This window comes from Rattus norvegicus, chromosome 4 (assembly GCF_036323735.1).
Source record: "Rattus norvegicus strain BN/NHsdMcwi chromosome 4, GRCr8, whole genome shotgun sequence".
In the NCBI taxonomy this organism is placed as follows: Eukaryota; Metazoa; Chordata; class Mammalia; order Rodentia; family Muridae; genus Rattus; species Rattus norvegicus.
The window spans coordinates 89,375,354-89,519,532 of NC_086022.1; the positions used below are offsets into that span (position 1 = coordinate 89,375,354).

The following is a 144,179-nucleotide window of genomic DNA, read 5'->3' on the forward strand; positions in this document are numbered from 1 at the left end:
TTAGTATTCTCTATTTATCAGATTAATAGTAGTAGGCTGTAACCCAGGCCCTATAACTTAACTAGCCACAGGTTTTTGGCCCCATCCACAATGCCAAGTATGGGTTCCATCTTAAAGAGTGAGCTTATTTCCAATTGGATGTAGGTCACTCAATAGCCTTCATGGCACTGTTAACACCAGTGGGCAGATCTTGAAAGACCAGGCATTGCAGCTTTCAGGGTTCACAGCTGCGTAAGAGTGATGATTATGTTTCTTTCCAGTAGCTTGCATGGCCTTCCAGCACACTCAAAGCTGGCCACTTAGGGATAGAACTTCAGGATGAAACATCTTGATTTGTCTATGCTCTATAACTCAAATAGATGATGCCTTAGCAATAGGGACTTCATACCAAAAATTCTAGAGGCCAGCCAACAAATTTGGCAATGGCCTGTTAAATTTGGGGGATCGAACGAATTCCACTGGCTAACAACTCAAAAAGAGGTAGCCGAGTCATGGTCCCGGGATTTTTATTTGTGGTTTTGTCCCCTGTTGTAGGGTAACTCCATTTATTACCTCTCCCCCCATGGCCTCTTAATAGTTTCCTAACCTCTATGTGCCTTCCAAAATCAAAATACACAAAGATTTAAAGCTAACATAGGAGAAGAAATGTCATGTTTGGTTTTCTAGGTCCAGGTTACCTCAGAAGATTGCTCCATCATTTATTTATTTATAAATTACATATTTGTAACTTCATAAATTATTTATAGATATTTATCATATAGTATATAATATACAATTACATATTATTATGTAATAAGTTTGTAAATAACATAAATTTATAAATTATATTTTTTTTACATTTTGAAGTAGGGTTTCTCTGTGTAGTCTGCACTCTCTTTACAGTCTCAGCTGGCCTCCAACTCACAACTCCTGCCTCCTGAATGCTGAGATTAAAGGTGTGCACCTCCGCTACCCAGCTGACTCCATCCACTTACCTGCCAACTTCAATACTTCATTTACCGTAAAAGCTGACCAATACTCTATTGAATCGGTTGTACCACATTTTCATTATCCACTCTTCAGTTGGTGGACATCCAGGCTGTTTCCATATCACATGTAGTATATGAAAAAAACAGCAATGAGTGTGAATAAGCAAATACCTTTATGGTATGATGCAGAGCACTTCAGGTATATGCCTAAGAGTAGTATAGCTGGATTAAGTGGTAGTTGATGATATTTTCTGTATCTCTCTCTCTCTCTCCATCTGTCTTTCCATCTCTCTGTGTATCTCTCTGTCTCTGTGTGTGTCTTCCCCCCTCCTCTCTCTCTCTCTCTCTCTCTCTCTCTCTCTCTCTCTCTCTCCATGGATCTGTACCAGTTTGTATTCCTACTAACCATGAGTTAGTGTCCCTCTTTTCCCACATTCACACCAGAATTTGTCTTTGCTGTTTTCTGTTTTGTTTCTTTTTTTAATTTAGCAATTCTGGCTAGGATAAGATAAAATCTCAAAATAGTTTTAATTTGCATTTCCCTGGTGGCTAAGGATATTAAACATTTGAAAAACTTTCTCAGACATTTGTATTTCAAGATTTGAGAGTTCTATGTTTAGGTCTGTGCCCATTTATAAATTGGATTTTTTCTTGATGTCTAGGTATTTTGTTTTCTTTTTTTTTTAATTTTATTTTTTGTGTAGTCTAGACACTATCCTCTCTCTGTAGTAGACTTATAGCTAGTAAAGATTTTCTATATTTTGCATCTTCACTTGAGTGATGGTGTCCTTTTCTGTATAGATGTTTTTGGTTTCATGATGTACTATTTGCCAGTGTTGGTCTTAATGTCTACACTTCTTTAGTCTTACTCGGAAAGCCCCTCCCTATGCCAATGAGTTCAAGTGTATTCTATTCTTACTCATCAGATCCAGGATACCATGCCTTTTGTTGAGATCCTTGATACATTTAATATGAGTTAGGTAATAATCTAGTTTCATTCTCCTACTTACAGCTCTCTAGCTTGACCAGAGCAAGGTGAAGAGGCTATGTTTTCTCTAGTGTTAGTTCGGCTTCTCATGTCTGCACCCTCAGCTCTTGTCCACTGATTGATGTGTCTTGTCTTCTTATGACAGTACCATGCTGTGTTTATTAGTATGCCTCCAAAATATAGCCTAACACTAGATGATGATAACTCTAACAGTTCTTTTACTGTTCGGGACTGTTCCTACTAATCCATGCTGCTATCCATTTCAATTTCCTTTTTTAGTGTTGCAAAGTCTTTCAATTCTTTAGTATCCAAGTGTCTCTTTGAAGCTATTATTTAAATATAAGAAGGCTACTGAGTTTTGCCTGTTCATTTTATATTGTGCTACTTTGTGGGTGTAGGAGTTCTCTGTTGGAATTTTTAAGGTCTTTTAAATATAGAATCATATTATCTACAAATAAGGATACTTGGACTTCTTTCTTTTCTGTTTGCATTGCCTTCTGTTGTCTTATTGCTCTGAGACTTGGATTATGTTGAACAGAAATGGAGAGAGTGAGCATCCTTGTCTTAGTTCTTAATTTAGTGGAAACGTTTTTTGTTTTTCTCCACTTAGCATGATATTGACTCTGAACTTGATCTGTGTTTCTATATAATATTGTGGTATGTTGGCTGTTTCTCTATTCTGTCTAGAACTTTTATCATGAGAGACTATCATATTTTGTCAAAAGGCTTTTCTACATCTAATGAGATATTTTTTTTTCTGTCTGAATGTTTATATGGTGGGGTTAGCTACTGATTTACAGATTTTGAACCACCCCTGCATCTCTGGGGGTATAAGGCTGGCATACTCATAGTGGAAAATCTTCTTTGGTCTTGGATTCAGTTTGCAAGTATTTTATTGAGGGGTGTGTGTGTGTGTGTGTGTGTGTGTGTGTGTGTGTGTGTGTGTGTGTATCTATGTTCACCTGAGGTGCTGGCAATATTTTCTTTCATTTAATTTTTTAACTTTACATGATTCTGGTATCATATAAAGACTTTGGAAATGTTCCTTCTTTTTCTATTGTATGAAATAATTTGAGGAATATTGTTGTTCCTCTCTGAAGAGCTAGTAGAATTCAGTACTGTATCTAAGTAGTACTAGGATTTCTTTTAGACTTTTCAGTTCAGTGGATTATCAGTATTTAATGGATGCCCTTATAATTTCCCAGGTTTCCTCAGTATCTGCTGTAGTGTGTCCCTTTTCATATCTGGTCTTATTCATTTAGTTCATTTGCCTAAGGTTTGTCAATCTTGTGAACCCTTTCAAAGAATCAGCTCCTACTCATTATCTGCATTGTTTTTCTCATTTCTATTTTATTAATTTCAGCCCTGTCTTTGATTATCTCTTGCCATCTATTTCAGTCTGTTGTGTTTTCATTTTCATTAACTTCTAGGAAATGTTTATTCTCCTTCTTCACTTCTCCCTTGACCCAATTTTCATTTAGTAATGTGTTGTTAAATTCCATGAGTTTGTGTACATTCTGCTGTTTCCTGCTGTTCATTTTTGGCTTTATTCCATTGTGGGCAGGTTGCTATTTACATTTTCTGGATTTCTTATGACTTGATTTGTGACCTGGTATATGGTCAGTTTTGGAGAAAATTCTATGGTCTGATGAGAAGAAAGCACAGTTTCAGTGTTCGGGTGGATTGGTCTGAAAATGTCTGTTCTGTAAATGTCATTTGCTTTATGATATCATTTAACTCTCGAGTTTCTCAGTTGTTGTCCCACACACACCCCCTCCCCCACACACAGATGACCTATCTATTGTCGAGAATGGGGTATTGATTAGAGTCACCCTCTATCACTGTGCTGGAGTCCATCTGCTGTTTTGAATCTAAAAGTGCCTTTTTAAGGCAATTAGATGCTCCTCTGTTTAGGGTGTGTTTTAGTTATGATTACTATTACTGCAGTGAAAGCATATCCAAGAGCAACTTGGAGCAAAAGATCTTATGAAGAAATTTTCTCAATGAAGGCTTTATCCTCTCTGCTGACTCTAGGTTGTGTCAAGTTGACATAAAACTAGTCACTAGAGTGCATATATGTTTACAATCATAGTATCCTGTCTGGTGATTTTTCCTTTAACGACTGTAAAGTATCTTTCCTTATCCCTTCTGGTTAACTTTTGTTGGCAGTCTATCCAGATATTAGAATAGTCTGTTTTTCCATCCTTTTACCCTCAGGTGGTATCTGTCATATCATTGGTCACGGAGCTGTGTTTCTTGGAGGTACTGAAAAGATGGATCCTGTTTTCTGATCCAGTCTGCGCCTGTGTCTCTTTATTGAGGAGTTGAGACAATTAACATTGAGTTATTATTGAACAGTGTGTCACTGCTTCTGTTATCTTGTTGAACTGGATGAGACAGCAGGTTGCTTTATCTTTAGAAAAGGTTAAGAGTCTCCCTTTGGCTTAAACTGACCAGGGTTCAGTTGGAAGTGATGTAGGACACACTGTTAAGCCTCTCCAGTCTAGGTTCTTGGAAAAGAGAAATTATTAAACCCTGCAATAGTGCAGCCATGTAACGAACATACAAACATTGGTCTCTGGCTCTTGGGCTGATGGTGGGATGTGGGTGGACAGCTTGTCACACCTAGCATCTAACCAGCCTTTCCTTGAGGAAGATACCAGACCCTGCAGCATAACAGGTGTGGGTAAAAGTGCCAGTGCTGGTGTGGACTGAGGCCTCATCTCTCCTCAGACTTATGTATGTTGATGTGAGCTGAGGCCTTGTTTCCTCCCAGACTCATGCGTGCTGGTGTAGGCTGAGACCTCATCTCTCTCTTGACTTTGCCAGGTCTGTGTAGACTGAGGCCTCGTCTCTCCCCAGACTTGTCCATGCAGGCTTTCTCACTTGTACTTTGCCTCTTTCCAGAATAATGGGATGTCTACTCTTACTTAATGTAGCACCAGTAGAGGTAACTCAGATGTCAGCTTCTTTTTCTTTCCTAACAGAGTGATTGGGTGCTTGGCAGAGTGCAGAATCACATGCTCTTCAGATCTTTCGAAAGCTGATTTCCCTCAGTCTAATCCCATGAGAGTTAGGTACAATTTATGATAATTATGGATTCAGTTCCCACTGGTGTTAAACTTCCTGACAAACTTAAGTAAGAATTAAAGTGGAGCCAGACACTAATAGCCAGACTGGTCTTTCGTGGTCCCCTTTTCTTACAGATTAGGAGGAAGATAGCAAAAGCAGATTTGTAAATAAGGCTGTTCCCTATTGGCTCCTCAGAGGCCCGTGTTCTCCAGGATGAAAGCCAACAGACAGGGCCAAGTAGGTTCTGGCTGCAGGTCCTGCAGGGCTGGCAGAACATTGACAAAGCTGCTTGTTAAAAATAGATCTCTTGACCTTTTGTCCCTGAATTGAAGGACTCTCAAGTTCAAGTCACACTACCAGAGTGTTCAGAGTAGACATTTGGGTGTAGTGATTTCTGAGGTAACGTTAGGGGTGGGAAGGGACAAGATTGTGGTATAATTTGAATCTGAAAGCTGCCCTGGTGCTGGCCTCAGGCAGGCATGGTCCTCAGCTGGCTCTACCTCCATATGGTGAAAGAGTGGAAGACCCCAAGAGCTTTCCCTGACTGGGTCATGGCCACAGGCTGTGGAAGGGTGCTCCTTAGGCAGCTTGGCAAAATTATAGCAGACTACCCCTCCCAGGGTACAGTTACTTTTTAGTTTAAAAATACATCCTGAAATAAACTTCAGGGCATCTAAGGTGTCCAGAAATTCATTCAAAGGTTACTTCTTTGCATTCACTCCACAGGACTCAGACTTTTTTTCCACATTGGTCTCTGTAACCATCTCAGTTCGTTCTGTTGATGTGTCTGAACAGATCTGGGCCTCCCAAAAGGTTTAGGAAGAAGTATACTTATAAGTTTTCCCCTGCTTAGTGAGGGAATTTAGTAAGCATTAATCCTTCTGAGAAATCAGCCATAGTGTTTGAGAATAGTGATAGGTTGGTTTTTTCCCCAACAGAACTGGTTACCTGTTTAACTGTTTCCATAAAATCTTGCTCATCTTCACATCCTGAGGTGGACCTTTGGCCTACACACACACACACACACACACACACACACACACACACACACACACACACACACAAACACAAACACACACACACGTTTATACATGTATGCATGTACCCACATGTGCACAATAAAACATGTATAACACACATGTATATACACCCACATACATACACACACATATGTACATGTATAAACATACATACACACCATAAGCACACATGGATAACATGCACACACCACACACAAACACATAATTGAATCCTTTCCTCCACACTGATCCATTCTTGGAGTGTTTCTAACATACAAACAAGAAGAGGGTGATGGGGAGTAGGATGTCAAGTGATCTTGGGAAGTACAATGCCTGTTCTGAAAGTTTTCAGAATGTGTTGCTGGACTACAAAAATACTTTATTTCAATACTGACACAACACTGAGCCTACAACAACCTGTAAAGCAAGTTACACAATCATTTGCATTTTTCATATAATGAAACAGAGGCTCTTGGAGGATAAATACTCTATCCAGATCATGCAGTGGGGTCCTGAAGCACCTGTAGCATTCCGTCTCTGGGTATTGTCAAGTGGGTTGTTTCTTGTTACTCAGGAGATTGGATTAGTTGTGGAACTGCTCGTTTCTATAGATCCACAGCATGCAGTTTGCACCCTCCTGAAGCCTGGACAAGCACCATGTGAGTGAGCAAGCATTAGTTTAAGGCCTGTCCTGAGATCCGGAATCCTGTAGCCCTTTCTGAGCTATAGCACTCATCCCGAAGCCCTCACTGAGGTGGCATCCCAGGAGCTCAGTCACATGTTTTTTTCTGGTGTGAGGAGTACTCTTTTACCTGCTACCCCTCTCCCCTCCCTCACTGTGCCTATCATATACAGTGATTGTCAGGGCCTCAGAAGTACCAGTTAAAGAAAAGTGTCAGTTGATATTGTTGTTCTTCCCATGGGGTTGCAAACCCCTTCAGCTCCTTCAGTCCTATCTCTAACTCCTCCATTGGGGACCCCATGCTCAATCCAATGGTTGGCTGCGAGCATCCACTTCTGTGTTTGTCAGGCTGTGACAGAGCCTTAATAACTCCCAGGGACTAAAACACCAACCAAAGAGTACATGGAGAGACCCATGGCTCCAACTGCATATGTAACAGAGGATGGCCTTGTCAAACATCAGTGGGAGGAGAGGCCCTTGGTGCTGTGAAGGCTTGATGACCCAGTATAGGGGAATGCCAGGACAGTGAGATGGAGAGAGAGAGTGGGCAGGTGGGGGAACACCCTCATAGAAGCAGGGGGAGGGAGGATGAGATAGAGAGTTTCAGAGGGGAAACTAGGAAAGGGGATAGCATTTGAAATGTAAATAAAGAAAATATCCAATAAAGGAAAAGAAAAAGAATTAAAAATGTCAGTATCTCAAAATGTCTTACCAAGTAGTAGTCAAAGCTGCATGCCCAGAAGGAGAGTCTAAAGATTGAACCATAGTTTTGAATAGCTTTTGAGAACTTCAGAATTCATGACTGCATATGACACAAACACACATGGGCTCTGCTAGGAATTTGAGTGGTCCAAGAGATTTGCTTCTCACCATGTTTTGTGCCATGCTGATCTCGTGGTAGTAAGCTGTGTAGCTGGATAGACAAGGGAGAACCGAGCTGTCAGCACCTCCGCTCCTGCCAAATCTCCCATCTGCATGCCAGGACTCTCAAATGCACTAGGGAATTTGGATTTGGCTTAGTGGGTATAAGTTCAGCCTTGGCAAGCTGACTTAGCTTAGAGGTAACACTGGTAAATTTTGTCTTACAAGGTGCTGAATCCATTCCAGAGAGGCAGTGATAAAGCCACCATGGTCTCATTTCCCTTCCCCAGTGAGCCCTTCCTCCACCGGTAGGTCACATTGCAACATTCTGTTCGGGTCACCAGCTTTGCAAAGTACAAGCACTACATGGCCAGGGCAGAGGGCAAGGTGAACATCAGAATGCATCGAGCAGTTGACAGGAGCTGTAGACCTGTGTGAATCTGAGCTCTCTTAACTTTGCCCTCCCTCAAAAGAATCAGCATCGGCTCTGTGGGTCCACTGCTTGCTCTGAAAGCATTCAGATCTGAGTTCGGATCTCCATCTCCTACATAAACATCTGGGAATGGCTGTGCATCCCTCTAACGCCAGCACTGGGAGGGGAAACAGCAGGCAGATCTCAAAAAGTCGCTGGTAGTTGAGCTTGCAGTTCATTGAGAGAACTTGTCTGAAGGCAATCAAGTGGCGAATGATAGGAAGTTTCCAGCACCCTGTCCTACTCTGGCATTCTTTACTGCTACACTTACGTATGTATAGCATATATAACGCACACATGCACACACAAAGAAACTTCAAAGTATTGAAGGAACAGTTTCACTAAATGCCACCTATCGTTTTTTCCCAACTTTATTACTTTGCTCCCATTGAAGAAAAACTAAAATACATCAGGTGGATCTCAGATTTGGAATAATGGAACTAAATATTGTCGAAGCACTTTGAAGTTACTCATGTCAGCAGTATGACAAGGTCCTTCCACTTAGATCATTTTACTCAACTTGGAGTATATACAATATGAACAATATGAGGTTTACTCCCATGTCTTCTACCACTGGAGGACTGGGTCACCTCAGTCACTGGGGCACAGAGTCCTGTGCCTACAATTGAGACGTCCCTTCAGGGAGCAGGTGCTGTGTGGCACCTGGCCTTCCAGGTGACTCGAATAGCTGAGATGTTCACATAGATGCAATGCATTTTCTCCAAACTTTTTATTGTCCCTGTTCAATTTCAGAATAGTAAATGCCTAAACCGTGTACCTAAGGAGGTCTTGTAGACTTTGGAAATGTACTTAACAAAAGAGAATTCTCCTTAGGGAGAATTTGCTTTGTTTCTGCACCCCTTCAGCTCTCTTATGAATAGTTGAAAGGCAGCTGGTAGAAAGTAGCACCTGCTTTTTGAGCTTTTGCACTGACTACCACATGTGCACAATTTATTTCTCCTTGTAGTACCCTCCTTCTCTGGAGACATAACTAAAACAAAATCCTCATGAGGCTTTGGAGGAACTCGAGTGAACCAGCATTAGATCCTACAAGAAGGGAAAGGTCACACCCTGTCAGCAGCTCAGTCACGTGATGCTGAAACAAATCTTAGAGCTTCTACATTTAAAAATAATATTTTTAAATACAAAAAGCAGTCAGGTGTAAAAAATGTACATAATGGTTTGAATTCGATTTCTCTTTTTTAAGGACATTGGATATTTAAATATTTTTCTGTTTATATCTCATGTAAATATTGTTCCAGGTTCATATTAGTGACATTTTACCCATTTCTGGTTTTCTTTTTTTTTTCATGCTTCCAAATGGAGAAATAGATCTGTCAAGAAACTGATTCCTTGGGCCATGCACTTGACTGTGGTTGGCACCATTCTGGGAATCATGAGGCATTTTTTTAGAAACATGATCCTTCAAAATAATACAGAATTGCTAATGTGCATAGACTTTCCCTTCACATACACATCTATGTCTATCTGCAATTCGGGCCTTGGTCTATATCCATATACGTGCTATGATCATGGGGCAGTGACCTGTGATAAGTGCAGTGTTGGGTTGTGCGTGTTATACTTGTTTGGAACCTCCTATATTGGCCAGCGTTTGTAGCCACCCTGCTGGTGGAGCAATTTGAAAACATGTTGACTTGTTCTTATCTTCCTCCCTCCCTCCCTCCCTCCCTGCCTTCCTGCCTCCCTGCCTTCCTCCCTCCCTCCTTCCCTTCCTCCCTCCCTCCCTCCTTCCCTCCCTCCCTTCCTTCCTGCCTTCCTTCCTTTTTTTCTCTCTCTTCTTTCCTTGTTTTTCTTTTTTTAATTTGAGAAAATGTTCTCTTTAGAGCATTTTAAGGTCAACTGAACACAATTGCATCAATGAAGGAAATTAAAACATTCTAGATGTGGCTTCAACATTCAGGGTACAGTTTTCTCCCTCGCTAATGCTTTAACCAAGTGGACACTGAAAAAACATCCCATGGGCACTGACTGATCTCAGCAGGAACTCCACCTTGCTTGACTTGGGTCTGGGGGAGCACAGAGGATGTAAGTGTCCTGGAAGAAACATCCATGAATGCAAAACAGAATTTAGACTACAATTAGCTTTTCACACAGCAGTCTGTGGTACACATATTGTCAACACCATCTTACGGAAGTTTGAATCTCTTTTGAAAATCAAGTTTAAATGTATGACATTCCTCTTGAACATCTGTGATGGCTGCTGCTCCATCCAGTTTTCTCCACTGAAAACTGGCCAAGACAGGGTATCATAGCAATTTTATTCTTCCACTCTGAGCCTTTACCTTACAGAGAATTGCAGGCTCAACCCTGTTCACAGTTTAGTCAGCGGACAGGGCTCTAAGACTGATAGGGTTGAGGATACCAGCAGGAACTGGTTCTATTGGTCGTGTTCTAAACAAGTCAGGTGCAGAGAGTAGTCCTAGCCTGCAAGAGACTGTACCTGCTTCATAAGTGTTGCATCAGAATGAGACAAAGTGGAATTGCTCTCTGCTACAGTCATGGCTGACAGCAGATCTGTTGTGAATATTAATCTTTTGACTGAAAGTAAGGCTAAGCTTTAAAAATTGGCAACCAACCTGAAGAAATCTAAGACTCATAGTGAAGTCTTTAAAAAACAAAACAAAACCCCAAAACCTAGCTCTTTGATTTGAGATCTGACTTGATCTTGCACGGAGACCACTAAGCTTGTGCTAAAACGCCTACAAAGATTTCTAAAACTTCAAAGAGAGCCTTTATCTGAAACATTGGGGCCACTGTGTCTTAAAAAGTAAAGTCTGACTTGAATAAGAAGTGGCATATCCAATGCCATAACGACAAGATACTGAATAATATACAAATCTATTTCGATGTTTACTCCAGACTGAACACGATAAAAGCAATGATTTCCGAATATTACATGCCTCTGCTGCTACTCTGTGATCACATAGTCAAGCTTACTCTTACATAATCCTCAGTATTTTTGTTGCTATGTGCAAATATACGTGCACATTCCCACGAGCCCAAAGAGAATCCCTAGTCTACAGCATTCTGTTTGTGTGAGGCCAATTAAGATGCTGCCTCTAGTGCTAGGAGATGAAGAGCTGCAGAGACAGTTGCCATGGAAACCAATTTCCCCCACATTTCCTGCAGAGCCAGAAACCGCTGAGTAATATGCCTTGTGAGAAGACCTGGGGTAAACACAGCTCTCACCTTCATTTGGGCTCCATCTTGTGAGGAAAATAAGTTAGGAATTATGAAGGAAACCGTGATATTTCATACATGATTTATTTTCCAATAACTTGGTATTTTATTGATCACATAAAACTGAATGGGAAGTCCCAAATAAATCTTAGTTCATTTACCTTTGGTGCAAACGATAAATTTCAGAACATCTAATAGCTTCTCATTTGTATGCAGCTTTAAAAAAGAAATCTCTAGCGCATTCTTTTCAAAACAATACTCTTAAGCAGATGTGCTTTAAAAGTTAACTGGTGTTGATTTGTGTTGTTCCAGTTTCCTTAGGAGATTAAGTACTTAAAAATTACAGACTAGACATGGATTTCTTTTTAAAAATACATTTTTTTGGTCATGTGAATGATTCATGTTCAGGCCTCAAAAATAGAAAACATCCTACATTACATAATTTTATTCATAGTATAACTCCTTGAAATCATAGCAAATGTAAACAGCAGAGCTAAGAATATCAAACTACATCTTCATGTACATTGAAATTTGTAGGATCATGTATCGTCTTTTAAGTGTGTGGATAAAAACAGAGTATTGCCAACACATAGCTCATGCTGCTATTGGGATTACTTGTAAAAGCAGAACTGAAGGAATCCTCCACCCACCCCACCCCACCCCTGTTAATGAAAGAGGTCCTGGTGACAGAGCCACAGTGGGGAGCAGTGCTGAAAATCACCTGACTGAGACCCCTCAAACATGTGTTATCATTGCAACTGGTGATAGTTTTCCATTCTCCTCATTAACACTGTACCCTGTTGACGGTGACTCTCTAAACAGAACAGGGTCTCCCTGCTGCCTGCCCAACCTACAGTGCAGCCTTCCAAAGGCAAGGCTGTCACACGCCTGCAAAAGCAAGGCTGCGCTCTTCAGGCGGACATGGTAGATGAAAAGAAAGAACACATCACAAGAGTGACAGCAGGACCACAGAAGAGATGAATGGGTGTGTGTGTGTGTGTGTGTGTGTGTGTGTGTGGTCTTAAGTTCCCTGGTCCCTCCAAAATGTCTAATATAGACAGCTTTGTGACATAGTCTTTGGAAAAAAAATCCACAGCATCAAAATTGGCCACACACCATTTTGTTTATGTATCATCTTGAAAACAGTGTGATCTAGATTCTGCCTTGAGAGTGAGTTGAGCTCTTAGGGCTACATCTTACCCATCCATTTAGGAATTTTAGTGCAGATTTACTTTCGTAGAAAAATTATGCTCTGGTAAGTTTAAGAGACGGATACAGAGTCCCTCTCTCCCCTGATACTCTATACCTAGTCTAGTAATGAAGCAAGACTCCTTTGTTTGGCTAGTGCAACAACAAAATTGAGCCCCAAACAGGTTATCATAGGAACACCAGCCTCATTTTGGATCCGACATCCATGTCTGAGACTGGAAAGTGCAGTCAGTGTCTTGAAGAGTTTTCAGGCTCTTCTGCTGTCACCTGATTTTAAAATACCATCTGCATAGCTATTTGTGTTGTCACTCTGTCCTCAGCATACACAGGTATGAGGCAGGGACTTAAAGTCTGTCAGCTGACAGATCGAATCAATGAAATAACTGCCCTGCCACTGGGTGCATGCAGCTTCCATCTACCTGAGAGCTAACGAGAAATGGATTTGCGGGAGTAAGTACAGCTTGGGAAATGGCCAAGGCAGCAAATAGTGTGCCGATGCATGGTCAACCATGTGGTGGGGTCCAGGGCCAACACAGACCTCTACAACAAGCAGGTTCTGCAAGGGAAGTCCTGAGCTTGTGTCTGTCACAGTTTTAGAATGGCCTCATGTTTCTCAGTTGTCAGGGAAGAAGAGCAGGTTATCTGCTGAGTCTGATGGTGTCTAATCGCTGCTCATGTCAGGGAAGTTCCTACTGCAGTGTGTGTTGACATATAAAATCCTGTAGTCAGGACACACTGGCATCTTCCATGCAGGCAGTTTCTAAGGCAGGCAATGGAAGCCGGAGACAATCTGATAGGTCAGAGGCAGGGGATTGCCTTCTTTGTAAGTACAGCTCCAAGGCTGCTGCCTTCCAGAGCTGTTCTTTTCTGGGAGAACTGTCATCCACACCACCAGCCTTTCACATGGATTTGGAATCAGCGTCTCTTTTGCTGATGAGCACCTCCAGCAAACGTAGCTTCGCCTTTATGTGCTTATATTCATTGTATTCTTCAGCCATTGGAGTACGGTCTTCCTTCTGGACATTTCTAGAGGAAACAAAGAAAAGAGAAACTGAGGATCATGTTCTGCCAGTTCTGAAGGATACTATGCATCAGGGATTATCATCTGGAAACTACATATTCTATCAGTCTAAAATCAGTGTTGATAATTTGGTTCTTGGTATCTGAGGCTAGATTCAGACAAGTGCAAAGTGGTTCTTTTCTGGAGGTGCCATGAAACTTGGGGGCCTATAAAGTTAATCTAGGATCTACTAGGTCCTCACAAATGACTAAGAAATGCAGAGATTGTCTATTGATTTTAAAGTATCATTTCACAGTAATATTTTATTCAGCATAAACAAAAAATATTTCATTCTTGATTTACTAGGGGATTACTTAGGATTTCTATTGATGTGATAAAATACTATGACCAAAGCAACTTGGAGAAGAAAGGTTTTATTTCAGTCCATCATGAAGGGAAGTCAGGCTAGGGACTAAAGGCAGGAATAGGGAGGCAGGAACTGAAGAGGCTAACCATGGAGGGTTGAACTTAGTAACTTGCTTCTCTTGGCTTGCTCAACTGGTATCTTATAACCAGAACCACTAGGCTAGGGGCAGCATGCCCATATTGAGCTAGACCCTCCCGTACCACCCATCAATCAAGAAAATGCAAGCATGTTTATAGGTTTGGTGGCAGCATTTTCTCAACTGAGGTTCTCTCATCTCAAATGACTCTAGCTTGTAAAAAGTTGACATGAAACTAAACCACACAATTCTTAATATTTCCTTAATGTTATATCTTTCATCAAATGAACCATTAAATTATCTTTCTAAGTTTTATTGATTTTTAATTTTATATGCATGTGTTTTGCCTGCATATGTATATGCACAAGTGTACCCACCTGCATGCTCAGAAGAGGAAGTTGTATCTCCTATAGCTGGAATTGTGGATGATTATGAGCTGCCATGTGGGAACCAGACCCGAGTCCTCTGCAAGGGCAGCACGTGCTCTTAACAGCTCACCCAATCAAATTTCCAATCAGCAATCAACACACCCACAATTTGTAAATATTTCAAGAAGAGTTCATAGTCCTACTTAAATACTTGCTTTTGAAATGTGAAGCACACTTTGAAATGTGCTTTTGTGAACTGGTCACATGGTGCTAAGTATTTGTAGTTTGCTCGGTAATTTTATATGCAAACTTATATGCAGTAGTACTAGTATAAAGCTTTCGTGAGGCCCACAGTACTTTATAGCCATGATCTAACTCAACTCTCACAACAGCTTGACCACAAGGATCTACTGTCTATATTCTTGTATATATGATATAGTCAGAGCAGGCAGAGCAGACCAAGAAATATCATCTCTCCAAACTAGTGGTCCCTATGGAATACATGTAGCAAGCATTCCAATGCCTGCTTCCTTTTCTCTTCATAACAGAGAAAAATAATGGGCAAGAGGAACAGTGGAAGGCTTTATGAACAAATGAAACTGATTTTATTCATGTCTGCCTTGCTTCGGTGAAGGATTCTAAGTAGCTCTTTAGAAGAAGCAGGAATGAGGCCTAAGAAAAATATCTCTACCCAGTCACCATCATGTTCTGGGAGGGGCTTCTCATTCTCAAGATGCTATAATGTTATTTGGTCCTCGTTGTTCTAAACTTGAGTAATGATTGGTCAATTTCTACCATTCATTGTGGAAATAGCTTTTTCTAAAAATGCTTCTAGCCTTCAGAAGCTGGACTTTGGCCAGATTTGCAACCAAGTTAATAGTGTGCTCTGAGGCCATTTAAAACTGTTCTCAATCTGGTTCCCTACTGTGAATTCGGTCTGTTTTTTAAGTTTGACTTCCCCTTAAGAAAACAATGTCATTAAGCTAACTGTGCCTTGCAGTTCCCACTTAGCTTTTACACAATAAGCCAAAGGCATAGCTTTAACCTTAAATTATATGTTCTCTATCTCGGAATTGTGTGTGTGTGTGTGTGTGTGTGTGTGTGTGTGTGTGTGTGTGTGTGATGGGAATCATTTACTGAAAGAGGCCAATAGGTTGAAAGCAAACTTAAGGAAAAGAAGTATCCACCATAAATGCTGGCATCAATCTGTGGGTATAATAACATTTGTTTGTGGATTTGAGTGCTCTTCTGGGTCATTAGGGTTCATAAAGTAAATTTTTCCCTGGTAAACTCTGATGAAAAATCAATTAAGATGAGTGAATCTGTGTCCCTTTCTGATGCCAGATTTTCTGGGCTATTCAACAAACATAGGACAAAGCCCTTCATAAGGGGAGGAGTGGAGAATTCAAAGTTATGCTCACTCTTGGTTTAAGCCACTCCAAGACAGTCTTTTTTTTTTCTTCCATCAAGGTGGCACCAACACAATTTAGACTTTCTTAAGCCTTCTTCACGCTCCACAGTATATGGTTCATGTGTAGAATTCTATACACAGTATGTGAGAATAATGTGAAAATGAAAGGCATATGGACAGAAACATCAAACCAACACTGTAACAATATTAAATTAACTCTTTCATTAGCTATTGTTATTATTTTAGGAATTATTTCTGTTGTCTTCTCAGAAAAATTTTCTCAATAGTCTGTGGGTATGTAGTGGGGTGAAATGCAAACACATGTAGTTATAAATACACATTTAGGTATAAATACACACTTAGGTACAAATGTGTAAAAAAATCTTTAGAAATATTATTGTACAGTAGATCTAAGTCAGAAATCCAAAAATACAATTATGTAATGTTTCAACTAAAGTAGGATATAACACAGTCCCCACGTCAAGGTTAATTGCTATAGTTCTTGTATTTCTTCACACCCCAGGGCATGAAAGTGCTCTAAAGAAACTATATACACTCTTCCTAATTGGAATTACTGTAAAACCAGTTTAGGATAAGAGACACAAGAGAGACTCCTGATCTTGCCGCTGAGCTCCAGTTGGGATCTGAGGAAGACGCTGACAAAGGCTTTCCCAGCAGATTTAGTAGACAATTTGATTATACATTATTGATTTGATTACACCTTATTATTTGATTAACTCACTGGATCAAACAAGGTATCCACTAGACAGACAAATTCACCACTGCTTTTCATACATGGTTTTCATTCAGACTTGGTCGCTAGCATCTTAGCTATTTTAGTTTTATGTGTGTGAACCTAGGACTTTGTACAAGCTGAGCCATATCCCCAGTCCAACTTTGGATTTTTAACTGTCATTAAATCTCCTAGTATCATTTTCCTCCCTCTTGCTTCGTGAGAAGAAAGTTAATGCTGTCAATTTGAAACTCAGTTCCAAGTCATTCATTTTAGCTGAGAATTTAATGTGACAGGTTAGTTTTGCATATTAGCAGACTTGGTATAGGTCATGGACACTGTTTGAGAAGAATGTCTTCTTACATGTCTATATCTCTATCTATATCATCTTCATCTATAATCTCTATCCATCTATATACATGGTCTCATTGAAAATCTCTGAGGCATAAACCAGAGGACCTAGGAGGAGAATGGAGCAGATGTCCCACAGATGGAGCCGAAAGAGAGGGCAGGGCGTGTGGAATAAGAATGAGGAACAAGGAAACATATACATACCTCCCATTTTGTCTGAAAAAATTGTCTTCAAAATCATGAAGTTTCTTTCGAATCATTTTCTTTTCTTCTCTTATTTCCTGAAGGTATTCCAAGAGTTCAGGTCTAAGAAGAAAGGCAAATTAAAAAAAAAAAATTAAATCGGATCGTTTTACGTGTAAATAGCAAGTGATTTGATAGGAGTTGTGGAGAAAGAAAACAAAACAATGTAAAAGTCACTGTGGGTGCTTTCTCTTGACTGCCCATACAGTGAAAGCAGGTGAGGCTCTAGGGGCTCCTAGGGGATTTTGCTACTTATGAATTATGAGGTCTTTATGAAGCCCAGGGTGCCTTGTCATATATTTTTCAGAAAGAGCAAAGTGACATTTGTTACTCAGGATTAACTGAGCTGTGGTTGACAGAGCCACAGCGTCATTCAGAGACCTCACGCTTGTTCAGGCAAGATCTCAAAACTTCCTCAAGTAATCTGGGATTAAGATATATGAGAAAACTGACGAACACGTTGCACTTTCTCTCTCTCTTTCTCGCCTCCTCCCTCTCTTCCTTTCTTCACTCTCTCTCTCCATCTCCCTCTCCCTCTCTAGTGTCCCCTGACCATCCCCATCATCACCCCATTCCCAGTACTCTATAGCCCTACACTGACCTAGAATTCCCTCTAGCCCAGGCTGGCCTCAAGCGTACTTGTCCTTCTACTTTAGCCACTAGGCCTTTCATTAGTTTAAATCATTATTTTCTCTGTACACACATACCCTAGGTAAGTCACTTGTGGCTTTTTTGGCTAAACCAACCCTCACACTGTTATTTGAACTAAACCACTTTAATGCCATGGCCCAAACAACATACATTGAAGCAGAGTGGAGGTTTGAAAGGCCTGAGTCCTGGCTGCATTTCGATGGCATTTTGTCATCCATTGGTGAAATAAATCCATCGGCGTCATCTTCAAGTTGGTCCAGAAAGCAATGTGCACTGCTGTCTGTTTTCAGAGTGACAGTGAAGTCGGGCTTTGTGGAGCTGTCATCTTCTGATCCCTCCTCTTGTTCCTGGAGACATGGCAACCCCAGTAAGACTCTGAGCATATCTTGGAGAATGCTCCCATTATAAGCACCCAATAAACCAGATTCACATGCTTTCTCTTCTCTTTTATTAAAATGATGGCACCAAGAGAAAGTACGGAGGGGCTGGGGATTTAGCTCAGTGGTAGAGCGATTACCTAGGAAGCGCAAGGCCCTGGGTTCGGTCCCCAGCTCCGAAAAAACAAGACCAAAAAAAAAAAAAAAAAAAAAAAAAGAGAGAGAGAGAAAGTACGGAAGGCAAAGCTGGACCAAGCCAGGAGGCACTTCCTACCTCAGCTGCTTTACATCTTTAATCTCTGCTCGGCCCAAGGAAACAGTGCTTCAGTGTTCTTCTCAATTTAAATTACTTTAAAACTTCAGACAACAGTTGACTTTCAAGCAAATAATTTTAAAGTTTCGGTTTATAAGTAGAAGTAAGACTTCCCACCAATGCCTTTTTTATAAAACTTAATTGAGATAGCGTACAACTGGAACTTGGCGAGACACAGCTGGCAGGCAACAAATCTTAGCCCCCTCTCCTCCTTCTCCCCTGCATGGAGAAGATGAGGGAGAACAGACTCGAAGCCCAGGCAGAACTTCGGCCTGCATACTGCCGCTTCTCAACAAACCCGATGAAGGGTGCAGCAATTCAGATTTAAAAGAAAGTTGTGAATGAACATTTTACAGGTGGCAAATGATACTAAAGAAAGCTACAAATAAGAACGTAAGATTTCATTGTTTAAAAGTTCTGCTAATGGGCTGGAGAGATGGCTCAGTGGATAAGAGGATTGGCTGCTCTTCCAGAGGACCCAGGTTCAATTCCTAGTCCCCACATATCAGCTCACACGCATCAGTAACAAGTCCCCCAAGACCTTGTGCCCTCTCTGGCCTCCAAAGACACTGATATACACAGTGCATAGATATGCATTATGGTAAATAGATAAAATAAAAATAAATAAAATCTCTGAAGTCTTCCTAATTACATTCCAATGTCTGGAGAGAATAGGAAGCGCTATGAAACTTTTGTCAGATGAACCTAATAGAACTACTCTCATTGGCCTTGGAAAATCACGGGGAAAATGAAATACCAAGCATAGATGTGAAATAAGATCATAAATGATAGATACTGAGTATAGTCCCAAAAGAATGCATAGACAAGATACAGCAGTTGGGGAAGGACCAGTGACCAATTCCCTAGTGCTGGCTCCTTCATAAACTAGCTTCCTTTCCTTTACAGGACTAATGTTATATCGGGATTTTGATAAAGGACAAGGTGAACAGATCCATTAAAAGGAAAGGTGATTATCAAAATTTCAGCCATGATGCTAAAATGATGAAGGGAAAAGTACAGAGTGGGCTGTTTTCCTGAAACCACCAATTAACGTTATCAGTCACTTAGACGATGATAGAAAGGGTGTATTGGCCACATGCATCTGTCACTGAGTACATAAGGATATTTAGTTTGCTGGAATATGAATCCGTATTTAGCTTATTTCATATAGCTTGCTAGCAGTATAAAAAAACAGCTGGAAAGTTCAGGGTTCTACAAGTAAGCTAAGAAAAGGGGGAAAAAAACAAAACAAAAAACAAAAAACAAAACATGGGACAGACAGCCAATAAGGAATCCACAGAAAAGCATCAGGAGATCACATGATCCCTCAGCACAGTGGAAATCATAGAGGTGGGTCATGGACAGTAGATCTCAATGAGGTGATTATATACCCTAGGTGTCTGCCATATCTCAAGACTTTTAGGGCTATCACAAATGAGAGGGGGTGGTGGGAAGTGGTGGGTGGAGGCCAGGAAACCTCCCACAGCAGTTACCCTGCTACAATGCCAACATGAAAGTTTAAAATAAACTGGCTGTAGATTGACAGTCACATGGGCAAGGATTTGGAGAATTGAAAGGACCTGTGCCATCAAGTAAAGTGAGGCCTGGCTCTGTCTACTTTCCTGGCTGAAACATACTAGGATAAAACTAGCTCTGGAGAGAAACAGGGAAACTGATCTGTGCATTTTCAGCAGAGCCAGTGGCTGAAGAAGAGCCTGAAACCCACATTCTGAAAGGCAGAGTAGGAGCTTGGAGAAAAGGTTTCTAAAGCAAGGAGCAGGGTTGGGAGTGGGGCAGCATATGACTATAGACGTGTAAAGAGCTATAAAGGGAAGAAACCATATGTGTGCTCCCTGGCTTTCCAGGTGGCAAAGCCAAGTGTGTGTGTGTGTGTGTGTGTGTGTGTGTGTGTGTGTGTGTGTGTGTGTAGAATGTAGTGAGCTATACTAGCTACATTATTATTTTACATTTATCAAACTAACCCATTCTAAAAGTACATGCTATGTAATTAGTTAATTGTATTCTACTTTGTTATGGAAGCTGGTTAGGAAACTACTAGGCTGCCTTTGAGTCTCAGCTCAGGGAATATGCAGCCTCACACTGCCACTGCTCTGAAAGTTGTGGTCTTGAGAGTAGAATCCTATTCCACTGTGTTTTAGAGGGTTCTCTGGGCTTATTTGGGGCTGAAGGCCTTCAGAACCTTCAGAATTCAAACTAGATCTATTTCATACAAGCTAGTGTCCTGGCATAAGCAAGTAGAATGGGGGATACATTTTAAAGAAGCCATTTACACTTGGTCTTTTCTTTTAATCTCCAAACACACAAAATTGTGAATTGTATTAGAACTACTGTGCTAGCACATATCAAGAGCGTGTTAATAACCCTGCACTATTAGAGCAAAATGAACCAAATGACAGCAGTATTTACAAAAGTAGTGTAACCATGGCAAAATTACTTGTAATTTTGACCATGATGAGAGCCAGTGGGCAATAAGCCACAACAACAAAAAAAATTCTTCTAAAAAGACTGGCAAAGAATAAGAATGGGTAGAATGTCGTCATCCAAGAAAAGCATCATTATGATATCTACATTCATTTAATGAGGCAATTACTAAGTGTCACATCTTGCACGTATTCAAGAGCATGTTTTTACCTGGTAATAAGTCTATTACATGCTGCTGAGAGAAGCATGCTAATTTTCATATACAAACTACCCAGATTTCTTCAATTATCAACATTCAGTTCATCTGTAAAACTACCAGACAGACAAAGCTTGTTGCCTTTCACTGATATCAAAGCCTATTGTAAGAAAATAGGTGTAATTTTACAAGATATAATATAGCACACTAGCCCTTGTGGTCCAGTATTGCACTCATAATTCAGATTCTATTTAGTGATGTGATTATCAAGCACAGTCTGTCTGATACATTAAAATTGGATATTGTAGTGTGGTTTATCTTACCTCAGGCAAGAGAATGAGGCTTTCAAATGCTAGCCCTCAATAGGTTTTTCTGAGATAATCATTCCTAACTCTGGGGACTAAATGACCACTATCAGCTTAGAATGTCACAGAAAGACAACAGGGCTCTTAAAACTTTCTTCTGCTTTGGGTTTAACTTTTCTCTTTAGCTCCAAATAACTCCTAAAAAGTAATCATGATTTTACAAACAAAACAAAACAAAACAAAACAAGGTGAGGTGTGAAACAAATGAGTCTCAAAGGAAAAGCAAAACAGAACAAATAAACACAGAACGGAAGGAAACTGGCTATAAGGCTATAAGAGGCATATGATGTGACTGCTCACAGCTGGCTCAGGTAGTTACTGATTTGTACGAAACACTACTAGAACCGAGACCCAAGGAGGGCTGTCACACAGGGTGACAAGGGGGGGTCAGTGAGGAAGTGTTAGCACCAAGCTCTTCACCTTTATCTCCTTGAAGAAGGAAGCAGTTTCACCCTCAATAATTGGCTGCAGCGAAGGGCTTCTCCGTTTGCTGGAAGGGGAACCCTATGACAAGAGTTAGCAAATAGGTTATGTTGTGAACCCTTTTTCCTGGCCTTATAGCTTATGGTCTCTTTGACCATGTCAATACTTACTACTGTATTTTAACTACATTTTATAATCATTTCCCACTAAAAGCTTCCAAGAAAACCTAACACAGTAAAGTTCTTTTTCTTTCCTGCAAATCAGAGGACAGAGTAAGAAGGCACAAGGGTTTTTTTTTTCTTTTCTTCTTTTTTATTTAACCAAGCTCTTGGGAATCTCCTAAGAAAAGCACTGATCACCACACCCTCCTCCCTACACCCAGCATCTACATGAGCAAAATAAAGTAGCTCAAGGTCAAACGAACATGTAAAGGTTAATGAACTTATCTGTTCTGTGTTCACCCTATTTAGGAACTCTGAGTGTTCCTAAGTGGTGGAAGAAGACAATGTCTCCTTGCATTAACTCATTTGATTTACTAGTCTGTTCTGCAGGAAATTTGCAGAAGAGGAACGTTCTTTAATTACCCCTGCCTAGAGTCTCTGGATTGTCTCTCATTCGTAAAAATCAGGCCACTATTAAAAGAAGTGTGAAAAATGAAGGCACATACTCTAGGACTGGAAATGAAGAAATGAACCATAAGATTTAGTGAAGTGCTTGGTAAGAGTGGCAACTAGAGAGAGTAAATGTCCCAGGAGTGATATCACATCCAGGTTGTGACAGCAGCAAGGATGAGGAAGCTCAACGCTTCTCTCAGAGATGAACAGGCACTAACATCCTAACTAGATCTAGTCCAGGAAGGAAATTCGTGGGCTGTAGGTAGAGGTCTGTCAGTGTTAAAATACTGCCAACAACCAGAGACAAAACTGTTATTCCCTTTGGCAAGATGAAATCCAGATGCTAACAGTAGTTGTATCTCAAGGATGTGGGGCATGGCCAGGCAGCTTCCCAACCACTGGCTTCCCCAACTACTTGCTACTTCCTCTCTCTCCACCCTCATAGCCTCCAAATCAGGGCCTTCTCACTTACAGGGTCCTCCTTGGGGAGCAGTCTTAGGGAGTGGGGAGAAACTATAAACAGATAGCACCAGAGAGGAACTCTTTGGAATGAAGGACCCACAGAAGATCCATCCTTACACCTTGAGCTCTGTCTCTAAGGAATGGGTTTAGGTGTTGGCCTTGTGTGTGCCCGAGGAATGTATATATGATCAAGTCATTCCTCAAGCCATGGGGCATGGATATGAATGACTGGTGCAACTACTACAACCCAATCTTCGATGAGAATGCAGGTTAGGATCCTATTAGCATAGTCGGGGCTCTTCCGAAAGAAAGGGGAGGTTATACTCACAGTGATGAGTATGGTAATGGTTAAGGCCCTGGGCTGGTTTTTGTCAACTTGACACAGTTTAGAGTCACCTGAGAGGAGGAAGCCTCAACTGAGAAACTGTCTCTTTAGATTGGCCTGGAGCATATCTGTGAGGCATTTTTTTGATTGACATGAGAGAGCCTAGCCCATTGTGGGAAGTGCTACTCTTCGGCAGTTGATCTTGGGTTGTATAAGAAAGCAAGTTAAGTAAGTCGTGGAAAACATGTCAATAAGTAATGTTCTATCATGGCCTCTGTACCAAATCCTGCCTCCAGGTTTCTCCCTAGAGTCCCTTGCCCAACTTCGCTTCAAAGCACACTATAAACTATGAACTGAAAATGAACCCTTTCTTCTCCAAGTTGCTTTTTTTGGTCATGTGTTCATCATAGCTGTAGTTGAAACCTAACAAGGACAAGTGCTCGTAGCATAACCAGGGGTTGCCAACAGAAAGGGAAGAATGTACTCACAATGATGGGGACAGTGCTGGCCCGGGACAGTATCTGTTTGACCAGTCGGTACCGATCATATAGTGGCTTCATAATCTGACGCTCAGTCTTTGTCACCTGAAAAACAAGAACAGAACAAGTGAGACGTTGGTTCCAGGGGTCATCCTGTCCACTGTTCCCAGCATACTCCAGGTTTTTGTGGCCCACGGGAACACACAGAGATGGTGGTACAATTTACAAAACTTATTTAAACTGATAATAATATTTAGTCAATTAATAAAGACCCTGCAGATATACACCTCGGACCAGTGGAAATCACCCTACTAGTATACTTTCTTCTAGATCTGAGTAATGTGCTATGTCCTTAGCCCACTTGGTAACTCTAAAAGTGCTATTTAAAACTAAGGGTATGGGTGGGAGTGGAGATGGCTCATTGATTTAAAACACTGACTACACATTTAGAGGATCTGGACACAATTCCTAGCATTCCTATAGTAGATCATAAGCACCTGTAACCTGTTGCAGGTGATCCAATGGCCTCTTTTGGCTTCTATGGATTCCAGGAATCCACATAGTACATAAGCATACATGCAGGCAAAATACCCATACACATAAAAATAAGTAAATGAAATTTAAAATGACCTTCCACCCCCAAACAAATGAAAAACACTGTAACGTGGGAGGACTCAGCAGGTAAAGTTGCCTATTTGCCAAGCCTGATGACCTGAGCTAGCTATCCAGACCCCATAGAGTAGAAGGAGACTTGACTCCCATGATTTGTAATTCCAAGGAAAGGGAGGCTGAAAAGGATGAGGCAATGTTTCTATTATAATTGTAATGCTTATTACATGGTACTGCAATCAACTTATTTGGATGAATTTCTTCCACATGAAACTGTTCCCTCTTATGATTCTGGCAGACAGAGAGTATTCAAGGAACATTTGTTTCTGGAAACCGTTGGATGATTCAGCCTCATTATCTTCGTCTGGCACACTGCTCAAAATCTCTAAGCAGCAGGAAGGAATCCAGTACAGTTTCCTTGTACAGGATTGGAAATCCTTTGTCATTCATGATGTCTCCCCTCCCCACTGTACTTCAAACTCCAGAGATAGACTAGGTCATCTCATTGCTAATTCTGTACGATTCCCTGCACTAAAGAGGCGCTCTCTCTTCTTTAGAAGTGGCAGATCAGAAGCCGGCTCGGCACAGCTCTTTTTCCTTGTGCTCCAACTTGAAAGTGATCTTGTCCTCCACATCAACGCCTGTAGTGGCTAGTTTTATGTCTGTTTGACATAAACTACAGTCATTTTGGGAGAGAGAACCTCAGTTGAGAAAATACTCCCATCAGATTGGTCTGTGAGCAAGCCCGTGCTGCATTTTCTTGATGACTAGTGTGGGCAGTTATGGGGATATGAAAGGAATGGCTCTTAGATGCTCACAAAGCATCAGGAAGTATAGCCTTGTTGGAATAGGTGTGGTCTTGTTGGAGAAAATATGTCACTGGGCTTTGAGGTCTCAGACGCTCAAGCAAGGCCTCGTGTGACATTCCGCTTCCTGCTGCTTGCGGATCCAGATGTAGAAATCTTAGCTATCTTTCCAGCACCATGTTCTGCAAGCTTGATGCAATGCTTCCCGCCATGACAGTAATGGTCTAAACCTCTGAACTGTAAGCCAGCCCCAACTAGATGTTTTCTTTTATAAGAGTTGCCATGGTCACGGTGTCTCTTCACAGAAATAAAACCCTAACTAATACAGACGGTCAATTTGTTGCGGGTAACATCACCCCTGGGCTAGTGGTCCTTGGTGCTATAAGAAAGTTGGCTAGGGACCTGGAGAGATGGCTCAGCGGTTAAGAGCACCCGACTGCTCTTCCAGAGGTCATGAGTTCAATTCTCAGCAACCACATGGTGGCTCACAACCATCTGTAAAGAGATCTGATGCCCTCTTCTGGTGTATCTGAAGACAGCTACAGTGTACTTCTATATAATAAATGAATAAATCTTTTAAAAAAAAAGAAAGTAGGCTAGGTTAGAGAAAAAAAAAAGAAAGAAACCTGGCTAAGTAATTAATGATGAGCAGGTCAGTAAGCAGCATTTCTTCATGGTCTCTGCATCAGCTCCTGCCTCTAGGTTCCTGCTGTGCTTCCCTTCATGATGGACTATAAGCTATAAGATGAAATAAACCACTTCCTCCCCAAATTGCTTTTGGTCCTGATATTTATCACTGCAATAGAAACAGTAAGACAGCACACCCTGTGTTTATAATGCTTTGTGATTTCAAACACTTTTACATTGTATCATAAATATTCACATATATATCTTCTGATTTACAATATAACCTGTTGAACTCAGGGGCTTATATTTTCATATCCTGAGTACCTCATCCAATGCAAACATTCTATACATATTTGCAATGTTAGAGAATGAATATTTCAAACCTATCTAGGTAAGTCCCACAGATAGGTATGCATGTATTTCCTTTGGCCACCTTAGTGCACAATAAGGTAAAGTATCTTTTTAGACGGGTTGTTGGGCTTCTGTACTCCATTCCCATTCCATGAACAAGAAAGCAAGAATTTCTCAGGTAGCAAATGGTGTAAGATATGTGGTTTTACCATTTCTCTCAAAGTTTTTGGAAGATTCACTTTCAAAGACAGTTCTGGATTATACAAATACGTTGTCCTGTCTGGCTTTGGCCTCTGCCTTTCTCAACATGATCAACTGTAAATTACTTTGGATAACTTTTACAAGCTAATAGGGCACTGCCTTCTGCTGTTGGCATGAATAATGATCTTTCCATTCATTTCCATTATAGTAGTTCTAAGGATGACTGGAATGCTTCTGCTTCTAGGATGTGTCATACGAAATGGGATTTTAAGGATGATCACTTCATTTACAATTGGTTACTTCATTAAAAATGGCTGTTGGGACAGCAAGGTGACTCAGAAGTCATTTCACATGAAACAAATATATTACTATTACTACCACACTCTTATAATAGCTAATATGCCAGTTCTGGCTGCTGGTAAGGGCATTCTGGTGAGCCATTTGGCACATGAATTTATGGCTCATTCACCACATTCTAAACATGTATATACTGAACAAACAAACTATCAGAGTCCTCTGGGTGACACTTTCTGATGATTAAGCTGAAGAACTTAGTTTAGAAAGTAGTTGATTCATAGTTACTTGAAAACTACCTTCAGCCAAACATGTATATACTATCTCTCCAAAACCCTTTCTCCCCTCCTTCAAAACCTTACTTTTAATTGGGAGTACTGAATGGCTTAAGAAATGGGGTTCTTATTGATGTATTTTTTTTAGATGCCTTTATATCCCAGAACTCGAGGCAGTGGCAGAGGCGAGGTGGAGGCAGGTAGACCTTTTTGAGTTCAAGGCCAGCCTGGTCAACATAGCAATATCCAGGGTTCCCTAGTGAAACCCTGTCTCAAAACAAAACAAACAAACAAACAAACCCCCCCATATACATGAGACAGGAAGATCATCCCTACTGTGGTCTTCACTGTGACACAGAGACGCTTCTGCTGTCACTTACCACCCCGCTTTTGATTACTCAAAATAAAATAGTGAGATACTATTTTAAAACTGAAGAAGGGAGCACTATCCAATAATTATTCATATTAAATAGAGGCAAATCCTGGGTAGAAATCATAAAGCCAAGACTAGACAACCCTGAGTGTCTGCCTTTATATCATGAGGTTTTTTCCTCTTAGCCTCCAGTGAAACTTTTCTTCAGTTTGATTGATGTTACCTGGATGTAAAGGAATGACAAACCCAGTGACATTTACTTTGATGATAAAGAAAAAAATTAAAGCCATAGACTCCAAGAGCTAGATAAGCCTTATTCTTTAGGGGCTAAAACACTGAGAGAGTAGCGATTTCCCAAGGCAAGAGAGCTTAGATGAGAAGTGGATGTACTGACTCCCAGCCCAGGTTTCTTTCTATTCACAGAAACATCAGACCTGAATGAAGCTGGACCTGGCTGTGTGATGATGGGTTATTTGAAATGCTGCACTCTGGGCCCATTAATTTAGAAAAATGGCAACTCTTTTATAAGTTAAGAATAGTAGAATGTTTGTGTAAAGATCAGAAAATCCAAGGCAACAGCTAACCAGAGGAGAGTGTTTATAAGTGAATGTGTAATTTAAACGTGAACTTGGCTATACTTAATGCTGTGCTAGTCAACATGGTTTTGAAACACAAAACTAAAATGTGCCAGCATGGGAAAGAAGAAGCCAGAAGCACAGGTCAGGCAACCTATTCTCTCCCCCTGCACGTTTATTACGAATGGTGATATATTATGAATGGTGATATGGGGGCCTTCAACTATTTGTCATGTTCTTTCTGTGACATTTTTAAAGACTTTCAACACTATTGTCGAAGAAAATACACTTTGATAGTAGCTCGAAGAGAATGATGAGCCCACTTGTTATAGTATGTCACACATGTCTGTGTACGGAATGCTCGATTAAAGCAAACAGCTTGGCTGAGAACTGTGTAGCACATGACTGTTTAGCTATGATGGTCAATGGCTGTTAAATTGGAATCTGCAGAATTAGAAAAACTCATGAGTTCTGAACATTTAGTTCATGAGATAAAGAGACTTGGAATGATAGCTTATTATTGGCAGTATATGATTTTTTTTTTGTCTAATAGATTTTATGGTTTGGGGTTAATTATAGTACAGTTCCAAAAAAAAGTTTAGTTTGATTTTCAGACTGGCTATCTATCAAGGGAAGTTTGCTTTTCTCCTGAGGAGGTTAGAGCATTGTGTCTTATAGAAAGGCAGAAAGACCTGAGATTGGCGACAAATGACATTGATATCTGTTTCTCAATTTGTTCTCTCCCCTGTGAGATGCTTAAATCTTGATCTGTCTGAGAGGGAATAAGGCAAGACAAAGGACTAATACTTTGTAGTCTTAATAACACACAGGTAAAAAGAGCACACTCTTTGTCCTACCATAATCATCTATTGTCAAACAAGCAGGAGGGAGAACACGTGATTGTAGTGGCAGTGAGACCTGTCATTTACTATGCTGCCCAAAGCTGCTATTTACTTCCTGTTCTGAGCTTACACATCAATATATGTCTGAGCGTCTCTGTGTGTCTCTAATCTCTTTTTACTGCCATAGCAACTCATCACAGATATCTATCAACCAAGTACCAAGAGTTCAAGTGGTAACTTAAGCAGCCCCAGGTCTGCCAAGCTGAGTCCTCACAGTTCTGAAGCACACATTGTGTGCACCATGTAGCAAAGTACAGATTTAAAAAAAATCTTCCCAACTTAAAGACACACACACACACACACACACACACACACACACACACACACACACACACACCCCAAAACCAAAAATCCAAAACCAAAAAATAAAAACACAACAACAAACCCCAAACCTCCACCACACAACAACCCAGGGAGCCAGCAGTGAAGTCTGATCACTTGGAACATGGCTCTCTCAGGAGGGAGGCACAGGCCAGGAAGCCTAGAAGGAGTCTGTCCATATTTCAAGTAGAACCCATGTGAAGGGAAGAACTGTGCAAAGGGGGAAACAGGGTCACAGCAGCACCCTGGTGGCCACACAGTCTACACTTAGAATCCCAAGCTTCTGTGGCAAAGGGGCTCCTCTCTGTTCACAACAGTTCAGCTCTGCCTCTCCCAATCCTGAATACTCCAGTACAGAAAGACCAAATTTCACAATCTTTGAACTCTGGAGCACTTACTATTTGGTTCAGTGCCTTAAAAAAAAATCTGAAACAAAACTTGGCTGACATATGAACATTATCCCAGAGTTCTAGTACTTTTCCATTGCAGGAACAGTCCAGGAAAATGAATCAGCACCAGGGGCAAAATTTTTCAAAGACGAGAGAAATAGAGAGGGGGGGGGGAGGAGGGAGGAAGGACTAAAGGAAGCCATTTGTGACTTTTCTCTGAGCTTAAACTATATGACAGGGTTTGTGCAGCCACTGAGAATTGGGCTCACTATTAGGTAAACAATACCCAGAATCCTCACCCCACAAAACCTATGATCGGAGTGATAGTTCTATGGAGGAGTGTTTGCCTAGCCCCAAAGAACCCCGTTTCATACTGTGTCTTATTTAAAAGGCGTTTTATATCTCCTTCTGGGAGCTTCTACATTGAAGAGCATATCATTTATAAGAAAGGATTAAATTCAGCCCATTAATTTGTTAAATAAGTAGTTACAACACAGTGGGAAAGCCCTGTATTTGGGGGGGGGCTTTATAAAAATTGGTGAGTCTTCATTTCATGTTTCCTTATACCTGCCTGTAGCAATTGCTGTTTTGGTGACATTTTTTTTTCTTGCCAATTATCTGAACAGGAGACAAGAAGAGTAATAGGTAGCCAGAATGGGTAGATTCCTCAAGTGCAGAAAGCACCCTGTCTTACTACAGGCTTCCCGAAAGCCATCAAGAAATGCCCAACACGTGCTTGTCAAATACCAAACCACCTCAGGTGCTTACTAGTTTGATAAGAAGGCACAGCTACATTTTGCACTTCATAGCATGGATTCTACAAACTACTAGAAGTCCTTTATAAATGCTGGCTGTGTCCTGAAGTGCAGAGTGACTGTTTAATGATCCATCATTCAAGCGTAGTCCTTTTATACTATGCCTGTGGAAGGCTAGAGTCAACTATAGCTTATGGGGACAGACTTGGGCAGGAGGTTTCCCCACTTTATTAATTTATGAACTCTATACAAGATCTCCCCTCCCCTTTACTTCTCTTCTCTTTCAATAGGACACTAGCAAGTTTAGTTGCAGACTAACTTTTGTTGGAACTCAGTTATGATCAAGGTCTATTGGTCATGCCTTCATACCACTGAGATATGCTGTGAATATACATTAAGCTTCCTTTCTTGTACTAGAAAATAAAGCATGTATTAGGGACCCTAGTTCCTGGAGGAAAACTAAATTGTAGAACCTTTCCAAAACCAGACAACTGGCTCCAATGAGACAGTTTGATGTAACACATACCGGCCGCCCGTGGATACTTTCGTAGTAGAGCAGGGCTTTTTGCAGAGCCACTTTCTCATTAGCAATCTGGTCCTTGGTCATATCCTGTAGTAAGAAAGGGAACATGAGGAAACCATTTGTGCACATCCCAACTTCTTTATGTAGTCAAGCTTAAGATGCTCTGTTCATAGTTCGCATAGCAATGACAGCCTCATGACCTCTCACCAGAGCACACAGTGCAGATGACAGCGCTACTTGGAACACCCACGTGGCAAGAAAGAAACACTGAAGACATATGTTGAGCTTAATGGACCCAGAAACACTGCAGCTACAGGCCACACACTCCTAAAGGTTTGTATGCCATCCTCTACTCAGAGGGTCAAAGTCATCTATTAATTTCAATAAGTTCATTTTACAACAGAGTCAACAGAGCGATCTGCTTTCAATCAGTAGTCAGAAACCAAAGTATCTACAGCTAAAACACTGCCCCTTTCATAGGCCTCTCTACATGTGTGGGAAGCTTTAAAAGGTATCATTGTGTTTGGAGGGGTTCATATTCCTTGTCCTCTTCCCCCTTTTCACCGGGCTTAGTGTAATGCTAGGAGACAGCAGAGCAGTGTGTCTCCTGGCTGGAAAGCTAAGTGGCAAAGGTATCAACACCAAAGCATGGCCTGTGCTTTTACTGTGTTGACTGAACTGAGGGGAATTCCCTCAGGCTCTCTAAAGGCATCCCACCTTAATGTCCTCAGGACGGCTGGATTCCATTCGCTTCTCTTGGAGCTTCCTTAGTATCCCTTCCAGTGTAGCTTCAACGCTGGGCCTGATGGCTTTGTCCACCAGTTCTTGCTTCTTCTCATCTTCTTTTTCTAGCTGGGAACCGAAACTCTTGGGGAGTGTATTGCTTCGTTGCCGTGTCCTGGGGGTGAGGTCCTCTTCAGAGATCTTTAATTTTGTTTCTAGGCAATTAGATTTGTAAACATAGATACATGAGACTGAGGTATGCTGAACCCAGATTTATTTGTCCTGTCAATAACTACTTAGTCATGTCCTTTTCTTTTTCCCAGAGAGAACTGAATTATAGTGTAAATGGAATTCCTTGGACCATTACATAAACCAAACTGTAATAGACTATTTCTAGATCTTCAAAAATATTCCCCAAACTCGAATTCCTGGGAAAGTGCTAGCTTTTAGCACCTGACTTTCACCTTAGCCTAGGATCTGATGTCAGAAGTGGGCAGAAACATTTCAAGGGCATATAGAGGTGCATACAGATATGCTGATCTAAAATCAGACACTGACCCACTGCTTTTCATCCAATCTACTGCATACTCCATTTTCGTTTCGTCTAGTTGTTTCTGTGACTATCCCTAAATACAAAAAGCTGTTCAAGGGGAAGGGGCCTAGCCCTTTCAGATTTGTCTCTGAGGAAATCCCTTCTAACACTCCAGCAAGTGAAACTTTAGAATAAATGGGTAGAAGTACTAACATGAAACCGTCTTTCTAGGAGTCTGCAGAAATACAGATATATTGAGGAATTTATTTCATATCTAATCTGATTGTCCTGTGATACAAGACTCTCCAAAGTCTTGGGATGGAGCTCCCAAAAGAACTGGATGAACTGGGAAGTGTCTCTGGGCCTGGGAAGCTCAGATGGTGACACTCTGGTGACACTCAGCAGGACACAAGGGACTTGGCTCCTGGTTTATTGCACACAAGCTAGTCAGTAAGTTCACAACTTTACTTACCTTTAAGCTGTTTCCGGAATTTGGCCAAGTCATTTGTCCACTTCAGAACCTCAGGGTTGGCTGCCTTGTCACTGTGGGAGGGCTGGGGAAAGAAAGTCTAGAGTAAATATTTTTTAAAATGATATATTTAACTTTAGTTTATGTGTATTGGTGTGAGTGTACCAGATCCCTTGAACTGGAGTTACAGACAGTTGTAAGCTGCCGTGTGGGCACTGGGAATTGAACCCAGGTCCTTTGGAAGAACAGATGGTGCTCTTAACCACTGAGCCATCTCTCCAGTCCCCTAGAGGAAATATTTTACTGCTTATCTGTGATACTCATGCCAATTTTCTTAAGGGCAAAATACTGGATCCTTATGATCATGGACATCTGTGGGGTCCACATCCCCTTTTCTGTTATTTTTATGTTTCAGCTAATGAAGCAGGAAGTGGAAGAGTTCATGGCTGATATCGCAGCTACCATGTAAAATGCCTTCTTGCCACTGGCTTGGGAAACTAAGACCCAGCCAACAATGGAAAAAAAAAAAACCAGCATAGAGGAAACTGGAGAAGATAATCTTCAATCAAATTTTTGTCCAACAAGTAAAATTCTCTTCTTTAATTGGCTTCTGGTATCCCCTTAATCAGTGCTTCTCAACCTTCCTAATGCTGTGACCCTTTAATACAGCTCCTCATCTTATGGTGACCCCTCAACCATAAAATTATTTTGTTATGTCATAACTATAACTTTGCTACTGTTACGAAATATAATGTAAATATCAGATTTGTAGTGTATCTGTTACGAGACCCACAGGTTGAGACCTACAACTCTACAAGCTGAAGGGTATATGGGGTGAGGAGATCCTAAGGAGAACTCACTCTGTATTTCCTCTCTTCTTCAAACCTATCCTCAAACTTCCGAATCTTCTTTTTAAGGGTCTGGATCCTTCTGGTGAGCTGCACGGGCGTCAGGTCCTCTTGCTCATCATCGTAGGATCCAAGCGAGGAGCTTCGCCGCCTGCAAAGAGCATGGTCTGGATTAGCTGCCCCCCGAATGACCAATAACTATGGGGACGTCCTTTAGGATAAGAGAGTATATGGTCCAGAGGAGTGAAAACATCCCCTCCCCTCTGATAAAAACCAAGGGATAGGTGCATTTGCTGAGTGCGTCTGAATTCTGTATATGCCACTTATTAAATAAATAAGTCTGTGTTTCTCTCACTTCCACTAACAATACCAAAAGAACCTGAGATGGACTCCAAGCCTAAATTTGACTTTAGGAAGGAGGTGCTAACTGGAATTCAAAATGAGATCCACAGTTGGGCCACAGCTCAAGTGGAAACTCCAACACAGCCTGCAAACTAGGATGGAGAATGTTAGGTTTGGCTCCCCACAAATAACACAACTTAATTTTTTTACTAATTGGGCTAGCCATCAGTGTCATTCTCTCTATTCTGATGCTAAGGGTCTGGTACAGTTGCTTATTAGGAACACAGAACATACCTCATGAAAGAATGGGAATTGGGGGGAGAAGGAGGTACTTCTGTGTCATCCAGGTACTGCCTGCTCTGCCCATAGGCATAGAACCTGGGGGACAGCATGGGGTCACTGTCCTCATCCAGAAGCTGGTGAATCAGGCGCCCAGCCTGTGGGGAGAGGCGAGCTTCATCAGATTCTACATTCTCTTGCTGCCAGGAAGGGATGGGTTCTGGAAAAGAGATGTGGTTCAACAGGTTAACACTGTTCTTGAAGGCATCATCACCCTGGTTTCCTGAATGTTTAAGGTCATTGCCCATTGGGTGGTTTCTTCCTTCATATCTAACATCCAAAGTAGACACTATGTCTAACTGAAATCACCACTGTATCTCACTGCCACCACCTAATTTTATCTCTAGTCTCACTTGCTTTCAAAACAAAATTTGCTAGGGCTGCCTCAAGGGATACCCTGGAAGATACATATGTAATTGTGTATAATTCCAGTTTCTCCAATAGAGAAGTGATAGAAATCTTTCCAAACAGCAGCACCACTTTCCAGTCATGAGTATTTGGGGGAAGGGCGCATGCAAATAGCATTATGACTCTTCTGACAACTAAGGAGCCATGTTAGACCTGTGAGATCCTATTTACTAAGGGTGTCCAACCTCTGTGTGGGTCATCTAGTAAGACTTCTCCCTGTGCCTTGCCCAGCATACAGGACTAGCATGTTTCTCCCTGCGTCTCTCTGCCTAGTATACAAGATTAGCTTGCTTCTGACTGTGCATGCCTCTCTGCCTAGTACACAGGATTAACATGCTTCTTCTAACTGTGCTCTCTGCCTAATACATAGGATTAGCATGCTTCTGACTGTGCTCTCTGCCTAGTACACAGGATTAGCATGCTTCTGACTGTGCTTTGCACTTGTAATTTCGGAAGCTTCCCAAGAGCAGGTGGAGGGAGCACACATAAATTATGAAGAGAGGAAAAGGAGCCTTATAGATGCCAAACCCACACAAATTATTTTTAGATAATCAGCCAGAGGGGGGAAAGAAGCATAAAATCCTGACCTTTTATTTTATGAGGCAAGAAGGTGGTTTTTATTTCTATTTATCACTAGCCACATTTCAAAATACTCCATTCCTGGGGCTGGAGTGATGGCTCAGTGGTTAAGAGCACTGACTGCTCTTCTAGAGGTCCTGAGTTCAATTCCCAGCAACCATATGGTGGCTGACAAAATGCTCCATTCCTTAGTTGGAAAATAACAACAAATATTGGGATGGCAAGTGGCTTAGCGGGTAAAGGCCCCTGTCACCAAGTCTGATGACCTGAACTTGGTGTCTGAAACTCGCATGTTGGAAGGAGAGATCCAACACCTCAGCTCCACGAATTCACTGTGACACAGGTGCAACACCCCCTCACCAGAGAAAACAAATAAACACGAAGGAAAGCTTTATAACTCTATCTAAAAGACTTCAAAGTAGATCTGGGATGGTACACTGTTTTCATGTAACGCAGCACACTGCACTGAAAGCTTTGAGTGCACTTGCCCTTTAGTGATTTCTACAAGTCTAGTACTTGCTCCGATCTTAGACTCTGGGATTCTTAACATCTGAACCACAGACTCCTAGTTGCTCCTTCAATATGAAGCTTGAAACTGTATATAGGTCTATAGAATAAATGTGCATAAGCTTTCTATCTAGAAAGACCAGATTATAATCCTAGAACTTCAGAGGCAGGTTAACAGCTTTTAAGATCTCTCACCCCTGGTACATGCTTAGAGTAACTCAGAGAAACGAGGAACAAGTATCAACACACAAATCCCTAACCTACCCCTCATAAAGTATATTTAAATGATGGTTCAGATATGACTGACAGGCAGGCCAACATGCACATACACCTGTGTGCACACACTTAAAAGCTGCTCAAATGATTCAAGTGCCCATGTGACTGTCAGCTTTGAGAACTACTGATCCCAGGCTGCTGAGAGATAAGGCCACTGACACGTGAGGAAGGACAAGCACTAGTCAGTGAGAGAAGAGAGGGTCTGCTCTTGTGTCTTCTAACTTCAATGTAACTGCTTTGCTTCAGGATCTGCCAGAGCTACAAAATCAGTGATGACCACCTGAAACTTGGGAAAACTTCACAGCACAATAGGAAGAAAAACATGTTCATTTGACATATTAAACCATAAAGAACAAGGTTTGCAGAATTTAAAGGAACTCAAGTTATCTGGGAACATAGATAAATATTTTGAAAATAAAAATGTTCAAGGAAAAAAACCAGTCTCATTTATTGAGGCTCAAAACATGGGGCAATGCGCGTGGCTGAGCCTGGAGGCAAACATCTCATTCTTTGGACTAATGGTATTGATCGTTGTGTGCTAAGCAGCAGCTTTCGGGACTGAGCAGCTATGCTCTGCCACCATAAAAGATGAAAAGCACCAGGAAAGGAGGGAGGCAGGAGAAAGGAGTCTCTGGAAGAAATGTAAATTTTAGTGTTATGTTGCAGAAAACGAGCTTGTTAGATTGATCAGATCACATCTTCTATTTCCTAAGACAAAAATCAACTCAGCCAGACTAAGAAAGAGTTAAGACAGCCTAAGCAGCCATGCTGTTGGCCATGGTCTCTTCTGCAGATGAGTGAACATCCAGGGGGAGGAGACCCAAAGATGTGACAAAATGAAGTATGATGTAGATATTGGCACAAGGGCATGCTAGTTAGTTAGAGATTTCTATTCATCAAGGAAAAAGACACATAGTTGAAAAAGTCTTACGTTTGATCCTGACACCTTTGATTTAAATTTTAATCCAGCAGACTATGTTTTCTAAAATGAAAACATCTTTGAGTTTTGGTCTTTATGGTCATGAACTCACTGAAACAGACTGAAACTATAAACAGACTGAAAAAGAGTGGTGCCTGGCAGGTAATCTGAAGCTATCTATCCATTCTCTTGTTTAATACAGCTTTATTTTGTCTCTGTCCTGGACCAATCATTTCAATGACAAACAAACAAACAAAATCAAACAAAACACGCAAATAATCCTTTCCTAGTGTTACAAGTGTTGAGTAGGAAATAAGACAGCTCAGAAAATTCTAGCATTTTCCTCCTAAACCATGTAGGTAGGGTCGATAAATCCATTACTGAAAGATAAGCGACATAAAGTCATTGTGAATTTTAGCTTTAACAAAATAAAGAGCAATATTTCATCACCATTCTACAGGTGGCACAGAAGTGGTGGTTCTCAGTTCTGCAATGTGGAACGCTTAGATGAGTGAGTGGCCTCCTTCCTCTCCCTTCTGTGTAGTCTCAGATCTAAAGGACTCCATTTGAGAAAGTCACAAACCAAGATGCAGTCCATATCTCATATACTAAAGAATCAATACAATCCTTTCCAGGTTTTAGTCTGAAATAGCCTGGCTTACATTTGCTAATTGTCACTCAACTAAGAAACCAAGGAACAGCCTGTCATCCTGTGACACATAGTTTACACCATTACATTGCTTTGTAGAGACCAGTTTTGAGGATGCATCACCAGCCATTTCTAAGAGATGCTTGAAAAATAGTTTATATTTAGTCATTAACTCTAGAACAAGAACATTGCAAGAAAAGTATTCAAGGGGACAACAGAAAAGTCACGGGGCTTCACACTGCATTTCACCCCTCCAGCAGGCCATAAAATAAGCACATTTTCATTTTCAAATAAAAATCCCTTCAGTACACTCACAATGAACTCTAGATATAATCATGTAATTTATTATTAAAAATCAATTCAGTAGGTCATTTGACATTATTACAGGTCATCAGAAATAACGAATATAAAAGCTGTGTTCCTTCTATGTAACTGATAAGAATAAGTTCTGAGGGGTCCTTATTCAGACACCACATCACACAGGGTCCTAAAGGGAATCAATCCAGCACAGGAAGTTCATCTCCAAGCAAAGCTGGCACAGGGCAATGAGACAGCTGTGCTCTGCTTAACTTGCTGCAACCATTGGCTGTATGAAAGAAATTGGTTACTGAAATGCGTTCTTTATAAGAAACTGGACAAAATTAAGGGAGATGATACTTTCCACAGTTCTTTCCCAACTATGTTATTTAGAGTCATTATTGCTTGGCATTATGTTGTAACCATCTTCTCAGCTGTTCAAAGAGGTGCTAGAACATCCCAGAAATGGAAAGTGAGAGGCCACACTGGACTTTCATAAATTCTTTCTTTGTTCCAAAATTCAACCTTAGAACAACGTTAGTCTTACTAAGTTGTTCAGAAAAGACTTGCAAACTACCAAATTTATAAGGAATCTTAGCAGTCAGCTTTATTAGTCCCAGGTTTAATTTTTAAGGCTCATATATCTGGTTTTGCCACTCTCTGCAAAATAAAGATGCAGGACCCTAGTAGGTCTGCATAAATTATTGATAAATATGTGGAACAGAATAGGACTGATGACTTCAACCAAAAGGAAGAATGAAGTGTTTCTTTGAGGTGACCCATGGGCTTGCACATGTACGCACAGTTCCTTAATCAATCAGTTATTATGTACTACTCTGCCTGTCTTCTATTCCTCACACATCTTAGAGAAAGCCATCACGCAGATCCTGCTAAAATGCCAGCTGCTCTCTCTTCAAGTGCTGCATTTCCCAATCCAAGGTCTAGCCTACTACAAAAAAGAGGAATAGAGGTTGGGGTGAACGGAAAACACTTGGCAAATACATGGCGGGTCTGCCTAGTTAGTATTGGTTTTAGTTTTTTTTAAATTATTAATTCTTCCAGAATTTTATGCAATATATTTTTTGACTTTCCCCCAAAACTATATTTAGATATATTTATGGGAGAGAAAAGCAATAACACTAATATGGTGCCCATAGGATGTGGAAGACAGCAGATATTATCTCATTGAATCCTTGCTAAACAATGATTATACTTATTATGTATTATTATTTGCTGTTGTTGTTACATGTATTTAAGGACAATGTAGTCAAGGCCAAATGGAGACAGATTTCCTACTTTTCTGATAGACCATATCAATTAGCAGAGCCAGGATTTGAACCCAAGACTTTGGTTCTTATCTACCCTGTTTGATGGGATGCCTGATTTGCTTTCTTAGAGCAGGAGCTAAGAGTCAGGAGATGCTCAGACTCCTTAATTGTATGATGGGATAAGTCAACCGGAGACCTTTGAAAACTACTTGCTTCTCTGTGATTTTTTAAAGCACTTTTTAAAAATATTGATCAATTAACTGGTTGATTCATTGACTGATTGTGTTTCTGTGTGCCATGGTCCACATGTAGTAGGCAGAGAACAATTTGAGAGCATTATTTTTCTACATCCACAATGTAAATTCTGGGGACTGAGCTCAGGTTATCAGACTTAGTGAGAAGTGCTCTTGACCACTGAACCCTCCATGACTCTTTTTAAAAAAATTCTTCATTATTGTTTATTTACACGTACATGTATGCATGTCTGTATATGTGCATGTGTCAGGGGCATCCCCTGGAGCTGGAATTACAAGCAGTTGTGAGCTGCCTGATATGAATGCTGGGAGCTGAACTTCAGGTCCTTGGCATGAACAATACTCAGCCATCTCACCAGCTTCTCTTCATGATTCTTAAACAGAATTTCTCTCCAAAACTGTTGTCTAGTGTAAGTAATAACTGAGACAAATTAAGCATTTTGAGACCTACAAAAATGTTCTGTTAGCTGTTTGTGGAGGCTCACATTTGTAATTCCAAGGCCAGAGTGAGACTCTGTAGCACAGGCTGGCCTCAAAATTATGGTGCCTCACAGAAATTGGGATAATAAGCCTCCCCACATTGGGATTCTAAGTGTGAGCTACCATTCCCAGGTCAAAGTGCTCTTTAAGCCTAATTTCAGGCCAAATAAAGTATAGTTATGTTTAAATATCATATACTTCGACATGCATGGACTTAGTAACATTTTAATTACACAATTCTAACTACCTTTCAACAGCAGAACAATGCCTTTGACTTGTGTATTCATCTAACTTTGGACAGTTGAGACCCTATCACCAAAAAGTACAACAGCACATCAGATTACATAATGTGTCTTAAATTGTGAAGGCCGTTGACTGCGGGCCAGCTAGCCGGATGAGATGGATCCTGTGTTTACTTTTCAAGGGTTCCACTCTAGACTACGGAATCTACTTACCATCTCAATCCCTTTCATTGTTCCCTTCATCCCAAGCTTAAGAACTTGGAGAACACTGTTTCCCAGTAGCACACGCAGGCAGGGCTTTCTACCTCAGCCATTCAGGCCACCCCGCATCAGGTGACCCTTCCTGGCTCCACATCAGACTGTGACCATGGCACAGGTCAGGGAGCCGGCACGCAAACCCAGAGTGTCCCTCTACACTGTGGCTCTGAGGGGGATGGGGGCTCAGAGTGGATGTTTATCGGTACAGTAGCATGATTTTTATTTCCATCTTTATATTTTGTTGTCTTGCTTCTGTGGGCACAATTTAAACTAGTGTGAAGTTCACTGGCTACGAGGAGAACAGCTTTCCATTTCTTAAAGAAGCTATAGCTGGTAGTCTAGCCATCAAATTTATTGTCATTTAACCTAGCTTTGCACATTGGTTCCTTTATTTTGACTATACTTAAGGCCATGTTCCTATTTTAAAGCAATTTTAAAATTAAAATACTTAATATAAAAAGGTTACTGAAAGCAGAACCAAACAGTCAAAATGACCTTGACGAATATATCCCTGTAGATTTCAGAGTTGTAGAAGTTCAATAGCAAAGGCAAATGTAATGGGGGCAAAAAAAGAATAGTCACAGCCATTTGCCAACATAAGTGCCATGCCCAAGACAGCCTATAAAGAATATTTTTCCAACCTTTTGGAAAACATCCTGCCCAGCCTTCTAAATAAAATGCTGCTTCCTCTACACTTTTATTCTCTGCAGAAAAATTCTTTAATGAAATGATTTCGACGAAACTCTGCATTGTCTTGTAACCATTCTGAAGAGCTTCTTCATTATTTTAGGTCATGTGTGTTGAGAGAGGAATCTACATTTGTGATTAACCAACAGAAATCATCAAACTGAGTCTGTTTCAGGGGAGGAGCAAGGAAGACACTGTAGCTCATTTGAATTTTGGCTCCAGATTCTTCTTTTTATTTAAAAGTTATATGATAGCCCATATCACTGAAACTCAAATATGGTTTTTTTGGTTTTTTTTTTGTGTGTTTGCTTTTATTTGGGCAACAGTGACCTCTCTGAGACTCTTAAGGATAGAGAAGCCAGACTGTTGCCAATTTATAGATTAAAAAGACATATGCTTATTTCAAAGCGGCCAAAATGAGTGACAAGCCACTAGATATCCAGAATAGTTCAGTTACACCTAACATGAAGCAAGTCAATTATGCCCTCTTTGGTTCTCTGAATATTTTGAGCTGGAATGATCTGAGAAAATTTCAGATCTGCTGCCTAATTATATGAAAGTAACTGGAACAGGTTTCTTAGATTATAGGGAGAAGACATGAAAATTAAGTGGTCTGTTCTCACAGAGCCTGCTACGCTAGGTCAGGACAATAAGTAGGACAGCCTTTCACGCTGTGGGCTCTTCTCATGGACTTTTGATCATTAGATGAGAACCAAGGAGTGGGTCAGGATAGGGACAGTGCATACCCACACAAGCAGGGCTGCTTTTCTTAGTTGTGACTCTGCTACTCCCACTGCCGTACTAAAGCTAGGAGCACATTTCTCCCTATGGCCTTCAGACACACTGTCCAGAAGGTTGACACAGGTCCGAGTGTAGACAGAGGGATTAAGGAGGCAGCGTGAGCCCTCCCTTGACATAGTTGTGACAAAGCTAACATCTTCCTCAAACTAAATTTCTGATGTTTTCACCAGAAGGCTCTAGAAAAGAACAAGTAAAAACCATGTCAGAAGTCTTCAGCAAAGAAATGCTTTCAATCAATGTTCCCAATGGTGTGTTAACCAGATTCTTCTTTAAAGTATACATTAAAAGATAAATGAGAAGCAAAAAAATTTATCCTTCTTAAAAACTTGGAATGTATACTGCAGGAAGTGGTAGGGTAGTGGAGTGGCTGGTGGGTAGCAGGGCAGCTAAGTCATGAGGCATAGTGGGTGAGATGGTGGGTGGCTGGCTTTCTGTAGCGTACCACAAACAGGGCAGCACTCTTGGTGAGTTAAAAATATACTTCAAGGTGACACTAGGACAAAGAGCCTGCATATTTTCCTTTCTTGTGTTGCAACTACCCTTAGCAACACTGAACAGCCCACTCCTATGCCTAGTAAAGGATTTTGTCTTTTTTTTTTAATTAATAGAGACCCAGTTTCTTCTGCATGCACGGCTCTTCCTCTGATCCGCACAGGCATGCGGTCACATGCCATGCGTATACTTATTAATATATGCTTTTTCAATGCAAAACCCGAATGGCAGAGGATCACCTACCTTCCCAGGTCTTATCGCACAATGCTGTCAGGTCCAACTGGGGCAGATCTGGGACAAAGCTCTCCTGCTGATCGTCATCATCCTGATTCCTCTGTTGTTTGGTGTCAGATATACTGGGATGCTCCTGAATCTTCATCGCGGGGCTCTGCAAGAACAGCACAGTGTCCCCTACTAGCTACTGTTCACCAAAATGCAAAAGCATTTGCATCAATTCCACGCCTTCTGAATGCAACCTCCCAAGCCACAGCTGCTAATATTTCCACTGCAGAAATAAAAACCAGGGCTTGATGCCCCCTGGGCACTATCTGGCTACTCTCATGCAAATAGCCACTGTCCATCTGCCAGCCTTTAACTTTCCTTCTTAGAGGGGAGAGGCAAGATGATTTTCCTTGGGCTGCTCCTCCAGATAACTCCAGGCAGCTGACAGGTCTTGAGTGATTACTGACTAAGACCGGAAAGAAGTAGAAGGAGTTTATGTTTCTTAAAGGAGCATGGCCCATCAGACGGTAAACAACAACAAAAAGCTGGCCACGGTTGCTAAGGCTGCCGCAGCAACATGGTGTGTCTGGCAAGCGGTGTCTTTGCCGCTTAGGTAAACATTCCTGTAAGGGCAGGGGAGAAGTTGGGGCCACCACATTCCTCTGAGCCTTCAGGCTTAGATCGATGAAATGGGGCTGTTTTCTCTAGAGCGTGGGGAGAACAGACTATTTATGGAGGCACTGTGGGTATTAAAATATTGTTGCGCAAATTCAAACGGCCGGGGTTTGGTGTTTCATCTCAGCCGGCAGTGAGAAACAGACCCTGAAAAGAAGCCAAGATTACAGGGAGAACGATCTTCCCTCCCAGTAAAAGTAAGAACTGGCAAGTTGGCCATATGTAATTTTATCCTAGGAATATGCAATTGTCATTGTTTTTCTATGTATTCAGTTACCTTGAATACTAAAGCTGCATTTGGCTCGGCCACTGGTAGCACCCACATCTGGCTAAGAAATGATGGAATGAAACACCTTCCCTAAAATGCAGATATTTAAGCTAAGTGCTGGTGTGTGTGTGTGTGTGTGTGTGTGTGTGTGTGTGTGTGTGTGTGTGTGTGTGTGATTAAAATGGCTGGCAGTTAAAAGAATTCTTTTGCAATAAAGTTGTCTTTTTAACTTGTTCTCTTGGCATATTATAAGTTAAGCTGTTATATTTCTTTCAGCTTTCATGAAATCATAAATGACTGTGCTTAAATATTTTTACTCGAAAATGTATTTTTCAAGTGGCACAGATCTATGCAAAATATTTTCTTGGGGGATGGGTAAATGGACATTTATTTTTGGTTATTGTATTATTAATTGAACAAAAAAAACCCCCAAGAACATCTGGAAACCATAAGTGAATTCATTAATGTAGGAGATGTTGTTATACTTAAAATAAAGTGCTATTTAAGCCTTCCAGCTCCTTCTAGTAGCTGTCCGACCTACTTTGAGATCACCAGGGGAATTCTTGGTGCTTTTTTGCTATTCTGTTTATCTTGAGTGAAGCATAAAGACTGGCATTTCTTAACATTGGGAACCAAACAAAACTTCAATACGGTCATGATGAACAGTAGCATCACAAGTAACACTCAGGGCTTTTACTCTAGGACAGTGGTTCTCAGCCTTCCTGATGCTGCAACCCTTTATTACAGTTCCTCGTGTGACTCCCAACCCTAACATTATTTTCTTGAGTCTTCATATCTGTAATTTTGCTACTGTTCTGAATCATAATGTAAATATCTGATATGTGACCCCAATTGCTGCTCTAGGATAGTCAGAGTGTGTTCTCTGTCTCCTGAGAAACAGTGGACCAGGAATGAAAGCTTCAACCTGGTACCCAGATTTTAGATGTTTTAGGGACAATCAGTCAAATTTTTGTGTGAATGTATGGGTTTATATGACTATAACTGTGTAAGACAGAGAAATGGATGTACATATAGTAAATAAGTATTTCTCAACAATCTTTTAAAGTTCTTGCAAAGATCTAAGACATGATAATCAAAGCCTGCACACATATAGCACAAAAAAAGAGATAGCCAAGCAGAAGCTACCATTCCTTCTGTTGCTCTATGGTAGCATGTAAAGTTCAGTGAGTCATATGCCAGGTCCCCAAGCTGGGCTAGTGTGAAGGCAAGCAAACCATGGAGTACTGTGGCCACAGTAGGAGAAAAGGTTCCAGGGGACAGTGCTGGGATTGATAAAAGGGAAGGGAGATGACAAGGGTGCCAGAAGCAGAGGCAAGGACAACAGATCCCAGATGCTAAGCGCAGCATAATTAAGTGTACAACAGTGCTGGCCACCACACATCAAAGATGCAAAGATGCGACACGCAGAAAGGAAAAGTGCTCGTTAGTTCATCCAAGAACTGATTTTCTAGTGTGTGTTAACAGTTTCTTAGACACTAAGAAATCTGTGTTAGACAAAATAAAATGTCCTATGGGTGTTACACGATAGAATCAGTTAATAAGAAATTATTCCAGGACTAGAAAGATGATTCAGTGGTTGAAAGGACTCCTGGTCTTGCAGAGAATCCAGATTCCATTCTCTGTACCTACATGGAAGCTCCCACTGTCTAGAATCCCAGTTCCAGGGCCTGGTCTCCACAGGAGCTTTTTACTCAAGGTATACAGATGTATGTGAGGCCAAAACACCCTTACATATGAAATGAAAATAAACAAGTCATTAAACGTTTTGAAAATAAACACATCATTAAGTGTATGGAGATTAAACAAGGAGATAAAAAACAAGGAAAGATGGGTGTTAGTGACAGTAGATGAGGTGTTTTGTTTTATATCGAGTGGCTGTGGATTGGATGGCTTCTTTTCATAATGATACATGGGCAGAGGTGTGAAGGAAGAGAGGAAATGGTCTGCCCCATTGGGAAGAACATTTCAGGAAGGAAGAAGCTTTGTTCAATGAAGCCTTGCCCTTTTGTTTGCTTGTTTTTTCACGCGGTTTAGGCATAGCAAGCAGTCACTGCATCTGAATCTGGTAAGGACAGGCCACCAGGGTGGGCACCACTCAGTGTTGAATGGGACATCCTGCATAGTGAAACCTAAGTGAACTGAAGTTGATTCTTGGAACAACAGTGACACATCCCTCCTTCCTATACCTAACCCAGCTTGTGCAACCCTGGAGACACTTGCATTGTGAGCACGCTCCATTTCAGTGGCACTCAGGCACGACTTGGCTCTGTCTTGCTGGGCTCTGATCCATCCCCGAGGTTGTTGTTCTACTTGTCCTCTGAGCTTAGCAGCCTGAGTACTAATTTTTGCCCCAACTGGTCTTTAAAGCCAGTGTCTTTCCTGGACTTGGTCAGGAGGAGGCAATGGTGGTGGGTTGCTCCTCAGGCTCTGCAGCCATGTTCAAGGACACAAACTGCTCTTCCTGCCCGTAGGTATCTCAGCTGAGGCACCTGGCTAGGCAGTCCGTACTTTCTAGGAATGCTTATAAGACGGAAAATACGGCATGTTTCAACTCTTTGATCATTTAGGTTAACCTGTCAAGGGCAGCCTCAAGTACAGAAATATTTTTGGTTTAAACTTTTGTTGTTTACACATCTAGTATCTTGAGTTCAATCAAAAAACATAACTTTCACCTCAGAAATCTTTCATGCTACGACGTGGAGCACAATGAACCTCTGCCAAACTGCTGCTTCTTATGATAACGCAAACAACCTTTGCTTAGTGGACTAATGGATGGCTCATGCATAGTAGGAAGGTGAGGATGGGTTCTGGAAGTAGAGACCTGAGTTAATAGCAGCTTTGCTTTGTCAAGACCTGTAGATCAGTCTCTTTGGGCATTAGCTTCCCTTTTACTAATACTGGATTGAGATATCTTAAGGTTGTTGAAGTGCAAATTAACATATACAACAGACTGCCCGCAGTAAGAAGAGTACATAGACATGGGAAATACTGCCTATTTGCTTACATATTTCAACTTTTTGATCCTTTAGGTTAACTTGTTAAGGGAAGCCTCATATACAGAAATATGTTTTTATCTCTACTCCCTTCCTCATTCCTTCAGCAAAGGTTTATTGATCCTGTAGAATGTTCTGAGCAACAAACTTCACAAATGAACAAGGTATAGAATTCTGAGTGGAAAAGAAACTTTGAATATCTGAATGCTGGAGGCAGCTTGTCTCACCTGGGTCTCAGGTGACATTCCACATGTAGGTTCAAACCATTAACGTCAGTCCCTTAGTCTCATCATTGTCAAGACTTGCACCTGTCCAGCTGAGCCTGTTTTTCTTTGTTCTGTCCCCTTTCTCGGCTTTGGATGTTAGGTGAATTCATGAGCCTTTCCCTATACAGAATTTAGGTAAGTGGCAGAGCATTTAAAATGAATAATGACAATATGTAAGGCTGCTGGACGATGCAACTTTCCCAGGAAAACCAGTATTAACTGAAGACACAAGAAAGCACCAATATTTGCTGTTTAGCCTGATAATAACGGAGAGTAGACATAACACAGTCCCAAGGTTCAAGTGTGCACAAGCCCCAGCAGTATGTGGTGAACCGGACAGTCCTGTTTCTCAGGGTCATTGAGAGCGTGGACTTGAGACTGTGGGACAATCAACTCTCAGTCTTACATGGCAAGCCTTACTGTCTCCTCTTCTCCTCATTCTCTTTCCCCCTTTTTAAATTTAATTACTTTTTTTTTGAAGCAGGATGAGAAAAAGGCAAATAGGCTTTTATAATGAATGTCCTGTTTGTTATCAAAGGTATGCTTCTAATCACTCTTAATTGGTGGGTTTAGAAGGCATAAAGAACATAAAAATATCTTGAAAGAGTTTAACACTTCCCTGGCTTAGAATTCTGAAATAAAGTAATTTCTCTCTGGTAATTCAACGCCCTTCCATACAGCTAATAATTCTTGCTTGATTTACTTCCATGGCAAAAGGATTCATAAGTTTACTGTTTGAATAGTCTAGATTTTATATGAAGAGCAACATATTTTCCCAATATAAAATCCCTTGGCTTGGGGCTGGAGAGATGGCTCAGTGACTTAGAATACGCCCATCAGCTCTCCCATCAGACAGAGCGCAACTGCCTGTAATTGCATCTGTAGGGAGATCTGGTATCTGTGGCTTCCATGGGCATCTAGATTTACTTACAAATACTCATATATATATATATATATATATATACATATATATATATGTATAATTAAAACAATAAAAGTAAAACTTTAAAAAAATGCTTAGCTTACAGAATGATGTGAAGTGGAAGACACCTCCATAGTAAGCACAACTCTGAAAACATATTTTCAGTCATGCATTTTAGAAGGGGACACATGAGTGGTAAGGATGCTTTCTCTTCTGGGGACCTGTGATTTTAAATGAGTTTCAGAAAGAAAGGACAAACACCCTAGGCTCCATGTGTTATAAAACACATGCTATCTCTTTCTTAAGTTACCTCCATTCATACAGCCCAGGGAAGATATTTCACTACAGTGCCAACCTCTCCAATGCCCACCACAAGGAATGCTGCTTTTCTTTGTGACATTTTGAAGTAACTTTGAAATTTTTTTCATTGTGTGTCGTTAAATAAATTTTAATTCCAACCTCAGAAGAAAGGAATGTGCAATTTTTGGTGAACAACACCTACCCGAGACTCTCAGAGATCCTCATTTTAAAATAAAAAAATACATAAATTAAAGGCATGCAGTGAAGGTACAAGGTCATGATTGTTTTCAAAACAGGTGTCAGCACGAGGGTCGTTTAAAGTAGCCGATTGATATTTGAAAAAACAAAATCATACTGAAACAAGGGAGAGTATGTTAAAAATGGGAAGGAAATCTCCCATTCTTTAATGAATAGTGTTAAAACTAGTTCCTCAAAATAGTTGTAATCTCAGTTCTGTGAAGTGGGATCTTTTTCTCCATTAATGCAGCTATGATAAAGGATGACAGAGTTTGCCCTTGATTTTAATTCACCATCTAATTTCTTCTCCTAACTGAAGAGGTCATGACGGTGCCATTTCTTAGGAGCGAATGCTTACAGTGAGCCATAGTGCGACATAGGGGTGGTGCACGTAGGAAGCAGACCTGGCACTCAGGAGAAAACTTTAAGGTCTGTCCCAGTGATTGTGCTGTGAACCAGGGACACAGCGAGGCCACTAAAGACTCTTCTGTTTCACTTTATCCCAGAAAAGATGAGAAGACATGTCCAGGAGGCTGGCAAGATTTAAGCTTATGCCCAATGTCAAAGGGCTTTCTATGAGCCAAGGAAGATGCTAGAGAACAGAAGAACCATGCACCCTAAGAGGTCTCCCTAAACGACAAGAGAAGCCCAGCAGCCTAGCCTGTTGCTTGGTCCTATGGAAGGAAGGACACGTGAGTTGGAAATAAGATGTGAATGAATTATCTCAGAGACAGAAGCTAGACGTCAAAAAGGAAAACAATGCAGTCTCTACTTAAATTTCTTTGAGGGGAGACAGACTCTTGCTATGTAGCCAGATTGTCATTCTTGGCACCTTAGCCTCCTCGGTGCTGGGGTTCCAGGTACAAGACACCATATCCAGCGCTCTGTCTAGGTCGATGAAGTATACATGACAAGAACCAAACAGAAGAAATATAAGAAAGCTTCAGCATTAGGGGGGCAGTCTTCATTAATTTACAATCGTTTCGTGTGAGTGTACACTTTTCTAAGGAGAAAGTTTCCAAATTCTCTGATTCCTTGTGTTTTCACTGAGAGAGATAATATCTAAGGTTTTCTACGTGCTATATACACCCTATACCACTCAGCCATGCCACCCACTTCTACCTAGTAGTATTTAGATTCCTAATCTGCTAGACTCAAAGTTCTCTGGGGGCAGTGATTCTGGCTGTCATCAAATGTTCTGAGAACATATGCAAGATAATTTAATAGACATTATCAAATAACTTCATTAATAAATTGGGTCAGTACTCAGCAAGCATAAATAACTAGTCATCTACAAAGACACTTCTGTCAATACTATTAATATATCTATGTTTAACAGTATTTAGAGAAAAGCATTAATTCTTCCCAGAAACATACTAAAATTGACACTGGAGCTGGAAGCATTTAGAAGTAGGTGATGTGATATACATATATAAATTTAAATTCAGATACTAAGCTGAACCAAAAACAGTGGAGAAAACGAGTACTTGAGTCAACTGGTGCCACCAAAATGACATATACAGAGGCAGGAAGATGAATGAAATTTAGAGATACAGCCATTGGGAGGTGAGTTTTCCCACTTAATCTGAAACAAAAGGAACTCAATTGAGTAGCTTAATTTGAGTTTATGTTAATCTGAAAAGGAATGAGGCAATCCTTGTAACAGAGGAGTTAAAACTCACTACTTACGTTTCATACACTTAAAAGATGCATAGTCATAGAGAGAGCGTACTAGTGACTTAATGGAAAACCCAGAACAGTATCACTATGCTATGACAATTTATCTTTACAAGGGATCAAATAATCTACCCTCCTTTCTAATCACAGCCCTGTCTGTTGCCTCACTGGGCTTATCAACAGTTGGTACCACTTCCCAAGCACACTCAGGAGCCAGGGCAAAGCCTGACCGCCAGGCTCGCTGTTGTTAGCTACTCACCTCACAGTGCTGAGTGTCTCTCCAGCTTCTTTCTGCTTCTTTGCTGTCAACAAGAAAAACAAATACATGAATTATCCATCTGTTTTATAATCTTTTATCTATTCATAGTGTAATTTTATTTATTTTAAAAGTGATCAGAGAATCTCTGAGCCAAATTCTTATAAAATTAAAAAAAAATAGAACACAAAGTTAAAAATGTAATAAAGAACCCAGGAGACTCACTGATATATTAGGTATAGCAACACATGTGGACTGACAGCAGCTGTGACTGCATGCACACGAGCTGCACATGCTCAAGCCAGATAAAATCCCAGCTTTGAGCGGTTTGGGGCAGGAGTCCCAATACTAGTGGAGAAGCTATTGAATTTAATAGCTGGTAGGAGAAGAGTCAATTTTATTTAAGGATGTGATCCACACTCCATGGTAGTTCCCACACCCAAGAGTATGTAGACAACACACTTGGGCTTGTCATTTAAAAAGAGTGAACATGAAGTTGGATGGGTAGGAAGTGGAGTGGATCTGGAGAAGTTGGGGGAGAGAGGTTGAATATGATCCAAATTGATTTTATATAATTTTCAAGTAATAAAAATATTATTTCTTAAAATGAATGTATGTAAAAACCATAAGAAAACCACACGTGGATGTATTTATTTGCCACAGTAAGAGAGTCTGTACCCCGAATACCCTCCTTACAATAAATACTTCTGGCCACATGCAATCCTGTCTTTCTCCTATATTATCTTTTTAGTTCTTATAACTCACATTGCATTTATCTTTCATGCTCTTGAAACGTAGAGTGAGAAGAAAATTCTCAAGTTACCTCTCAGAAGATCTCAGCTCAACAGCTTCGGGTTCAGCTGTTTCTTGAGTCTGCATGGAACTGAGGCTTTCTGTGCTCTGCAACACAACAAATGATGGTTGCTGTGAGGCAAGGAAGGCAAAGCTCAATGCATATTCTCCAGTCTTTAAAAAGGACAATTCCGGGATGTAGAGATAGAAACACTTCTGTTCGTTAAAATGGTGACTATTGGCAAAAAGGTAGAGTCCGCCCCATCATTCCTTTAACAAAGAACCAGACCACTGTAGCACCCTTATTAACTAAGAAGGCATTTATGGTTAATGTGCAAAACTCAGATTGTGAGAAAACCAGGATGGTTGGGAAACACAAGGAAGGGGTGATCTTCAATTTAATCTATCAGTTTCTGCTTATTCTACATTTTTCCTTTTTGGTCTTTGCTGTTTTTGAGACAGAGTCTCATGTGATGGAGGATGACCTTGAGGTGATTCTTATGCCTCCATCTGGACGGTGCTAGGTTACAGCAGTGTGCCCTCACACACAGCCTAACTTGTTACCATTGTGGGATATGATGCTAATATGATCTTGAGTGAATGATAGGCAATGATGAGAAGAACGGTTTGATTGCTGCCACGTAGTCCAGCAATAGAATACCTGCCTAGCTTGAACAAGACCCTGGATTGAATTTCCTGCATCAGGGAAGAAAAGGAAGTATCCTGTGCATTGCTGATCTGCTACTGGGGACTGTGTAAACTAGTGCAACCACAGTGGAAATCGGTGTGGAAGTTTCTCAAAGAATTAAAAGTAGAACTACTATATAACTAAGATATATTAATACTGGTCATATACCCAGAGTACTCTGTTTCCTACCACAGAGACACCTGCGCATTCGTGTTTACTGATGCACTCTTCAGTGCTACAAAAGAATGAAGCCAGCATAGATGTCCATCAACCGAAGAATGGATAGTGAGAGTGAATATGGTATATACACAGTGGAATTTTAGCCAGATGTTAATAAAAAACAAAATCATGAAATTTGCAGGAAAATGGATAAAACTGGAAAGATTATACTAAATGAAGTAATCCACTCTCGGAAAGCCACAAATGCATCTTCTCTTTCATATGTGGACCCTTAATTTTTAATATTTGTGTATAAAAAGTAAGGAGTTAGGGGAGTAGGTACAGATTTTGAAACGAGACAGGAGACCACAAGAGGAGAACAAGGAGTGTGAAGAAAGTAGGGGTGGGCAAAGGTGTTATGTGACATCAAAGTGCATAGGGCGCTACAGGGGTCAAGGGCAAAAGGAAGGAGGGAGATGACAAAGACACCCCAGTATAACCCAATACCATTTCTTTTAAAGATAAAGAATCAAGGCCACATCACAAGAAATCTGGGCAGGTTCTTCTTGTATTTGTATGTACCCTTGTGTTTGAGATACAGTTTACCTTTCATCTGAAAAACAGCTAATAAGTTCAGACTTTTTCACAAGACTTGCCACCTTTATATACAAATCTAAGATCCCTTTTGTTTGTGTACCTTTGAACACAGAAAAATGCATTTTCAGAATTCAGAATTATGTGTTTTGGCAATTAATGTTTAACTTTCCCGTTCAGAGCCTATGACAGAATAAAAGGTATTATAAACACAGTGACAGTGTGTTTGGGCCAGGCAGACCATGAAAGTGATGAGGGCAAGACCAGTGGTCACATTTGCTGCTGTGATACTGGTGCCCAGGATAGGTCATTGTGAGTTATCAATGTGCTACATTGTATGGGAGCTGCTGCCTTTTTAGGTTATAACATGGAGCCCAAACTCAATGACACAAGGAACTGGAGAGAGAGAGAGAGAGAGAGAGAGAGAGAGAGAGAGAGAGAGAGAGAGAGAGAGAGAGAGAGAGAAAGAGAGAGAGAGACAGAGAGAGACAGAGAGAGACAGAGAGAGACAGAGAGAGACAGAGAGAGAGACAGAGACAGACAGACAGTGAGAGACAGAGAGAGAAAGGGGAAGTAAAGAGGGAGAAATACACAGACAGAGAGACAGAGAGAAATAGAGACAGAGAAACAGACACAGAGGGAGAGAGAGACAGAGAAAGAGGGAAGGAGAGACAGAAAGACAGACACAGACAGTGAGAGACAGAGAGAAGGGGGAGAGATGGAGGGAGAGACACACAGACAGAGAGACAAAGAGAAACAGAGACAGAGAGACAGACACAGAGAGAGAGACAGAGAGAGACAGAGAGAGAGACAGAGAGAGAGACAGAGACAGACAGACAGTGAGAGACAGAGAGAGAAAGGGGAAGTAAAGAGGGAGAAATACACAGACAGAGAGACAGAGAGAAATAGAGACAGAGAAACAGACACAGAGGGAGAGAGAGACAGAGAAAGAGGGAAGGAGAGACAGAAAGACAGACACAGACAGTGAGAGACAGAGAGAAGGGGGAGAGATGGAGGGAGAGACACACAGACAGAGAGACAAAGAGAAACAGAGACAGAGAGACAGAGACAGAGAGAAATAGAGATAGAGAGAGGCAGAAGGAGAGAGAGACAAAGAGGAAGAGAGGGAGATAGAGACAGAGAGGGAGAGAGAGAGACAGAAAGGTATAGAGGGAGAGGAAGCAGGAGAGGGAGGGGGAAGTGGGAGAGGGAGAGGGAGAGGGGGAGGGGGAGGGGGAGGAAGAGGGAGAGGGAGAGGGAGAAAGAGGGAGAGGGAGAGGGAGAGGGAGAGGGAGAAGGGGAGGGAGAGGGGGAGGGGGAAGGAGAGGGAGAGGGAGAGGGAGAGGGAGAGGGAGAGGGAGAGGGAGAGGGAGAGGGAGAGGGAGAGGGAGAGGGAGAGGGAGAGGGAGAGGGAGAGGTGGAGATACGGAGGAGCACAGAACAGCTGCCATCTTCAGCACAAAACTCTAGGCAAGCCCTGGGAGTTTTCTTCTTCATTCCAACTCACAGGAGGAGGGAGCAAATGGGACATCTCACCAACCAGGCCTGCAATCATTTCTCACATCTCAGCAGTAGAGAGACAGGATATGAGCTGTTACTAGGCATATGGCTACTTCATGACTGGAAGAAAAGGATGGGGATGGGAAGAGCTAGTGAGCTCTTCGTGGGGCCTCATTGTGGTATCAGTAGTTCTCTCTCTCTCTCTCTCTCTGTCTCTCTCTCTGTCTCTCTCTCTCTCTCTCTTGCTGTGTGTGTGTGCAAGCGTGCACACATGCACACATGTGTGCAAGGGTGCACATATGCATGCATAAGTGTGAATTCAGAGAATAACTCTATTTCTCCCTGCATATTTTGAGATTTAGGGATCACTTAGGTTGCCAGTCCATGTATATCTATTGATCTGTATTGCTGATATATTTTAAGCAATAAAACATAAAATTTATAAGAGTGACAAAAGAAGGATTTCAACCTGTCACTGATCCTTTGCTAGTGAGGCCATATCACAGTCTCCTTTCTTTAACTCAAGGTTAGAATCATAGACTTGTTTTGACTGGCAGCACTGGCCTGACCTTCAGGGTGACATGTTTGTTCAAAGGAGGCCTTCTGCCCTTGTCCTCTAAAAAGTTCTGTCAACATGAACAGCTTTTTGAAGACAAAGTCATTTTCCTCCCATGTATAAGTGCTTCAGTCTATGGCCAAATAGGTTTTGTATCTAGTTTTCAATGCCAACACTGGGCAGAGGGGGATTTAAAATCATTTCCAGTCCAAAGCTCACTGTATCAAGTCATTTGTTCATTCACTGGAGGTTATAATTGTATCTAACTTGAAAATATTCATCAAAAGTAGTGGAGTTCACCCACCTTTCCCACAGTATCTGACATTAACCTTTATAATCATTATGAGAATAGACTGCAATTTAGACTCATTTAGTATAGTAGAAAGTGTGTGTGTGTGTGTGTGTGTGTGTGTGTGTGTGTGTGTGTGTGTATGAAACACAAGGCATATAGTAGGTCATAGCAGAGGGGTCATAAAGGGCCAGTTCATAACATCGAAAACTGATGTTCTGCAGAAAGGTGTGTGTGAAGTTTTTGACTACAGGGCTGGGTAGGTGAAGGACCGTGGCTAAAAAGTGTAGATGGCTGAAGTGTTCCATCACTGCATCAGAACACAGGGAACACTTGGAAGTGAAACCCTTTACTGTGCTCACTTTTACCTTTACTTTTAGCACATTATCTGCATTTAGCTCTCAAAAAACCAAGAGAGATATTAACATCTTCCTTTTATATAAGTAGTACCTAAAGCTTTGTGACACACCTACCTACCTTATAGCTATTTGCTTTAGCAGTGCTGGGAATTGAACTTTCCACCTTCCACATGAGAGCCAAGTGCTTTAGTACTGAGCTTCAGTACCCTCCTCACTAGCCTTACTCCATAAGGATGAAGCTAAAACTGATATCAAGATATAAGTAACTGTACGACACCTTCTCCTCTTGGGAACCTCAGCTGAGATTTCAGACATTAAGTGGAAACTGTTCACAGAGATGGGATCTACTAGGTCTTGCCTTATGCTTTATAGTTTCAACATAGTGTTTACTATAGAATTATATATTCTAATAGGATGTATTGATAAAATAAAAGAGTAACAATTATTTTCAGTAATACCACTACAGTATACTCACTTCCAGGTAAACATTTTGGGCAAACAAATTTTTTCTTTCAGTGATTTTCCTAGGAATGGATTTTATGCACACACACACACACACACACACACACACACACACACACACACACACACACCATAGCTTACTTGTGTCCTAGGTAGTCAGTCACCTATGTTTCATGGCTTTGTACTTAAAATGAAGTTAATAACATGCTCCTACCTACTGGAAGGATCAATATTATGAAGTACTTCTAATATAATTACCAAGGCTTCGCATTGTATTAGTTTTCTTAACCATAATTGCTAATACTTACATTGTATCTTACTGAACACACATCCAGGTATTACTTATCTCTTTGATCTTATATTTTTAAATGGTAACTTGTTTCTAATTCTCCATGATAGGTTTATGGTAGAATTAGTATACAAGGTTTTATGTTTTTCTTGTTTGCTTGTTGGCTTTTTTTTTTAATCCTGAGGTTAGAAGGAAGATGCATGAGTCAACCTCAGAATGGCTCTCCTCTGCCACTATTACACTATGTCCTAGAAAGAACATTTTGGGGGAAATAAAGTTAATCTGCTTCTCCATTCCATGGCCTCTCAATCTGAGATCCTTTTACTATAGGCTCTCCATAATTCCTCAAAGCTTCCCAGATGACTGATTGGCTGGGAGTGGGGGTCTTTGTACCTGCAATTTCACTTAGGTGCCCTGTTTTATTGTCTCTGGATTGTATAAGCAAAGTCACATCCTCAGGGAGGTCTTTCTCACCACTGCCAAAGAGGTTTATGGTGTTTCAAAGTCTACAGCTTGGCTTTCTAGTTCAGGAAGAATATACTTTGAGTTTATATACCTATAAAAATTTCCATAGGTTTAAACCATCTGCTTTCTCACTGGGAACAGTGCTTTGAGATGTGAAGAGCGGTGGAAAGGAACATGTCTGAAGTTAAATCTCAAAATCTTCGGATGGGAGATCCTTGTCCAGCTGGCACTGTAACTGTACACCCTGGCCTCCAAAATTCCTAAGATCAGGATTTTGGCTCTCAGGAAAGTAGATTTCTCAGTGGTAAAGAGCATTTGCTGCTCCTCCAGAGCAAATGCCAGGTTCAAATCCTAGCAGCTACACCAGGCAGCTCACAACCATCAGAAGCTCCATCTCTAGGAGAAGCCAATGCCTCAGGCTTCTGAAGGCACCTGAACTCATGTGCACTTACCTACACTCAGAAACACACACCTACACGCAATTAAAAATATACATAATAGTGAAAGCTTAAAATTCATAGAACACACAAAACAGCCGAAGGTCTTCGAGAATACCATCACTTTGCAGAGGAGCAAGTTTACCTGCCAAGTTTGCTGGCAGAATAAATTAAATTATCCATTGCAATAAAGCCCACTGAGCTTCTTTGTGTTAATGTGATACGCAGAATGCAGAAGCTAGTGACTGGGGAGCGGCCAAGTCTTTCACATACCAAAAATGAATTAGAACAAGGAGTCTCCCACTGAAATGTTTTCAAAGGAAGTTCAGACATGTATTTTAAGAAATGAATGTTCCTTTCCACTTCTCTTCATAGTTACCATCTACAAACTTCACAGCGGTATTCCCTGTGGGAAGTTGAGGGACTAAATTGTGTTTTTAAAAAACGACCTCACTAAGAACTGTATGCTTTCCAAGCTATGAAGCCACACTTCAGACTTTTCATCACCATGGGTCTCTGGCAGATAGGCAAATCATGGGTCAAATACAGTGTTCATGGGGCTACTTTAATTATTACTCTTCAGGGGCTAAAGATGTAGGTCAGTAGTGACACACATGCCTGGGTTAAATGCCTTGACCGTCTCTGTCTCTTTGTCTCTGTTTTTATCTCTTTGTATGTCCTTCCACCCCCCCCTCACACACACACACACACACACACACACACACACACACACACACACACACACACACACACACAGATTTACAAAGAAAGAAAACACTGACTATAAAAACCAGTCACTGTGACCTGACTGTCTTGAAAACACTATCAGACCTAACTTTCTAGTCTGTAGTTTGCATCTTTTATTTAGGGGGAAAATGTAGATTTTTCTAAGCACATATAGAAATTAACAATGGAAAAAGAGCCAACCTATAGTTTGAATAAATGTATAGACTCCCCAGCATGAAGGTGTAAAGCATCTGAGCGACAAAGGAGGCTACAGAGTCAGTACTCCAGGCAGGTCCCTTTCCCTTTCTACCACAGACTCCAGTTCTGTTTTCCACTTCTCCACAGGGTTGTTATTATTTTTTTTTTATTTTTTTTTAGGGTTGTTATTTTTAATTTTGTTTTACTAAAAGTAACAATAGCAAAAAGAGTTAGAAAGCAGATTTTGCATTTTAGTTTTCAGAGAAACTGTAGCATAAGTAAAAGTAGAAGATGAATATTAAATAACTAAACAGATATTGTCACTGGTTGAAAGAAATGCAAAAACTTAGATTTCAAGTTAAGGTCTCAAAGTTCTCGTATGACGTAACTGTGTTGACCATTAATATCCTTTTGCTTTTGATTAATTTGAAGCAAAGTACTGTATGAGTTTAAGCTTGATGCCACCACACGTGAAACGGTTCCCTAGCATAGCACAGAGGCTGCTTCAGCCACCTTCCCTCAACTTGCTTTGTCTTCATTCAGTTTAAGCTTCCTATGGGCAGGTATAAATAAGACAGATAAAAGAAAGGGACTGTGTGTAACAGAAATTTTTATTTCCAAAAATGTAAAAATGCTTAAAAATTAGATTAAAAACTAGTTTAAACAACACCAAAGTGTTGTCTCTTGCTCTTTGGGCAGAATATCACAGTTCTCTACCTTAATCACTAAATTTATTAAAAAGAAATACAAACTCATGCACATTCTGGGCTAGTAGTCTTTCTCAGAACTCCTATAGTTTTGCGACACTCCATTTTTTTCTATATATTAAGGAGAAGAGGTATTTCTTGACAGACTACAGTAAAGAACTTACTAAAACCCTCACTTACCAGGTGTCCATCATGGTTCTCACAAAGCTCTGCAAGCCTGGAGCTGGATTTCTGACGCTTGGCTTTGCTTCTTTCCCCAACGTACTCACAAATATCATCCTGGAATCTTTCTGCTTCCTGGCTGTTCAAAATACACTCATCACAGCTGCTGAGGCCACAGGGAATATTCTCCTTATTGATGAGCTCCCTTGAATGAAAATGTAAACTGCTTAATCTTATTTTAAAATGTAAAGGGGAAACTTTTAAATATAGTCACTTTATTATGTCTTATATGCAGAAACGTCATAGTCACGGGCTTTAATTAATCTGTACGTTCAAAACATTGGTATTTTAAATTCTACGAAGTTTTCACAGAACTAACTTAGCAAAGTTTTAGTTCAATCTATATCAGGGATCAAATTAAACTGCCAACACAGCACTAGGCTTGGTAAGTAAGAAATGATTGAGAGTTTCACACCATAGCTGAGTTTGTGTAACTCCCTAACCCTAAAGCTGCATCTGAAAATAAAGAGTGGAACAATTAAGAATAGACACCATATTTTACTGTCAGCTCAACCACATCCAGCATTAAATACTTGTTCTGCAATACATTTATATCTTTAGACCATAATAAAAAGAAAATTATGAATTAAAAACCATCTTTTTCCAAAGTTTTAGTATTTGGCCATTTTTAGAATATATATTTTCCATTATCTATCTATATCTATATCTATATCTATATCTATATCTATATCTATATCTATATCTATATCTATATCTATATCTATATCTATATCTATATCTATATCCATATCTATATCCATATCCATATCTATATCTATATCTATATCTATATATCTATCTACTCTCATTGTCTCTCTCTCTCTGTCTCTGTCTCTCTTTCTCTCTCTCTCTCTCTCTCTGTGTGTGTGTGTGTGTGTGTGTGTGTGTTAAAATTGTGAAGATTTATATACATTTACCAGAAACACCTTAAGGACAAGTTGAGTGAAGAGAGAAAGTGACAGTGTCTAGAATACAGGTGTTACACTTATGCCCAGGGCCTTCTATGAATGGCTGCAGGAGTTTGCTTGTAAATCCAAAATATAACTTATCCCTCAAATTCTGCTTCTTACCCTGCATATTTCCCAAAGCTACTATGTGTCAATCATAATTTTTAGTAGAGTTCCAGTCCTGCTTGATAAGACTCATCTGTGTCACATCACTATTCCTGTGTCAATGTTCTGATGCCTAATAGGCCCAAAGTGAGAGAAAGGCTTCTTAGAAGTAATTCAGTCAAATGGACTTCATTACAGCAGGATGTCCAGTGTGAGCTCTGTCCATGAAATGGACATCAGGAAGGCTTTCCCTGAAGGAAGGTCATGTTAGGACAGTGAAAAGATAGTCATGTGCAGGACCAGGACAGTGATCTTGGTTGAAACCTGCCCTGTCTGCATCTTGACCAGGGACCTGTCAACTCCTAGATCTGTGAATGAATAAACACTGTTGTTTTAGACAGTCTTCTGTGTACTTTGTTGTGGGAGCCAAGCAGACGAATACAGGAGCTGAAGAATATTTTCAGAATCAAATGCAAACGCTAATTTATTCAGTCATTTGGAACGATGAACAAATAAACAGAATGAGCTGCTGGAGTTGGTAGGCAGCAAGATGGGCGCGCAGCTGTGCTCATGTGCACAGCTGTCCAGGGGCGGATCCTCTCTTCCATTACCACCTGCGCAGTATCTCAGCCCTGGGCACAGTGAGGGCGTGGAACACAGGAACCCACTCCTTTCCCAGACACACAGCACAGTGCAGTCGTATTTGACATGATTTAAATTTTACTTGGACTTAGAGCTCTGGGCCTTTTCTTCCTTTTTTTTTTTTCTGGGCCTTTTCTTTTGGTCCTGGGATCTTTCCCTAGGTTGTTGGCTGTATTTCTTTCTTCCTTCTTATTTATACATTATAGTCTAATAATGCTCGTATTTATTAGTCTTGCAACTGAACATGTTTTCCTTTCTACCTTACAGCAGGCTTTTAAAATAATATTTATATAACAAAGATTTGGATTAAATTTCCAGGCCATTGTGTTTAGAAAGGATTTAAACTATTTTCACTTAAAAAATGATATGTTGATAATTAAAAAAATAATGAAATAGATATAAACATGCATATACTATTTACCTAGTAGCCATCAGATTCTTTAGGCACACAAATCAGACTGAAACATATACTAAATATACTCCTTAAACATTTATGCTTTTATTATAGAAACCAATTATTTGAGTTTGATTTTTTTTTCTTGTAAACTTGAAAAACAGCAATCATTTGCAGGAAAATGAGTAATTCATAGTCTTTACTTATGCTTAGTATTACTTATATAAAAACTCACAGCTGCCTTGATAAAACACCCTCAATTAGATCATCACTGGCTGGGGACAGTGCTCAATTGTCACAGCTATGAGTAGTGATTTGTAAAGCAACATAATAAAACAAATGCATATCCTTAAAACACTCTGTAACTATTCCAAGAGGCTAACATTTGGGGTAAATTAGTACTAAGTCTAGATTAAGTGTTCCTTTTTTAAAAAAGTAAAACCTGATAAAAATCTTAGCTAAATTGATTTAATCAGTTATAACTAAACTCTAGGAATAATACATGTCCCATAGGTTATAATGATGAGCCTTGGTGTCCTGGTGATTTATAAAATACTAATGGCTCTACCGGGGATATCAGAGAGGTCCAAGCATTCTGAAGTCATTGCAAAGAGGAGGAAGGCAGAAGAAAATTCTGAGATTGTAGTAGAGGTGCTGGAAGAATCCGCAGCTTGAAAACATGCAGAGCAAAAGGGTTAGGATCAGGAAAAGAACATTTTGGGAAAAGGGACAGTGCAGGTGAATGAAAGCATCAGGAGATCCAGGCAGGGAATAGATGGTTGCCAGCAAAGACTACAGGCTGTGTCAAAGTTGTGCCAGGTAAAAACTGTGGCTCTGGGGCCATGAGAAATAAATAACCTTGTTGCTCAAAAAACCCAGAGAAGATACACAGTGTGTTCAGCCTGTCTAGCAAGACTGGCCCAGAGTGTCAGATAAGATAGGCAAATGTCTCTCAACTCCCAGAGTAATGCAAACAAGAAGCATAAGGAAGGGGCCAGGAAGGTGTTGTGATAACTTCTGAATAGTAGGCAACATGGACAACATGGAGATTTGCACCCCATGATTCGGGATAGGGACCAGAGTGAACAGCGATGGGGATAACAGAGATGAATAGTTAAGGTTAGAGTTCCATGGGTGGTCTACAGCTGACTAGGATCCATCAGTCTTCATTTCCCTTAGTTCTCCTGAATGTTGCTGGTTGAATACAATCAGGATAACACATGCAAGAAATATCCATGAACGTAGGAAACTAACCTCTGCAAGCTTTCTCTGAGAACAGGGAGAGATTAGCCTGTGGTTCACATTCTTCGGTCTTGTCTAGCCCCTACTTACTGTTGATTTTACTGCCCCTACCTGCTGCTTGCCCCTACCTCTGCCTGCTGTCTGCCCTCACCCCTGCCAACTACTTGCCCCTGCCTGTTTCCACTATTATCTTCTTGATATGTTACCCTCTCCCACCCCACAAACTCATCTGCTGTCCAAAGAGAAAGGGTAGAAAGCAGGCTGTCATGACACATTGAAGACATTTTTTTAAACTGCCAAAGCAGAGGACAATAATTATGTTAATGAATAAATTATACTAGTAGCCTAATAAATCAGAATACAAATGAATTATAGTGCTAAATGCTTTGTATAAACCGGTCAGTGGCTGATTTTAAATGTGAGCATTTTTGGTGCTACATTTTTTTCTAGTTTCTAAGGAGGTATTACAACCACTCTTTTCTACCAGTTCTAACATAGTTCTTTACACTAATAGACACTTCCTTATTAAGTCAGTGGGTTAGATCACTGCTGTTGCTCTTTGTGTGAGTTCATTCGCTAACACAGCTACTGAACACTGCAATGGTATATAGCAGGGGTTTTATTTACACAACTTATCTTCTGATTTGCTTTCAGCAAAAAGAGATTTTTTTCATAGAGACTTTGCCATAGATTATGAGTCCAGGGGTAAAGAATGTGTAGAGCTAGGGTCAAGTTTAGTCTTGGACACTTAATAAGCATGTCAAAATATTAACCACATAGTGAATGGAAGTAAACTTGGAACACTGTAGGGATACATGAATATAGTCAATTAATAATATATAGTAGTTTTTCCTGGGGATCTGAATCATGACTATTGGTAAGAATGATGGTTTGCTGAAGCCACTAATGGAGAATAAACTCATTGTAATATCATTCTTGAAATCTGTGCTGCAATTTTAAAACTTTTATAGTGGGCTAACATTATTACATGGAACTTTTTTATTTTAATTAAAAAGTGCAACTTTTTAAAAATATACTAGAACATCACTAGGTGTTAGAGCTATTGCAAGGATGCTCTAATGGGGCTGTGCTGACTAATAAACTAATGTAATGTTGATTGAGTAAATTAACTGAATGTTGACATATACAGAAGAAAATGTTTCTGGACGAGATTTCCCTAAACAAGTTATTTAACAGGAAGTTGCGAAATATATAAATGTTGACTTGACTTCTCCAAAAATACCAGAGATCTAGATCTAGATGAAATGGAGATACTAAGTGTGGTGGTTTGAATATGCTTGGCCCATAGGGAGTGGTACTATTAAGACATGTGACTTTGTTGGAGGAAGTGTGTCATTGTAGGGGTGGACTTTGGATGTCCTATGGTCAGGCTCTACCAACTGTGGAAGAGAGCTTCTTCCTAGCTGCCTGCAGGTACCAGTCTTCTCCTGGTTGCCTTCAGAACAAGATGCAGAACTCTCAGCTCCTCCAGCATCATCCCCATCTGGACGCTGCCATGCTTCCCACTATGATCATGGAATGAACCTCTGAACCTGTAAACCGGCCCCAATTAAATGTTGTCCTTTATAAGAGTTGCCTTGATCATGGTGTCTTTTTACAGCAATGGAAGCCCTAGCTAAGACAGTAAGTCACATAGAAGTGTCTGAATGCTCTCTAAGTTAAGAATGATCATAATGAAAACTTGTAAGTTTTAGTCTAGATGCTGAAATGAGAGGAGCAGGTATTCCTGTAATGTTGTGACTGAACTGAAAACAGAAAATCTCAAGCAGTAAGAGTCTATGGTAGCTTACTTGTCTTGACCATACCAAACATCATCCTGCTTCTTAAATTGATGCCCCCGCTGCCTTGTGGGCGTAGAAGATGCTGATGATGGTCCAGGTTCTGAGTCCTCTGAACTTTGATCTGCAGAACTGTTGACATCAAAAAGGTGCTCTTCTACTGCTGACCTGATGGTTCTTTCTAAGAGTCTGGTTAAAAACAAACATCAAGTTAATGAAATAATCAAAGTTACCAATTATTGCCTTCAAAATATTCCCCTATTTCAAAAGTATCTCTCTTCCCATGGATGGACAGAATGGGACGTTCATCCAAAATGCTTGTATTTTACATTAAAAACAAATTGAGTTAAATTATACCAGTTTACTTGTCTCATTTTGTGAGTCTGTAATGACTAAAAGGTTCAAAGCAAATCTAGCAACAATGGTGAGGCAGTCAGGAAGTAAGGGCCACTTGACATAAGGTAGAATGAGAAAAGTTTTCATTATAAAGTAACAATTAAATATCTTTACAAACAATGATGTCTCCAGATTTCATACCCGTCCTGAAGAACATGACAGTCTGATTTACAAAGCACAAATATATTTAGAATCTCATTAAGAAAAAAGTTATATAGGGATTAATACCATTTTTCCTTGGAGGGGGTGGAAAGCAGCTCACAAGAATAATTGCAATTCATAATAGCATAGCATAATATTTGATATTTCTAATTAAATCATGATTTATAAAATTAAAACTGGGCTCACACAGTAAGCACAAAGGGCCAATGCACTGCCAACATGAGCATGTCCTTGCCTTGTGGTGCCTGATAATCTTTTCCTTGTGTAGTAGTTAACACTGTAGGTTGCTCTGTATTTGATGCTAACATAGTTACATTCTTGTGCTGGGACACAGAAAACATAGGTCTCAGTGGCCACCTTACTTAGGTGATATTTTCCCCTTGTCTTCAAGTAATTTTAATAAATTTACAAAGCAAAACAAATGTGTAATTTAACTCATTTTTAAATGCAATATACAAGTATTTTTAGATGAATGTATATTCATTCTGGTTTTGCTCATGAAGTACTAAATAGTGGTAAATAGAGATACTTCTGAAATATGGGTATATTTAAAGGCAATCACTGGTAACCTTGATTGCTTCATTAACTCGGTGGTATGTTTTTTAACCAAGATGACAAATATCGCTTTGCCAATTGACACTGCTTTGTCCAACTCTCACAAATGTGCCAGTTTACAGCGGCAGAGCCTTTCAGTGGATCTAAGTAATCAACTGCCATTCAAGTCAATTCTAAATAAGCTGGCATGGACAATTATTAATTTGTACTCATCAAAGCAGGCTTCTCTTCCCTTGAAAAACATTCACATGTTTTTAAAATATCTAGGCAAAGGCAACTTTCTTTAAATAAAATGGTTTTGTTTGTTTTGCTTTGAGACAGTGTCTTGCTACATAGCCCAGGCAAGTCTCAAACTTACAATCTTATGAAACTACCAGCCCTAGTTTCATCAAATTGCCCTTTAAAACTTCTACTTAAAGTTTCTCAGATAGTTTTGCTAATTTTTATTAATTTTATTGAAATATTCTATTAAAATAATTTGAAGACAAGGGGCAAGCATAGCCTAATTGAGGTGGTCACTGCAACTTCTGTTTTCTTTGTCCCTAGTGTCTAATTGGCATAGGAGAATGTAAATATATTAGCATCAAATACTGAGCACCTACAGTGTAACCAACCACATGGGGAAAGATTATCAGACACCACAAGGCAAGACCAAGCCCATCTTGGTTCAGTTCTGGAATCTTTAGAGTCGATGAAGCCAAGGAATGTTAGTTCTGCCCTTGTTTGCTTCCTCAACTAATGAAAGAACCCAATTCTATCATCTGAGATCCAGTTCTGTTCTGTCAGTGCTTCTCCTTCATGTTCTTTCCTCCATGTTGCCCAGGGAAGATGCTGTGAAAAGGCTTCCCATGTACCAGAAGAAGAAGAAAACAGTAGGGGAGACAGAAAGGCCTTTGGTCAGATTTTTATCTATCGGAGTGAAGAATATACAGATAGAGCCTAATGCATGATTCATGGCACCAGGGAGATAACCATAGACCTGGCAGAAGAGATCCCATGTTAGTAGAGTTCCTCAAGGCAGGACAGAGGGGACAGTGTGGCAGTGTGTGGTCTGATAGTGAGTCAGGAAGTGATTCCTAGAAGGAATGAATCAAAACATGAAAGTGCTGACTGGGCAGGGCACAGCCAAGGGCTATCGCAACAACAGAAAGTCAAGTGCCCAAACAAGAAAGCACAATGTGGCCAGAAAGAAAAGCAGTGTAGAAAGCCTAGACCAGGGCAGGGCAAAAACAGCTATGCTTAGCCTACATGTAGCTGGAAGCCTCTGAGGGAGAAAGCCTGTGCTGGATATAAGTAACCCAAGGTCTGCCACTGCTGTGAGGAGAAAGGACTTGGTGGCACCGGGGCTTTGCCTTCTTTTCAACACCCTCTAATTAACGACAAAATTAAAAGGATTGCAAAATGTCCACAAAGGTGGAGCCAAGACTCATTCAATATCACACACTTAACATTGTGTGTGGCACATTGTAAGTACTCAATAAACACACAAAGTGGGAAGAAATGTCATGGTTAATGCTTTTTACTTATTTTTTCCATGACAAGATGCTTCTAGGGAAGAGTCAACTTTGCAAACATTAACTGTCCAGACATTGTTTTCATTAAAATAAACAGAGAGCTAATAGTGCTATGCATAGTAGCAACACATCTCTTACCCTAGCACTGGGCATAGGTAGGAAGATTGTGAATTAAAGGTCAGTCTGGAGCACACAGTAAACTAAGACTAACCTAATACACACAGTGAGACTAACAAAGAAACCAGTTGGTAGATTCAAATGGGGAAGGGAAAATGTGTATAATCAAAGACATACCTACCTCTTGGATATGAGCAGCTTAAAAATCATTGGTTGTTTATTATCTTCATCTTCCAATTTTATACAACATTAGAATTGCCTTTTTATATTAATAAGTGGGAAAAGAATACAATGCTATAAAACATAAAAACAAATGACTTACTCTCCAGTTGTTGAAACACTGCTGACTTGGGATACATGAGCGCTGTGAAAAGAAGCAGAGAGAGAGAGAGGAAATTAGGTTGGCTGAGGATCAGAGATGATGAACCAATCTCTGAAGGGATGCCAGTAGGGAAGAATGAGCTAGGTCCCTCATCATCCTTGATCACTAACCAGGGCAGGTTCCACTGTGTAGCACATAGAGGTGGCTTGTCTACTTCTTCAAACACTGACCTTAGAGACCACCTTCTAGCTCTAAGCCTGATGCTGTGGTCAGGGCTGGTGGCCTTCTCCTTCCTTTACAGTGCTAGTGGGATGGCTGCCGACTGTCACCTGTTGTCCCAAGCCTGCAAAAACAGGCATGTTTCTAAATCTGCTCAGAACTCATGGAGGTCAGCAGGGACCAGAGGGGACAGAGAACAAGGAACAGGCACGACTTCCTACATAGTAATTTCCAATTTGTCATTTCCACAGTGCATTTTTCCTCCCAACACTCAAGATGGAGACTATCCAGCTCTGATATCTCATTATAACAAGTGGTTTAGTACCTTTGGCTGAATGTATGTAAGCTTCTTCTATTTTCTAAAATGCCTGATTCTTTTAGAATAATTAAAACTTATTCCATACCACTGATGTGCACCTATCAGAGATGTGTGTCATCTCAGCACATGCATGTACTAATCAGAATCATCTGCTGCCTTCTGCTCCTGTGTAATAATACATTTCAGTGCCTTCATGTCAGGATCCACCTCTTGGAGGACTCTACCCCTTACCATCACCACCACCACCACCACCACCACCATCACCACCACCACCACCACCTTGCTGGGTGGAAGTTCCTCTTCAGAGGGGTCAATAATTATACTTCATCCCCAGTTTTTATCAGTTGAGGTTAAGTTCTGATTGATATCCACAGATAGGGAAAACCCCCAAACCATTCCACTGTGCAAAGGATCACTGATATGAATAAGAAAATGAAAATAAGAACAAATAAATACATACATTAGTAAAGGCCATGGGCACTTACTGTTTTCAGATACTATGCTAAGTACTTTTTGCTTGTATTTTTTCTCCCTTAGACTGTAGTATCCCTGTGAGATGCGTGCTGTCTTTCCCATCTTCAGCAAAGAGGTTAGGCAGTGTAACAACCGCTCTGGAGGCTAGTCACAGATGAGGAGGACTAGGAAGGTTTCAGCTCTGAACTTGAGCTCATTACCACATAGACTGGGACAGGTTTGCATGTAGAGGTGAGGCTTAGTATTTGACTTTGCCTTTTGGCCACAGTGCCTGTTATTCACAGTGGTTCCCAGGCTCTGTGACCAACAAGAAACTTTTGCTGCATCTGTCCTGAACTGGAACAGGCAGTCCCCCTTGGGATGTTTTGTGGCTACCCCTCTGTAAATCCAACACTGTAATTAACTCCTATGTTCCTCAATACAGTTACATAATCTCAGTTTGGGGAGCCAGCATGAACTGAGTAATGACTAGGGAAGACCTAGAAAAGCATAGAGTCAGATGTGCTAAATGCTAAAAAACATTCAAAAGACAGACAGTCCACCACCAGCCAATCTGGCTGCTGGTTCCAGCCAGAGATGGATTGATTACCTTTCCTCTCTTATAGACTTGGTTCTTGGTGCTATTCTCTTTGCCTCTTAAAGTAGAAGATGCAGCTGCTTGTTTGTTCTGTGGTGTTAGGATGAAATAAATGTCTGACACATGCCAGGCTGTGCCCTTCCACTGAGCTACTGCTCCAATTATGCTTTGCCCCAGGGATAGGAGAAGCAAATTATCAAGGGGGAAAAAGCCACAAAAACAAAAAGGGGCAGGTTTGGCATTTTTTTTTTTTTTTTGGTTCTTTTTTTCGGAGCTGGGGACCGAACCCAGGGCCTTGCGCTTCCTAGGCAAGCGCTCTACCACTGAGCTAAATCCCCAACCCCTCAGGTTTGGCATTTTTAACTCTCTAACTAGAGCCTCAACATGCACAAGAATGACCCAAACCCTCGTTAGAACAGGTGATTCACCTGGCCTAGGGGAAGTGAGAGCTAAAAATCAGCTTTGCAGAATTGTCCAACAGCTTTACTATCAAGTTACAGTCTTGGCTAGACTGCAGTTTTCATGAATTCCCTGGTCACTCCCATGCTGTTGTTGGTCAGTAAAAGATACATTGAGGAGCAAGGTTCTTAACCATTGCGTTAAAATTCTTTAGAATTTTACTACCTAGCTACCACAGTAACTATTTTAAAAGGTGTAAACAAATTAATGAAGATGTAATATGGCAATCTTTTTGTTATCTTTTGTTTGCTCGTGTGTTTTGCTTTTCTGAGGCAGGTCTCTCTATACAACCTTGGCTGTCCTAGAACTTGCTTTGTAGACCAGATTCACAGAGGTCTGCCTGCCTCTGCCTCTGCAGTGCTGGAATCAAAGACAGGTATCAACAGGCCTACATTATCCTAACCTTACTGAATGAAATTAGTTAAGATCTTCTTCACAACTTAAAAGAAAAATGACCCGAGCCATCTGAGCCAGTCATAGAGATTTCTTCCCAGGATACAAAAGTGAATTAATAAATTGTAACACAACCCACAGTTACATCTTCTTCAGTTTTTGGCTATATTTATTTTTAGTCTGATCTATGCTAACTTTGTGTTTTTACTTTTTAAAATGCAATATAAAATTTCTAGTTTATGTAGCTTGTGCATGATTTTAAGGAACTTAAAGATGAGCACATTTTTCTTGAGAATCTGAAAAGGCGAGGCTCTGGTCTTGGCTCTGGAAACTGGATGAAGTCATAGGCAGGCCACCGGTTAGCTAGGTTGCTCTTGGCTGATTCATACAAAAAATTGAAAGGCTACTGATATCTGTTTAGCTGTAAACCTCAGTAACTATGTCAGATTCAAGTTCATTACCCTCCAATTTAAGTCATTGTACAAGACTAGAATTGCTGTTAGTTTTAGGACATAGTAATCAGTCAAGCACTTTTATTAGATACCAAAGTAGCTGTGGTCAAGTATTCAGCCACCTTTACTATTCCATGGTATGTGTTTAGCAATTCACCAATACGAAACTTATAACAAAATTTAATAACAGCCAGAAGGGATGCTTTTAAAGCTGCAGTTCATTCAAGGATAAAATTCTAGGGCACTGATGTAAAAGTAAAATGTATTTGTGCAATAAACAAGTTCAAGTATAACATACTTTTATCTCATGGAGCTTTTAAATTCTTTCTATAAACATAAGAATTGGTGGATTTACTCAGAGCCTCTAGCTGACTTATTAAGCAAGCTCCTTACTTACACATTATAAATAGCATGTGAAAGAGTTCACGTCCTGACTTTTGTAAAGCAAATAGCAGAAGTTGAAAGAAGTGAGCTTGTGTGTAAACTGAATCAATTTTGTTGCCACAGGGATTACTAGTGATAATCATCTGCATGTTTTGCTGGCTCAGTCACTCAAATGAGATCTTAAGGCTACAAGCTGACCTAAGTGTGCTCTATGGCACACATGCTGAAATCAAAACCATAAGCTAGTTATGCTTAGCAACATTGTTTTTCTCAAATTTGCGTGCAATGAGATGTACAGATTTGTGTTGACAAGTGAGGCTTTTATTAGAGCTCTTGGTTTAAAGTGGGAAAAAAACCACACAGAAATAAAGAGTGTCACATCTACAAAACTTGCTCTAGATACCCTGAAGAGGCACAGGCTGTGCGTCCTCTCTGGCTTTAGTCTGCTCTTTGGTGATGTTCCAAGCCCTAACTGCACTATCACGGCTTTAATAAACCTCCAGAGAGCTGACAGAATTGCCATTTCTGTACAGAATGAACACCTACATCTATTTAATAAAAAAGATCAACAAAGGGGACAATTATGTGATCCATTTAAGTCTAAAGATCATGTAACTAATCATCAAAAGTATCACAAGATTCTTGGTTTTTGTGTTCAACAAAATACAGTGTTTGGGTATTGTTTTCTAATACCAAAAGCTGGCCTGCAGTGTCAGTAGGACAGTGACATCACAGGTAAGGGGATAGTGGCTTTCTCATTCCTGTGATTTTAGTGTGTCCTCAGAGTGTCCCTCATGAAAGCACATCCCACCCTCTGCGTATTTCCTCGGTTGTACCCTTAGCCATGGTTATCACACACACAGGGTTTGTGTGGCATCTTTGTGGACAATAAACTTTGCTATTGGCTGTATCATTTGCAAATTATTATTATTAATATTTTGGGCACAATTTGGTTTTAAAAGTAGTGTGTGTGATACTGTACATAGCACATGGAGTGCATACTATTGTGTAGGAAGAAAATATTTATCTTTATACTTCCCTAATGTCACTCTAATATTCTTTTGCATATTAGGCATAATTTAGAGGGACCTAATGCAAAGAAAAGGGTATTTTCTTTTCAGTTTTGCTTTGATATTCTACTCAATACTTGACAGTCAGCACTCATATTTTGTTCAGCTCTTTTTTTGTTTTGTTTTTTGAAAGAATGCTCAGTTTTACTTAGGGTATTTATGCTTAAAAAGAAGTCCAGAACTTTCTAGCTTTTAGACTAGGTCATCATTAGATATAACAGATAGGTCACTAGATACTGAACCCATTTTACAGATTGGAAGCTAATGTTCAGAGAAGTTGTTCTCACTCTGAATAATCTGGCTTCACAGTGTCCTCATTAAAGATGCACATTAGTCTGAAATAATCTGCTACTTCTAGAAAATTCTGTAAATCCATCTATTAATAACAATTCCATTAGAAAATATTACTGCAATGCTTAAGAGGATTGAGGTGCTTTGCAAGGAGCAAGTAAAAGCATGAATAACAGGGAAACTGAAGTCATTTGCAGGGAGGTTCAGGATCTGTGTCTTTACTTTCTGAGTGTGTCTCTTCATAAATTTTGTGTCTCACACATTGCTCTATGTACAACCTCCATGTTTACATGTACTTTTTTTTTTATTTAAGAGGTCACGTGATTTGATACCATGCTATTTGACACAGAGTAGTTCGCATCTTTCATATCCTGGTTAGGGTAAATCCTGGTACATTTGCTTTGTCTTTGATCTGCTTCTCAATGAGATGGTCATATACTCACTTTGTATTCTATTTCAGTTTTCAATAATATGATTGCTTTCTTAGAATCCCTACAATTTTCAGCTATAGCAATTGCTTCTAATATTACTTCTTTCATAGTTTTAATTTTTATTTTTTCCTTTTTCATCTGGATTTCTCAAATTTCATTTTTTCCTATACCTGACTTAAAATTTTAGTGTATGTTTTTGAAAATTAAATGTATATATTATATTATATTATATTATATTATTATATTACATTATATTATATTATATGTACTTGAGTTTGTGTGCCCGAATGAATGCATGTGTACTGCATGAATTCAGAAATCCATAGAGGTCAGAAGAGGTGTAAGATTACCTGGAACTGGAGTCACAAACAGCAGTTAGCCCTCCTGTGGGTGCTGGGGATTGAACTCCGGTCCTCAACAAGAGTAGCAACTACTCTGGGGCACTAAGCCATCTCTCCAGCTTTCTTTGTTGAGAATTCCATACATGAGCACTGTATTTACATCATTTCCATTCCTTTCCCTACCCTGCCACCTCCTCCCATTACCCTCAACTTCTCCCCAAATTCATGACTTCTTGAAATATTTTTAAAGATTTCTTTATTTTCTTTATTTTCTCTTATGTGTATGATTGGATGTCTACATGTGTGCATGTATAGCACTTGTTTGCCTAGTGCTCATGGAGGTCAGTATCAGGTGCTGAATCTCCAAGGACTGGAGTCCTATGACTCCATTTAGTGCTGCCCCTATGTATACTTGCTTAGGACTGACCACTTGGCATTGGATAACTCATCAGTAATCTCAGTCCTACAGAAACTGATTCTCCCTCCCTTAGCAGCCATTGATTCTCTCTAGGTATTCATTTGGGAGCCAGGACCTTGTGAATTTTCTCTTGTCCACATTGGCATGTCAACTTGTGTTGTCACTGTATAGTCTTGCTTAGATAAGGGTTACATGGGTGAATCTTGACCAGCCCAGCAGACTGTTTCCAGTGGTGCAGTAATGACACTGTTACCTTGAGGGCAACCAACAGCTCTCTAAGTGGTCTGAAGACCCTGTTTAATATTAGCGAATTAATGCCTAGTACTGTAAACCTAATCAACTACCCAGGACTGGAGAGTTATTTGGCCTAGGGGAGAACCTAATACTACCAATTTTCTAAACTGTTTTCTATACCTTATACCCACATGAAAATATAACTTTCATTCCTCATTAAAAACAAACAAACAGAGAAGCAAACAACAAAACAAACACAACCCCCCAATTATTTGCAACAAATAGAGATTATTATAGAGATCCGCACATCATCAAAATGCCAAGACAAAGTGACCATGAGATGCCCAGTTCTAGTTGATATATTTATGATGCAGTCTTTATATCTAAGGCTCAGGGAAAATTATGGAAGATGGGTAGAAGTAAGAGCCAGAGACCCAGGGTATCTGTTGGATCACGCCTTCTACCTGATTTACTAAAAGTATCTGCTCTCCACTGCTTCTCGCGGTTTTTTAATGCACATCTAATGCCAATGTAATTAACTGACTAAAGTGTTCTAATCTAGTGCACTTCTTATACATCTTTGTCTTTCATTTCACATCAGAACATGTTGTTTCCAACAGAGTCTTACTAACACTTCAAAGAGGTTGGTCAGATCTTCGAGAATTTTTTGAGAAGAATAACAATATTACTTTTCAAGTTTTCCTCTGACTCATAAAAGTTGTTTTTTTTTAAATTTTAATTTTCTTTGATAATTTATGTATTTACATTTCAAATGTTCCCTTTCTTCCGTCTCCCATACCCTTTCCCCCTCCCCCTGCTCTTATGAGAACCTACCCACTTCAACTTCAATGTACTGTCATTACCCTACACTGGGGAAATGAGCCTTCACAGGACCAAGGGCATTTCCTCCTATTGATGCCATCCTCTGCTACATATGTGGCTAGAGTCATGGGGTCTGGTTGGTTGATATTGTTGTTCTTCCTATGGGGTTGGAAACCCCTTCAGCTCCTCCAGTCTTTTCTCTAAATCCTCCATTAGGGTCTCCTTCTTCAGTCCAATGGTTGGCTTCAAGCATCCTCATCTGTATCAGTAGGGTTCTGGCACAGTCTCTCAGGAGACACCCATATCTGGCTCCTGTCAGCAAGCACTTCTTGGCATCAGCAATAGTGCCTGGGTTTTGTGGCCGTTTCTTTATACAACAAACCAGTAGCCAACATTAAACTAAATGGAGAGGAACTTGAAGCAATCCTACTAAAATAAGGGACTCCCTACCTATTCAATATATACTTGATTTAATAGCCAGAGGAATCAGACATCAAAAGGAGGTCAAAGGGATATAAATTGGAAAGGAAGAAGTCAAAATATCACTATTTGCAGATGATATGACAGTATACTTAAATGACCCCAAAAGTTCCACCAGAGAACTCCTAAACCTGATAAACAACTTCAGCAAAGAGGCTGGATATAAAATTAACTCAACAAATCACTAGCCTTCCTCTACTCAAAGGATAAACAGGCCGAGAAAGAAATTATGGAAATGACACCCTTCACAATAGCCACAAATAATATAAGATACCTTGGTGTGACTCTAACCAAGCAAGTGAAAGATCTGTATGACAGAATGTCAAGTCTCTGAAGAAAGAAATTGAAATTTCTCAGAATATGAAAAGATCTCCCATGCTCATGGATTGGCAGGATTAATATAGTAAAAATGGCCATCTTGCTAAAAGCAATCTACAGATTCAATGTAATCCCCATCAAAATTTTAACTCAACTTTTCATAGAATTAGAAGAGCAATTTGCAAATTCATTTGGAAAAGCAAAAAACCCAGGATAGCGAAAACTATTCTCAACAATAAAAGAACTTCTGGGGGAATCACTATCCCTAACCTTCAGCTGTATTACAGAGCAATAGTGATAAAACTGTATGGTATTGGTACAGAGACAGGAAGGTAGATCAATGGAACAGAATTGAAGAACCAGAAATGAACCCACACACCTATGGTCACTTGATTTTTTGACGAAGGAGCTAAAACCATCCAATGGGAAAAAGACAGCCTTTTCAACAAATGGTGCTGGCTGAACTGGAGGTCATCATGTATAAGAATGCAAATTGAGCCCAGACCCGGTGAGAGAGAGACCCAACCGCCTGGTCAGGTGGGCACTCCTGAGGCTGCAGAGCGGAAGAGACCACCAACACTGCTCACCCCTGCCCACATCCCTGGCCCAAGAGGAAACTGTATAAGGCCTCTGGGCTCCCGTGGGGGAGGGCCCAGGAGCGGCAGGACTTCTGCGCCTGAGACACCGCCGGAACCTGAAAGAAACAGACCGGATAAACAGTTCTCTGCACCCAAATCCCGTGGGAGGGAGAGCTAAACCTTCAGAGAGGCAGACAAGCCTGGGAAACCAGAAGAGACTGCTCCCTGCACACACATCTCGGACGCCAGAGGAAAAAGCCAAAGACCATCTGGAACCCTGGTGCACTGAAGCTCCCTGAAGGGGCGGCACAGGTCTCCCTGGTTGCTGCCGCTGCAGAGAGCCCCTGGGCAGCACCCCACGAGCGAACCTGAGCCTCAGGACCACAGGTAAGACCAAATTTTCTGCTGCAAGAAAGCTGCCTGGTGAGCTTGGGACACGGAAGCAGAATTTCTCTAGGAGGCACGGTCTGTGTTTACCGGAAGTCCCACACCCGCGGATCCCGGCCCGCAGCAGCTCTCTGCTCCCAGACCCGGTGAGAGAGAGACCCAACCGCCTGGTCAGGTGGGCACTCCTGAGGCTGCAGAGCGGAAGAGACCACCAACACTGCTCAACCCTGCCCACATCCCTGGCCCAAGAGGAAACTGTATAAGGCCTCTGGGCTCCCGTGGGGGAGGGCCCAGGAGCGGCAGGACTTCTGCGCCTGAGACACCGCCTGAACCTGAAAGAAACAGACCGGATAAACAGTTCTCTGCACCCAAATCCCGTGGGAGGGAGAGCTAAACCTTCAGAGAGGCAGACAAGCCTGGGAAACCAGAAGAGACTGCTCCCTGCACACACATCTCGGACGCCAGAGGAAAAAGCCAAAGACCATCTGGAACCCTGGTGCACTGAAGCTCCCGGAAGGGGTGGCACAGGTCTTCCTGGTTGCTGCCGCTGCAGAGAGCCCCTGGGCAGCACCCCACGAGCGAACCTGAGCCTCGGGACCACAGGTAAGACCAAATTTTCTGCTGCAAGAAAGCTGCCTGGTGAACTCAAGACACAGGCCCACAAGAACAGCTGAAGACCTGTAGAGAGGAAAAACTACACGCTGGAAAGCAGAACACACTGTCCCCATAACTGACTGAAAGAGAGGAAAACAGGTCTACAGCACTCCTGACACACAGGCTTATAGGTCAGTCTAGCCACTGTCAGAAATAGCAGAACAAAGTAACACTAGAGATAATCTGATGGCGAGAGGCAAGCGCAGGAACCCAAGCAACAGAAACCAAGACTGCATGCCATCATCGGAGCCCAATTCTCCTGCCAAAACAAACATGGAATATCCAAACACACCAGAAAAGCAAGATCTAGTTTCAAAATCATATTTGATCATGATGCTGGAGGACTTCAAGAAAGACATGAACACACTTAGGGAAACACAGGAAATCATTAATAAACAAGTAGAGGCCTACAGAGAGGAATGGCAAAAATCCCTGAAAGAATTCCAGGAAAACACAATCAAACAGATGAAGGAATTAAAAATGGAAATAGAAGCAATCAAGAAAGAACACATGGAAACAACCCTGGATATAGAAAACCAAAAGAAGAGACAAGGAGCTGTAGATACAAGCTTCACCAACAGAATACAAGAGATGGAAGAGAGAATCTCAGGAGCAGAAGATTCCATAGAAATCATTGACTCAACTGTCAAAGATAATGTAAAGCGGAAAAAGCTACTGGTCCAAAACATACAGGAAATCCAGGACTCAATGAGAAGATCAAACCTAAGGATAATAGGTATAGAAGAGAGTGAAGACTCCCAGCTCAAAGGACCAGTAAATATCTTCAACAAAATCATAGAAGAAAACTTCCCTAACCTAAAAAAAGAGATACCCATAGGCATACAAGAAGCCTACAGAACTCCAAATAGATTGGACCAGAAAAGAAACACCTCCCGTCACATAATTGTCAAAACACCAAACGCACAAAATAAAGAAAGAATATTAAAAGCAGTAAGGGAAAAAGGTCAAGTAACATATAAAGGGAGACCTATCAGAATCACACCCGACTTCTCGCCAGAAACTATGAAGGCCAGAAGATCCTGGACTGATGTCATACAGACCCTAAGAGAACACAAATGCCAGCCCAGGTTACTGTATCCAGCAAAACTCTCAATTAACATTGATGGAGAAACCAAGATATTCCATGACAAAACCAAATTTACACAATATCTTTCTACAAATCCAGCACTACAAAGGATAATAAATGGTAAAGCCCAACATAAGGAGGCAAGCTATACCCTAGAAGAAGCAAGAAACTAATCGTCTTGGCAACAAAACAAAGAGAATGAAAGCACACAAACATAACCTCACATCCAAATATGAATATAAAGGGAAACAATAATCACTATTCCTTAATATCTCTTAATATCAATGGCCTCAACTCCCCAATAAAAAGACATAGATTAACAAACTGGATACGCAACGAGGACCCTGCATTCTGCTGCCTACAGGAAACACACCTCAGAGACAAAGACAGACACTACCTCAGAGTGAAAGGCTGGAAAACAACTTTCCAAGCAAATGGTCAGAAGAAGCAAGCTGGAGTAGCCATTCTAATATCAAATAAAATCAATTTCCAACTAAAAGTCATCAAAAAAGATAAGGAAGGACACTTCATATTCATCAAAGGAAAAATCCACCAAGATGAACTCTCAATCCTAAATATCTATGCCCCAAATACAAGGGCACCTACATACGTAAAAGAAACCTTACTAAAGCTCAAAACACACATTGCACCTCACACAATAATAGTGGGAGATTTCAACACCCCACTCTCATCAATGGACAGATCATGGAAACAGAAATTAAACAGTGATGTCGACAGACTAAGAGAAGTCATGAGCCAAATGGACTTAACGGATATTTATAGAACATTCTATCCTAAAGCAAAAGGATATACCTTCTTCTCAGCTCCTCATGGTACTTTCTCCAAAATTGACCATATAATTGGTCAAAAAACGGGCCTCAACAGGTACAGAAAGATAGAAATAATCCCATGCGTGCTATCGGACCACCACGGCCTAAAACTGGTCTTCAATAACAATAAGGGAAGAATGCCCACATATACGTGGAAATTGAACAATGCTCTACTCAATGATAACCTGGTCAAGGAAGAAATAAAGAAAGAAATTAAAAACTTTTTAGAATTTAATGAAAATGAAGATACAACATACTCAAACTTATGGGACACAATGAAAGCTGTGCTAAGAGGAAAACTCATAGCGCTGAGTGCCTGCAGAAAGAAACAGGAAAGAGCATATGTCAGCAGCTTGACAGCACACCTAAAAGCTCTAGAACAAAAAGAAGCAAATACACCCAGGAGGAGTAGAAGGCAGGAAATAATCAAACTCAGAGCTGAAATCAACCAAGTAGAAACAAAAAGGACCATAGAAAGAATCAACAGGACCAAAAGTTGGTTCTTTGAGAAAATCAACAAGATAGATAAACCCTTAGCCAGACTAACGAGAGGACACAGAGAGTGCGTCCAAATTAACAAAATCAGAAATGAAAAGGGAGACATAACTACAGATTCAGAGGAAATTCAAAAAATCATCAGATCTTACTATAAAAACCTATATTCAACAAAATTTGAAAATCTTCAGGAAATGGACTATTTCCTAGACAGATACCAGGTATCAAAGTTAAATCAGGAACAGATAAACCAGTTAAACAACCCCATAACTCCTAAGGAAATAGAAGCAGTCATTAAAGGTCTCCCAACCAAAAAGAGCCCAGGTCCAGATGGGTTTAGTGCAGAATTCTATCAAACCTTCATAGAAGACCTCATACCAATATTATCCAAACTATTCCACAAAATTGAAACAGATGGAGCCCTACCGAATTCCTTCTACGAATCTACAATTACTCTTATACGTAAACCACACAAAGACACAACAAAGAAAGAGAACTTCAGACCAATTTCCCTTATGAATATCGACGCAAAAATACTCAATAAAATTCTGGCAAACCGAATTCAAGAGCACATCAAAACAATCATCCACCATGATCAAGTAGGCTTCATCCCAGGCATGCAGGGATGGTTTAATATACGGAAAACCATCAACGTGATCCATTATATAAACAAACTGAAAGAACAGAACCACATGATCATTTCATTAGATGCTGAGAAAGCATTTGACAAAATTCAACACCCCTTCATGATAAAAGTCCTGGAAAGAATAGGAATTCAAGGCCCATACCTAAACATAGTAAAAGCCATATACAGCAAACCAGTTGCTAACATTAAACTAAATGGAGAGAAACTTGAAGCAATCCCACTAAAATCAGGGACTAGACAAGGCTGCCCACTCTCTCCCTACTTATTCAATATAGTTCTTGAAGTTCTAGCCAGAGCAATCAGACAACAAAAGGAGATCAAAGGGATACAGATCGGAAAAGAAGAGGTCAAAATATCACTATTTGCAGATGATATGATAGTATATTTAAGTGATCCCAAAAGTTCCACCAGAGAACTACTAAAGCTGATAAACAACTTCAGCAAAGTGGCTGGGTATAAAATTAACTCAAATAAATCAGTTGCCTTCCTCTATACAAAAGAGAAACAAGCCGAGAAAGAAATTAGGGAAACGACACCCTTCATAATAGACCCAAATAATATAAAGTACCTCGGTGTGACTTTAACCAAGCAAGTAAAAGATCTGTACAATAAGAACTTCAAGACACTGAGGAAAGAAATTGAAGAAGACCTCAGAAGATGGAAAGATCTCCCATGCTCATGGATTGGCAGGATTAATATAGTAAAAATGGCCATTTTACCAAAAGCAATCTACAGATTCAATGCAATCCCCATCAAAATACCAATCCAATTCTTCAAAGAGTTAGACAGAACAATTTGCAAATTCATCTGGAATAACAAAAAACCCAGGATAGCTAAAGCTATCCTCAACAATAAAAGGACTTCAGGGGGAATCACTATCCCTGAACTCAAGCAGTATTACAGAGCAATAGTGATAAAAACTGCATGGTATTGGTACAGAGACAGACAGATAGACCAATGGAATAGAATTGAAGACCCAGAAATGAACCCACACACCTATGGTCACTTGATTTTTGACAAAGGAGCCAAAACCATCCAATGGAAAAAAGATAGCATTTTCAGCAAATGGTGCTGGTTCAACTGGAGGGCAACATGTAGAAGAATGCAGATCGATCCATGCTTATCACCCTGTACAAAGCTTAAGTCGAAGTGGATCAAGGACCTCCACATCAAACCAGACACACTCAAACTAATAGAAGAAAAACTAGGGAAGCATCTGGAACACATGGGCACTGGAAAAAATTTCCTGAACAAAACACCAATGGCTTATGCTCTAAGATCAAGAATTGACAAATGGGATCTCATAAAACTGCAAAGCTTCTGTAAGGCAAAGGACACTGTGGTTAGGACAAAACGGCAACCAACAGATTGGGAAAAGATCTTTACCAACCCTACAACAGATAGAGGCCTTATATCCAAAATATACAAAGAACTCAAGAAGTTAGACCGCAGGGAAACAAATAACCCTATTAAAAAATGGGGTTCAGAGCTAAACAAAGAATTCACAGCTGAGGAATGCCGAATGGCTGAGAAACACCTAAAGAAATGTTCAACATCTTTAGTCATAAGGGAAATGCAAATCAAAACAACCCTGAGATTTCACCTCACACCAGTGCGATTGGCTAAGATCAAAAACTCAGGTGACAGCAGATGCTGGCGAGGTTGTGGAGAAAGAGGAACACTCCTCCATTGTTGGTGGGATTGCAGACTGGTAAAACCATTCTGGAAATCAGTCTGGAGGTTCCTCAGAAAATTGGACATTGAACTGCCTGAGGATCCAGCTATACCTCTCTTGGGCATATACCCAAAAGATGCCTCAACATATAAAAGAGACACGTGCTCCACTATGTTCATCGCAGCCTTATTTATAATAGCCAGAAGCTGGAAAGAACCCAGATGCCCTTCAACAGAGGAATGGATACAGAAAATGTGGTACATCTACACAATGGAATACTACTCAGCTATCAAAAACAACGAGTTTATGAAATTCGTAGGCAAATGGTTGGAACTGGAAAATATCATCCTGAGTGAACTAACCCAATCACAGAAAGACATACATGGTATGCACTCATTGATAAGTGGCTATTAGCCCAAATGCTTGAATTACCCTAGATCCCTAGAACAAACGAAACTCAAGACGGATGATCAAAATGTGAATGCTTCACTCCTTCTTTAAATGAGGAAAAAGAATACCCTTGGCAGGGAAGGGAGAGGCAAAGATTAAAACAGAGACTGAAGGAACACCCATTCAGAGCCTGTCCCACATTTGGCCCATACATATACAGCCACCCAATTGGACTAGATGGATGAAGCAAAGAAGTGCAGACCGACAGGAGCCGGATGTAGATCGCTCCTGAGAGACACAGCCAGAATACAGCAAATACAGAGGCGAATGCCAGCAGCAAACCACTGAACTGAGAATAGGTCCCCTATTGAAGGAATCAGAGAAAGAACTGGAAGAGCTTGAAGGGGCTCGAGACCCCAAAAGTACAACAATGCCAAGCAACCAGAGCTTCCAGGGACTAAGCCACTACCTAAAGACTATACATGGACTGACCCTGGACTCTGACCCCATAGGTAGCAATGAATATCCTAGTAAGAGCACCAGTGGAAGGGGAAGCCCTGGGTCCTGCTAAGACTGAACCCCCAGTGAACTAGTCTATGGGGGGAGGGCGGCAATGGTGGGAGGGTTGGGAGGGGAACACCCATAAGGAAGGGGAGGGGGGAGGGGGATGTTTGCCCGGATACCGGGAAAGGGAATAACACTCGAAATGTATATAAGAAATACTCAAGTTAATAAAAAAAAAAAAAAAAAAAAAAAAGGTCAACAAAAAAAAAAAAAAAGAATGCAAATTGACCCATTCTTATCGCCCTGTACAAAACTTAAGTTCAAGTGGATCAAGGGCCTCCACATAAATCCAGATACACTGAACTAATAAAAGAGAAAGTGGGGAAGAGCCTCATATACATAGGCACAGGGGAAAACTTCCTGAACAGAACACCAATGGCTCATGCTCTAAGATCAAGAATCAACAAATGGGACCTCATAAAATTGCAAAGCTTCTTTAAGGCAAAGGACATTGTTAATGGGACAAAACAGAAACCAACAGATTGAGAAAAGGTCTTTACCAATCCTACATCTGATAGAGGGCTAATATCTACTATATACAAAGAACTCAAGAAGTTAGAGAATCAAATAATTCTATTTAAAAATTGGGTGAAGAGCTAAACAAAGAATTCTCAACTGAGGAATACTGAATGGCTGAGAAGCACCTAAAGAAATGTTCAACATACTTAGTCATCAGGGAAATGCAAATCAGAATATCCCTGAAATACCACCTTCCCACCGGTCAGAATGGCTAAGATCAAAAACTCAGGTGACAACATATGCTCATCAGGATGTGGAGAAAGAGGAACACTCCTCCATTGTTGGTGGAATTGCAAGCTAGTACAACCATTCTGGAAATCACTCTGGCATTTCCTCAGAAAATTGGACATGAACATAGTACTACCCGAGGACTCAGCTATACCCCCCTCAGCATATACCCAAAATATGCTCCAACATATAACAAGGACACATGCTCCACTATGTTCATAGCAGCCTTATTTATAATAGCCAGAAACTGGAAAGAACCCAGATGCCCTTCAACAGAGGAATGGATACAGAAGATGTGGTACATCTACACAATGGAGTACTGATCAGCTATCAAAAACAGTGACATCATGAAATTCATAGGCAAATGGGTGGAACTAGAAAACATCATCCTGAGTGACGTAACCCAGTCACAAGAAACACACAAGGTAAGCACTCACTGATAAGTAGATATTAGCCCAAAAGCATGGAATACCTATGAAAAAATTCACAGATCATATGAAGCTCAACAAGAAGGAAAACCAAATGCCCATGCTTCATTCCTTCTTAGAAGGGAGAACAAAATGCCCATGAGAGGAAATACAGGGACAAAGAGTGGAGCAGGGACTGAAGAAAACTGGTTTTATATGAAAAATTCAGAGAAGATCATCTTTACCTTTAATGCGTAATTTTGTTATATAAATACCAAATCATTTCTTAGTGTTAAACCATTCTTAAGGAGAAACAGTGAATCAAGAAATCATCACCAACTAAGCTGGCAGAGAAGATTGGTTCTTAGTTTATGACATTGTCCAGGTAGTTGTGGGCAAATGCTTTCGCTGAGTATAGCCAGTGCTTGAGTCTACCCTAGGACATGTGCTAAGCTTTCTTGGGCAGCCTTGATGCTTGCTTGAATATAAGAAGTAAACTGTAGAACCACACACAAAATTAGCATGTTTTTATGCAATATATACTTTGAAATGCACAATGAATCCCACAATCCCCCTGCTCTTCAGGCTTTTTTTTTTTCAAGTGTTTTGCTTAAGTAGCTAATGTCTCAGTGGTATCCTCTGCTCTTTCCATTGTTTTGTATTCTAAGTATTCTAGTCTCTGAATGGATAGTGATATTAAGATGCCAACGGAGCAGAGAAGTGGAAAAGAACAACACACAATTCTGTTTTGATGACTCAAGTCTTGGCTCCATTTGGGGAATGTTACTTGTTTGTCTGGTCAGTGAAGCAGATAATGGAAAGAATTGAATTCTGACCTCTCCCAAATGGTGTCTTTCTTTTTCTGGCTATCTCTATTTGACCAGAATATGGAAATGGAGACGTCAAGGAGCACATTTGACAGTCTTTGACACCTTGGCTTTCTTTGAAGCACTAGCTCTAAGTTTACTGCTGTTCTAATAGCCTTACAATTTAAGAAGGAAGTTGGGGGTAATAATATCAGGGAAGATAGTCAGTCACCTTTTTTTCCCCTCCATCTTTATTAAATTGGGTATTTCTTATTTACATTTCAATTGTTATTCCCTTTCCCGGTTTCCAGGCCAATATACCCCTAACCCCTTCCCCTTCCCTTCTATATGGGTGTTCCCCTCCCCATCCTCCCCCCATTACCACCCTCCCCCAACAATCACATTCACTGGGGGTTCAGTCTTGGCAGGACCAAGGGCTTCCCCTTCCACTGGTGCTCTTACTAGGCTATTCATTGCTACCTATGCACTTGGAGCCCAGGGTCAGTCCATAACTACAAGTTTTCAGATTGTATTCCAATCAGACGCTCCTAATCAGAGAAGCCAATATGAAGTCATGAAGCAGAAGAACAAAATGGTAAGAGATTTAGTCACAACGGGTATAAAAGTATCACTTTTTACATTCCTTTGCTTTATTATGCTAAAGGAGAGCCAAGGGAGAGCAGCACTAACATTTTATATGATCTATTGTTTTTCAGTAAAGACTGAACACAAGCCTAATGTTTCATTAACATTGAGAGGCTTCAGCTCAGATTCTATAGTTACCTCTTACTATGCAAAAAGTCTGATCAATGATGCTCACATATCAAGAACCCAGGATGGAGTCTCTCAAAAACTGTGAAACAGTATTAGTTTCTCATTGCTGGTCATCATATTGGTAGTTTGGTTTACAGCTAGGTATGCATATGAATATCTCTTATGGCACATGTCAAAAATAGACATCCAATCCTATATAAGATTCCAATTTTTTTGTTTAATTTTTTTGAGACAGTGTGTCTTTGTGTAGTCTTAGTTGTCATGGAACTACCTCTATAGATCAGGCTGGCCTCCAATTAAGATTTAGTTTCTTAGCCACCAAGAAACAATATCCGAAGGTCCTACATGTTTCAAATCTATAGTCATGGATATTATTAGAAACAGAATTTAATGATTGTTGGTGAAGATGGAAAAAATTTAAACTCTAATTTGTGCTTATTGGGAATGTAATTTGGTTCTGCTGGTATGCAAAACAGTATGGGAATTCTCAAAAATAACTCAAACAATTCTATATGTAACAGAATTAAAAGCAGGGGTTTGAGCTGGCAATTTGAACACCCATGCTCACAAGCGGTATTGTTTACAATAGTCAAAGACAAAAGTAACTTGAGCCAGTGAGTTAGATCAGCTGGTCAAGGCATTTACTACCAAGCCTGATGACCTGAGTTCACTCCTTGGGACCTGCCTTCAAAAACAACGGACTTCTGACACATGGTACAAAAAGGATGAGCCTTAAGTTTATTATGCTAAGGGAAATGTAACAGTCATAAAAGGATAGATTCTGCATGGCTCTACTTGGGTGAGATGCCTATAGCACTATAAATATAAGGCAAAGGCAGAATGATGGCTACCAAGAGCTAGACTTGCGAGGGAAATGAAGAGAGGTTAATGGTCCATGGGCTAGAATTCAGTCTTGTAAGTTCTGAAGAGTTTCTAGTAATGGATGGCAGTGACAGATGTCCAACAACAGAATATATTATTTAAAAAAATCACTAAACTGTACGTTTAAAATGATGGAAATGGCAAATTTCAACTTATATATCTTATAAAACATCAAAATAATTAAAATAGATTTGACTGTTGAATGCTATGCTACTTGGATCACACACACACACACACACACACACACACACACAGAGAGAGAGAGAGAGAGAGAGAGAGAGAGAGAGAGAGAGAGAGAGCAGCTGAACTCCATAGTGTCCCTTCATCTTAGAAACACTATTCCAGTCAAGAAGAAGGAGGGAAAAAAAGATAATATTTGAAACTCCAAACTGTCCAAACACGCATTTGATTTCTCTCTGGTTAAAAAGTTAAGCATATACTAAATAAACAGCTTGTTTGTTCAACTCAACAGCTTGTAACAAACTTAGTCACAAGTAAAATGTATGGAGTATATACTTCTGTAAATCATTCCTGAATAATAGCTTGTTTGTTTGTTTGTTTTGAAACAGATCTCACTATGTAGCTCTAACTGTCCCGGAACTCAGTGTGTAGACCAGACTGGTCTCGAACTCGCAGATATCAGCTTGCCTTTGCCTCTTGAATGCTGGGATTAAAGGCATGCACCACCATACCTGGCTGATAATAAGGAGTTTTAGAAAAATTATCTTTCAAAGGCAAAAATCAATTACAATCAAAATTTAAAATTAAAGAAATGTAATGAAAACATCACATTATAGCATAAATTATAAGATAAATTGTTTATACCCTGTCCTATAAAAAAAGCTGTCTACAGATGTTTTTTTTTAAAGTTTTCTACATACAAAGATAGGAATAATATGACCTAATTTCTAGATATCTCCCTGTTTGTGCTACAGAAAATCAAACACAGAGCTTTGCCCATTTTCCCTTTGAACAACATATCTAGCCTCAGATAAATTTTTATATAAGATGATATGTCTAAGGCTCCACCAATTAAAAGTGGACAAAATCCTAAAGAATGATCTTGTATCCCAAACAACTAACTGGGAACTAAACCTATCAAATATTCTTCCAGGACGATTAGATGGCAGATAAAACCCTGATCGTGACTTAAGCAAGTCCACACTCGCAGATAGTATTTTAGCTTTGGTTTGAACCATGTTAGGAAACTAGGAAGAACTGGATCCTTGCTAGAAAACAGGTTGAATTTGCAGATCAGGAACAAGCCTGAGAAGCCATACGGCTGGAAACAGCTCAGTACGACTGGCTACAGCTTGGAAGATCCTAAAGCAAACAGCTCAAATTTAGATGAAGCACAGGCCACACAGGCAGTCCAGGAATTTGTGTGGAACTCAAGTGTAAAATCTGTTGGATAGGCACCTGGAGGCTGATGGTGGGTAGGGGTTGAGCAGGAGGGGGTGAGGAAATGAAAGTGATGGCCAAGAGTTTTGGTTCCGGGGGAAATCAGTCCTAGAAGCCCAAAGCCAGGTTTGTAGACAGTGAGAACTCAGACAAATGAAAACATAAACAAGTCAAAGATCCCAGCCAGATCTAACCGGATGGCAGGAGGAAGAATGCAGACAGCAACAGGCAGAGGAGCACGGGAGAACATCAAGGGCAAGTTGCTTTGATGGGAATCTGATCAATGGAGTTGGGGGTTCCTGTTTTTGGATTCCAGCCTAGAATCTGAAAGGGAACAGAGTATGGACGTGCTTGCCAAGAACGTTCCTGTGTAACCTGCACGGGCATGTGTTTGTTTTGCTTCAGCCTTACCAAAGTTTTGCTTTACTTTCTGTTCCCCTAATTGTTTCTGCAGGGCTGGTTAATCCCAAGGGAGCAATCTGCGGAACAATGACACCTATTATCCGAGCTACTGTAACTACAGTAAACTTGACACATGGTCACAGCAGGTGTTGCTCTATGGATATTATTTCCTTTCCCTTCAAAGAAAGACACCTGGCTCTCTGTTGACTTAGGGCAGGCTGAAGAGGGACTGCAGTAGACACTGAACTGTTATCACAGAAGGTATTTACTTAGACCCAGGGTGCTAAGAGTCCTGCTTTATTGCAGAAACATCTGAGGCAGATGAAATGCCCAAGAGAGAAATACAGGGCACAGCCTATGAGGAAAACAGCAAGTCACAGAAGAAGAAATTCTACCTCAGGGTGCTGAAGCAAGGTGAGGAATGTGGGCCCTTTTTGGTCCCTTGCCTCTGCACCCAACCCTCCTCTGTCCAAACCCGGACTCTGAGGCCTCCATTGGTATACAGCAGCCTCCTTCCCGGCCCTTCATCCACACACTTGCTTCACCAGCTGAGCACCAACGACTAGGTACCTATCTGTGTGATCTGCCTATGTGGGTCATCTGCGCCCCTTCCTTGGAGAACAGAGGACTGCTTTGCTCTATCTTCCTTCTGTCCTGATCCGTTTCATTTTCGATGAAGGCTGACCCCTCCCAGACAGCAGCCAGTCAAGTTTTCTGTTCCACTTTACGCTGGTCTTCCAGAACCAATCCAACTAATGACCAGTCGTTCATTTCTAACCACTCTGCCTGGCAGACGGAGCAGCTTGTGCAGTGTACCTATCTCAGCAGGTATGTCTCATCTATTGGTCGGGCCTGCTAAGAAAAACCTAGTGAATTCACACCAGTGACCTAGAGTATGTAGCATTCAGTACTCAAAATTACTATTTTGGAAAGTAGCAGGTTGCAACTACCAATGCACAAAGTACTCCTTTGAATGTAAAGAAAGGAGTATAATTTTTTAACCATCTTAGAAAAACCAGTGAGGAATTTATGAGTCTTGTAATAGCTCTGTTTCAGGGATTGAATCAAAGGATTCCTGCGTAATAAAATGATAGCAAAAATGGGAGTTGCGGATACATGAAAATGTATTGAAAACAGCCAAGCATCTGTCTCTTACTAGACATAACACACACAAAAAAAATGTGCACTTACAAACTGTCTTCAGCAGACAAGTCATATTCCCAGCTAAAAGTACCCAGCAGAGATGAATGACAGTTGGCGCTCACCTTCCTTCCACTCTCCTCCTCCTTAAACTCTTTATGCTACAACAGTAACAAAGTCTACTTCAAACTAGCCATGTAAATAATTATGGGGTAGGTCCGTGTTTCCTCCGTAGTTTCTTTTAGTTTCATATCAAGTGAGAAGTAAAACCAAATTAAAACAAACTCATACCAAACTAATTCTTATATCATTCTTGAGACTATCATATAATGTTACGTAGGAAGAAAAACTTTTGGAATTTTAATTACAGGTTAAATAATTACTATTTTTGCTTCCAGGAAACAACAGCTCCCCTTACTTTCAACTTTCATTATCTGAAAACAGCAGCTGCTCCTGTCTTCCTTCTCTACTGTGAATGCAGTCTTGAAGGAATAGTCATTCTTGAAGATTTATTTGTATTATTTGTGTATTTATGTGTATATATGTGTAATATCGTGGTGTGTGTGTGTGTGTGTGTGTGTGTGTGTGTGTGTGTCCAAGAAGGTGAGGAGAAGGCATCAAACTCTTGGTGAGGGAGCTGCAGGAGGTTGTGAGCCCCTTGGTGTGGAGGATGGGAACTGAACTCAGGTCCTCCCGAAGAGCAGCAAGGGCTTTTCACTGCTGAGCCATCCCTCTGCAGAGTCATTTTTTATTCTAATGTCCTCACATTTTAGTGTTTATGATCCTAATATTGAATAGAGGAAGCAGCCTGCACTAAAGTCCAGGAAATGCACTATGAACTCTCTTTTACTCTCATTTACTTTCTAAAATCGTTTGCTTTAGACTTATCTTTATTTTATATGTGTGGATGTTTTGCCTGCACATATGTATGTTTCTGTCCAGTGCCTAGTGTCCTGGGAAACCAGAAGGAGGTATCTAATGCCTTGGAATTGGAGTGCAGACTATTGGGAACTACCGTGCTGACTCTGGAATCAGACTCAGGCCCTCTGGAAGAACAGCTAGTGCTCGTAACCATTGAGCTACCTCCCCAACCCCTTTATTTTACCTTCAGTCTACCAATCTAGAATTTCTTTTTATAGACAGTATTAAAGAAATATTATAGTCCAGACAATGAGAGAAAAATTCACAGCTTTATACTGTAAACACTAGTATATATCTTTGAAGACGTAAGCCCCCTTTTGCCATTTATTTTAAATGTACTAAACATTAAACATATCATTAAATACTACTTAAAACACAGATTTTTCTCACTCAGAGTTACAAAATTAAGACCGTCAGAGAAAGGCTTTCAGTAGATGGCATAATCCAGTGATTCAGTCCTGTACTCTGTGAAGTTTAGTTTCCCTTATTAGATAGCAATCACTTCTTTGATATTATCACCCATGTTTACATAATGATTCTAGAATCACTAAAGACTCCGGGATGACACCCTATCATGGCCACGGTGACTGTACAGTAGAGATTAAGAGAATGTGCAGATCCAGGATTTAAAAACAAAACAGGAACAACAACAGCAACAACAACGACAATAACAGCAACAACAACAACAACAGACTACCAGGCTATCTCACCCTGAAACCTGCTACACAGTGTATTGAAGGGCTGAACACTGGGGAAAGTAGTCACTTGACTGTACCTGGCATTCTGTGACACATTTCTAAACTACGGGTGGTTAAAATAAAGTCTAATTCTAACTCTGTGATGACTGCAAAAATTACTTTAAGTAAATAAATAATAAGTAAAGAAAAAATATGTTTTATGTGTCCTCATATTTTCTTTAAAATGTAGACTCTAAAATTAAGGCAAGACTAAAAAGGACACGATTTTTAGTTTGTGTGATTGTATGATATTCTATCAGTGGTTCTCAATTTATTGTTTGCAACTCCTTTCTCAGCAATCACCTATATCTTGTATATCAGATATTTGCATTATTCACTAACCACTATATATTCAACAATACATTATATATTATTTATAACAGTAGCAAAATTAGGAAAAAAGTTATGAAGCAGCAACAAAATAATTTTATGGTTGTAGAGGTCGTGAGTTCAAATCCCAGCAACCACATGGTGGCTCACAATCATCTGTAAAGAGATCCGATGCGCTCTTCTCGTGTGTCTGAGGACAGCTACAGTGTACTTATATATAATAAATAAATAAAATCTTTAAAAAAATAATTTTATGGTTGGGGTCACCATGACATGAAGAATTGTATTAAAAAGTTGCAGAAATAGGGACGTTTGGAATCACTGTTCTAGCATATTTTTGAGAACTTTGAGTGGGAGGGCATTTAGGAAAAGAATGCAATAAAGAAGACTTGGTTCTAGATTTTAGTCAGGTGGCTCAAACAGAAAATATAAAACATCCCAAGGACATGGAAGGTGCCCAGTCACCCATGATGCCACCTATCTCCTTTCCTGATTCCGCTAACTTGACCTGTTACTACTAATAATAGTTGTTATTCTGGACTTGTAAATGCTAAAAAACAATCCTGAGCTCCAGAAGCTTGCTGAATATTTAGTTTATTGTTCCACTACTACCCAGAAAATGGTAATAATCCAAGGCTTTGTCAGGGTACTGGGGACTGTACACACACACACACACACACACACACACACACACACACACACACACTCATACACACTCATGATCACTGCATTTGTGTCTATTGTGACAATGCTGATCCCAGGGCCTGTGTTACAAACACATCCTCCAGCTGGCTTTCATGCCTGGCTCGGTTTTTAAATTTAGGTCCCTACTTTAGCATCAGGTGCACTTTTGACGATTAAATTCTGAATTTAAAATAAAAATGTCTCATTTTAGTGTTTCAATTGTATTAAACACCAAAAACAATACCTCAAGCACCACATAAAACCAAATGTGATGGTCTATGCTTGTAATCTTGGAACTCCAGAGATAAAGTAGGAAGATCAAAAGTTCAGGGTTATCTTCAGCTTCAAGGTAAACTGCCAAGCGACCTGGGGCATATAAGGCTGTCTCAAAATAGAAAAGAAAAGAAAGAAAGGAAAACAAAAGAAAGGAAAAGAAAAATGGGCAAATAAACCCAAAGGAATCTTAGCACACTTCTATGTTTTATAGCAGATCAAAATAAAACACAATCAATCAATCAATCAATCAATCAATCATCAATAAATACCTCAGGTAGAAAGGTGATAAAGGTCTTTCATCTTCCTGTGAGCTAAAAGGAAAAACATGTGAATTAATATGATTTTTTACTAATACATCTATATTTTACTAAAACCCTGTTCTACCTGTCACAAATTGTGACATATTATTGCTGATCTTAGAGTCAAGTTAACAAAACACTCTCCCTAGGACCTAGCCAACATCCATAACTTCTTCAAAGAAGCCAGGCCATCAGATGTATTCTCAGATAAGCCTAACACTAAAGTAATTTATATCACACTTCAAGAAGCAGCTTTTTACTGTATTTTCCAACAAGTCTAACTAGATACTCATATTACACACAACCCTTACAAATGATTGCAGACAATTATTTTTGCAAAGTTAATTAAATTTATCCTACTTTGCCAAGTAGGATAAAGGATGAAATACTTCTGTTAAGTGTGGGATACTTCAGGAATGATTTCCTGAAAGTGAAAAGCACATTCCCCCTGAGGCAAAGCTCATGGTGTTTGTTCTTCTGGGGTTGCTCTAAGTATTGAAGGATGGTAAACTATGCCAGGAAGCTTGGTGGGTAGACCGGGTTGAGACCGTGGAAACTTGTGGGTGCACACCTGAGATGAATGCACCTCTCTGCTCCCTGCAAAATTCCTGGCCTGGAACAAGTGCCCCACTTCCCACATAAGCAAATCACATAGACATAGAACGGGGTTCTATGCTATGAAGTACCTAGAGGCTCTGAGGGTTTAGCCAATAAGCTTCCCTTCTCAGACATTCCTTCCAGAAAAAGGTATTTAATTTCAGGTCCACCCCGAGAATTTGGTACTTAAGCATCCATTTTCCAGGCTGAATGGTCAACAAACAGTTTGGAACCAAGGACTGTCTCTTTCACAGGGAGTATGGAGGAGGCCTTCGCCTAAAGAGCTGCTGCCTAAATCCGGGACAAGGCCCCTCTGCGCGCTCCCAGCCATAACCACCGCCAAGTGCCAAGCTAAGAACAATCACTGATGAGCAAAGCTACAGATCACTCCCTCCTCCAACCCCTCACGCCCAGTCCTGGTCTAGGGCCTCCGACTCTCCTCTCAACTTCTTGAGACTCAGTGTGGAGCATGAATGTCCAGGAATTTGGGAGCACCCTGTCCTGGCCTCCTAGAGGACTCGTGGACCCCCAGCATGTCATTCTGGAGCAGCAACTGGGGGCCCAGAAGCCAGGGAATACCAACTGCTTCCTCGCATCTCAGACTGCATTTTTCCACCCTGGAGCGGTATCTTGGTGCTTCCCTGAAGCCCAGCACCCAGCTGGTGGAGGCTTGGGATAAGCTGGGATACAAGCAGTCAAACTCTCCCCATTTTGCCTCCCCAGCAGCCATGCCCAGTGGTGAGGCGGGACTCGGACCCACAGGTATAATTTTCTATGGATAACAGGAGGGGACATAGTTACAACAGTTCCAGTCTCTCAAACAAGATGGAAGTAATAGGAAGTGTAATATGAAGACATTTAATTTTAAATGTAAAATACATGCTAACATTTCCTTTAACATGTTTTTCTTCTAATAAACTACCTTTATAAAAGCACAAAGTGAGTTTCTCTTGCTAACTCAATTTCTTAAGCATAATTCATGATAATGAAAATGTTGGATTCAATTGGCAATAAAACTGGAAGGAAACGAGATCTTCAGTGACATAATCTCACATACACTTCTCTCTCCTTCTCTCTGTCTCCGTGTCTGTCTGTCTCGGTCTCTCTGTCTCTCTGTCTCTCTTTCTGTCTCTTTCTCTCTCCATCTCTTTATGTCTCTGTCTGTCTCTGTCTCTCTGTCTCTCTCTGTCTCTTTCTCTGTCTCTCTCTCACACACACATATACACACAGTCTCTCTCTCTCTCACACACACACACACACAGTGTCTGTCTGCCTTTCTCTCTCTCTCTCTCTCACCACACACACACACACACACACACACACACACACACACACACACACACACACACACGGTCCTCAGAGTTGAAAAATGTTACTTTTTAGCTAGACCTGGGCATATACAATTTGACACACTATTTTGCAATCTCTTATGATTTTTTGGTTTGCAATTTTAATCTTGTTGAGCTCTTCTTTTGCCCATGTTGTCAATAATACCTACTGTTCATAGCATCTTTGTGTTTTATGTGCACATGCATACATACACAGGCATAAATTAGCTATGCTAATTCTTCCCATAGGAGAGGTGATCTATCACTTCATTGCAGACTTATGTGGATGGCTAGGAACAAAGCTGGTACCATTCAGTTGTAACGTTTAAGACATGGAGGTGACCACTTCTGAGAAATATTCAGGTTGACTAGGATGAAGATATCTGAAACAAAAGTTTTATAGTTTTATACTACTTTAAACTAACCTAACATAAGACATTTACATGTTTGATTTCAAAGTATTCCTAGAATATATATGACAAAACAATTGGGCTTGTTTTCTAATCAAGGGCTCTATATCAAAGAGACATTGTGCCAAGAAAGCTACCAGTATAAACCTCAATGATTTCATGTTACAGGAGAGGCGTATTGCCTGGTGTTGTAAAGTGAAGGTTGTAATACTAGCATCAAACAACTTACAGTGAATTGACATGCTTAGCTCATGTTGTACTTTTGTGGGCGTTAAATCAGTCATATTTGTTTGTTTGTTTAACTGCTCAGAGTTTGCAGGCATGTCCAGCCTCTCGGCAATGTGTTATGACACTGTCAGCTACAGAGTTTACGTGCGAACAATGCCTTGGAGTTAAAATATCAATCACAGAAAAACTCAATTCTAAGTAGGTTTATGGTTTAGTTTTGAGCCACATTCATAGCTGTGCTGGGCCATGTTGCCAGATAGGACAGGGCTCTGAACAAAGTTGTCTTCCTGGGCCTTCTACTAATGTTTTTGTAGTTAGGTGAGTGCAGAAGCACTCTTCCTCCTCCTCCTCCTCCTTGTCCTCCTCCTTCTCCTCATCCTCCTCCTCCTCATCCTCCTCCTCCTCATCCTCCTCCTCCTCATCCTCCTTCTCTTCTTCCTCCTCCTTCTCCTGCACAAATACAATGAATTATTTGTTGCCTTTGGATCCTCATAGAGACTCTTGATGCCCTTGCCATCATTTATCCAGAAAAGTAGGCTCAAAGTAAACCCATAACTCATCCAGGCAATGACTAGAGTAGAAGATGGAAACTTGTCAGGGAGGGAAGAGACTCCAAAGCAGCTGTGTGGAAACTGTCCTTGGTGGGGGCTGAGGATGCTAGCTCTTGGCTCCTTGGTGTATTTATCTCTTGGCTGGAAGCTGTTCATGAGAATGTGCCTGGAACTGGGCAGAGGTACCGGACACCTCATGCTGGGCCATCCAGACTGACTAGTTCATTCTCTCTCTATGGTTCAGCCCGGTGTCTACAATTGGATCTTTAAAAATGTCCCCAGAGCTAGCAGCTTGATGGTGTCCCACCCTCAGAGACTCTCCCTGCTTACAGGAACTCTGCATTCACTTTCTCTTAAGTGCCTACTATGAATTTATAAAAACTTCTCTCTAAAACTTACCCTCCATGGTTCTCAAAGTTTATTCTTTGAAGTCTGTAGACAAGAACCTGGAAGCCTCCATCCACTTAGGTGGTCATTCTGATTTCTGGGAGAACCCTGCTGTTCTCAAAGATACCCCAATATTACTGCATTACTAACCGGCCAGGGCTGAGCATAATTTATTTTTATACTTTATTCTGTCTTGGTCCTTAATTGTCTTCTAATTGATTTAATTATCAAAATAGTTTGCCATGAGCCAGGGATGTGGTTTGGATGTTTGAATGTCTGCCTGGAACTGAGATTAAAGGTGTGGGTTGTCAGGCCAGTCCAAGAATGTCTCTTGATGGAAACACAGGTTTAGATCATAACAGAACATTGTTTTAGTCTATGTTGGCACAAAGTAAATTCATCAATGAGGCATGAAGTCAGAAACTACAAACCATAACTCTGTCATTTTGATCAGTTTTAAGTGTTCTAAAAGGAAAAAAAAACACAGAGAAATTAAAATAAGATGAAGTACACTTTATTCTACATTTTATGGATAATTAGTATATATCACAATTGAATGCATGTATGAAAAAACAAAATACAAAAAGAAAATGAGGGTAAATAAATCAAATTGATTAAATAATGGACATTTTTTCCTTTTCATATTTTAGAAGTGCTCTTGCCTGGGGCATAGTTTTATGATTTTTTTTGATAAAGTTGTGCATTTGATACAACAAAAGCACAGATTTTAAACTATCAAATCAGTTAATAATTAGCAGAATAATTAGCTCCCTGATTTTGGAAGTCACTCTAAGTCAAAAATTACCAGGACAGTGCTCTTTAACAGCACCAAGAAAATGAACTATTTCACAAAATTTACAGTACAGAATGGGAAACATTCTAAAGATCATTATTTCTATACAGTTGTTGACATAAATACATTCATGTTCCTGGTCCCAAACTACTGAGATAAATTCCTGACTGATGTACTTTTCCTGACAATCTTTGTCATGTCCAAAGACGCTGAATGACTTCACTTAAGTTCTAAATTAAGTATAATCCTTTGCCTGGATTCTAAACTTAGAATTCTGATTCACTGAAGTTTGAAAAACAAGTACATCTGCCACTGTAGATGAAGAAGAGCTGGGCTGGGAGCCTGTGCAGTGACAAAGTGTAACAGTTTGGGATTCATTTTATTTATTTATTTATTTATTTATTTATTTATTTATTTATTTTACTATTCATGTAACATAAGGAGATGCTTGAGGTGTAGAGTCTCTTAAAACAACTGCTGTGGGAAGAATGTTTAGCACAGACCCCAAAAGTTCACATCTAAGAAGTTAAAACTGATGTGGCAATAACTTAGATATCAGGCTTTTAGTGGATCATTCTGGACTCACTCAATATGATGCCAGCATCGATAAATCATACATAAATGGCACCTACCCTTGGAGTCTTTTCATGAGCTTTGGAACCACTAGATAGCAAGCTAACTAGAAACAGAAAAGGCATGGTGTTTTATGTGGGAAACAAACAAGTAAGCAAACAAACAAACCAAAACCAAAGAAACCAAACAAATAAACAAGCCAAACCCAAACCCAAAAGCTATTGGGAGAATTCCCAGAATCGGGTATGGATGCATTTTCAAACTGCTATCCCATTCAATGTCTAAACTGAATGTTCTCATGAGCAATCCAATTTCTTCTACTTCCTAATCCCTTAAAGTGGCTGATTACTGAAAAATTAACATAATTTACATATTCATCTTCATCTTTAAATGGAGTCTCAATTAAGACAGGAGATTTTTTTAAAAGTGTTTCTTAGATACTGGAAACTACAGAAAAAAATGGTAAGTGGTAAGAATTGGATTCCACTCTGTCTAGAAATTAGGAAAACCATTTGTGGGGACTTAAAGTAAAAGCACAGAGGTGGAAGAGGAACAGCCACCAGTGAAAATAGAACGCTAAGCAAATCTTTCAGGAACTCAGATTTTTCCTGAGGCTTCATACTGCACAAAGTGCTACTCGAAGAAGTCTTCTTTGAGAACAGGAAGGAAGTGATGCTAGCTTCCTCTCTGTCCTCTTATAAAGTGCTGTCCTTACTTGAGTGGCCTCTGTTTGTCCTTGCTTGGGCACTGAACACGGGCCATGACAACCGGGCGGTGAGGCGCCCCATGTTGTTCTGCTGTTTAGATTTTGAGGTTGATCCCACTCAGGAACAGAAAACAAACAACACGAAAGCACACACAGTCCTTACGCTTTTTGGAAAATGAGCGTAAAAGTTTACAATCAGTTTGTAGCTAAATGTTGGTGGCTGTAATTTGAGGAGCTATTTACAATTCTGTCTTAAAGCCTAAGCAGCCGCTTTGCAATTTTCTGCCTGTGTTTGTTACCAAGCATGCAACACAGAGCCTGTAGAAACACAAGTTACCTTCTTCCAAGGAGAAATGGCTTTCTTTGACCGAAGAAGAGGTGCAAATATGCACGAGCTTAACCAATGCTGAATGGTGTTTTCTGTCCAGCAAAATAGAGAGACAAAATATTTTCCAAGATTTAAGATTTTTTTATTCCAATATCAGAGGAAAGCCTTTCATCTTCTCTTCCTCCTCTTCTTTCTTCTTCCTTTTTCTCCTCATTGGCATCTCTTTCTTCCTCTTCCTTTCCCCTTCATCCTGCTCCCTGCCTTCCCCTCTGGTGGTACTCCACCTGAACCTAGACACTGGGTTCCTGACCTCAGCAAGTACTCTGCCAGTTAGCTAAGCCTCAGGGATAGCTATCATTTTCTTTACTGTGGGTGGAAATCTTAAACATATTGTGTGTGTGTGTGTGTGTGTGTGTGTGTGTGTGTGTGTGTGTGTGTGTAATTCACTACTTGGAAAATATACACAGAAATCCAACACCCCTGAACTTCAGGATGTGACCCTATGTAGGAACTGGGACTTTAGAAGGTAGCCAAGTTGAAATACAGCCATTAAGCCTTGAGTCAGCATGAGTGTGTCATTAGGAGAAAAGGGAAACATGAATGGAGACAGGGAAACACTTGGAAATATGGTGTGGAAAATTTTTCCTGCAGTAAGGGAAAAGGCACCCTAGTGCATATCACTGCCTCACTTCTACAGAGAGAATGGCCAGCAAACCCGAGGTCTACAGATCTTTTACACTCTAGGACAATCTATTTCTGCCATTCTAAGCTCCTGGGGGCTATGATACTTAGTTACATGAGTCTTCATCAACCTATATACTAACTCAAATGTTTGTTCCTTTTGTTTGCTTGTTTTTTTTTCAAGTTCTTCTTAATTTGAACATGCCCAACTTTGCAAAAGGGTAAGCCCTTGAAGACACTGGATCACACAGATAATGGATTTCTTTTCCAAGCATGAACTTAAGAATCCATCAAGGTGCTCACTCCACTGAAATACTCTCACATGTTTCCTACTATTATATATTCACATACATACATACATACATACATAATACATACATACATACATACATACACACACACACACATACACTAGCACAAATGTCATCAAGTTGTCCTTGCTTTGCTTGAATATGTTCCATTTTATGAGCTGTAAAATAGTTGTACAAATATAAAATAGAAGAATGCAAAATGAACATCTTAACCTGTTAGCTGGCTGTATGATGCCAACAGGTTATGGCTGAGAGTGTAGAAGCAGACCTCTGAAATGCTGCAGTCCCTTAGGTCTATGTGACATGAAAACACTTGGAAACATGGTGTGTAAAGTTTTCCTGCAGTGTGCATACTAAGGGAAGGTTCCTGAATTAAGATCTGCTCATAAAGGAAGTCATCTTCCTTGTCAGCACCTCAGCCAGAACCATCCTGAGCCAAAAACTAAAACAGCATTTGTTGACTATGTATGGAGCAAGAAGAGAAGTGTAGAAGGCTGGTTCAAATATACCCAGTGGTAGACATAATGACATAGTTCTGGAAGGCCATCGGGACAGACAGGATGGCTCCAAGTCTCTTGTAGCCTCTCTTGACTGCATGCAAGACTGTTAGGAGCATAACTCAGAAGCCTGTGAAGGAGGCCCTTCTGCTTGCTTCTTACGAACTCCTTACTCGACGACTGCAACATTCTATATAACTTGTACTGTCTTCGGCAATCAAGCTAGAAATGTGGCTCAGTTGGTAGAGTGCTTGCCTAGCATGTACAAAGCTTGGGGTTCAGCTCCCAGACCTCGAATAAAGCCGGGTGTGACAGACAGCACATGCCTACAATTCCATTACTCAGGACAATGTAGTCAGGATCAACAGTTCAAGACTTTTCTGCATGAGAAGTTTGAGGGCAGCTTGGTCAATGGAACATGTTGTATTAAAAAAATTGAAGAACTATTTATTACTTCTATAAGGAACTAAGAACTGTCTCATTCTATTCCAGTTCTATTCTATTCCCACACACTCTGTTCAGCTCTGGTTGTCTGTTTAACAGCTTGCATTCTCTAAGAAATCGAGCAGGTTGAGGGTAGCTGCGTGTGACAAGAAGGGAGTGGAACTCTTATGCAGGTGTGGGGAGGTAGGAATGTCTTTTCCATTTCCTTACATCTCTCCCTCCAGTCAGAAGGTGAAAAGTAAACCACAACCATCTGCTAACTGGGTTGACACTGTTTTTTCCCAGGAGTTTGCACTGAGATTTCTTTAAAAGCCACAACAGGACCTCTCACTCTTGGCACAGTCTTTAGATTGCATTAAGAAGCCAAATGTTCTTTTTAAAGTTTATTTTTCCCTTCTCTTTGTTCAGGCACTTTGTTCATGCATGCACCCTTCCTCTGAAAGCCTGTCCATGTCTCTTGCTTCTGGCTATTTCAGTCTCACCACAACACTCTTCCATAGTGGCACTCCCAGTCCCTGCTGTCCACGCTAATTCACCCTCAGCCTTTTCTGCTTCCCCTCTGCCTTGGGGTAAAATCCAAAAGCTGATGAAGCCTGGCGCATCGAATCCCTCCCACTTCAGCCCTCCCTGCTTCTGGAACAAGACTTCTGTCACAGGACTTTGTAACCTCCTTTCGCACACATTGTTCCTCCTTCCCACCCCACACCTCTCTCTGCTTAGTGAAAGTTTTGAGTCTTATCTCAAGGGCCATCCAATCTGGGGAGGCTTTGCCAGGACCCTGGAAGGGAGCCGCTTCTTCAGCTCCAGGTTCCCAGACACTGCTCGCAGCTTCACAGCAGTTCACAGTGGTGTAAGTCGGTTCTCAAGTTTGTCTCCCAACAGGGATGTGTCTTTATCTGAGTGCCCCAGCACCTAGCCAGGTGCCTAGTATACCTTATGTGCCCAGTAAATGGTTGATGAATGGGAACAGCATGTAGATTTGGCCAACTGTTCAAACAAAGCTTTTGTTAAATATTTTTAAGATGTACACTGTTTATCATTTGTGAGATTAGTTTAGACAATTAGAACATTCGTAGGAAACTATAGGCTGACTACTTTAAATGATCTCGTCCTTTTTTTTTTTTTTTTTTGCAAAAGTTAGTGGGATTTGACTACAGTCTTATTTCCTTCCATCCTTACTTAAGGAAAAAAAGACAACAGTGCCTTTTCTCCCGCTGCACAATTAGAGGCGGGAGCTGTGTCATCACACCTGCAATGTAAACACTACTCTGTGCTGTGTGGAGAACACAGAAGAGGGTATATTCAGGCAAGGTGATGTTTGAATATGGCCTCACCAGTGTTTGTTCTGGCTTGAGAACAGGAAAAGGAAACAATTTCACTTGACTGAAAAATCCAAAGGTTGTTTGGAACTTAAAGAAAGTCTTCTGGCTGTGTCTCTCAGGAGCCAGAATACAGCAAATACAGAGGCGAATGCCAGCAGCAAACCACTGAACTGAGAATAGGACCCCCGTTGAAGGAATCAGAGAAAGAACTGGAAGATCTTGAAGGGGCTCGAGACCCCATATGAACAACAATGCCAAGCAACCAGAGCTTCCAGGGACTAAGCCACTACCTAAAGACTATACATGGACTGACCCTGGACTCTGACCTCATAGGTAGCAATGAATATCCTAGTAAGAGCACCAGTGGAAGGGGAAGCCCTGGGTCCTGGTAAGACTGAACCCCCAGTGAAGGTGATTGTTGGGGGGAGGGAGGTAATGGGGGGAGGATGGGGAGGGGAACACCCATAGAGAAGGGGAGGGGGAGGGCGGCAATGGGGGGAGGGTTGGGAGGGGAACACCCATAAGGAAGGGGAGTGGGGAGGGGGATGTTTGCCCGGAAACCGGGAAAGGGAATAACACTCGAAATGTATATAAGAAATACTCAAGTTAATAAAAAAAGAAAGAAAGAAAGAAAGTCTTAGTTTATTTCAAAGAGTTTTTCAATGCAGCTAGAAGATCTTGTGAGCCATTGAGGCCTTGCCTAGGGATGTGATGGCTACTGTTCTTCCTCAATAACAATACCCAGGGCCCCTCAGCGAGGCAGCCAGTTAGAGTGCAAAACCTGCAGCAGCTTAACCATCAACAGCTGAGCCTAGTTATTAAACAAATATTTTTTGGAATATTAGTTATTAAGTTAAAATATATTCAACTCTAGTCACTGAAACACAACAGTAGGTAGATATTTCCAGAGAGAAGACAGAAAGAGTAACAAGGTTCTTCCAACATTTGCTATTAGTACAAAACTTCAGTGCTTTGTTAACAGAGTTTTAATAGGTATATCATCTCCCAAATGGTAAAATCTGCATGGAAAGATGATGAAAGGTATGCAGAAGGCACTGCCAATCATTCTCTCACTGCCATTCCCCCTCCTCCCTCACCCCTCCACTGCTCCTTCCTCCTGGGGAGGACCGCCCAGGTAACTTGAAGCACTGCTGTGATTCTGTACTAGGTTTAAGTGGTGCGCAGCACAGGGGAATGAGTGTGAGCTCTGCACTGACCTGCACAGTCACTCACGTTGAAAGACTACTGTTTGCTAGAAGCACTGACAAGTGCCAAAGATACAAGGCTCCTAAGATATCATGCAAACCCCTCAAAATCCAGGCAAGTTTAAACAACTACTGCTGACTGAAAGCTCATTGCCCGCCAGGCTTTTGTTCCAAGAGTTTATACACATTGTCTCCTTCACTCCTCAGACATCCTCAGAGAAAAGTATTGATGATCAGACTCAAATCAATCAGTGTCAAATGATATAAACACATCCAAGGAAGGCCAATACGCTGTGAAAGCTCAGATGCTGTCTGTCTGTCCCGTCTGTTTCTAACCCTTGGTCTCTGTAGCACTGTGCTGCCTGGCAGGTTTGGTGGGACTTTTGAAGCAAGCCACGCTGAATTCCAATGTCCACATAGGCATTAGAGGGGGAAATAGGGTGGATAGAAGGAGAACTATTCACATGGTGGCAAGATAATGGGCTTCGGAGGCCACCGGAAGCAAAGGGAAGCAACAAAGTGCTGACCGGAAGCAGCGCGCAGTAAGCAGCAGTGGCACCAGACACCCATGGGAGATGGGCACCTGAATATCTGTTAAGTAAAGAGATGAAAGTGAATAGAAGTCACTTAGAAAAACACCACAGTGTGTGAGTGCACTGCGTGAGGGTGTGAGTGGTCTGCTCAGTGTATGGGGGTGTGAGTGGTCTGTGCAGTGTGTGAGGGTGTGAGTGGTCTGCGCAGTGTGTGAGGGTGTGAGTGGTCTGCGCAGTGTGTGAGGGTGAGTGGTCTGTGCAGTGTGTGAGGGTGTGAGTGGTCTGTGCAGTGTGTGAGGGTGTGAGTGGTCTGTGCAGTGTGTGAGGGTGTGAGTGGTCTGCGCAGTGTGTGAGGGTGTGAGTGGTCTGCGCAGTGTGTGAGGGTGTGAGTGGACTGCTCAGTGTGTGAGGGTGTGAGTGGTCTGCTCAGTGTGTGAGGGTGTGAGTGGTCTGCTCAGTGTGTGAGGGTGTGAGTGGACTGCTCAGTGTGTGAGGGTGTGAGTGGTCTGCTCAGTGTGTGAGGGTGTGAGTGGTCTGTGCAGTGTGTGAGGGTGTGAGTGGTCTGTGCAGTGTGTGAGGGTGTGAGTGGTCTGTGCAGTGTGTGAGGGTGTGAGTGGTCTGTGCAGTGTGTGAGGGTGTGAGTGGTCTGCTCAGTGTGTGAGGGTGTGAGTGGTCTGCTCAGTGTGTGAGGGTGTGAGTGGTCTGCTCAGTGTGTGAGGGTGTGAGTGGTCTGTGCAGTGTGTGAGGGTGTGAGTGGTCTGCTCAGTGTGTGAGGGTGTGAGTGGTCTGCTCAGTGTGTGAGGGTGAGTGGTCTGTGCAGTGTGTGAGGGTGTGAGTGGTCTGTGCAGTGTGTGAGGGTGTGAGTGGTCTGTGCAGTGTGTGAGGGTGTGAGTGGCCTGTGCAGTGTGTGAGGGTGTGAGTGGTCTGTGCAGTGTGTGAGGGTGTGAGTGGTCTGTGCAGTGTGTGAGGGTGTGAGCAGTGCGTTCTGGCCATAGTCTGGTTCCTAAATTGGTTTCAGGGCTCATTTTGATAGTGCAGGAACTCTGTTGCACCCCCATTTTGCTCACTTCCTTTGCAAAGCTGCTCTTTGCTTTAGCTCCATTCATTCCATATGAGGTGACCAAGTCTATCCGGCCCTTCATGTTAGTTCTTGGTAAAGTTGTTTTCTGAGTTTTATTCTTAATTTCTGTTTTATGCTTTCCGAAGCCCAGGTCTTAGGAGCTTTAGTTCTGCTCAACTCTCAACCCCTGCCACTTTCTACTCCTATTTAATTGCATAGGTGCTCTAACTTAAAACCCTCTAAAGCTTAAAGCCCTCTAAGGCTTCCACTTACCTTTTTAACTACAGTTAACTAGGCCCACTCTCCCCAAGGCCCACTCTCCCCACTAACACATCCTTTTCAAGCTGAGCCTAAACAACTTGTGTTTGAGAGGATTCGTGTAAGATTATAATGGATTTGATCTTAAAACATGACGAGGAATGGTTGCTTTTCTTCCTGGGATACAGTATTCGTTGGTTTGTTAATAATTATAAATCTGTTGTCGATGAAGGAAACCAAACTGGTTTTAGAGTGCAGTCTCAAGGTGATGATGTGGGATTTAGAAGGAATATTAAACGTGAAGCCTTAAAAAAAACCCTCATAACTCAAGAGAGTCATTCAGAGCTTTTAAAGTGTATGAAAAGTGTATGAATGTATACTTTGACCCCAATAAGTTCATCTGCCATCTTTATGCATACAATGAATGCTGCAGTCTCCTCCAGTGAACCCCTACCGGGTTGTGTATTCTAAAAACACTTCATACAATTTGGAATTTGGGGTCCCATTTTGGTGTGTTTATTGAAGAGAATGAAGTCCAAACGCAACCCAGCTCCTACGAGTGCCCTGGTGCGTAGCTGATCATTCATGCTGCTGATGAAGAGTTTCTCCCAACATAAAACTGCGCTCCTGGACTAGGAGTGAGAGAATCTAAGTACTCCCTCACACCAATTAGCTCTTTTGAACAAGTCTTCTTCATGTTAGAACACAATAGGAGAGAAATAATTCCAGACGGCTGGCTATAGAACAAGCTCACTCATAGAAAGAACTAGAAGAGAACATTGAATTTTGATAAGCATGGAAAATAGTGCTTTTGTTTTTCCTAAATTGACAGTTATAATAGTTACAGGAACTGAGCTCAAAAGTGCTTAAGGAAAATATTGACGTATTCTAACAGAGGTAACCTTTCAAATGTTTTTCCTTGTACTATATATGCACATAACAATTAACTGAATATATTATTTGCAATATTTGGGTATAAGAATATTTCTATCCTTTGTAATGGAAACCCCATGTGGAGAACAATGTTCTGATGTTTCCACTAATATTGCCTATGGTCTTCAGGTCAAGCGATTAGTGAGCATGGCACAGGGAGTCATCTATGGCCACAGAATTACTAGCAGAGTGTGTATGTCACACACCTCCAAGCTTCTGAGAACAGGGTAAGCAGGTCGCTTCCCTTCATAACTTAGTGGGTTTTGTCTTTGGGGTAACAATGTCTTCCCCCTCAACTCTGCTGTTAATCCCTCACACACCATGATCATCAGTTCTGTATAGAAATGATTTTTATTTACATATCTGGGTAACGATTTTGCATGTGTTTTTATGTCCTTGACTAGGCAACTATTTTGTTTCCCTAGTTTGAGTTTAGCCACATGGGAAATAAAAGAGATTTAGAAAACCCCTAAGGATTCCTTTGGCACTCAAGTAGAGACCTTTTTCCCCTAGAATTCTTCAAACCTACTTCTGCATATAAGTAAAATTCATTATGCAAATATATGAAGCTGTAAACATTAAGAAAAAAAGAAGGAAAGATCCATGAACTATAGAACAGATTGTCAAATTTTGATATATCTATGAATCAGAATAATATTCAGTCATAAAAAAGGAGCTAAGAGCTAGTACTTGCTATACATAATGTGGATGAAGTTTGAAAACATCGAAGGGAAAGAAGTCAATAAGATGATGCTACACGTGATGCCAGCATACCATTCTGTTTATGCATCAGAGAAGAGAGGTCCTCAGAAACAGGGTATGAGAGGGGACTTAGCAGGGAGCTGAGGCTGAAAGGTAAACAGTGCTTCCCTTTCTAGGTGATGAAATGTCTACAGCTGATGCACAGTTCTGCGAATTGCTGAAAGCTATTGGATCACGTGCTTTAGATGGGTGAAATGTGTGATATGCAAGTGTTATTTCGATAAATTTGACTGAAAGTTATTTTTAGTTCCTTTAATTTTTTTTCCTAGTTCTTCTTAAGGGAAGACTAGTTGTTCATTAAGAAGTTTCCATGTAATACAGACTATTGTCAGTTGATTCTCACTGCCACATGCAAAATATATGTACACAGGAATGAAGCAGGTGAAAAGGTTTTGTGTTCCAAGGAATTTAGTTTGATGTTATTTGCACACACGTGTGTGTGTGTGTGTGTGTGTGTGTGTGTGTGTGTGAGAGAGAGAGAGAGAGAGAGAGAGAGAGACAGAGAGAGAGACAGAGACAGAGAGGAGAGAAGAGATAGAGAGAAAGGAGAGACAGAGAGAAATAGAGAAAGAGAGGCTGAGTGTGAGGGTGTGCATGACTGCAGAAGTTGTAGTAATATGGCACACCAGGTGTCATTAGAAAGCAACAGTGCTCTCTGCCTTCTTGCTTTGAGACAGAGTTTCTCACTGGTCCTATAGGTGGTTGTTTTCAGTTAAGCTGGGTCTCAGAATTTGCCATTCTTTGTCACCCAGTGCTTGGGTTACCCACACGCACAGCCATGCCTTGCTTTAAACACAAGTGCTGAGGTTCCTAACTCAGGCCCTCACACTTGCTCAACCCCAAGCACTAAATGCTGAATATCTCCACCTTCTCAACGTGCCTTGACACAACACATCCTGGCTTTAGGTGTTGTTTTTTGAGAAAGGGTCAAAAGATCTATTATCTCTGTGTGCCCTGGAGCTCACTTTGCAGAGCAGGGTGGCCTTGAACTCACAGAGACCCTCCTGTCTCTACCTCCCAAGGGTTGGGATTAAAGAGATGTACCACTCTGTCTGGCCAAATTACCTTCTCTACATGAGCAGTTGGCAAACATGTCTTCTCTATGGGTAAGGAAGTTACCACATAGTGAGAATAGGCCTGTTCTTCTTTCAGATTTGTTACTATTAAACACAGGCTATATCATCAATAAAGAATAAATTCAGACATACAACCCACCCAGGTCTGATGTGAGGTAGCTTTTAACTCCTTAAAATCTGCTGGCAGGCAGGGCGTGCATGCCAGTCAAGTTAGGCATCACCCATCACCTCCACAAGCAGCAGGGGGCTCTCTAACATCACACAGTAGCCCGGGAGCAGGCTCCATGTGACTTAGATTTTTACCAGTGAACTCAAGCGTCATCCCACTGTCAATGTTGATGTGCTTGCTGAAGTGTACTCGTAAGACCAACATATATTCCACTGATAGGAAGTTTCGGCAAAATTTTAAATGTTGAATCATTGGTACATGCTAATTAATTATGTTGCTTTAAGTCTTCCTTGAAGTTCACTGAAACATGGATTTCTTTCGGGTTTCACTATCGGAAAACTAATATTCATGAGCATACACTAGCTATTGTGATGTTCTGGATGAAGGGATGAAAACGAGACTTCCATAGACATCATGAACCTCTGCTTCTCAGTAAACCAACAAGACCCACACTCTATGCTTACCCAAGCATGAAGATGCCTGTACATTTAAAAGAGGAAGCAAATCCCTACCTTTCATGGTCTTCCACATCACCCTTCGTGGAGATAAACTGACTTACGGGCTACTGGGAAGTTAATCTAGCAAATCAGGTACTACTATGAAAACTGAGTTTGTCAAGGTCTAGATAAACCCTTTGTATCTGGGCCTGCTACAGTGTGTCTTTCAGGAACTACATTGGCAGAGATCTATACCTACTTACTGTAGGGAAAGCAACACCAAAAGAAGGTGAATCACTCAGAGAGCTGAGCTGTTGGCTGACCTGGGATCTGATAAAAATGCAACCACATTAGTTACTGACGGTGAAAAAAAAATCTCACTTTCTTTTCAATTCTTAACAGGGTTCTGGGGGTTGGGGATTTAGCTCAGTGGTAGAGCGCTTGCCTAGGAAGCGCAAGGCCCTGGGTTCGGTCCCCAGCTCCGGAAAAAAGCAAAAAAAAAAAAGAAATGGAAACAGGGTTCTGCATTTTAATTAGTACCCTCATATTATTTATGCCAGGGACCCTTACAGATAGGGAAGACCATAAAGTGCATTGTTTTATCATGAATGATGTAAATATTTTAGAAGAGGTTGCAGAGGATTGAAGTTCAGTTATCAGCTCCTAATCACGTGTAACTCCAGCCCCAGGGGATCCGATTTTTTTTTTTTGACCTCCAAAGGTACATGCAGACCTCTGTCCCTACACAATTAAAATATAAATAAAAATCTTTAAAAAAAATAAAAATGTGAGACTATTTGATTAAATTTGTTTAGGGCTTAACAAGACTCCATTTTTAATTTAAGTCAGTTGAAATAAGAAATAAGTTGTAAGAAATGAGAACTTTACCTAGGGACAAAATTTGAACACTCAGTCTTTGCAAAGGTCTCACTGGAACCCATGCATGTCTGAGTCAAGGCTATGCTGGAAACTCCACAGAAAACAGAAGAGTGGAAAGGTGCTTTAAATCATTCTCACTTTTTAATTTGGTATGCATTCTCATCCCAGTTATTAATAAGTAGTATAAAAATGTCTTCTACGACTTTGGAAGGTATGGAAAGGAAGGCTAGAAAGTCATCTATGAAAATTATAAGTTAGGTAGACATTACAGTACATGTGTACCCTCTAATAACATCAGACACGTAGATGAGGTTGAATAAAACACAGGGTAAAACGTATTCATCCAGGCGCATCTGTTATTACTCTAATCTTGCTGTGTATTACAGAATTTACCGCATGACATTGCAACCGCCTGGTGATGCTTCTGCATCTTCACTAGTGTGGGACAGTAGAACTTGTATCTTAATCACCTCACTGGTAGGGTAGTAGGGTTTGCTCAAGGAGAAAACATTAAACAGTAAGTTTTGTTTGAACAGTCAAAACTGAAAAGAATACCTCCCATAAGGCCATGATATTTAATATGCTATGTGCCAATGTTAGGCAGCATAGTGTTAGATCGCTACACAGACCAGCTGTCAATAGATTTCTACAAGCTATAATCATTAACTAGAATTTACACCACTATTTTCAATGTAATATTCAGCATGAATTGCTTAACTTGTTTAAAGCTAATATTTTACCCATTTATTTCAATTCAGTTTCAAGCACTCTGAAACCCTGCCTGTGTCTATAAACTCTCTTCTTTGGGTAGATTGAGGATGGGATCCTCAGCAATGGGTTTCATTTCTGTAACAAACATAGAGAACAGCATTGGCCCGAGAGCTGACGAAACACTGCAGGAGCATGAGGGAGTTGGCATAAATACTTAGGCTCACAAGGGACCTCTGTGCAGGAAGCCTCATCATACACCTGGCCACTGTTTTCTGGAAGTTTATAATCAAAAGCAGAAATAAGCTCCCAGTGAAGATCGCCAGGGAATCAATCACTCCCTCCCCTCGAGCTTGGGGGGTGGACATTGAGTGCACGAAAGATCAGGGAGACAAAAGTCATGACTCAGCATTCTTGAATGCACATTGAGATATTCGTAGGTTCACTACAGCAACCGACAATGTACAATCATTTTCAGGAAGTCACATGGTCGTTTTTGCTCTGTATTAGCAGGTTTTCTATAATCAGGCAGCTACAACGGGGCTTGGTAATGGCCAACACTTTTTATCTAAAGCACAACCTGCTTAGAACTCTTCAGGACTGACATTGTAAGGATGTAAGTTCCCGACCTTAAAATCAGATATTAAAACTCCAGAAAGCGCACATTAGTTTTGTGGGTGACTTTTTCACCAAATCAATATAGAATTATGGATTCCTCTACAGAGCACTTCCTTCCCCACTGAAGTATCAATTTTCTGATCGGGTACTCTGAACACCTTATCACATTCCTATTTCAGTGGACAGGACAGGACAGCAAAATCAAAGTCTGCAGGAGCCCCTTTATCATAAGTAATACATTTTTTCATCATAGTTCTGTCGTTAAAACACAAACAATATCCGTGGGATTATTTTTTAAGTAAATCTATCTTACCTAAGTTTTTTCAATAAATCGTCATTACTGCCTGATTTTTTTAAAAATACCATTTTCCATAGAAAAATGTAAATGAAACATATATGTGAAGTCAGATGTCACTGTAATTGCAGCTCAAATGTGACCATATGATTAGCCAAAGTAAGTTTTTAAACTATGAACTGTGACCTTGGGTGGCTCAGACTTTTTGTGGGGACAGGACACAGTCATTTCTGTACTGGCTTTAACACACCAGGACACAGCACTCCTATCTACTTCACCAGTAGTGTGCTTCCAAACAGCCCGGGCTATTTACAGTTACCCTTCTTTATTTGATAGGACTCAGGGACCCCTTCATCACAGTCCCCAGCAGCAATGCCAGAACCCAGTGCTCAATCACTCTTACACAGCATTTGGGGGGGGGGTGTCTTTGCTTTTGTTGTTTTGTTTTTTGTTATTTTCCCCAAGCGTCATTTGGGTCACGAATCTACCTAGAATTATTCAAGGAAAAACCATTGTCCTTAACCTTTATTCCGTTTTCTACAATGCACTTGAAGAGACAAAGTCCTTGCCTAGAGAGCAGATAATCAGATCCATCTCCTGAGCCCTCTGAAGTGCTCTAACAGCCTGGAGACCCGGGAAGCCCATTCAGTTTGCTTTGCTTCGGGTAGCAGAGGTATTGTCTTAAATACACTTCCATTAAAAGAAAACATAACTGAACCCAACAATCACGAGCAACTGCACAAAAGTGTCAGTGAAAGAGAAGTGCACTATTTAAATGTTTCCATCTGGTCTGAGGAAAAAGCACAGCGCAGAACGTTCTGCAAGGTTTGCAGCCTGTTACTAATGATGCCGAGCACTGGCCAAGTACGCTGCCCAGAAAATACCAAACAGCATAAGCGGAGAACACTACCTTCGCAGCGGCATGATTTCACAAGCCATCCTCGTGTGTGAATCTGCACGGGATCCTCGAGTGTCTTCCAGGCAAGCCCTGTGTGCAGGGCCCGCGGAACACACAACCTGATGAAGCTGACACTGCCTCTCCACCTCCAGCTGCAGGCAAGGATATTTATCGGCTGCCTCCACATTTACACTGCAGTCCACTTTGACCTTTTGTTCCAGCGAAGCAGCTGAAACCCAGAGCCAATCAGAGGAGGAGCAGTGGAGTGTGAAAGGCTGCTCCTCCCCCTGATCCTCCTCCTGCTTCTCCCGCTCCTCCTTCTGTCCCCACCCCACTTCGCTCTGCTCGCTGCTTAGTGGGCTTGGCAAGCCCCAGCAACCTGAAACTTTCCTCTGAGAGGTTCCAGACAAGTCTGTCAGTCTGTGAAGAGTAACCAATAACTGCAGGGGAGCCCAGTCCTGCAGGGCTCAAAGTGCAAGAAAGCCAGCAAGGAAATGCATTGTCAAGGACAGACAGCGTTCCTTAAGGTCCTGTTTTTGAGGCCCAAGGGAAGAGTTGGACTGCACTTTGTTTTCCTAAAATAAATAGACAAATAAAAACTACTCAAACAGTAACCAGAGAAGGCTTTTCCAGCCTTTTCCAGATGAAAGAATACCTGGACCCTTGCCCTACCCACATTTTCTTCCCCAGATACTTATTTACACTAGGCTGTGAGCAGTTCCTGGTGACATCACTCACGGGAAGGAGGACACCGTGCCCTAAGAAGGTTCAGGTTCTCAGGAGATCAAAATGTCTACTAGCATGGTTCTTCCGTTTGTTGTTGTTGTTTTTTTATTTCATTAATATGAAGTGAATGTAGCTATTTGCATATTATTTTTTTCTACCCAAAATATCAACTGTACTTGGAAGAGACTTGTTTCTTATTATATATTCTTCTATTTTACAAAACCACTTTTCCAAGAAGGGTTCTAAGTGGTCGTTGGTTATTTTTTATAATTTTGTATTTCACACCTATGTATGTGTATGTATGTATATATGTTTGCCTGCATATGCACATGTGTACCACAAGTGTGACTATTGTCAGAGGGGGCCAAAAGGGGGCATAGAATCCTTTGGAATTAGAGTTACAAATGGCTAAGTGGCCATGCTGGGAACCAAACCTGGGTCCTTTGGAAGATCAGCCAGTACTCCAGCCCCTATTATTTCTTTAGGAATACTATTTCTAGGAAAGTATGAAATCATAGATTCATAAGTATGAATTCATAGATACAAAGCAAAAAACACATTATATATAGTTTATTTCACATTATGCAAATTTAACGAGTTCTAACACAGTCACAATCATTATTTTTAGCAGCAGAAAGAACAGAGACCCAGTCAATGACATTCAAAAACTATGCCAGCTTAAAGACTTTCCTGTAGTTTTTCTCAGCTTGCTATTTTTTTAACAGATTACTCAGGAAGCTGAAATTGTCACTATATTCCCTTTTGATAGTATATTTGTACTTTTTTGCATTTAAATTATTACTTCTATTTCTAGAACCAACCTCATTATCAACATCATCATATTTTTGAGCAGTCTTGATGTCTCAGTTATTTTTCCTTTGCTGTGAAGGGACATTGTGATCAGGGCAACTTTTAAACGAAAGTATTTAATTGGGAGCTTGCTTCCCATGTCAGAATTTAGTCCATGACTATCACAGTAGGTAGCATGACAATTGAGAGAGAGAGAGAGAGAGAGAGAGAGAGAGAGAGAGAGAGAGAGAGAGAAGCTAGTGTGGGCTTTTCAAACATCAAAACCTATTCTCAATGACACAACTTCTCCAACAAGGCGACATCTCCCATCTTTTACAAATAATTACACCAACAGGGAAGCAAGCATTCAAATGTGTGACATATGGTAGCCATTCTCATTCAGACTACCACATCTTTTTTTGTCGTGGATCATGGGTGGTTAGGGTGCAGAAGGACACATCACAGTTGTTAAAAGCACTCTTCTGGAAAGTGTTTACAGCCGGTAAAAACATAATTTTTATATTTGGCCTTGGCATTTAAGAGTATAGTCTCCTTTTTTCTCAGCTTTAGATTAGGCACTGTAATGTTGAACTGAGCCAAGGTCATATCTATATCTGGGTAGTCTTTTCTTTTTTTATTAAGAAGACTCATTAATGAGAAACAGTTCTCCAAATAACATCTCATATGATTAAAGTATAATGTCTGAGGATTGTTAAAGAAACATGCTCATCATTTTCATCCTGGTTATACTTTCTTGCTTCATGTTGAAGATCAGGTAGGTGGGTTAAATTAACCATATTCTTTTTAATGTCAAGGCCAGTTTAACATCTGGTCCTTATGTGTTTATTGGACTTGGGAGGAAACCCTGGTTCCTCTTGTCTTTCTTTTGACAGCTAGTCTACTTATGAGATGATAAGTCAAAGGCCTTGTTTGACCATTGTTTCATTTGGAAATGTGAAGCAAATATTTTGTCTTTGCTGACTCTCTTTTTTGTAGACACTGTAAGAGTTCACGTAGTGGTATTTCCATGGCCTCCCTGAACAAAAGAACAGGTGGCTCGCCATAGTCTTTTGAGAGATGCTCCACAGATGACTGGAACTGTGGTGAGCTTGGAAGGTAAGGGGGGGGAGTATTCTCTCTTTAATTACTTTGACCACATCAGTGTAAGACACAAAGTATGGGTATCGAACACTGGTTAGTTACACCGGTCTGCTATTTTTATTACTGTGCAATATTTAGATAAAACTTGAACTGAAATCAAGTACTTTAAGTAAACCTTGATTAGACATACATTAAGTCAGTATCCTATCTCTCTTGTCTTTCACATACCCTAAATAACTTATTTAGACACACATAACTTATTTAAACTTTCTAGCTTTTTTCCATTTTAAAAAAAATTATCAGGGTTGGGGATTTAGCTCAGTGGTAGAGCGCTTGCCTAGCAAGTGCAAGGCCCTGGGTTCGGTCCTCAGCTCCAAAAAAAAAGGGAACAAGAATACCCTTGGCAGGGAATAGAGAGATTAAAACAGACACAGAAGGAACACCCATTCAGAGCCTGCCCCACATGTGGCCCATACATATACAGCCACCCAATTAGACAAGATGGATGAAGCAAAGAAGTGCAGGCCGACAGGAACCAGATGTAGATCGCTCCTGAGAGACACAGCTAGAATACAGCAAATACAGGGGCGAATGCCAGCAGCAAACCACTGAACTGAGAATAGGACCCCCGTTGAAGGAATCAGACAAGAACTGGAAGAGCTTGAAGGGGCTCGAGACCCCATATGTACAACAATGCCAAGCAACCAGAGCTTCCAGGGACTAAGCCACTACCCAAAGACTATACATGGACTGACCCTGGGCTCTGACCTCATAGGTAGCAATGAATATCCTAGTAAGAGCACCAGTGGAAGGGGAAGCCCTGGGTCCTGGTAAGACTGAACCCCCAGTGAACTAGACTGTTGGGGGGAGGGCGGCAATGGGGGGAGGATGGGGAGGGGAACACCCATAAGGAAGGGGAGGGGGAGGGATTAGGGGTATGTTTGCCCAGAAACCGGGAAAGGGAATAACACTCCAAATGTAAATAAGAAATACTCCAGTTAATTTAAAAAAAAAAAGGCTCCAGTGACAAACCAAAGTTCTGGTTTTACCTGGAACTTTTTTTACTGGAAGATCAGTGAGCATGTAAGGTTTATTTGCAGAGCGCAGGTATGGAGTTATTCACAAGAGCATCCTGAGATCAACCACACTGGAAAGTCTGTTCCTAGTACTGATGAGGGTTTTCGCACAACTGCCTAGGTGGAGCCTCCTTTTCCTGGCCCCAAGACCACTGAACCATGTGCAATGAAGGCATAATTGCATGCTATCTGAAAGGAGTGGTTGAGTACTCAGGTAGGGGTACAATGACCCTATCCTTTTGTAAAGGAACACTTAACAATCAGCAAGTTGTGATACGTTGGTTGGGTTTTTGCAAGCAGGTGCCGCTGAACTCATAAAAATCGAAGTTGCTCAGCTTGGAAGAGAAGCACTGTGTAAAATCTCTTTAATAAAGCAAAGTTGAATCTAAACTACATATAAAGAATAGTATAGCATTCTGCCTAGTTTTATGTTAACCTGATATGAGCTAGAGTTACATAGAAGGAAAGAATATCAATTGAGAATAGCCTTCATAAGACCTGGCTTTAAGACACTTTCTTCATTAGTAATCAGATAGGGAGAGCCATTGTGGATGGTGCCCCCTGGGCTGGTGGTCCTGGGTTCTATAACAAATCAGGGTAAGCAAGTCACGATGAGCATGCCAGTAAGCAGCATTGTTCCATGGATTCTGTATCAGCTTCTGCTTCTAGGTTCTTGCTGTCTTGGAGTTTCTCTTTCAATAATGGATTCATTGTGTAAGTGTAATAAATAAACCCCTTCCCCCCAATTTGCCTTTTCAGTCATGTTGTTTCATTGCAGCAGTAGAAACCCTAACTAAGACATATTGTGATTACCTTTGCTTATAGAAAACATTTGCATTTTAGCAAGAGTTTTGATAGTTTATTAAAATAACCTTGACAAAGGAATAACCTCTGAAAATAACAAAAGGCAGCAACACACACACATCTCTCTCTCTCTCTCTCTCTCTCTCACACACACACACACACACACACACACACACACACACACACACACACACAAACACACAGCCAAAAATCCTTAAATGTTTATCTTTTAGCTATAATCTTAGATTAGAGAGGCATATATTTCCTCCATTTTAACTAGGATATATTAGTGTAAAGCCTATGGCTAGGAAAACCATTTTCTTTCTTTCTAGTCCTACCTTGAAATCTATTAAGGGTTTCTGGTGGAACCCAATAAAAAACACTCTTGATTTTCTTAATTCTCAAAGGATAAGAAGACTAATTTTTTGTTGTTATTTTATAGTTTCATAGTGAAGAAAGATGACCTAAACTAGCTGTGTTTTGGTTTTGAATGCAAGTAAGTAGATAAACATAAGCACCAGATGCCCAGAGCAAAGCACTCTCAAACCCATGTCTGCGGCCTCTCCTAGACATCAGCTAAGGAAGCCTAGTCAGAACTATAGTACTGGAAATACTGGTTGAAGACTTCTAGGCAGAACATCCTCTCTGTTCTTTGCACAGATGAACTTAGCTGTCTTTACCATTCACATCTCTATATCATAAGTAATAGTAACCCATGCTGGAAATTGTTTACCCCTTTGCTGTCCTTAAGGACATATTGACTTGAATCTTGAGCTATATTGTTTTTTTCCTTTTCTTTGCCACAGAATCAGGGGCCAGTGTGACCCAGGCAGGGGCTTGGGAGGACATTGAGATAAGCATGCTTGAATTTGAAATGAGAGCTCTAAGTCCCTTCTATCCTAGGCCAGGAAATTTGCTGTTGGGTCTTACCACAATTTGGTTGGACCAAATGTACCTGTACTCCTTATCAATCTGCATAGAGTTGTCCAAATGAACCATATCTACTGGGTCACTCTTTGGGAACAAGAATAGGCAAGCCTTAGAAAGTGATGACTTAATTTGTTCTTTTCTTTTTTTTTTTGTTTGTTTTTTTTTCCTTTTTTTTAAATTTATTTAATACGTAATAATAATTCTTTGGTTTCCGGGCAAACATCCCCCTCCCCCTCCCCTTCCTTATGGGTGTTCCCCTCCCAACCCTCCCCCCATTGCCGCCCTCCCCCCCATAGTCTAGTTCATTGGGGGTTCAGTCTTACCAGGACCAAGGGCTTCCCCTTCCACTGGTGCTCTTACTAGGATATTCATTGCTACCTATGGGGTCAGAGTCCAGGGTCAGTCCATGTATAGTCTTTAGGTAGTGGCTTAGTCCCTGGAAGCTCTGGTTGCTTGGCATTGTTGTACCTATGGGGTCTCGAGCCCCTTCAAGCTCTTCCAGTTCTTTCTCTGATTCCTTCAACGGGGGTCCTATTCTCAGTTCAGTGGTTTGCTGCTGGCATTCGCCTCTGTATTTGCTGTATTCTGGCTGTATCTCTCAGGAGCGATCTACATCCGGCTCCTGTCAGTCTGCACTTCTTTGCTTCATCCATCTTGTCTAATTGGGTGGCTGTATATGTATGGGCCACATGTGGGGCAGGTGCTGAATGGGTGTTCCTTCAGTCTCTGTTTTAATCTTTGCCTCTCTCTTCCCTGCCAAGGGTATTCTTGTTCCCCTTTTAAAGAAGGAGTGAAGCATTCACATTTTGATCATCCGTCTTGAGTTTCATTTGTTCTAGGCATCTAGGGTAATTCAAGCATTTGGGCTAATAGCCACTTATCAGTGAGTGCATACCATGTATGTCTTTCTGTGATTGGGTTAGCTCACTCAGGATGGTATTTTCCAGTTCCAACCATTTGCCTACGAATTTCATAAAGCCGTTGTTTTTGATAGCTGAGTAATATTCCATTGTGTAGATGTACCACATTTTCTGTATCCATTCCTCTGTTGAAGGGCATCTGGGTTCTTTCCAGCTTCTGGCTATTATAAATAAGGCTGCGATGAACATAGTGGAGCACGTGTCTTTTTTATATGTTGGGGCAGCTTTTGGGTATATGCCCAAGAGAGGTATAGCTGGATCCTCAGGCAGTTCAATGTCCAATTTTCTGAGGAACCTCCAGACTGATTTCCAGAATGGTTGTACGAGTCTGCAATCCCACCAACAATGGAGGAGTGTTCCTCTTTCTCCACATCCTCGCCAGCATCTGCTGTCACCTGAGTTTTTGATCTTAGCCATTCTCACTGGTGTGAGGTGAAATCTCAGGGTTGTATTGATTTGCATTTCCCTTATGACTTAAGATGTTGAACATTTCTTTAGGTGTTTCTCAGCCATTCGGCATTCCTCAGCTGTGAATTCTTTGTTTAGCTCTGAACCCCATTTTTAATAGGGTTATTTGTTTCCCTGCGGTCTAACTTCTTGAGTTCTTTGTATATTTTGGATATAAGGCCTCTATCTGTTGTAGGATTGGTAAAGATCTTTTCCCAATCTGTTGGTTGCCGATTTGTCCTAACCACAGTGTCCTTTGCCTTACAGAAGCTTTGCAGTTTTATGAGGTCCCATTTGTTGATTCTTGATCTTAGAGCATAAGCCATTGGTGTTTTGTTCAGGAAATGTTTTCCAGTGCCCAAGTGTTCCAGATGCTTCCCTAGTTTTTCTTCTATGAGTTTGAGTGTATCAGGTTTGATGTGGAGGTCCTTGATCCACTTGGACTTAAGCTTTGTACAGGGTGATAAGCATGGATCAATCTGCATTCTTCTACATGTTGACCTCCAGTTGAACCAGCACCATTTGCTGAAAATGCTATCTTTTTTCCATTGGATGGTTTTGGCTCCTTTGTCAAAAATCAAGTGACCATAGGTGTGTGGGTTCACTTCTGGGTCTTCAATTCTATTCCATTGGTCTATCTGTCTGTCTCTGTACCAATACCATGCAGTTTTTATCACTATTGCTCTGTAATACTGCTTGAGTTCAGGGATAGTGATTCCCCCTGAAGTCCTTTTATTGTTGAGGATAGCTTTAGCTATCCTGGGGTTTTTGTTATTCCAGATGAATTTGCAAATTGTTCTGTCTAACTCTTTGAAGAATTGGATTGGCATTTTGAAGGGGATTGCATTGAATCTGTAGATCGCTTTTGGTAAAATGGCCATTTTTACTATATTAATCCTGCCAATCCATGAGCATGGGAGATCTTTCCATCTTCTGAGGACTTCTTCAATTTCTTTCTTCAGAGTCTTGAAGATCCTATTGTACAAATCTTTTACTTGCTTGGTTAAAGTCACACTGAGGTACTTTATATTATTTGGGTCTATTATGAAGGGTGTCGTTTCCCTAATTTCTTTCTCGGTTTGTTTCTCTTTTGTGTAGAGGAAGGCTACTGATTTATTTGAGTTAATTTTATACCCAGCCACTTTGCTGAAGTTGTTTATCAGCTTTAGTAGTTCACTGGTGGAACTTTTGGGATCACTTAAATATACTATCATGTCATCTGCAAATAGTGATATTTTGACTTCTTCTTTTCCGATCTGTATCCCCTTGACCTCCTTTTGTTGTCTGATTGCTCTGGCTAGAACTTCAAGAACTATATTGAATAAGTAGGGAGAGAGCAGGCAGTCTTGTCTAGTCCCTGATTTTAGTGGGATTGCTTCAAGTTTCTCTCCATTTAGTTTAATGTTAGCAACTGGTGTGCTGTATATGGCTTTTACTATGTTTAGGTATGGGCCTTGAATTCCTATTCTTTCCAGGACTTGTATTATGAAGGGGTGTTGAATTTTGTCAAATGCTTTCTCAGCATCTAATGAAATGATCATGTGGTTTTGTTCTTTCAGTTTGTTTATATAATGGATCACGTTGATGGTTTTCCGTATATTAAACCATCCCTGCATGCCTGGGATGAAGCCTACTTGATCATGGTGGATGATTGTTTTGATGTGCTCTTGGATTCGGTTTGCCAGAATTTTATTGAGTATTTTTGTGTCGATATTCATAAGGGAAATTGGTCTGAAGTTCTCTTTCTTTGTTGTGTCTTTGTGTGGTTTAGGTATAAGAGTAATTGTGGCTTCATAGAAGGAATTCGGGAGTGATCCATCTGTTTCAATTTTGTGGAATAGTTTGGATAATATTGGTATGAGGTCTTCTATGAAGGTCTGATAGAACTCTGCACTAAACCCGTCTGGACCTGGGCTCTTTTTGGTTGGGAGACCTTTAATGACTGCTTCTATTTCCTTAGGAGTCATGGGGTTGTTTAAGTGGTTTATCTGTTCCTAATTTAACTTCGGTACCTGGTATTTGTCTAGGAAATTGTCCATTTCCTGTAGATTTTCAAGTTTTGTTGAATATAGGTTTTTATAGTAAGATCTGATGATTTTTTGAATTTCCTCTGAATCTGTAGTTATGTCTCCCTTTTCATTTCTGATTTTGTTAATTTGGACACACTCTCTGGGTCCTCTCATTAGTCTGGCTAAGGGTTTATCTATCTTGTTGATTTTCTCAAAGAACCAACTTTTGGTTCTGTTGATTCTTTCTATGGTCCTTTTTGTTTCTACTTGGTTGATTTCAGCTCTGAGTTTGATTATTTCCTGCCTTCTACTCCTCCTGTGTGTATTTGCTTCTTTTTGTTCTAGAGCTTTTAGGTGTGCTGTCAAGCTGTTGACATATGCTCTTTCCTGTTTCTTTCTGCAGGCACACAGCGCTATGAGTTTTCCTCTTAGTACAGCTTTCATTGTATCCCATGAGTTTGGGTATGTTGTACCTTCATTTTCATTAAATTCTAAAAAGTTTTTAATTTCTTTCTTTATTTCTTCCTTGACTAGGTTATCATTGAGTAGAGCATTGTTCAATTTCCACGTATATGTGGGCATTCTTCCCTTATTGTTATTGAAGACCAGTTTTAGGCCGTGGTGGTCTGATAGCACGCATGGGATTATTTCTAACTTTCTGTACCTGTTGAGGCCTGTTTTTTGACCAACTATATGGTCAATTTTGGAGAAAGTACCATGAGGAGCTGAGAAGAAGGTATATCCTTTTGCTTTAGGATAGAATGTCCTATAAATATCCATTAAGTCCATTTGGCTCATGACTTCTCTTAGTCTGTCTACATCTCTGTTTAATTTCTGTTTCCATGATCTGTCCATTGATGAGAGTGGGGTGTTGAAATCTCCCACTATTATTGTGTGAGGTGCAATGTGGGTTTTGAGCTTTAGTAAGGTTTCTTTTACGTATGTAGGTGCCCTTGTATTTGGGGCATAGATATTTAGGGTTGAGAGTTCATCTTGGTGGATTTTTCCTTTGATGAATATGAAGTGTCCTTCCTTATCTTTTTTGATGACTTTTAGTTGGAAATTGATTTTATTTGATATTAGAATGGCTACTCCAGCTTGCTTCTTCTGACCATTTGCTTGGAAAGTTGTTTTCCAGCCTTTCACTCTGAGGTAGTGTCTGTCTTTGTCTCTGAGGTGTGTTTCCTGTAGGCAGCAGAATGCAGGGTCCTCGTTGCATATACAGTTTGTTAATCTATTTCTTTCTATTGGGGAGTTGAGGCCATTGATGTTGAGAGATATTAAGGAATAGTGATTATTGCTTCCTGTTATATTCATATTTGGATGTGAGGTTATGTTTGTGTGCTTTTCTTCTCTTTGTTTTGTTGCCAAGACGATTAGTTTCTTGCTTCTTCTAGGGTATAGCTTGCCTCCTTATGTTGGGCTTTACCCTTTATTATCCTTTGTAGTGCTGGATTTGTAGAAAGATATTGTGTAAATTTGGTTTTGTCATGGAATATCTTGGTTTCTCCATCTATCTTAAATGAGAGTTTTGCAGGATACAGTAACCCGGGCTGGCATTTGTGTTCTCTTAGGGTCTGTATGACATCTGTCTAGGATCTTCTGGCCTTCATAGTTTCTGGCGAAAAGTCTGGTGTGATTCTGATAGGTCTGACTTTATATGTTACTTGACCTTTTTCCCTTACTGCTTTTAATATTCTTTCTTCATTTTGTGCGTTTGGTGTTTTGACTATTATGTGACAGGAGGTGTTTCTTTTCTGGTCCAATGTATTTGGAGTTCTGTAGGCTTCTTGTATGACTATGGGTATCTCTTTTTTTAGGTTAGGGAAGTTTTCTTCTATGATTTTGTTGAAGATATTTACTGGTCCTTTGAGCTGGGAGTCTTCACACTCTTCTATACCTTAGGTTTGATCTTCTCATTGAGTCCTGGATTTCCTGTATGTTTTGGACCAGTAGCTTTTTCTGCTTTACATTATCTTTGACAGTTGAGTCAATGATTTCTATGGAATCTTCTGCTCCTGAGATTCTCTCTTCCATCTCTTGTGTTCTGTTGGTGAAGCTTGTATCTACAGCTCCTTGTCTCTTCTTTTGATTTTCTATATCCAGGGTTGTTTCCATGTGTTCTTTCTTGATTGCTTCTATTTCCAATTTTAATTCCTTCAACGGTTTGATTGTGTTTTCCTGGAATTCTTTCAGGCATTTTTGCGATTCCTCTCTGTAGGCTTCTACTTGTTCTCTAAGGGAGTTCTTCACGTCTTTCTTGAAGTCCTCCAGCATCATGATCAAATATGATTTTGAAACTAGATCTTGCTTTTCTGGTGTGTTTGGATATTCCATGTTTATTTTGGTGGGAGAATTGGGCTCCGATGATGCCATGTAGTCTTGGTTTCTGTTGCTTGGGTTCCTGCACTTGCCTCTCGCCATCAGATTATTTCTAGTGTTACTTTGTTCTGCTATTTCTGACAGTGGCTAAACTGTCCTATAAGCCTGTGTGTCAGGAGTGCTCTAGACCTCTTTTCCTGTTTTCTTTCAGCCAGTTATGGGGACAGAGTGTTCTGCTTTTGGGCGTGTAGTTTTTCCTCTCTACAGGTCTTCAGCTGTTCCTGTGGGCCTGTGTCTTGAGTTCACCAGGCAGGTCACTTGCAGCAGGAAAGTTGGTCTTACCTGTGGTCCCGAGGCTCAAGTTTGCTCGTGGGGTGCTGCCCACGAGCTCTCTGCAGAGGCAGCAAGCAGGAAGATATGCGCTGCCCTTTCCGGGAGCTTCCGTGCACTAGGGTTCCTGATGGCGTTTGGTGTTTTCCTCTGGCGCCCGAGATGTGTGTGCAGAGTGCAGTCTCTTCTGGTTTCCCAGGCGTGTCTGCCTCTCTGAAGGTTTAGCTCTCAGTCCCACGGGACTTGGGTGCAGAGAACTGTTTATCCGGTCTGTTTCCTTCAGGTTCCGGTGGTGTCTCAGGCGCAGGGGTCTTGCCGCTCCTGGGCCCTCCCCTACGGGAACCCAGAGGCCTTATACAGTTTCCTCTTGGGCCAGGGATGTGGGCAGGGGTGGGCAGTGTTGGTGGTCTCCTCTGCTCTGCAGCCTCAGGAGTGCCCACCTGACCAGGCAGTGAGGTCTCTCTCCCACGGGGTTTGGGAGCAGAGAGCTGCTGCGGGCCGGGATCCACGGGTGTCTGTTCTTTTCTTCTTAACTCACCTCTCCTACTGTAACTGAGAGGCAAAAGCAAAAGAAAGGGTAACCGCTGTGCCATGGGGCTGAAATGAGAACAGATAAGAATGATGAAAAGCAATTTTGGGGTATCTGAAAAGAGGACCCTTCTATATCAGAGGAAAATTGACCTAGAGATGCCAGGCAGAGAGAGCAGGTACTAAGGCACAACAGTCTACATCTTCATTATCCATTCTCCTATGTCTCTAAGCAGGCCAATCTAGCTATGGCTGAAGCAAGTGTGCATTGACAGCAACCTGTCTGGATCCTGCGAATGTATCCCTTGGATTCCATGTTTTACTGGTATTCTACCCTAGACCACCAAATGAAGTGGAAATTTCTTGTTTCCTTGGGCAATCAGTTATGTCATGTGATGTTTTCCTGGAAGCTGTCTGATGAGGATGTTTTGTTGAGGCAGACATTCGAAAGAACACATGGTATTTGGAAAGAATATAAGTAGAACCCAAAAGACAATGAATGAGGCTCCTCTTGCATTGGTTCACCTTTCAATGTTTCTTTGGTCTTCGTTGATAATGCTCTTGCACTGGTACACTTCGCAATGCCTTGTTGGTCTTTACTGATCTTCTCTTGTGGTGACTTCATAAAGAATAACATGCCAAAGAACTTGTGGCATTCTGGCTGCTTTTTGCTGCTTCTGTGGACTCATGCCAAATTGGTGGAGGTTTGAGATTTCTTCTGTATAGAGCCACTGCTACTGATTCCTGATTGGACTGGAGTGCCACTACTGACTCGTGTTTGGAATTGTCCCAAATAACTATTTCTAAATAAGTCCACAAGTCCCTTTGTCTTATTAACCCTATCTCTCTTCTACCTTTTGTTGGAGGGCTAGAAAGGAGGTTGAAACATTTAAGATCCTTAAACAAAATAGACTTTGAAAAATCTAAGCCTATAACTACAAATTTCAGTGATAGGTCCCTTTGTAGGAAGCCAGTGCTAGAGGTGTGTGGCTAGGAAAACTCTTAAGTCTCCTCTAGAAATCAGCATATATAACAACTAAAACAAAACAAAATGAAACAAAACATAAAATAAATCACTTCAGAGATCTGATGCTATCTCCCTGGTCTAATATGAAAAGACATGCAGTGATCTCCAGAGGGCTCCCTCAGTGAGATCATAAAGTTTTATGGGTTGTGTCATGTGGTTACAATAACCAAGATGACAGTGATGTCACTGGCATTTGCGTTTTTTATGATATAATTAGCAGGATGTCGACCAAATCACATAGTTTCCTCCATCCTAATGAGGTCACTATTGAAGAAGGTGATAAACGGTATGGTCTCTTTCTGGTCATGGTAAGCTCATCCCCCATCATGGCTCAAGTCCTTGTGGAACCCACACATCTCATTGTTGTGGACTGTTACATCCTTTCTTTAAAAAAGGCACTTTATGTAGGTTAACAGGGATATAGAAAGGAACACTAGCCATCCCCCCTCAAACAAAAACAAAAACAAACAAACAAACAAAAAAAACAATAAAAAATTCCATGGTCACAGCTCCAGGGAACAGCATCCATAGGTAGATCGAGTGAATTTGAGGCTCTCAGACAGCATCTAGGGAGATGGAGAAAGGCTTAACCATCATCCAATTTTAGTTCAGAACAACAGTGTGTCTATCTCTCAGAGTGACTAAAAGGATAAGAGAACGAGAGTGAAAACTAGGGCTTTGAAAAATGCAAAGATTTGTATATAACTTACCAAACCTGCTTAAAATTTCCTCTTCTGGCGTCCAGCTTGGGTTTCACCATAAGCTGAGTGAGATAAGCTCACTGTGGAGCCCTGGGTTAATAGTGCAGTTTAGTGTCTGTTCACAGGTCTGCTAGTCATCAACAGTTTAACCTGCTTCCTAGGACACAGACATTAATGTTGGAAAGACAGATGTCCATTCGTGGATGGAGGAAGTGTGCGACTGGTAGCTTCAGCAATCATGCTTTCCTCTCATGTTTTCAGGGTTGGCCTGGTTTCTTGTATTCATGATTATGAGTGAGTCCTCAGAAAAACACCTAAGAGATGTCCCTAAAATGCTACTGTCTAGCACTCATGATCAGGTTAGTTGCTTTGCTTTTTTTTTTTTTAAGTTATTGTTTCCCTGCCAGTTAAAAATTAAAAGGCAGGGAAAATCTGAGCCTGACATGTAGCAGTAAAGAAATTCTTGAACACAGAAGACAAAATCAGCCGAAAGAACAGTTTTATTGAGAATACATACATGCGACAAACACACAGAGAAAAGAGGAAAAGACCCTCCACAAAGCAGAGGGAAACCCAGGAAACCCAATCCATTTATAAGTTTTTAAAGCACTTTGTAAGACACCAATATCTTTTTTTTTATTATTAACTTGAGTATTTCTTATATACATTTCGAGTGTTATTCCCTTTCCCGGTTTCCAGGCAAACATCTCCCTCCCCCCTCCCCTTCCTTATGGGTGTTCCCCTCCCAACCCTCCCCCCATTGCCGCCCTCCCCCCCATAGTCTAGTTCACTGGGGGTTCAGTCTTAGCAGGACCCAGGGCTTCCCCTTCCACTGGTGCTCTTACTAGGATATTCATTGCTACCTATGGGGTCAGAGTCCAGGGTCAGTCCATGTATAGTCTTTAGGTAGTGGCTTAGTCCCTGGAAGCTCTGGTTGCTTGACATTGTTGTACATATGGGGTCTCGAGCCCCTTCAAGCTCTTCCAGTTCTTTCTCTGATTCCTTCAACGGGGGACCTATTCTCAGTTCAGTGGTTTGCTGCTGGCATTCGCCTCTGTATTTGCTGTATTCTGGCTGTGTCTCTCAGGAGAGATCTACATCCGGCTCCTGTCGGTCTGCACTTCTTTGCTTCATCCATCTTGTCTAATCACCAATATCTTTTTAAAAGTTAAGATTTATAGCTATTTATTTATTGCTATATTTTTTCTCTTTCTTTCTTGAAGGCATCAATACCATCTAGATAAAAGAGTAGGACCAAAAAGATGGCTCAGGGATAAAGCTGTTTAATTCAGGCTTTATGATCTAGGATTGATCTCAAGGCCCTACATGATGGAACCAATGCCCAAAAGTTGTCCTCTGTACATGTGTACACACACACACACACACACACACACACACACACACACACATACATGCAAGCACACACGCACACACATGCACATGCACACGTACACGCAATACAATATTTTAAAAATCAAACACAAACGATCAATAATTAAAAAGTCCAGCATTTGAAAATTATTAAAATTGAAATAGTTTATGCTCAATAAGTTCCAAATACATTCTACAGAACTATGGTGGTTTATTGTCTGTTCTCAATATGTTTCTTGGAGAACTGTCTTCCTAACAACATTCTTCTAACACTTGTATGATATAGTGGTTAGTGATTGGTTTTCTTAAAAGTCTACTCACATCTGCACTTAGTAATTACGTGTGTTTCACACTTTTTCTGTTCATGTATAATCCCTTCTTTTGGGGGGGTTGTTTTGTACTTGTGATGCTCAGTACTTATTCACAGCCTTTTCTGCTTTCTCTACTAAGTATTGCTGAACTATTCTCAGTGTTTGTACTTCTAACATCTAATTCCCTGTGCTCAGGGCTCTACAGACACTGGCAAGAGCACCATTCAGTCCACTGTTCCTTCTAAATCCTCCAAGGTTGCATCTCCTCCTACAGATCCTTCCACACGAGCCCCTCTGTCTTGGTCCTTCTGCTTTTTTACCTAGCTCCAATCAGCTTCTACTGTTCTGAAGTATCTGTAAAGCTCAACCTGAACCCTGTGGTGTGCAATGCAACTTTTAAAAGCATGGTAGTGGCACACGCCTTTAATCCCAGCAAGGAGGAGGAAAAGGCAGGCAGGTCTCTGTGAGTTTGAGGTTAGCCTGGTCTACAGAGCTAGTTCCAAAAAGCCAGGGCTGCACAAAGAAATCCTGTTTCAAAAAATAAAAAGCAAAAATTAACCAACCAACTAACCAAGCAACTAACTAACCAACTGAATGAACTGAAATACTTCCTGGTTCTCCTTAGCATTTATTGTCTTAAAAGTGAGTTCACTAGTATTCTCTGCCCTTTTATCCTAGTAAGTCCTGCTTGCAAGCACACTCTTGCCAGATAGCTAAACAGTGTAAAAAGAAACTCTCAGACTGCTGGCAACTATTTAGACTAGAGATTCATGCTGCACTGTGGCTCTTCTCCAGTGACACAGTCTCTATGTCTTGTTACACAGTCACCTCTTCCTAATTGAGAAACTCAAGATCATTAAGCAGGAACAAGTTGCCTTTGGTCTTCTTGGCTCCCTTCACACGCTGCTCCCCTGTTGGCAGTGGTAAAAGCAGAGACAATTTAAAGAGACAATGCTGAGGAGGCAAGCTGAGGCACCAGGGGCAGCTCCTTCAAATGGGCTTTTGGTTTCAAGCATTTCTCTAGGAAGAAGCCTGGTGTCTACTACACTCTAAGCTTGTCCTTTCCAATTGAAATAAGTAAGTGTCCCTTAGACTAAAAACAATCTCCTAGGTCACTAAGCCTAAGCCTATGGTGTCCATCTTCTCCCAGACACATGATCTCTCATCTCCTGAAAGGGTTGTGTTTCTATATAGTCTTTCCTGGGATTTCTCAAAACTTCCTTATAGTCTTTGTCCACTCATTTCATTTGTCTTTCCTTCTCTTTTACCTCTCTTCCAAGACCAACTCATTTCAATTTATTCCACAACCTGGGCCCTGGAATTCCATCTCAGGGATTGGATTCTGGCTTCATTGCTATCGGTGTGAGTTCTACAAGCTTTAAAGGCTTATCTCAAAGTAGTGAGGTTGCCTGGGGAAGCAGTAGGGCCACACATGTAAAACACACAGACTACTGTGGGGCAGAGGATAAGCTCACACTAATTTTATTAACACCCAGTCAAAACATTCAAGTCCTCCCACCGTCTGATCTCGTTTATCCTACTTTTCTCTTTATCAATGTTACTATTCTCTGAGTCGTGTTCAAGCCACAATCATCTTAACTCCTCCATTTAGCCAAATCCACTGAGAGTTCTATTTAGTCTGTCCATGTAACTGGTCGCAGTCTGATCACAGTCCTTTTTCCTCTGTTCATTGTAACTTCAGGGTCTATATTCTCTCACCAGACTAAACAGCTCACTCACACCGCTACTTAGAGGAGTTCACCACAACCTTTTATTTAAAGTTCAATGTTTTAATGTGGCATTTAGGACTCTCAGCTGAGAAGTTTACCGCCAGTTCAGTTTTCTTTACCTCTTCACAATAAGCTTAGTTATCCGTGGTCACTATTATCAAATTTGCTCTGAACTTTTCTACCTAAACACTTCCTCATGGTGTACCTCTAGCTAGGACTACTCTTTCTCATTTGTCTTCCCTCTCAGCAAACTTCTACTTACAGTTCAACAACAGCTCAGTAGGAAGAAAGCTCTTCAGCCTCTGACTGAATTTAGCCTGTTGCAATGATATTCACACTTTCCCCACAGTGTTTTATATGTATTTGACTCTACATATCATCTCCCTTTTGGAAGGAGTGACAAGAACTCTCTGTTTTCTGGAGCATTTTTCTCAGTAAGGGCTGAGTGAATTGTGAATAATCAAATCTAGATATAGCTCCTTTTGCTAGATTTAAATTGCTGATATCTGCATTTTAGCACTTGCAACAATCACTTAAGATAACTAAAAAAAAAAACCCTCAGGATAACCAGTAATTGAGAAGAAATAAGCTAACTGAGCTGCATGTTGTAGTTCAGCAATGAAGATGAATAAGTTAGATTCTGTGTGAAACCTCTGGACCCACTCAAGTACCCTCACTGCCTGTTTGCTTCTCCACACTTAACATGGCTTGCAAATGTCTTTTTTTCACAAGTTTTTTCAGAAGATTCCAACTATTTAGCAATATCTGTGTTTGCCCTTGTGCTATCAAGATCAACAAGTGTTCCAACAATGATGTGGCTACATTTGCTTTAATTTCAACATCAATTAAAAACAACCAAGGAGCCAGGAACATTTCTTGGCTACATTAGTTTGTTTTCAAATATCATTTCAGAATTTTTATGATGTTGTATATATAAAAATAGGTTATTCTATTGGAGGTTTGGTAAAGAAGGTTTTTTTTCCCACGGGCAGTTGTCCATCTTAAAATTAGTCTTTGAACAAGGCATTAAAAAATGCCCTCTACAATATACTCACATGTTGTTTATAAATGAATAAATCTGACATGAGATATAAAAAGTAGGTCAAGGCTGACATTTTAGGGTATAAATAGTTGGAGTAATTTAGAAACTTGCTGCACAAGGCCCTTATAAAACTAGTTCTCTAGAAGTTTCTGTTGGAACATTGGTGGTTTTTGGAACTGATTATAGGGCAATGTCATTGTTGTTGTCGTCATTGTCATAATCATCATCATCATTACTATTATTAACAAACTGTCAATAAAAGAGGGAAGAAGCATAATGGTGGTATTAAAAGGTAGCTAGAATGTTCTGAGATCTTATGTGATGCTCATTGTAATAGATGTAGAAATGAAGATGTAGCACTCAGCTAGCAAGTGGCTGACATGAACTCAGTATTTAAATGCCAATTTCCACCGCTTTTAACATTACATAACCTTTTAAAATAGTGAAGTACTAAACTTCCACATACCTCCATATTCATCCTTCCTATCTACCTTCCTACACAATATCAAACAGCTTTAAGAAATAGTGGATTCTTTCTTCTCATTTGAACTTTATATTTAGATGATTTAAAGATAATATACCAAATAAAAACCATATAGTCTTTTAGTAACTATCTCAATATGAAGACATCCATAGGACCTCAGTAGACATGTGTTACTGTGAGTTAACATTGTGCTCTGTGTGTGTCTTGGAATACAAAAGTGGTATTCCCACGAAGCTGAAGTTATAGGACATTGCGAGCTTCCTGATATGGGTGCTGGGAATAAATCTTAGGTCCTCTGCAAGAGCAGTAAGCATTCTTAACTGGGAACTATCTCTGTAGCCCTACTTTTATTTATTTTCATCTTTATAAATGTTATTCCCCCTTTAAACATTATTATACACAAGTGGTAGGTGGTCTATAAGTTGTTTTATGAAAATAAACTTCTGTATTTCTTAAAGTATTAGAATATGTCTGAGGGGGTTTGCTGGACTTTCAAATGTCTCACAGGGTTCAATTGTTCAGATTCTAAAGTCCCAAAGGGGCTACCAGGAAGAAGAGGAGGAGAAAGCTGCTGGCAGAGGCCAGGTGTGGAGACTTGAGCATCCAGGGATACTGTCTCTACACTCCATGCAGCACCTCCCTAGCTAGCCTTATCACTGCCATTGAAGAAGATAGAATTCAAAACAGGAGGGCTGAAGCTTTCTTGATCGGACCATCTCTCTTGTTTAGCTTCTTCAGGTCTGTGGAGTATAACATGGCGCCTGCATTTTATGGCCAATATCCACTTGTCAATGAGTACATACCATGCATGTCCTTCAGGACTGCGTTATCTCACTCAGGATGTTATTCTCAAGTTCTATCCATTTGCCTACAAAAGTCATGATGTCTTCATTTTTCATAGCTGAATAGTGTTCTCTTGTGTAGATGCACCACGTTTTCTTTATCCATTCTTCAGTTGAGGGTTGTCTCCAGTTTCTTCATCTAGGTTGTCTCTAGTTTCTGGCTCTTATGAATAAATCTGCTAAGAACATAGTTGAGTGAGTGTCTTTGTGGGATGTTGGTGCATCACTGGGGTGTGCCCAGGAAGGTTAATAGCTGAATCTTCAGGAAGAACTATTCCCAATTTTCTGAGAAACTGCCAAATTGATTTCCAAAGCGGTTGTAAAAGTTCACAACACACCAGCAATGAAGAAGTGTTCCCCTTGCTTCATATCCTCACCAGCATGAGCTGTCTCTTGAGTTGCTGGTCTTAGCCATTCCAGTGGGTATTAGATGGAACCTCAGAGATGTTTTGATTTGCATTTCCCTGATGACTGAGGGTTCTGAACACTAAGGACTGCCAACAAGTCATGGGGGATAAAGTAGTACAGCTAAACAGAGAGAGTGAAAGTGAGAGTTAGGGAGATAGAGAGGGCACACAAAAGTACACACATATGCGCATGCATACACACACACACACACACACACAGAGAGAGAGAGAGAGAGAGAGAGAGAGAGAGAGAGAGAGAGAGAGAGAGAGAGAGATCGAAGATCGAAGATCGTAGGTTGCAGAGTGCATGTGCGTATGAGAGAGTGAGAGAGAGCACAGTGTGGCAAGGCAAGGACAGGTTCTTTGCCTTTTTTCCTTTTTTTTTTTATTAACTTGAGTATTTCTTATATACATTTCGAATGTTATTCCCTTTCCCGGTTTCGGGGCAAACATCCCCCTCCCCCCTCCCCTTCCTTATGGGTGTTCCCCTCCCAATCCTCCCCCCATTGCCGCCCTCCCCCCATAGACTAGTTCACTGGGGGTTCAGTCTTAGCAGGACCCAGGGCTTCCCCTTCCACTAGTGCTCTTACTAGGATATTCATTGCTACATATGGGGTCAGAGTCCAGGGTCAGTCCATGTACAGTCTTTAGGTAGTGGCTTAGTCCCTGGAAGCTCTGGTTGCTTGGCATTGTTGTACTTTTGGGGTCTCGAGCCCCTTCAAGCTCTTCCAGTTCTTTCTTTGATTCCTTCAACAGGAGACCTATTCTCAGTTCAGTGGTTTGCTGCTGGCATTCGCCTCTGTATTTGCTGTATTCTGGCTGTGTCTCTCAGGAGCAATCTACATCTGGCTCCTGTCGGTCTGCACTTCTTTGCTTCATCCATCTTGTCTAATTGGGTGGCTGTATATGTATGGGCCACATGTGGGGCAGGTGCTGAATGGGTGTTCCTTCAGTCTCTGTTTTAATCTTTGCCTCTCCCTTCCCTGCCAAGGGTATTCTTTTTCCTCATTTAAAGAAGGAGTGAAGCATTCACATTTTGATCATCCGTCTTGAGTTTCGTTTGTTCTAGGCATCTAGGGTAATTCAAGCATTTGGGCTAATAGCCACTTATCAATGAGTGCATACCATGTATGTCTTTCTGTGATTGGGTTAGCTCACTCAGGATGATATTTTCCAGTTCCAACCATTTGCCTACGAATTTCATAAACTCGTTGTTTTTGATAGCTGAGTAATATTCCATTGTGTAGATGTACCACATTTTCTGTATCCATTCCTCTGTTGAAGGGCATCTGGGTTCTTTCCAGCTTCTGGCTATTATAAATAAGGCTGCGATGAACATAGTGGAGCACGTGTCTCTTTTATATGTTGAGGCATCTTTTGGGTATATGCCCAAGAGAGGTATAGCTGGATCCTCAGGCAGTACAATGTCCAATTTTCTGAGGAACCTCCAGACTGATTTCCAGAATGGTTGTACGAGTCTGCAATCCCACCAACAATGGAGGAGTGTTCCTCTTTCTCCACATCCTCGCCAGCATCTGCTGTCACCTGAGTTTTTGATCTTAGCCATTCTCACTGGTGTGAGGTGAAATCTAAGGGTTGTTTTGATTTGCATTTCCCTTATGACTAAAGATGTTGAACATTTCTTTAGGTGTTTCTCAGCCATTCGGCATTCCTCAGCTGTGAATTCTTTGTTTAGCTCTGAACCCCATTTTTTAATAGGGTTATTTGTTTCCCTGCGGTCTAACTTCTTGAGTTCTTTGTATATTTTGGATATAAGGCCTCTATCTGTTGTAGGATTGGTAAAGATCTTTTCCCAATCTGTTGGTTGCCGTTTTGTCCTAACCACAGTGTCCTTTGCCTTACAGAAGCTTTGCAGTTTTATGAGATCCCATTTGTCGATTCTTGATCTTAGAGCATAAGCCAGTGGTGTTTTGTTCAGGAAATTTTTTCCAGTGCCTATGTGTTCCAGATGCTTCCCTAGTTTTTCTTCTATTAGTTTGAGTGTGTCTGGTTTGATGTGGAGGTCCTTGATCCACATGGACTTAAGCTTTGTACAGGGTGATAAGCATGGATCGATCTGCATTCTTTTACATGTTGCCCTCCAGTTGAACCAGCACCATTTGCTGAAAATGCTATCTTTCTTACATTGGATGGTTTTGGCTCCTTTGTCAAAAATCAAGTGACCATAGGTGTGTGGGTTCATTTCTGGGTCTTCAATTCTATTCCATTGGTCTATCTGTCTGTCTCTGTACCAATACCATGCAGTTTTTATCACTATTGCTCTGTAATACTGCTTGAGTTCAGGGATAGTGATTCCCCCTGAAGTCCTTTTATTGTTGAGGATAGCTTTAGCTATCCTGGGTTTTTTGTTATTCCAGATGAATTTGCAAATTGTTCTGTCTAACTCTTTGAAGAATTGGATTGGTATTTTGATGGGGATTGCATTGAATCTGTAGATTGCTTTTGGTAAAATGGCCATTTTTACTAAATTAATCCTGCCAATCCATGAGCATGGGAGATCTTTCCATCTTCTGAGGTCTTCTTCAATTTCTTTCCTCAGTGTCTTGAAGTTCTTATTGTACAGATCTTTTACTTGCTTGGTTAAAGTCACACCGAGGTACTTTATATTATTTGGGTCTATTATGAAGGGTGTCGTTTCCCTAATTTCTTTCTCGGCTTGTTTCTCTTTTGTATAGAGGAAGGCAACTGATTTATTTGAGTTAATTTTATACCCAGCCACTTTGCTGAAGTTGTTTATCAGCTTTAGTAGTTCTCTGGTGGAACTTTTGGGATCACTTAAATATACTATCATGTCATCTGCAAATAGTGATATTTTGACATCTTCTTTTCCGATCTGTATCCCCTTGATCTCCTTTTGTTGTCTGATTGCTCTGGCTAGAACTTCAAGAACTATATTGAATAAGTAGGGAGAGAGTGGGCAGCCTTGTCTAGTCCCTGATTTTAGTGGGATTGCTTCAAGTTTCTCTCCATTTAGTTTAATGTTAGCAACTGGTTTGCTGTATATGGCTTTTACTATGTTTAGGTATGGGCCTTGAATTCCTATTCTTTCCAGGACTTTTATCATGAAGGGGTGTTGAATTTTGTCAAATGCTTTCTCAGCATCTAATGAAATGATCATGTGGTTCTGTTCTTTCAGTTTGTTTATATAATGGATCACGTTGATGGTTTTCCGTATATTAAACCATCCCTGCATGCCTGGGATGAAGCCTACTTGATCATGGTGGATGATTGTTTTGATGTGCTCTTGAATTCGGTTTGCCAGAATTTTATTGAGTATTTTTGCGTCGATATTCATAAGGGAAATTGGTCTGAAGTTCTCTTTCTTTGTTGTGTCTTTGTGTGGTTTAGGTATAAGAGTAATTGTGGCTTCGTAGAAGGAATTCGGTAGGGCTCCATCTATTTCAATTTTGTGGAATAGTTTGGATAATATTGGTATGAGGTCTTCTATGAAGGTTTGATAGAATTCTGCACTAAACCCGTCTGGACCTGGGCTCTTTTTGGTTGGGAGACCTTTAATGACTGCTTCTATTTCCTTAGGAGTTATGGGGTTGTTTAACTGGTTTATCTGTTCCTGATTTAACTTCGATACCTGGTATCTGTCTAGGAAATTGTCCATTTCCTGAAGATTTTCAAGTTTTGTTGAATATAGGTTTTTATAGTAAGATCTGATGATTTTTTGAATTTCCTCTGAATCTGTAGTTATGTCTCCCTTTTCATTTCTGATTTTGTTAATTTGGACGCACTCTCTGTGTCCTCTCGTTAGTCTGGCTAAGGGTTTATCTATCTTGTTGATTTTCTCAAAGAACCAACTTTTGGTTCTGTTGATTCTTTCTATGGTCCTTTTTGTTTCTACTTGGTTGATTTCAGCTCTGAGTTTGATTATTTCCTGCCTTGTACTCCTCCTGTGTGTATTTGCTTCTTTTTGTTCTAGAGCTTTTAGGTGTGCTGTCAAGCTGCTGACATATGCTCTTTCCTGTTTCTTTCTGCAGGCACTCAGCGCTATGAGTTTTCCTCTTAGCACAGCTTTCATTGTGTCCCATAAGTTTGGGTATGTTGTATCTTCATTTTCATTAAATTCTAAAAAGTTTTTAATTTCTTTCTTTATTTCTTCCTTGACCAGGTTATCATTGAGTAGAGCATTGTTCAATTTCCACGTATATGTGGGCATTCTTCCCTTACTGTTATTGAAGACCAGTTTTAGGCCGTGGTGGTCCGATAGCACGCATGGGATTATTTCTATCTTTCTGTACCTGTTGAGGCCCGTTTTTTGACCAATTATATGGTCAATTTTGGAGAAAGTACCATGAGGAGCTGAGAAGAAGTTATATCCTTTTGCTTTAGGATAGAATGTTCTATAAATATCCGTTAAGTCCATTTGGCTCATGACTTCTCTTAGTCTGTCGACATCACTGTTTAATTTCTGTTTCCATGATCTGTCCATTGATGAGAGTGGGGTGTTGAAATCTCCCACTATTATTGTGTGAGGTGCAATGTGTGTTTTGAGCTTTAGTAAGGTTTCTTTTACATATGTAGGTGCCCTTGTATTTGGGGCATAGATATGTAGGATTGAGAGTTCATCTTGGTGGATTTTTCCTTTGATGAATATGAAGTGTCCTTCCTTATCTTTTTTGATGACTTTTAGTTGGAAATTGATTTTATTTGATATTAGAATGGCTACTCCAGCTTGCTTCTTCTGACCATTTGCTTGGAAAGTTGTTTTCCAGCCTTTCACTCTGAGGTAGTGTCTGTCTTTGTCTCTGAGGTGTGTTTCCTGTAGGCAGCAGAATGCAGGGTCCTCGTTGCGTATCCAGTTTGTTAATCTATGTCTTTTTATTGGGGAGTTGAGGCCATTGATATTGAGAGATATTAAGGAATAGTGATTATTATTTCCCTTTATATTCATATTTGGATGTGAGGTTATGTGTTTTTGCTTTCATTCTCTTTGTTTTGTTGCCAAGACGATTAGTTTCTTGCTTCTTCTAGGGTATAGCTTGCCTCCTTATTTTGGGCTTTACCATTTATTATCCTTTGTAGTGCTGATTTGTAGAAAGTTATTGTGTAAATTTGGTTTTGTCATGGAATATCTTGGTTTCTCCATCAATGTTAATTGAGAGTTTTGCTGGATACAGTAACCTGGCCTGGCATTTGTGTTCTCTTAGGGTCTGTATGACATCAGTCCAGGATCTTCTGGCCTTCATAGTTTCTGGCGAGAAGTCTGGTGTGATTCTGATAGGTCTGCCTTTATATGTTACTTGACCTTTTTCGCTTACTGCTTTTAATATTCTTTCTTTATTTTGTGCGTTTGGTGTTTTGACAATTATGTGACGGGAGGTGTTTCTTTTCTGGTCCAATCTATTTGGAGTTCTGTAGGCTTCTTGTATGTCTATGGGTATCTCTTTTTTTAGGTTAGGGAAGTTTTCTTCTATGATTTTGTTGAAGATATTTACTGGTCCTTTGAGCTGGGAGTCTTCACTCTCTTCTATGCCTATTATCCTTAGGTTTGATCTTCTCATTGAGTCCTGGATTTCCTGTATGTTTTGGACCAGGAGCTTTTTCCCGCTTTACATTATCTTTGACAGTTGAGTCAATGATTTCTATGGAATCTTCTCCTCCTGAGATTCTCTCTTCCATCTCTTGTATTCTGTTGGTGAAGCTTGTATCTACAGCTCCTTGTCTCTTCTTTTGGTTTTCTATATCCAGGGTTGTTTCCATGTGTTCTTTCTTGATTGCTTCTATTTCCATTTTTAATTCCTTCAACTGTTTGATTGTGTTTTCCTGGAATTCTTTCAGGGATTTTTGTGTCTCCTCTCTATGGGCTTCTACTTGTTTATTTATGTTTTCCTGGAATTCTTTCAGGGATTTTTGTGTCTCCTCTCTATGGGCTTCTACTTGTTTATTTATGTTTTCCTGGAATTCTTTCAGGCATTTTTGTGATTCCTCTCTGTAGGCTTCTACTTGTTCTCTAAGGGAGTTCTTCATGTCTTTCTTTAAGTCCTCCAGCATCATGATCAAAAATGATTTTGGAACTAGATCTTGCTTTTCTGGTGTGTTTGGATATTCCATGTTTGTTTTGATGGGAGAATTGGGCTCCGATGTTGCCATGTAGTCTTGGTTTCTGTTGCTTGGGTTCCTGCGCTTGCCTCTCGCCATCAGATTATCTCTAGTGTTACTTTGTTCTGCTATTTCTGACAGTGGCTAGACTGTCCTATAAGCCTGTGTGTCAGGAGTGCTGTAGACCTGTTTTCCTCTCTTTCAGTCAGTTATGGGGACAGAGTGTTCTGCTTTCCAGCGTGTAGTTTTTCCTCTCTACAGGTCTTCAGCTGTTCCTGTGGGCCTGTGTCTCGAGTTCACCAGGCAGCTTTCTTGCAGCAGAAAATTTGGTCTTACCTGTGGTCCTGAGGCTCAAGTTTGCTCGTGGGGTGCTGCCCACGGGCTCTCTGCAGCGGCAGCAACCAGGAAGAACTGTGCCGCCCCTTCCGGGAGCTTCAGTGCACCAGGGTTCCAGATGGTCTTTGGCTTTTTCCTCTGGCGTCCGAGATGTGTGTGCAGGGAGCAGTCTCTTCTGGTTTCCCAGGCTTGTCTGCCTCTCTGAAGGTTTAGCTCTCCCTCCCATGGGATTTGGGTGCAGAGACTGTTTATCCGGTCTGTTTCTATAAGGTTCCCGCAGTGTCTCAGGCAGGGGTCCTGCCGCTCCTGGGCCCTCCCCCACGGGAGCCCAGAGGCCTCATACAGTTTCCTCTTGGGCCAGGGATGTGGGCAGGGGTGAGCAGTGTTGGTGGTCTCTTCTGCTCTGCAGCCTCAGGAGTGCCCACCTGACCAGGCGGTTGGGTCTCTCTCTCCACCTTTTTTCCTTTTTACTTATTCAGATTTCTCTCATGTATTACATCCCAGACCCCAGTTTCCTCTCCCTCCCCTACCCCTAGTATCTCTTCCCATCTTCCCTATTCTCCAGACCCATCCCCCTATTCACCTCCCATCAGCAAACAACAAGTCTTCTAGGGAGATCAACCAAATACAACTTAATGAACTACACAATAAGATCAGGCGCTTATTCTCACATCAAGGCTGGATGAGCCAACCCAGTAGTAGGAAAAGGTCCCAAAAGGCAGACAAAAGAGCCATAGACAGCTATTGTTCCCACTGTTAGGAGTCCTCAAAGAACACTGAGCTACACAGTCACATCGCATATGCAGAGGATCAGACCCATACTCTGCGAGTCCACTTGTGTTCTGGTCAATTGATTCTGCATTCTTGTGGTGTGCTCTGGTCTTTCCAATCATTCTCTCCACCCCCCACAGGACCCTCCAAGATCCTCCTAATATTTGGCTGTGGGACTGTTCATCTGTTCCTATCAGTTGCTCGATAAAGTCTCTCTAATGAGGATTATGCTATGCTCTCCTCCCAGCTCATGCTGCAGGCATGACAAACTGTAGGCCAGAGGTTTTGTGACTGGCTTGGCATCCAATCCCTCCAGTCAAGGTGTTGCCCGGTTGCAGAGGATGGCCTGTTCAGGCTCTGTGTCCTCCATTATGGTAGTGTCACTGGCTTTCCGCCACTACTGTCACTCTCACAAATTCCATGGGGTTCCCATCGCACTAGTTTCTACCTCACTCTTGAAATGCTGTCCAATTCCAGTTGTCTCTCCCAGGAATCTCTCCCTCTACCCTCCCCCAGCAACCTGATTCCTCCTATGACCAGCCCTACCCATCCCCAGTTTACCTGCAAAAACAAAGAATGCTCCATCCTATCATAAGGACATTTGCCCAACTATTTTCTTTGCAGTTTTAGTTATATGAGCAAGAAACTGGAAACAACTCAGATGTCCCTCAACTGAAGAATGGATTTTAAAAAATGTGGCACATTTACACAATGGAGTATTACTTGGCTGTTAAAAACAAGAGGCTAAGTAAAAAGGAAGGATTAAGGTTGGATGCAAGAATACTCCTGGGAAGGGGGAATGGAAAGTCAGGGTCTTAATAAGAAGTACCTACCAGACTTCAAGAATTCAGAAGAGTCTTGACTGTGATTCAAGGCTGTAGGAGAGGGATTAGAGAGACAGATCAGTTACAGGTAACTTTCTGAGAAGACTGCTACAAATACTGGGAACAGCCTGTTCTTCTGAACTAGGGGTGCATGTTTGGACAATGGCACAATTTACGACTTCTCCCTCCTTTGGTGTCCTGACAGATTTCATCAATTTTTCATCCCTGCATACTGAGGAATATGCTGAAAATGTGACTCTTGGTTTGAGGAGAAGGCCAACTTGGGGAATAAGTTTCCTGCAGAAAACGGAATAAGAGAACCTTTACAGGGCAAAACTTCCTTGAGGAAGTGAAACATCAGTAAGGTTGTGTCACTCCATTGAAAACATTTTACAGCACTTACTATAAAAGCCAGTAAAAGAAAAAGTGTAAACATCTACTTCAGCAAATGGATGTTTGTCCCTGGATGCTGAGGAGCTCAATCAAGAAATTCCAGGGTCCATCCTCACAGATGCATTAGACTGTGTGCTCAGGATTTGGAGCCGAAAGAAAAACAAACTATGTTCTTGCAAAAATATGTACCACCCCATGAAGCTTCACCAAACTTCTACCTTCCAAAAAGATGAAAGTTTCTCATAGAAAAAAAAAACAGAGGAGAGTGAAAAAGAAAGCCAAGGAGAGACACACTATGCCTAGTATTTCATTTGCAAGACAGAAGGTTCTAGAAAAATACTAAGTGTTTGGTTTCACACCTTGGCACAAGGGACTGAGGTAGATTATTTTATATATCAAAGTCAACCTGGCCTTCAGGTTCTCCCAGCATCCCTCAGCATCTCCTGGCATACCCTGGCCCCAACTTTGAACTTTCCAGCCCAGGGGCTGATCTGCCCTTCCTCTTGTGTTTCCTCCCTAAATAATCCAGATAACTCATCTCTCATCTTCTTTCTCCCCCTCCTCCTTCTCTCTCTGCCCAGGAAGGAGCCCTTTCTCTCTTTCTCTCGCCCTCATGGTGACATCCCTGGCCTCAATCCTTGGGACCAATGAACTCACCTGCCTGAGAGCAATTTCCAAATAAATATGCCTTTAATCTAATCTAATCTAATCTAATCTAATCTAATCTAATCTAATCTAATCTGGCTTGAATTGGTTCATTTTTACTGGTGGATAAATACACTATCACCGAGGAGGAAGAGTTGGGGAAGGGAATGGAAATGCAAGCAGCACTGGGGGAAAAATGACAGTTCAAGAAGCCAGAAGCAGGACAACCTGTGAAGAAAACCGTGAGTCAGGTCACCAAAGCAGCTGCCTTTCATTCCCATGCAGATGAGTGACACAGACAACATCCTAGGAGACAGGAGAATAAGGCATCATCGTGTTTGAGCTGCAAAGGTACCCTCCATCCCTTGCCCAGACAAGTAAGTGATGCACTATTTTAAAGCCTTTCACCCTGTCCACAAGAAACAAACGTTGAAAGAAGCAGAGTCTATATCCTTGCCCCTTACTAAGGAACCTCTAATCGACACCATCTCAATAATAAGGACACTAGCTTGTTAGCCTGCAGATCTGTGCCCGAGATCTCCAGAGATCCCCATATCCTCATCCTGCAAACCAAACAGTGTGCAAGGCCTGTGCCCTATAAAAACTACAGTAGAGAGAGTGTGGAGGAGTTTGAAAAAATATAATGGTGCAAATTCAGGTTATGGGAGCCTGACCCCAGAATTCTTGAAAGTGGGCTTATCCTGTTCAAGAAATCTCTTGTGAAACCACCTGAATTCAATTTGGAAATGGAGACATGAAGAGTCCAAGAAGACAGTGAAGAATTGAACCCTTTGAGTTTTATTTCAGACTTGGCTTGCTAAGGTCTTCAAAGGTGTCATGGGTGTCCCTGAAAAGAAGGGACACCCTTTTTTTCTAGTTTGTCTAGTCACTATCTGCAAGTCAACACTTCTGCATGGAAGATCAGAATATCCACCAGAGAAGCGCGAGACGGTGAACCAGTAGTGAGGGGAGTTCATGCTGTGCCACATTATGGGGTGGGTGCCTTACAGGCCCCTATCTGGGATGCAAAAGGCACACATGGATGTGCCCCTTCTTTGATTTTTGGGACAGAGAATGTCAGTACATAAAGAGAGGAACGCGGAAAGGGTATGTGGCCAAGTTCAAGGTGCTTCTTTTGCTTCAGCTGGACCCATTAATCTGCCAAAGAAGAAGGTTAATGACTTAAGCTGAGCCTTTCTCCCTGGAGAGCGATGGGGGAGGTAGTCAGAGAGCTGAGGTGTGGAAATACCGGCTACAGAAGGACCAAAAACAGCTGAGAGAAGCAGCTTGCTTCGAGGCTCAGGTATCAGTGTCTTCTTCAGGAAAGAGAAAAATAGCACTTGCTTTTCAGGAACTGTTTCAGTTGGCCACCGAGAAGAGGGCTAAGGAGTAGCGGGATTAGAAAGAAAACGGTTGATGTGGACACCTGGAAAACGCCTCTGTGAAAAGGAAGCCAGGCAATAGAAAGAGGAGCAGAGGAGGAGAAGCTTAGCCAGGTTATGGAAAAATACTAGCACGTGACACTGTTCAATACACGCAATGGACATGAAACTTAGTGGTCTGCCTCTGTGCCGATGCCTTCTCTCCTCCGTGTACCACAACCCTGCCTCACCATTAGCTAAAGACGCTGCTTGCCAAAGGCAGGGCTCTCTACACCTCTCATGGAGAGAACCCCTTCTAAAGACTTTCTTGCCCATATGTGGTAGCATCCCCTGACAGCTGTGGATGGAAATTTCCTAAAAAACGTTTCCCTATATTTTGGAACCTAATAATGAGACTCAAGACATCTGGGCCTCAATCAGACCGACTTCTTGAAGTTATTTTTTTCTTCAAACATCAGTTGTTCGTTTAAAGTTGGTCTTAACTCTGGAGTACAATTTCAAGCTTTTGTGTCAGCACAATGTTCTTCTACTTCGCCATATTCCCTCCCCCCTTCTGTGTATGTGTTTTTAGCAGAAAACGAAGGTACTTAAATCCTGGAAAAGCAAGCAAACAAACAAAAACACACAAGGGATGCATTAAGAGTGTTTAAAAATAATTTCTTTGAGACAACTTACGTAATTGTTCCCCAGCTTTCTGGGAAAAATCCACAGTTTTGCCAGACGGAACCTCAGTCAGTGAGCACTGCCAATAAATAAATGCTTCAAGCACATTTTTCTTGGAACGGCACTCCTTGGGCCTGACTCTCCATATCTCCCCAGAGTCCAGACGATGGTGATTCTGTGCTCCCAGATTAAGTCATGGCCCCCACAGCAGCTGCTGCCACACCTGAGACCGATGCTTCAAGCTCCCAGGGACCTTTAGCTCTGTTAAATGATATTTCTGCCAGGAGAAGCAGCCTGGGTATGGCTTCCACACTGTTAAGTGCAGGACGGTACCTGGCAAGCTGGCTCTGGGCCCACATAGATCGTTACTGCATGTTTCGGAGTCGTGAGATGTTGAGAAAAAGTATACACTCTCAGGGCCAGGGTGCTGCCTGGCAAGCACAGTGTTTTGTTCTGACAGAGCCCAATAAATAAAGAAGCAAAAACATGCTTTAAAGGAAAGTAAGTAATTGTTACTTGTGTTACCAAGGATACTTCACAGGAAGAGAATCATAGTATGCGTCTTTAAAATGTCAAAAATCTCTAGTTCATTTTAAATGATCTGATTTTTAAAACCTCTCCTTTAAGTCATCAGAAAATTGGACCCAGTGTATTAAATAGTTGTGTATGCATCCTTTTAGAGCTAGTTATGTATGGAACATTTATAATTTACAATGAATCATTTTTTTTCTTTTTTTCATTGAATATTAATTAGTAAATATGTAAAGCAGAAAATGCAGGTGATTAGAAAAGAAACCAGATTATAAATAGTTAATAAAACAACTGGCTATTCATCTAAGCATCAATATTAATTCATTATTAAAACAAAGAAAATGGAGTAGACATTTTGCCATATATCCCAACATCAGATTTTTTACCTTGAACAATAAAAAAACAAATAGAAGAACTGCACTGAAGACTAATTTTCCAAAATTCTGGTTCAGGAAGTCAACTTAAAAACATAACCAACCTAATTTACACTCCCAAGTACCTCAGAGACTCTTAGACTTCAAAGTATAATGAAATAGATATACAGTGTGGGATAAGCTCAGCCTAAGAATGAATGAATGAATGAATGCTGCCTTTTTTTTCGGAGCTGGGGACCGAACCCAGGGCCTTGTGCTTGCTAGGCAAGTGCTCTACCACTGAGCTAAATCCCCAACCCCAAGATTCCATTTTCTTTACCTTTACCATGAAGTATGCATTCTTTGCTTTTCCTCTTCCCCTTCCTCTTTATCTTCTTATTGCTCAACTTTTGCATTCAAGCATTGATTTTTTTCTAACAGGCTTTGGTTTTTCCCACCCTAGGTCCAGATTGTAGAGAAATGACCTTCTTAACCATTAACGGAAAGTTCCGACTTCTCCTCACTACCTATGGTTAAAATCTAAGTTCTGTATCCTCTCAGCAGGCCCTCATCTCTCTCACAGGAATGTTGAGCCCATTATGCTCTAGCCTTTCACCATATTTTTCTCAGGCATCTCTTCTAGCTTGGCACAACTCCCCAACCAGTACTTTTCATGTGAAATCAACAATAATACCCAGCATTCTGAGCTTCTCGCAAGGGAGCACTCTGATTCCCCATTCAGGCCCTTAACCTCCTTCGTGCTTGATTAAGTCATAGTTGAAAGCCAAATGGAGTTCCTCAGAGGCAGACTATTTGTTAACAGACAGCTCTAAAGCACAATGGCTGCCATGAGCTCCTTTGAACATTTGTCTTATTCAATTAAAATTAAAAATTTTCCTTTTGTCTCATAGATTTTATAGTATATGCTCATTAAAGAAACATTTAAAACAGATAAGATGATAAAGGTCAAACACATGTCCACCGCTTATAGCAACCAGTATTTAGACTCTATGCTGTTAACTTAAAAAAAAAAAAACAAGTATAATTACAAAAGATGGGACATTGTGAATATATTTAACACCATTAAACTACATACTTAGGAGTGGTTATGCTGGTTAATTTAAGTTATTTTTGACACCATTTCAGAAAAGATGAAGCCATACAACAAATACTATTCTGAAACATAGCTCATGATGTATCCCCTTGAGGTTTTGAATCTTCTGTAATGTCTTTCTTTCAGTTATGCTATACAGCAGTCATTCATGAGCCTTGCTCTCAGTGCTCAGGAAAACCCAGGGTAAAAGCTAGTTTTCACAGTGATGCTAAGATGCTACCTGCTTAGTGCACTGTGATGCCTAGGAATGTGCAGCGGGACTTTCCAAAGGTTACAAGACGATGAATTCTACACAGATTTAATGTGCTTGTCTTCTGTTTATTACCTACCAAAGAGTCCTGGAAAAATATTAAGTAGTGTTTATATTAAGTAGTGTTTCATTTTGAAAAATAATATACAAAAAGTTTTCTTATTAAAGTTATTTTCATGTAAAGATAGTACAAGCACATATTTAAAATAATTTGTTTTAAGTTCTTATACAGTAAATGACGATACACAGAAAAAATGATACTTTCAATAATGTCAACAAATATATCAAATGATTGTCAAACAGAATTATTGTCATTTAGTAAAATATAAAATGTCATAGTTGACTTCATAATTTCACAGTGCTGAACATGAAAGATGGGGAGTGATGAATGTTCAATATTAATTTACTTAGATAGATTTCATTTATCACTGTGCATGGAAGAGCTTCAAGTCTGAGAGTCCTGGAGAAGAAGAAAGTTACTGTAGTGAGAGTAAGTGCTGATGGTCGCTAATACTCGCAGGAGTAAGTGCTGATGGTCGCTAATACTCGCAGGAAGCTCAGAGTGCGACGGTGCAGAAGACAGTTGCTGGGTT

General features: G+C 40.8%; 1 protein-coding gene across 5 annotated transcripts; it reads right to left on the reverse strand.

Annotated features, from left to right (window-relative positions):
* Window positions 1–11,331: 11,331 nt before the first annotated feature.
* Window positions 11,332–110,587, reverse strand: Fam13a (family with sequence similarity 13, member A). 5 transcript variants are annotated; one of them, XM_039107803.2, is made up of 19 exons: window positions 110,368–110,586; window positions 91,339–91,380; window positions 91,038–91,174; window positions 66,575–66,616; window positions 63,521–63,697; window positions 58,338–58,524; window positions 50,760–50,836; window positions 49,940–49,982; window positions 42,343–42,487; window positions 33,938–34,142; window positions 33,314–33,452; window positions 32,457–32,538; window positions 31,447–31,667; window positions 30,733–30,816; window positions 23,738–23,833; window positions 21,846–21,929; window positions 17,883–18,079; window positions 17,043–17,144; window positions 11,332–13,498 (listed from the first exon to the last, which is right to left on the reverse strand). In XM_039107803.2, exons 3-19 carry the CDS (start codon window positions 91,049–91,051, stop codon window positions 13,372–13,374), a joined length of 2,022 nt encoding a protein of 673 aa, XP_038963731.1. In that variant the 5' UTR covers window positions 91,052–91,174; window positions 91,339–91,380; window positions 110,368–110,586; the 3' UTR covers window positions 11,332–13,371. The 5 variants fall into 5 exon arrangements, with proteins under 5 accessions (XP_038963731.1, XP_008761186.1, XP_063142350.1 ...); XM_008762964.4 differs by lacking the exon at window positions 91,038–91,174 and having other exon boundaries at window positions 63,536–63,697; window positions 110,368–110,587; NM_001100862.1 differs by lacking the exon at window positions 91,038–91,174 and having other exon boundaries at window positions 13,216–13,498; window positions 110,368–110,551.
* Window positions 110,588–144,179: the final 33,592 nt, after the last annotated feature.

Coding starts and splice junctions, on each gene's coding strand:
- Fam13a (NM_001100862.1), bottom strand. CDS start 110,396: ATGGCTTGTGAAATCATGCCGCTGCGAAG. Junction 58,525..63,520: donor GTTTGGTATGGTCAAGACAA/GTAAGCTACCAT, acceptor TTTTCATTCAAG/GGAGCTCATCAATAAGGAGA. Junction 13,499..17,042: donor TTTTTCAGACAAAATGGGAG/GTATGTATATGT, acceptor TGTTTCCTCTAG/AAATGTCCAGAAGGAAGACC.